Here is a 144,179-nt window from a genome sequence, read left to right as displayed (position 1 = left end):
AAGAGAATGGGAAGCACGCAAACACTTGAGAGCACACAACATTTAAGAGCAGGGAGATGTGTGGGAGGGAGAGGGCTTGGGGGGAGGAGGCGTGGGAAGGGGGGAGGGGGGGGTAGGAGGAGTATAAAACACAAGGACACCAAGGACTTCCAGGACAGAAGTTGGTATTTCAAAAAGTGGAATTGGGGTGAAATTATCAGGGATAGAAAAGATCAAGGTTTTGGATGGGGGAAGATAAGAGATGGTGGTGAACAGCTGTTTTAAAGACCTGGAGAGTGGAGTTGGATTGAAGAGAGTGAGGGAGTTTGTTCCAGAGGCGGGAGAAAAGAGGAATGAAGGAGTGAAGGTGAGCAGAGAGTCTTGATTTCTCGTCAGAGAGTCTTGAGAGAGTCTTGAAGAGAGTCTTGAGCAGAGAGCAGTTTAACCATAAGAGGGTTGCAGGCAGATCTTGTGCGACCTGTAGGAATATTTGCGGGACAGAGCCCAGAGAGAGCTGGGGGGGCAAGGCCAGAGAGGAGTCGGTAGAAGACGGAAAGACCACCAACCTGCCTGCGGTGAGTGAGTGAGAGGCCCTTGGAGTTAGCTTCATCGCGGGAGATTCCAATGATTCTGAATGCTTTGCTTTCAACAGCGTAAAGACGAGCTAGGTGTGAGGCAGGAGCACCAGCCCAGAGGGGAGAGCAGTATTCCATTGAGCTGCGGATGAAAGCCATGTACGTGGTGAGGAGCTCAGGTGTGCCAAGGAAGGACTTCGCACGACGGAGGATGCCCAGTCGGCGACTGGCTTTGGAGGCCAGATTTGAAATGTGGTTTTCCCAGGAAACATCATGGCAGATCGTGAGACCCAAAAGTTTGAGTGACAGACCTTCTTGGAGTGAATTATTCAGAAAGTAGATGGGAGGGTTGTCCAGTCGGTCTTTTCGGAGAGACATCGTAAGAGTGTGAGATTTGTCAGGATTGAAAGACATGTTCCACTTGTTTACCCAGTCTGTGATTTTGTCCAGGTCTGCAGAGAGTGAGGACGCTGCAGACTGCCGATCTGAGGGATGAAGAATGGAGCGACAGAGAGTAGAGTCATCAGCAAAGAGATAGAGAGGATTTTCAAGAGAGTCGGAGAGATCATTGATGAAGACCAGAAAAAGCACAAGGCCCAGAACACTGCCTTGGGGAACTCCAGCCTGAACAGGAAGAGGAGATGAGAGAAACCCATTCAGGGCCACACGTTGACTACGACTAGAGAGGAAGTCCGCCACCCATGCGTGGAGATTTCCATGGATACCAACAGAGGAGAGTTTGGTGAGCAGAGCAGGGTGCCAGACCGTATCGAAGGCACGTGATATGTCAAGGGAGACAGCTCTATTTCCTGTTTGGCATTGAGGACCTCCATCCATTGCTGAAAAAGCAGTAGCAGCTTGTCCAGAGTAGAGTGACCAGGTCTGAAACCAAATTGATGGTCAGAGATCAAGCCATTGGAGAAGAGGAAAGATTTCATATCTGAAGCAATGATGGATTCCATGACTTTACTGATAATTGAGAGAAGGCTGATTGGTCTGTAGTTGCTGGGATCTGTTTTTGCACCTTTTTTGTGCAAAGCGGTGATGTTGGCAGATTTCCAAGCAGATGACAGATGACCTTGAGCAAAAGAGAGTGAGAAGAGCACAGAGAGAGGGAGTGAAAGAGCGGAAGAACAAGATTTTAGGACCCGTGGGCTGATGCCGTCAGGTCCAGTTGCAGAATCAGAGTCGAGGGTTGACAGAAACTTTTCCACCTTGTCAGGAGGAAAGGACACAGAGTCCAGGAGCAGCTGGGTATGACTGGGTACGGTGGGTACAGAGAGGGATGGGTTTGGGACACAAGATTTAGAGGCAAACACAGAGTTGAGGCATTCAGCTTTTTCACGTGCGGAGTCAGCCGTGTGGCCGTTTGAGGTGAGGGAGGGGATGGAGGGGGAACAAACACCAGAAACAGATTTGACCAGACGCCACCAGGATTTGGAAGAGGGAGACAGAGAAGAGAGTTCTGTCCTGAGAACGGAGAGATATTGTTTCCTGGCTCTCCTGAGGGTGGACACACACTTGTTTCGGGCTTTGTGAAAGGAAATGAGATTTCCTTCCGTTGGATTTGCTTTCCAGGAGACGAAAGCAAGTTGTTTCTGGGCAATAGCCTCACCACAAGATGCGTGTACCATGGACGGGCGGAAGGGTATGACAACTGAAGACGAGATGGGATAAATCTGTGCATGAGAGAGAGCAGTTTACTTTGGAAGAATTCCCAGGATGAGTTGATGTCAGAGGCGGTAGAGATGGGAGACCAGTCCAGATGATTGATGGCTGCTTGAAGACCATGCCAGTTGGCCTGAGTGAAATGCCAGACTCGTCGACGCTGAGGAGGCTCTCTGAGAATGGTCAGAGAGATGTCCACTTTAACAAGCACATGATCAGATGAGCCGATTGGAGCAGAAGAAGAGCAGCAGACATTTTCAGGGAAGTTAGTCATAACCAAGTCCAGAAGAGAAGATGCTCCGTTGATTGAGATCCGGGTCGGGAAATTGACAGATTGTGTCAGTCCCAGTGAGTCACAGAAGTCTTTTGCTGAAGAGCCATGGCTGGTGAGAGAGGTACCCACACCCAGCCAACTGGCATGGTGACAATTGAAATCACCACATATGAGGAAGAGAGAGTTGGGATGGGTAGATAGAAGTTGGTCCATATTCTCAGACAGCGAGATGTAGATGGAGTCATCACTGTTTGGTGCACGGTACAACACCCATATGAACAAAAGGTGGGAGCAAAGGGGAAGCCGTAGCCAAAGGTATTCCTGGGGGTGAGGTGGAGAGAGGGCAGTGCAGGGCGAGTGAGGAAGAGAGTTTTTTTTATAAAGATAGCAACCCCCCCTCCAGGACGAGGCTCAGGTCTATCATACCGGAGGAGGGAGTAACCTGGGAGAGATACCAAGGAATCAGAGACATCATGAAGGAGGAAAGTTTCTGTTGAGCAGATCACGTCTGGTTTGTCAGAAGCAACCTGTATGGAGAGATCAGTCAAGTTTGAGCGAAGGCCCCGGATGTTTGAGGTCCATACTGTTAAAGAAGAGGAAGGGGGAGCATCGGATACAGAATGGGGGGGGGGGGGGGTGGAGCGGTAGGGTATGATGTGGAAGAGGAGGAAGATGTAGGGAGAGCTGTTGAAGGTGTGTCAGAGATTTCAGAACAGCTTGGAGAAAGGGAAGAATGGGGCGGACAAAAGGTTTGATGGTGATTGGGTGAGGCGCAGTGAGGTGTTATTTGAGGAGGGGGAAGAGTGAGGCAGAAGGTTGAGGGAGATGAAGGTGAGAGTTGGAAGGGGGAGGAAGTGGGGAGGGTGCTTTGAGGAGGAGGGGTGAGAGGGGAGTCTAGGAGGGGAGGAGTGAGGGAGGGTCTCAGAGGGGAGGGGTGTGGGGGGAGTTTAGGAGGGAAGGGGCAAGGGGGGAGATATGAAAGGGATGGGTGATGGGGAAGATTTGGAGGGGAGGGGTAAGGGGAAGATTTGAAAGGGATGGGTGATGGGGAAGATTTTGAGGGGAGGGGTGAGATTGGATTTTGAAAAATGTACGATTAATGGGAAATTAACATTTCTTGCAAAATGAGTTTCTTGCGACTTTCGAGTCAAAAATACGTTTGAGGACGCTGAAGGATGGGTGGAGTTCTGGAGAGTTTTGGGAATGTATGAAAGAGGCACTTTTAGAGATGGATTTTTTTTTTTGGGATGAATAGATTTGGTGAGCAAGTCGAAAGCAGCCTGTTAAAGAAGAAGAAGAAAAAGGTGTTATAATATACGACGGAATACAGAACTTGAGGGGAAAGTGTTAACATCTTAAGGTTAATAACAGTGAAAACAATCTGGGGAACTGGGGGAGAAACACATGGTCGAAGAACGAACGAACGAATAAGAACGAATAAACGAATGAGAACAAAGACTAAGAACAGAGATGTGCAGAACTGATGTGCAGAGCTGATAGAGAAATACCCAAGAAGACACAAACCTGTAATCGCTGCCAGTGGAGCTTCTACAAAGTATTGACGCAGGGGGTTGAATACCGTTACGTTCGTGGGGGTAGGTGACGAATTGCCATAATGGAATTAGGATCGTATAGGTTTTAGTATGGAGCATGGATGCGAAGAAGAAGAACCTCGATCTCATAAGTAGGGAACCTGTCAGGTTAAGAGTGTTTGCATGTCGCCATAAGGGGCGTGGTTCTTGTGTTAACTAGACAGGGCTTAAGATTAATTCCCCAGTGTGGAATTGACCCTTGTGATTTTTCCCGTGTTTTTTTTTTTTTTTACATTCATTCAGCCGGCCGTGCAATGGGCTCCATTAACCACAACACCGACAAGCTGACGGAACCCAGCACATTTGCCGATTGGGCTTAGCCTATGCCACAACCACCGACGTAATCCCTCTCACTCTCCCCCTCTGTCTGGTGCTGGCGTCGTGACGGGCGGTCGCGTTTTTCATGTGCACCGTGAAGGGAACATTCGGAGCTTTATTGAGCCTTTACCACGTTGGGGGAAGGGGGGGAGGGGGGTGTTGTTAGACTCGGTGCTTCTCGAAAACCAGAAAAGAACAAAAACCAGAAAATTGTCTGAGCAGGTCAGACACAAGATTGTAGCCAAGCATGGACAATCTCAAGGCTACAAGTCCATCTCCAGAGACCTTGATGTTCCTGTGTCACTGTCCACCATACACAATGTTATCAGGAATAGAGTAGCCAACCTCCCTGGACGTGACCGCAAGAGAAAACCTGATCGAAGATTGCAGCGAAGGATTGTTTCAATGTTGGAGAAAGCACCTATATCAACTGCCAAACAGATTCAAACTGACCTTCAGACACAAGGTACGACAGTGTCAACTCGCACCATTCATCACCAACTCAATGAAAGGAGACCCATGAAGACCCCACTGCTGCTGAGAGATAGACAGAAGAAAGCCCGACTGGAGTTTGCCAAAACGAACCTGAACAAGCCTAAATCATTCTGGGAGAATGTCATGTGGACAGATGAGATCAAATGAGAGCTTTCTGGTAAAGCACATCATCTCTGTGTTAACAGAAAACAAAATGAAGCTTTCAAAGAAAACAACACCTTCCCTGCAGTCAAACATGGAGGAGGTTCAGTGATGTTTTGGGGTTGCTGTGCTGCCTCTGGCACTGGGTGCCTTGAATGTGTGCATGGCATCATGAAATCAGGAGATTACCAAGGCATTTTGGAGCAAAATGTTCATCCCATTGTCAGAAAGCTGGGTCTCCAATGAAGGTCATGGGTCTTGCAGCAGGACTATGCCCCCAAAAATACTTCAAACAGCACCCAGGAATGGTTCAAGACAAAACGCTGGACTGTTCTGAAGTGGCCAGCAATGACTCCAGGTCTAAATCCCATTGAACACCTGTGGGGAAATCTGAAAACAGCAGTTGGGAGAAGATACCCTTCAAATCTGGGAGAACTGGAGCAGTTTGCACAAGAATAGTGGGACAAACTGCCAGTAGAGAGGTGTAGGAAGCGCTTGACTGCAGTTATTTTGTCCAACGGCTGTGCTAAAATTTCTATTTTCTGATTTAAAGCGACAGATTAAGTTCTGAATCAAAAACAAAGGTTCTGTAATATTAACAGTTAAATAAATAATAGCGGAGACCAAATAGTTTCGTCAATTTCAACATATTTTTTCGAGAAAACTGTGTTATTTGAAAAAAAGTGCAAGGGTGCCAATATTTTTGAACACGAGTGGACCATTATATTCAAGAAAGAATATCGCACAGATCACTGACAAAGAAAGAGCAAGCAAAGACCTATTATATTATTCATATGATAATCTGTGAAAAAAATGCCTCCATAAACTTAGAAAATATAAGATAAAAGAAACACAGATGGGAGAGGGGATGGTGAGAGGTTAGGGCAGCGAGGATGGTGAGAGGTGAGAGCAGAGGGGATGGTGAGAGGTTAGGGCAGCGAGGATGGTGAGAGGATAGGGTGGAGGGGGGATGGTGAGGGGTTAGGGCAGCGAGGATGGTGAGAGGTTAGGGCAGCGGAGATGGTGAGAGGTTAGGGCAGAGGAGATGGTGAGAGGTTAGGGCAGAGGAGATGGTGAGAGGTTAGTGTTGAGGGGATGGTGAGAGGTTAGGGCAGAGGGGATGGTGAGAGGTGAGAGCAGAGGGGATGGTGAGAGGTTAGGGCAGCGAGGATGGTGAGAGGATAGGGTGGAGGGGGGATGGTGAAGTATTGGGGGAGTTAGAGGTAGAAGTGGGGGATGGTGAGAGGTTAGGGCAGAGGGGATGGTGAGAGGTTAGAGCAGAGGGGATGGTGAAGTATTGGGGGAGTTAGAGGTAGAAGTGGGGGATGGTGAGAGGTTAGAGCAGAGGGGATGGTGAGAGGTTAGGGCAGCGAGGATGGTGAGAGGATAGGGTGGAGGGGGGATGGTGAAGTATTGGGGGAGTTAGAGGTAGAAGTGGGGGATAGTGAGAGGTTAGGGCAGAGGGGATGGTGAGAGGTTAGAGCAGAGGGGATGGTGAGAGGTTAGGGCAGAGGGGATGGTGAGAGGTTAGGGCAGCGAGGATGGTGAGAGGATAGGGTGGAGGGGGGATGGTGAAGTATTGGGGGAGTTAGAGGTATAAGTGGGGGATGGTGAGAGGTTAGAGCAGAGGGGATGGTGAGAGGTTAGAGCAGAGGGGATGGTGACAGGTTAGGGCAGAGGGGATGGTGAGAGGTTAGGGCAGAGGGGATTGTGAGAGGTTAGGGTGGAGGGGATGGTGAAGGATTGGGGGAGTTAGAGGAAGCAGGGGGAGGGGGGAGGGGTGGTGAGAGGATAGGGCAGAGGGGATGGTGAGAGGTTAGGGCAGAGGGGATGGTGAGAGGATAGGGCAGAGGGGATGGTGAGAGGTTAGGGCAGAGGGGATGGTGAGAGGATAGGGCAGAGGGGATGGTGAGAGGTTAGGGCAGAGAGAATGGTGAGAGGTTAGGGCAGAGGGGATGGTGAGAGGTTAGGGCAGAGGGGATGGTGACAGGTTAGGGCAAAGGGGATGGTGAGAGGTTAGGGCAGAGGGGATGGTGAGAGGTTAGGGCAGAGGGGATGGTGACAGGTTAGGGCAGAGGAGATGGTGAGAGGTTAGGGCAGAGGGGATGGTGAGAGGTTAGGGCAGAGGGGATGGTGAGAGGTTAGGGCAGAGGGGATGGTGAGAGGTTAGGGCAGAGGGGATGGTGAGAGGTTAGGGCAGAGGGGATGGTGAGAGGTTAGGGCAGAGGTGATGGTGAGAGGTTAGGGCAGAGGGGATGGTGAGAGGTTAGGGCAGAGGGGATGGTGAGAGGTTAGGGCAGAGGGGATGGTGAGAGGTTAGGGCAGAGGAGATGGTGAGAGGTTAGGGCAGAGGGGATGGTGAGAGGTTAGACATCTTGATCTCAGCTCTCTCCAGCTCACGGTGTTTCCCAGCATTCGGACAGACCGGGTTGTCGATTAGGCCACACATCTCTAGCATCTTCTCAAAGTACTGAGCACGGGTTGACGTCGTACGGCACCATCTTTGGAAGGCACCGGACATGGAGAAGAGCCCCACGAATCCACCTGGAGAGATAAATAATGGAGTGATAGAAAATATTTTAATGCGAACTTTCATCTAAAACACCAAAGTAGTCATAGTATTTCAGTACCTGCTGACTTGGCGAACTTCATGAAGGTCTCCTCCATCGTCTTATCCACCAGGCTGAGAGCACCAGGAATGAGAGACCGTGCCACCGCGATGCCACACTTCTTCAGCAGCTGCTTGGCTCCATGATGAGACTGATTGATATTTGTCAGGAACTCCTCCAGCCACAACAAGTACCTGTGGAGGGATATAAAGGATGTAAGTAACTATTTCATCACGACTACAAATCAGATAATGACATCATTTCTTCCAGTTTACTCACCATACTAATTTTAAGATGCACATTTTAGGCTGAAATGACATTTACCTGGAGTAGTTTGGCTCATCATATGCAAAGAATAGGTCTACCATCTCCCGGTTGCACTTGTGGAAGAGGGCCAAGTGTTTGTCTTCACAGAATACTGCAACATTAGGATCAGACGGGTATGGTCTACCACGCTGAGCCAGAATGTAGTGGTCTTGCCGAGGTGGCCGGCACGCACCTTGTCGTCATAGGCCACATACTTCTCGAGGATGGTGAGAGTGGAAGGTCCTGCAAAGTAAGGTCGAGGGTCTCGCGACTACATGTCTGCATGAGATTGAGCAGGGCCTCGGGGTTAGTGACCTCAACTTTCTCCTCCTCCATGAATCTCTCAATTAACAACCGTTTCATGGCTTCACTGACTGTTTTGAGACAGAACAGGGCTTTAGTGTATGCCTTCTCACTCAGCACACTATTCAGGCAGCCACTTGTGTGGAGTCCAGCCTCAATGAGGATTTCAGAGTAGCCTGAGCCCCTGCCTTTGTGACCAGTCACCATACCCATGTAATTCATCCCGGTGTGGAATGGCCAATTGACATTGACATGAAAAAATGACATTGCTTACCGCTTCTGTGGCTTGACCTGTCGTGCAAGAGGAGAACATTATTGGCAAAGTTTTCTTCTTATTTTCATTTGTTGAATTAATAGTGTGTTATATTGTCTTATTTAACCCTAATTACTTACAAGTATTATCATTTCCAGTATGCATGGGCATCTTATAGTTTGGTATATTTGAAGTTAGATGTCTGGCAAGATTTGGAGTGAAATTTTACTGATTTTTTGCATACTCTTCGAGTTTTATTGTATTAAACTTGTTTAAATCATGAAAATAACCATCTCAAACGATTCCTCAGGCCAGAATTAGCCGGAAAAATGGGATCATTTGCCTCTGTATGATGTCCAGTTCAAAAGTTATACCAATTAGCAATTTTCATCGGAAATCTAAGATGGCCGCAAAGATGGCAGCCCCATGGGACAACATTTCGTCATGGGAACATGAAAATTCGTTTATTAGACACCTTGAGGATTCCAAAAGTGTAAATTAGACAAGTCATGAGATGACGATGGTTCACGAGCGAGCGGTATTCAATTACAAAGGTCAAAACCGACATTGAAAATATATAAATAGGAATGTATTATCTGTTATGAGACTAGTTAGCTGCACAATACCGAAAATTCGGTTCGATTCCGACAACTTTGAAAATTTGACCTTTGTGACCTTGAAATGTTATACCAATAGCGGATGCAACATGCAAGAGCTTATTGGTGGGTAATACCCAATGTGCCAACCTCCACGACAGGTCGGCAGTTTTCTTTGGAATAAGTATGTGATAATTAATAGGCTTTCCAGTTAGGTTGGAAGGGGTATTCTGTAGGCAAGCAATTGTGCCACTTCCTTGACTGCCAAGTTCCTAAGGAGGGCCGGATTGCTTTGACGCAGGCCTGGTATATTGCACGATTTTCCAGACCTGCAGATCCAAAACGTATTTTTGGTAAATATTTTATTATTGTACCAGAATTCATTACAGTGGGGGTGACTTCTAAATTTGGGAAACAGAGGCTTGGCTCACAAACAATTGGGCTATCACCAGTGCGAGTAGATTGCTCCCAGTGCACCTTAACTTTGCGGTATACGCGAAGTATTTCGCATAGCACAGCAGATATTATGCGGTTTGACCGCATGCCAACTTTATTTGCAAGTGCTGCAGCACTTAACCATGTCCTAGTCTCAATCATTAGATCAGCAACGTGATGGACACCATTCTGAACAAAATAATCAATAAAAGAGCGTTCCGTTCTTATTCTTTTGAAGAGAGAGTTGTAGAAAAGAGGCTCTCTGAAAAACATCTCTTGGGTGTAGGAAACATAATCACGGTCGACCATGAAAACACGCCAAGCATTCAAAATTATATTGTAAAATGGTGGAAGCAAGGACAGATCAATACATTTCATGTTCATTAGGAATAGACCAAATGAATAGTCTAGCATGCCGGCTTGACGGAGGAGGAGGAGAGCAGTGGACCTTTTGCTGATCCATCACGTTGCTGATCTAATTATTGAGACTAGGACATGGTTAAGTGCTGCAGCACTTGCAAATAAAGTTGGCATGCGGCCAAACCGCATAATATCTGCTGTGCTATGCGAAATACTTCGCGTATACCGCAAAGTTAAGGTGCACTGGGAGCAATCTCCTCGCACTGGTGATGGCCCAATTGTTTGTGAGCTCCTCCAGGCTAGGTCTGATGGACCATAGAGAAGCCGCCAGATTGAGGCGATGCCAAATGCCATAGCCCTGCATACGATGTCCACAAGACCATGCCCGCCTTCCTCTAAGGGAAGATTCAAGATCTCTGGACGAAGCCAATGTTTTCCACTCCAGAAGAAGTTTATTATTGTCTTCTGTATATTCAGCAGAAAGCGTTCAGGAGGTGTAATGGCTTTGATTCTGTGCCACAGTATAGATGCTGCTAGGTTGTTTATGACCAGGACTCGTCCCCGGTATGAAAGCAAAGCCAGCAAACCTTTCCATTTCCGCAGCTTTTGTTCGAGAGAGTCAGCGAGACCCTCCCAATTTTTCGCTTGTGTTGCTTCATCACCGATGTAAACACCAAGGTACTTCATTCCGTTGAGGGACCAGGTGAGGTGTTTCGGGAGGACAGGCATAGGGCGCTGGCATGGGCCCATCCACATCGCCTGGCACTTGTTCCAGTTTACCAAAGCTGAAGAAGCTGAACCATAATAGTCCAAGCAATCCACCAGTTTCTTTATCTCATCACTATTATGTACGATGACGCAAATATCGTCAGCATATGCAGAGACTTTCACAGGCCTTGTGAGCAAATTTTTGCATCCGGTTAAGATGCTGCGGACTTTGATTAAAAGAGGCTCAATGGTTAAAGAGTACAGAATACCAGATAAAGGACATCCCTGACGGATACCCCTTCCAACCTTTACAGGTGAAGTTAGCTCAGAGTTTACTCTGAGTATTGAGGAAATGCCATTATAGAGCAGTTTTACCATGGAAAGAAAAACAGGACCAAGTCCAAAACACTCTAGCACCTTGAAAAGATATACATGACTTACACGGTCAAAAGCCTTCTCTTGGTCAAGCACAATCAAACCAAGATTGTCATTTTTTATTTTACACACATCCCAAAGATCTCTTAATAAAAAAATGTTATCGTGTATCTGTCGGTTAGGGATACAGAAAGACTGATCACTTTGAATCAACGACTCTAGGAGTGGGGCGATGCGTCGAGCTAGAACTTTAGAAAATATTTTATAATCTGAAGTCAGAAGAGAGATTGGACGCCAATTATCAATGAGCTGAGGGTCTCCTTTCTTGGGTAATAGACTAATGACTGCTCTACGGCAGCTCATCGGCAAGTCACCACAACGTAATGAACTATTAAAGACCTCCAATAGTTCTGGGCCTAATAAGGGCCAAAAGGATTTATAAAACTCTATTGGGAGGCCGTCCAATCCAGGAGATTTACCCGTAGGTAAAGAAGCAAGGGAAAGTGTAAGCTCTTCCAAGGAAAGTAAGGAGCCAAGCTGATCCCTTTGAGCAGCACTTAGCATGGGTAAGTCAGATGTGAAGTAACTTATTGAGCCATCGTCAACATCATTTGCCATAAACAGGTCTGAAAAGAAGTTATAGACCTCCCTCTTTATATTATCTTGTGACGTCACAATGTTACCAGTTGAGAGCTTTAAGGTTTCAATTTGCCTTTGATTGGTAGTCTTTTTATCAAAATGGAAAAAAAATTTGGTCGGTGCATCTAAATTATATAGCTGATCCATCCGTAGACGGACCATTCCACCTTTTGCTTGGTATTCGACTAGGCTGTTTAGTAGAGTCTTCTTTTCCATAAGCAAATGATTATTTGTTCTATTGGGGCTATTTGCCACATCAGTTTGCAACTTCATTATTTCATTTTCTAGTGTGAACCTCTCCCTTTTTACACTGAAAGAAGAGAAGTAATTAAACTGTTGGCAAAAGACAGCGATCTGTGCCTTTGCGTCGTCCCACCACAATATCGGGTTATCAAAATTATTCTTTCTTTCTTTGAGGCTAATCCAAAACACTTTGAAAGCTTCACAAAAAGCAGCATTTTCCAGCAACATGACATTGAACTTCCAATATGGGCTGCCATGTTGCTGCAGAGCTAGCTTAAAGGACAAGGTTACAGCCAGGTGATCAGAAAAAAGAGAAGGCACGATATCAGATTTCAATATCTTGTCAAGCATTACAGTATTGACATAAATTCTGTCTAACCTGGCTAGTGTGTGCATCTGAGACGTACATCTAGACCAAGTAAACTGCCGTTGCATAGGGTGCTGAATACGCCAGACATCTATTAATCCCGTCGTCGTCATGATTTTCTCCAAAGGTTTGGCAGATCTAGGATGTGGCTCCGCACTGTTTCTATCTAACGCAGGGTCAAGAGTGCAGTTGAAGTCGCCACTCATTATAAAAGAGCAATTTAAGTCAAATGTACTCAGAAGATCCTCTAGCTTTAGAAAGAAGTTTTGCCTTTCAGCATTCTTACAGGGGGCATATATGTTTACAAAAACAAAGATTTGATTATTGGCAGTGAATTGAAGACAAGCCAGATGTCCGGGAATTATTTCATTATATTGAACTTGTGTGAGTGTTAATGAGGAGGAGACAAAGAAAGCAATTCCAGCAATGAGACAATTGATATCACTGAAGAACCACTGGCCCTTCATTAGCCTTCTCCATTGGGCTTGGCCATTCAGATCTCCATGCGTTTCTTGCAGTAACAAGACATCCAAGTGCAAACGCCGGGTCAGATCTTTTACCTGAACTTTGCGTTCTAAACTAACACCACCGTTAATGTTTAGACTGCCAAAACTAACACTCATTCTTTCGGAAAAAGAAAGAAGATAAATAACTAAATAGATCAAAAAACCCATAGGGACCTCATTTACGAAGCTCCTGCCGAGCTTTCTGGATCATTTTTCTTAACCTGTGCTTCTGAGCACCAGTGAAATTTGGAGTGTCAGGGTTATGCACAATTTCCTTCAATTTAAAAATCAACACCTGAAGATCGGGGAAATGATCTTTCAGTTCAATGTTCCTTTTCCGATAGGAATCTCTCAAAAAGTCCCGATGCTCGTCATCCGGAGGGCTGATTACAGCCTTTAGAATCTGAGAGGACTCCTCTTGACCCTCACCATCAGATTCCTCATTTGGGGAATCAATTGGTGTTTCAGCTTCCTGGCGCACATCACATGATTGCTCAGTTTCAATAAAGTAAACTTCTTCAGGAACGTTTTGTGCCGGAGTCACATTTGAAGCTTCTTCGGGATGCGAGGTGGGGGGCTCCAAGCATGTTTGTGACATGACCACGATGCTCGGTTCATGGATGTCACTCTCCTCCAGTGGATTTAAATTATCCTCTTTTATTCTCTCTGTGCCCTTATTTTCCTCATTTATTCCTTTTTTAGGGGGAGATTTTAAGTGCTTTTCCTCCTCTTGCGATTGACAGGAGGAAGCTGCACAATGAACGTCCTCGTGTGAGATGACACTGTCTGAAGGATCAGCGACACTCACTGGGATTGGAAAGTTAGAATCCACTTTTTCCTTGATGATGTTTGTACTAGTGGAGGTGTCCTTTTCCTCCAATAAGGCAAACTTGTTTTCACATTGAAATCCAGTGATGGAGTTTTCACTGATTTGCCTTTTCCCAGAAGGTGACGCACTTCTTACAGCCGATTTACGTTTTTTTACTTTGGAAACGGTGACAAACCCCTCATTTGCACTGTCCATTGGTTCAACGGGAGGGGGCGTGTCCACTTGTTTACCTGGTTTATCCTGCACATTTGTCGAGCGTGAAACGTTAACATTAATCTGCGAGTCATTGTTTCCCGTTTCGACCATGTTAGGCTGTTCCTTCTGATTGCGGCAAAACCGTTTCATATGTCCCACTGCACCACAACCAAAGCACTTTAGGGTGTCGGTGGTGATGTATACTTGATAATCGCGGCCATTTGTCGTGAATTTTAAAGCAACATTCAAGGAGGGATATTCCTTTTTGAGAACCATAAAGACCTGCCTACGGAAACTCATCACGTGACTGACACGTTCATCCTTACAGCCCAAAGGGAGCATTATTAATGGGGACACACATTGCCCATATCGCTGCAGCGCTGCAAGGATTGTATCGGTATCGAGAAATGGTGGTGCATTCGAAATAACCACTTTCTGAGCAGGAGTATCCAAGGGATAAACCATAACAAAGTGTCCGGAGTCGAGGGACAAACCTTGTTGTACGATGAGAGCAATGTGCTCTACATCGGACACAAACACGATAACCCGTTTGTTCATACGCGACGCCGCACGTACCTTATCAAACCCGATCATGTTCCCGATCGTGAGAGAGAGAGACTTTGACTTTTTGTGTCCTTTTATTATAAAAGTATAAAACCAAAGTATTCCAACTCCACTTCACATACAAATCACAACCTCATTTCCAATGCATTTGCACAAAACACCCCCCATGCCCCATAACTCTTCAAACACAAGAAGGTTCCCCATGATTACATGATAAGCATGTTCGAGCTTTATACGTGCTGACACCATCCCGATGAAACAAAAAAGTGCATTTTCATTTTTTCCACTACCTAATCTGGCTTTTCTGGTTTTATAAATTGCAAGCTTAGCAATTCCAAGCAAAAAATTCAAAAGAAAAATCACAGAGTTTTTCCTAGTATTACATGCAAGTCCATAAACAAAGATTGTAACAGAAAAAACAATTTTGGATTTACAAAAGATTCGGCTCAGATACAGAAACAGAGATGACAATCTCTTGCACTCAATAAACGCATGATACAAATGTTCAACATTACCACAAAAAGGACATAAATTAGACACAGCAGGGTTAAACTTCTGAACTAACACCTGTGTGGCCAGGGCGTGATGGACCAGTCTCCAATTTAGGTCTCCTGTACGTCCAACAGTAGGACTCCTGTACATTTCATCCCAATTTGGAGTGAGAAATGCTCCTGCAGGTAAAGACTCTTTCCACTTGTTCCTTAAGGGTGCTGCACAGCCCGGTAAGCACACCTCTAGACAAATTCTATACATTGCCCTTTTTCCCATGATGTGGAACACACTGGATTCTTCGCTGTGAGAGGAAAACACACCATGTTGTTCCTGGGCAGTGACTGAGAGTTCAGGGAAGGTTAAACGAAAGTCTACTTCTTCATTTACCCCATTCCACCCAATGTCTAAATCTAAAAAAGTCTGGGATACAATCTTTATGACCCTGCTCACTATTCTAATTGAACGCAAGCCAATTTTTCCAGAAACAGTGCTGGCAGACAACCATTGCTTTAAGGATAGCTCCATAAGATCTCGCACTTTATTAATCCCATTGTTCGTAAAATGTTCCATAAAAGCTCGGCTGGTAGATACTTCAGCGAATAGTGAGTTTTGGAACAATGGCTCATGCACAAACCTCCTGGGATCATAAGAGATCTCCAACCGCTGCACTTCTAGAGCTTGCCAGGCGTTCAGGAGAGACCGATGAAATGCAGGGAGCCGAGCTCTGTCGACCTGTTTCAAGTCCATAAGGAAAAGTTCCCGGTCATAGTCCATTCCACCTACTTGCCTGAGCAACGTATTCGTGAGAGGACGCCAGGGCACAACCTCGCTGTACAGCAGACGTTTTATTGTCACTAGCCGAAAGGCCATTATTCGACTAGGGATGTGCACCAGGTTTTGACCACCTGAATTACATGGTCTACACAACACATCTGGCTTAAGCCAGTGGTGGCCTCCCCAGAAGAAGTCAACTAGACCCCTCTGAATGTTGGTGATCAGAGCTTGAGGAGGCTGGAGTGCTATGATCTTATGCCATACGATTGGAAGCACCAGGTTGTTTATTATCGTTACCCGTGCCTTAAGTGACAAGATGTGGAGCATCCCTTTCCACTTTGATAGTTTCTGCTTAATGTTATCTAAGAAACCATCCCAGTTTTTCTTCATATAGCTTGCAGTTCCCAAATGGATGCCTAAGTATTTAAACCCATCCGTTTTCCATAACATTCCTCCTGGAAGAGTTGGGGGAACCATATGTGAAGCCTGTGACCCCGATAGGGTATCTGGGTACAGAGAAAGAGCTACACTTTTGTTCCAATTTACTCTTGCTGATGAAGCAAGTTCAAATTTGGCAAAACACCGGGATAGCTCAAAAACATCTTCCTGGTTTTTAACCACAACACACAGGTCGTCTGCATATGCTGATGTAACAATTTTGGAATTGTTTGACAAGGACAAACCAGATAAAGTGGTACGAAGGAGAGCCAGTAAGGGTTCGATGGACAGTGTGTACAACATGCCTGACAGTGGACAGCCCTGATGGATGCCACGCTGAAAGGGGAAAGGACGACACAGACTATTATTTACTTTTAGCAGGCATGATACATTGTTGTATAAAAGTTTTATGCAAGAAATGAATTTTTCTCCAAATCCTGCTTTCGTAAGAACTGCAAACAGAAAAGAGTGATCCACACTGTCAAAAGCTTTCTCCTGGTCAAGGAGTAATAACCCAAAAGCATGCGACGCAGTTTGACCGATACTAATCAAGTCTCGAACCAAGAAAATACTGTCATACATGGATCGTTCAGGTATGCAATACGTTTGGTCATTCCCAACTAAGAACGAGATGACCTTTTTAAGACGCATTGCAAGCATTTTTGACACAATCTTGTAATCAGTATTTAACAATGACACAGGCCGCCAGTTTGTAATCTGCTGCAAATCCCCTTTCTTGGGAAGAAGACATAAGACAGCTCTTCTGCAGCTCAAGGGCAATTCCCCCTGATTTAGGCTCTCGTGAAAAATCTCAATTAAAGCAGGACCCAGAACATTCCAAAAAACTTTGTAAAATTCAGCAGGAAGTCCGTCAATTCCGGGGGCCTTGCCGTCTTCGAGTTGTTTCACTGCTGTTGTGAGCTCCTCCAGAGAAATGTCACATTCCAGTTGGAGTTGCTGCTCTTCAGAAAGAGATGGGAGAAGTTCAATTATCTCATTTGCCATCGTTTTATCCACCGTTCTTGGAGTAAACAACTTTGAGTAAAACTCTTGCAGTGAATGTTTAATGTCACTTTGGCGAGTCAGAACACCGTCGGGAGAGCGTAGACTCTGAATCTGCCGAGAAGTGTTGGCAGCCTTCTGCATTTTGAAGAAATCTTTGTTTGGAGTCTCGAGGTGTATTATGCTCATCCGCAGGTGAATCATTGCTCCCGCCGCACGCTCTTTGACCAGTTCGGCCAGCAGGGTCTTTTTTTCTATCAGCTGCTGATATTGGTCACTTCCCCAAGATGTTCCAGCTTCTTGTTCATATTTAAGTACGTCTGCTTTTAGAGCACTTATCAACCCAGACGTATTACTAGTGGCATACGAGCAATATTGTTGGCAGAAAATCCGAATTTGTGACTTGGTACAGTCCCACCACTGTCGCATATTGATATAGGAACACTTTTTCTTTGCCAATCCTTCCCATACCAGTCTGAAGGCATTTTTTAAATGTTCATCTTGTAACAATTTCACATTGAAATTCCAGTGTGCACTCTTACAGCAATGACCAGGTAACATACAATCCATTGCAATCATATGGTGATCAGAAAAGCCAGATGGAGTTATACATGTTCTCTTAACCAGATTCACCATTCCTTGGTTCACATACAATCTGTCCAGTCGACCCATGGTTAACTGTTTTTTTGCACAGCACACCCATGTATATTGACGGGTGTTTGGATTTTGTAATCGCCATACATCTCTAAGTTTGTATTTTTTCACAAGTTGTGCCAAGGACTTTGCACTGGGTGGATGTGGCTCAGGAGTGTTCTTGTCCAGTCGAGGGTTGAGTGTGCAATTATAGTCTCCCCCCATACAAATTAAACAAGTCAAATCAACAGTGCTTAAACAATCCGCTAATTTTGGAAGAAATAGAGCCCTTTCAGCGCTGTCACTGGGGCAATACACATTAATAATGCTAACCTTTTGATTGCTGCTAATAAAATCCACCACCATCAAGAAACCCTTACAAATCTCTCTATAGTGAATCTCGGATGGTTGAAGGCGAGGATGCAAGATTATTGCCACCCCCGCTTTAGCTTCTTCAACCGCACTGGAGAAAACATGGCACCCTTTAAACATTCTGCGCCACTCGTCTTCACAAGATTCGTTAATGTGTGTCTCTTGTAACATGAAAATATCAATCTTTTCTTTCTCAAATAGTTGTAACACCTCCAGACACCGCATACAGCTGCGGCCTCCGTTTATGTTGAGACGTTACCTTCATTTATTCTTTATTAATTTTCCTCCTCTTGGAGTTCTTTTCCTGCCTTAGTGGCACACTTTCTCAACCGCTGAAATTGAGGTTCTGATATCCCAACTTGCTGGGGTTCACGAATCATGTTTCTAGTAGTTTTTAGAAAAGCATGTAGGTTTGGGAAATAATCCTGAATTCTGACATTCCTTTTCCTGAAGGATTCATCGAGGAATTTTTTTACTTCATCTTCTGTAACTACAGTGTCCCCATCCCCATCTTCTTGGGCACAAAACCCACTACCTGACGAGGTAGAGTAGGGTTCATCAAAATCAAACGCATCATCTTTGTCATTCTCTTCCTGATGCAAACTTATTTCTGAGGCACAAATCTCCCCAGGATCAGAAACATGGATATCGTTTTCATTCATGTTTAGCTGCTCATCGTCACATGCAGCTTCCTTCTTATCATCCCTTTTATTTTGTTCGAAACGTGTAGGCTTACAGGTTTCCTCTGAGGGGCTGTCCGACTTATCTGTTTTATCATTACACCTGGCCATCCCTGCGCCCACCTCTGTGACCATTACATTAATGTCATGTAAGACATCAGGGTTATCAATATCCCCACTTGTGTCCTCCTGAGATGCGCGAGGATTCTCGATGTCTATATCACACTCAGAACCCTCAAACAGTTCGGCAAGTGGTGCAAACGAATTGCTTAGATTTAAACCCGGTGCCGGTTCAGTTTGCAATCCCACACAGGTATTCTCTACACAAGCTCCATCTTGCAAGCTCGGCGACACGTTTGACACAAGTACCTTACTTTGCACTGTGCTTGCATCCTTCACGACGGGACATGAACGTTTATGTCCTTTTTTACGAACCACTGTTACGAACCCTTCCATATTGTCATCCGTACAGTCCTGTACAGTAGGAGAGGGATCAACCACGTTTATCACACCAGCAGGTAGGGAGGAGTGGTCTACTGTTTCCTGTTCACCCATTGGTTGTGGGGAGAGGTCTACCATTCCACGTATCTCAGTAGGTGAGGGGGAGGAGTCAACTGTTTCCCGATCACCATTAGGTCGTGGGGAAGAGTCTACCATATCATCCGCCACATTAGGTGGGGAGGGAGGAGAATCTGCAATCACCTGGTCTCGATTTTCTAATGGTCTCACCAAACCGGGACAGGAACTCTTTACGTGTCCGTAAGCTCCACACCCATAGCACGTCATGACGTCCGTGGAGGCATACATTCTATAAGTATGGCCATTAATCTTTGCATGCAAAACTACATTGAGCTTTTGCACATTTTCGGGCAATATCATGTAAACGACCCTTTTAAAAGTCATCACGTGTCGAAATTCACCCCTTGCCGAGTGTATCGGCACCATTGTCACTTTTGATACAATCGTACCGAACTTGCTCAATTGAGCACACAAGTCCTCACCTTTAACAAAGGGAGGGGCATTAGACACATTGACCCTCACCGCAGGTGTATCTAATGGGGAAACCACTAGAAACATGTCGGGTTCTATGAGAAGGCCTTGCTCCACAACGGAGTTCACCATGTGCACCTCCGATACAAACACAACAACTTTCTTGTTCATTCGAGAGGCTGCACGGATATTATGTGAGCCGACGCTTTTTCCAATTGCTAGAAGCACTTGCTCCATCTTTACCTCACTCGGAGGGTCGCACACCAGCCCATGCTTGCGAGTGAGCGACTCGTACATGCTATTCCTCAAACAATCGTTTGCCATAGCGAACGTAAATTAAATAAATAAAGGGTGAGAAATCAAAAAAAAAAAAGATACCAACCACAAGCAACACCGGCAAGTGGAGGTAAAACCAAAAACTAATGGACTAGGTCCAAGAACCGTTTAGAGCAGCGAAACACCGCTGCCTGGACGAGGAAAAAACACGGCAAAATGGAGGCCAGGCCTCAAACCCGGAGGTTCGAAAAGAGGCAACCGAACACCACCTACCGTGTGCGCTCTCTCCCTCTCTCTTGTCTCAACAATGAAAGGACACACAGGGGAAACTTTACAAGTATAAACAAGGACACAAGGGAGCGAAATGGGGGATAGGAAAACCAACCAACACGACAGAGAACTCACAGCTCAACATGCACAGCCACCATGCTGCCACACCCACGCATGACTCACCAACGACCAGCAGGAGCGCACGAGAGAGAGAGAGAGAGAGAGAGAGAGAGAGAGACTTTTGTGTCCTTTTATTATAAACAATGTAAAGCCATTTCACAAGCAGTTGTAAAAAAAAAAAAACACAGCAACCAGTTTAAAGAAATTGCATAAAGATCATGAAGACACCACAAAAAGAGCAAAGGGTATTTAAAAGAAACCAGCAAATATACAAAAAATATATATTTTACAAACCAAAGGGGAAGACACAAACAAAACCACAACCAATTTTAAAGGAAATGCTCATGCAAGAGCTATAAATACATCAAGAGCAAATTAAGCGAAAAACTAAGAGAGAGAGAGAGAAATGTATTCAAGGACACAGGAAGAAACATATATGCAAGCAATCAGTTCCAAAGAAAAAAAGTCAAATCAATCAGGAATTATAAAGTAATTACCACTTTTGAATCATCGACTGAGCACAGAACATTGCCAATACACCACTTTCTCTCAAAAAGTTGGACGTTTCCATTACTGACAAAGAAATCAAATTCTAGCTTGAGTCGTGTTGAGACAAACCCTTTAAAAATAGAAATAGCATCAGAGCCATAGCCGTTATCTATTTTAATTTTCCGAGATTTATATATCGCATATTTTGCAACAGCAACCAAAAAATTGAGAAGAACACCCACATCTCTACATGTGGGCCTGAAAGACACACCAAATATAAACATATGCATATTGAAAGGGAAGGACAATTGGTGAAAAAGATATTCAAGGAACAAGAAAAGCGATGTCAGTCTACGACACTGTACATAAGCATGAAACAAATCCTCCTTCTGGTCACAGAAAGGACAAGTTTCCGGCAGTGAGCTGTTAATACGGTGGACAAAAATATTGGAGGGAAGCGCCCAGTGTGCTAACCTCCATTGTATGTCCGCTAACACACCATGTATTGGTAAGGTGTACATGTGAGGCCAAAGGGGGGTAGAGGGAGACCCCAACCCTAACCGCTCTGACCACAAAGCTACTCGTGTTCTCTCAGAGAGGGGTACATTCTTATTTTGTCGAGAGAGATCACGGATTCCAATCTTAGTTACAAGATGAAAAGGGGGGGTATGTTCAATCTCCAGCTGAAGAGAAGACGAAAGGAGCACTTTGATTTCAGGGAAACCTAACCGAAAGTCCTCAATGTTACCAACACCTTCCCAGCCGATGTTTAGCTGTCTAAATTTTCTAATGACTATACGTACAACTTGGTCTACAAGTAGGACAGACCGAGATCCAACTGAGGTTGCCACCAAACCAGCAGGTTTCCACTTAACTCCAGATGAATCTCTCAGATCACATACTTTGTTAATCCCTCCTTGGATAAATTTTTTAATCAGGACATGGCTATGAGGGATACCAGGAAAAAGGTTATTGAAGAAAAGGGGTTCTTGAAGGAACATTCGACAATTATAGCCCTCAAGGAAGCGGTGGATGTCAAACCTTTTCCAAGTGTCCAATAAACTCTGATAGAATCTCGGAAGAGAGGCAAAATTTATATGCTCGAGGTCTATCAAAAGAAGCTGCCGATCATATCTCAGTCTACCAGCCTGTTGTAACAGAAAAAATGCAAAGGGCTGCCAGGGCAGCTGTTCAGCGAACAGTAGTCTCTGCAGAGACTGCAGCCGAAAGGCCACAACCCGACCAGAGATATCAACAATGCCCTGGCCACCTTCCTTCCGGGGGTAGTACAATATCTCAGGCCTCAGCCAATGGTAGCCACTCCAAAAGAAGTTTACTAGCATTCGCTGAGTAGCCATAATTAGTTGGTTTGATGGCTGTAAAGCAATAATTCTGTGCCATAATTTTGTTGCAACCAGATTGTTTATGACAAGGGTACGGCCTCGATAGGAGATGGACCTCAGCAGTCCTTCCCATGCTTTCAATCTGTGCATAATTTGCTCCAACACTCCTTCCCAATTTTTCATTTCTGTTTCACGATTACCGATATGCACTCCAACATATTTAACCCCGTCCGTTCTCCAGACCAGGTTGTGTGGGAGTGAGGGTGGTGATACACAAGAGAGATTGCCTTTGCCACACCATAATGCTGTACTTTTATTCCAATTGATCCCACCAGAAGAGGCTGCAGAGAAATCTCGCATACAACGTTGTAAAGCAGAGACATCATTGGAGCTTCTAATCAAAACACAGACATCATCAGCATAAGCCGTCTGCACAAATTCTGCTCCTTCTATACTTCTCATTCCCTGAGGTATTTGCTGTCTAATAGACCGAAGGAGTGGTTCAAGGGCGACTATATATAAAAGCCCAGAGAGGGGGCAACCTTGGCGAATACCCCGTTGGAAAGGAAAGGGAGAGCATAACCTATTGTTGATCTTCATCATACATTGAGTATTAGTATACAGGAGTTTCACATAGGAGGTGAAAGTTTCACCAAACCCCATTCCTTTCAGGACAGAAAAAAGGTACTTGTGGTCAACACGATCGAAGGCCTTAGTTTGATCAAGAAACAGCAACCCAAAATCGTCACGCAGGAACTTATTGCATGAAATAATATCTCTTACCAAAAAAATATTATCATAAATAGATTTTCCAGGCACACAGTAGGTCTGGTCCGGGTGTATAACTGAACTGATCACAGTCTTCATACGATTAGCAAGTACTTTAGAGAAAATCTTGTAATCAACACACAATAAGGAGACAGGTCGCCAGTTATCAACCAGTTGAAGATTCCCAGCTTTTGGTAGCAAACAAACGACTGCTCGTCTACAAGACATTGGAAGTTCTCCGACACGTATGCTTTCATCGAGTACATCGAGTAAGTCAGGTCCCACAAGGGCCCAGAAGGTCTTGTAGAATTCTGTGGGCAGGCCATCTATTCCAGAAGCTTTCCCATCTTTCAGGCTCCGCACAGCTGCTTCAAGTTCATCAGCCGAAATTGGGGAATCGAGCATGCATCGCTCATCCTCCTCGACACTCGGAAGCCCAGCAGTTAACTCTCGTATCACCTCATTGTCCACGTTCTGAGGAGAATACAAGTTAGAATAGAACCCTTTCAGAGTACACCTGATCGCCTGCTGAGAGGTCACCAGCGACCCATTGGGAGTGAGTAAAGTATGAATTTGTTGTGACCTTTTGAGGGAAGACTCTAACTTAAAGAACTCTTTGTTTGGCATGTCCAGAGTTAAATAGCTCATTCGCATTCGGACCAAGGCACCCATCGCCCGTTGCCGTACCGCTTCCTCCAGCACTGCTTTCTTTGCCCATATTAGTTGGTCACGTGCACCTCTCCCAACCTCGTCAACATTCTGTTCTAACGATATAATTTCAGATTTTAACTGATCGATTGATATTGATTGGATTTTGGTGATGTATGCACTATATTGTTGACAGAAATTCTTAATTTGGGATTTTGCAATGTCCCACCACAGCCGGAGACTATCATACTCAGGTCTGGAGGAGCGAATTTTCTCCCACACGACGTGAAAGGCCTCATTAAATTCCTTGTCATGTAAGAGACGAGTATTCAAAGACCAGTAAGCACTACCACCGGGTGGAAAGGGTAACTTAAAGGACATTGAGATTAAACTGTGGTCTGTGAATCCAGTTGGTAAAATTTTGGAGACAGACACCACATTCAACATTGGCTTGTTCACATAGAATCTGTCCAGCCTTGCCATTGACATAATACCATCATTGCATCTACACCATGTATAACAGCGTGAGAGTGGGTGTTGTGATCTCCACACATCCTTAAACCGAAAGATGTTGATGGTGTCCTCTAGAGCTTTCGTAGAGGCAACATGAGGCTCATGACCATTCCTATCAATTGACGGACAAATTGTGCAATTAAAATCTCCCGCGATACAGATAAAGGCTGTTGGGTCCAGAGTTTTTACAAAATCCCGCAGAGTGGAAAAGAAAATTTTCCTCTCCATTGGGTCACACGGTGCATAAACATTCATTACGATAATCTTTTGGGTATTATAAAGAAAATCTACGGAGATCAAATGCCCTTTATAGATTTCTTTAAATGAAACCTGTTGAGCACAAATCTTGTGACTTAGGCAAATGGCAACACCGGCCCGAGGTGTAGGGAACCCACTTAGCAACCATTGCCCTTTAAAAAGTTTCCCCCAATCGGCTACTTGAGCACTAGTAGCGTGGGTCTCTTGTAGGAGAATAATGTCAGCCTTTTCTTTTCCAACCGCTTGAATGGTTTGCACCCTCCGTAATGGGGCACGACCCCCATTTATATTTAAGGATACAACATTTAGTTCCATGGTCGATTCTTCTAGGGGGTGAAGTCCTCTTCCTCAATTAATGCCTTGTTTGCCTTCGTGATGGATTTCCTCAGCCGCTGAAATTCAGGTTCGGAGATTTCCACATGCTCACTCCTTTGCAGCAAAGGTTTTGCGGCTGCAAGGAAGGCCTGGATATTAGGAAAATGATCCTTAATTCGTACATGCCTTTGTCTGAAAGTTTCCTTCAAAAATCTGACAATATTTTCTTTTGAGATCTCCAAAGGCTGCTCTTCCTCCTGAGGGGGGGAGCCCTGTCAACCATTGCCACTGGTTCCTCATGGCCGATCAGTGTCTCTGTAGTTAGAATTCCCTCCGTGACGCTAGTAACGAGTTCCTCCTGAACCTGTACAGAAACACCTGTTCCATCCCCATCTACCTTAGGTTCTTCATCCTCTTCATCCTCATGCATCATTGCAATGGGGGGGGGAGGAGTCGTTATTAGTAGTAATGGGTATTTTGCATTCCCCATTAGAATTGATATGGTCATCAGTAGGCTGTTCGGTTTCGCAGGTTGATTTACAACCTTCAGGAAAAAGTTCCCCTTCATCCTGAGCAGGTGGTATCATGTCAGCCATAGTTTCACCACCTTGCTGATCTTCATGTGAAGGACTGTCTGAATCGTTTAAACTGCTTCCTGTCTGCACCACCAACACTTTAACACCTTTGTCCTCATTCCTCGCACTTACAAGTGACCGTTTCAAATTTTTCCGAGACGCCGCATCTACAATCTGCTGCTCCTCACAAAACATTCCCTCTACAGGTAGAGGCTTCTCCCTTACATTTGCTGACTCATCGGTTGCACGATGGCCAGCTGTACTGGATGACTCATCGCTTACACGAAGCACATCCGTATGGGTCTCATCAGCACCACACTTAGCCGTACCTTGATGGTCCGATGTAGATTCCCGCACTGAAGGCGAAACATCTATAGAATCATCCGTAGTGGTCACGGGGGGAGGTGGTCCGGCTGCTGTGGCATACGTTTTCTCCCCATCAGGACAATACTGCCGAGTGTGTCCATGTGCACCACACCCGTAACAGATCAACCTCTCCGTTGCCGCAAAAATCCTGTGCTCACGTTTTGACGACTTAAAAACGAGAGAGACATTCAATTGCGTCAAACCATCCTTCAAAACAACATAACAAAACCGTCTAAACGTTTCGATATGCTTAAGCTTCCCGTCTGTGGTGCGAATGGAGGCTTGGATAATTCTCGACACCACAGTACCGTACTGACCGAGCTTCTGAAGAATTTCCTCATTAGACAGCGTCGGTAGAACGTTTGATAGTATTACCTTCGAGGCCGGAGTGTTCCATGGCGAAACCGGAACAAACTGGTCATTGCCCAAGGTGAGTCCGTTCTGCACGACGATGCGTGCGAAATGGACACGTGAAACGAAGACAACCACCTTGTGGTGCATTCGGGACGCTGCCCGGATGTTCTCACAACCGATCAATTCTCCGATTGCGAGGAGCGTCTCCTCCAGCGAGACATCTTCCGGTGGGACAAAACACATGCCGTGTTCATCTGTTAACCCCTCATCGGCGTCACGACCGGCATTACTTCGACTATTCTTGCTAGCCATTTGAAGTAACTAAACGAAAAAAAATAACCAATAAATGGTACAAAGGTTTATAAAGCCGAAATAAATGAAAAAAAATAGAGAACAACAACAATAACTGGGAAATAAATAAATAAATCCCGTTAACCACCTAAAGCGGATAACTTTAACCGCGCTGTCTCTCCCTCTCTCGCTCAGTCGACAAGACGATAGAAAGGGACACCGACACTCGGACAGCAGAAAGGACCAAAAGGTAGGAAGAAAGGAAAAAAGCAACACGAGACACAGCACGTACCGCCAGTGACTGAGCAACAGACCTGGCAATCGCACGTGCGTGCTAAGCGAGCGGCAGCTGTGCAAAGTGGGAGGAGAGAGAGAGAGAGAGAGAGAGAGAGAAAGAGACTGTTTCTTCCTTTTATTACAAGAGTACAAAAAATCAGTTATGTTCAGTCATAAAGAAACAAAACACAATAAAAATGGTCTCAAGGAAAAGTTATTATCAAATCATCATCATGAAGTGTGCATATGACATCATTAAAAACCCACTTTTCTTTAAAACATGTTAAATTCTTGTTCATTTTAAAAAACCGGTACTCGAGCTTTAGTCTTGCATTTACAAGAGCCTTAAAGGTGAGCAGTACATCATATGACGAGTCAGAAGCGTTTCCCATTTTTTTCTTCCTGGATTTATAAATTGCAAACTTGGCCTGGCCAATTAAAAAATTCATTAAAACCACATTTATAAGGGAAGACGGTCCTAAAACACCACAAATAAAAACATTGTGATTGAAGAGGGAACCAAGCTTCACAAAGCGTTCCTGAAGGAATGTAAAAAGAGGTTGCAATCGTTCACACTCAAGGTATATATGCGGTAGGGTTTCAATGGGTGCACAGAAAGGGCATAGATTAGAGTTAGCAGTAGAAAACCGGTTCAGTAAAACATTATAAGGTAAAATCCAGTGTACAAGTTTCCATTGAATATCTCCAACATACTTTGGAGTAGGCAAGAGATAAAAACTTCGCCAATTGGGGCAATTGGGGGGTATTGGGGGTAAAACATCCCGCCATCGAAGCCTCGGGTGCTCAGAAAATATTTTTGCGTATAAAATTTTAACGTACGCGTTGTACAGAGTTTTCTTTGGAAAGGCGGGAAGGGATAATGCAGTATCATCAGGGCTGTTCAGGCCAGGGGACAGATTAAGTGGCGGGCTGAAGACTAGGAGTTTGGGGAAGTCACCCGCTGTTTCCTCGGGGGAAGGGCCAAGTTCCTCGCAGGTATTACGATACGTTGTGGATATCCCTTGAAGGAACCGAGAGATGATCCTGACAGATTTTATTCCGGTTTTTTGTGCCACAGCGGAAGCACTCAGCCGGCAGCTCCCAGACTCTGTCATGAGGTCTTTCACTCGCAGCAGCTTGGCATCAACAAAACGTTGAACGAGTCCCCTATTATTCAGGCTGTTTTCCAGGAAGGGGTTGTAGCATAGGGGCTCATTCAACAACATTTCCATGTTGTATGTTGCCATTTCACGGGAAAAGGACAGGGCTTGCTAGGCGTTCATCACCCCTTGGTAAAAGGTGGGCAGCAAGGATGAATCGATTTGATGAGGGTTTTTTTTTTTTTTTTGTATACAAGATCGAGGCTCGTGAAAGAGCTAACATTAATCACACAAAAAGACAAACCGACACACAAAACACAAAAAACAAGGGGAGCGGTAGACAAGATGGGGAGAGAGGGGGAAGGACACAAAAGAGAGGGGGAAGGACACAAAAGAGAGGGGGAAGGACACAAACACAACATTTGAGAGCAGGGACATCGGGAGGACTTGGGGGGAGGTGGGAGAGGATTAAAACATATGAACACTGCAAGGACTCTGGGGTGAATTACCGGGGGTAGAAAAGATCAAGGTTTTCGATGGGGGAAGATAAGAGATGGTGGTGAACAGCTGTTTTAAAGACCTGGAGGGAGGAGTGGGATTGAAGGGAGTGGGGGAGTTTGTTCCAGAGGCGGGAGAAAAGGGGAATGAAAGAGTGAAGGTGAGCAGAGAGCCTAGACTTTGGCAGTTTAACCAGAAGAGAGTTGCAGGCAGATCTTGTGCGACCTGAAGGAATATTGGGGGGACAGAGCACAGAGAGGGCTGGGGGAGCAAGGCCGGAGAGGAGTCGGTAGAAGACAGAAAGACCACCAACCTGCCTGCGGTGAGTGAGTGAAAGGCCCTCGGCGTTGACTACATCGCAGGAGATTCCAATGATTCTGAAAGCTTTGGCCTCAACAGCGTGAAGCCGAGCAAGGTGTGAGGCAGGAGCACCAGCCCAGAGGGGGGAACAGTATTCCATTGAGCTGCGGATGAAAGCCTTGTATGTGGTGAGGAGCTCAGGTGTGCCAAGGAAGGACTTCGCACGACGGAGGATGCCCAGTCGGCGACTGGCTTTGGAGGCCAGCTTGGAAATGTGGTTTTCCCAAGAAAGATCATGGCAGATAGTGAGACCCAAAAGCTTGAGCGACAGAACTTCTTGGAGAGGATTGTTGAGAAAGTAGATGGGAGGGTTGTCCAGTCGGTCCTTTCGGAGAGACATTGTAAGAGTGTGAGATTTGTCAGGATTGAAAGACATGTTCCACTTGTTTGACCAGTCTGTGATTTTGTCCAGGTCTGCAGAGAGTGAGGAGGCTGCAGACTGCCGATCTGAGGGATGAGGAATGGAGCGACAGAGAGTAGAGTCGTCAGCAAAGAGATAGAGAGGATTTTCAAGAGAGTCAGAGAGATCATTGATGAAGACCAGAAAAAGCACAGGGCCCAGAACACTACCTTGGGGAACTCCAGCCTGAACAGGAAGAGGAGATGAGAGAAACCCATTCAGGGCCACACGTTGACTACGACCAGAGAGGAAGTCCGCCAGCCATGCGTGGAGATTTCCATGGATACCAAAGGAGGAGAGTTTGGAGAGCAGAGCAGGGTGCCAGACCGTATCGAAGGCACGTGAAATGTCAAGGGAGACAGCTCTAATTTCCTGTTTGGCATTGAGGACCTCCATCCATTGTTGAGAAAGCAGAAGCAGCATGTCCAGAGTAGAGTGACCAGGTCTGAAACCAAATTGATGATCAGAGATCAAGCCATTGGAGAAGAGGAAAGATTTAATATCTGAAGCAATGATGGATTCCATGACTTTGCTGATAATTGGGAGAAGGCTGATTGGTCTGTAGTTGCTGGGATCTGTTTTTGCACCTTTTTTGTGCAAAGCGGTGATGTTGGCTGATTTCCAAGCAGATGGCAGATGACCTTGAGCAAAAGAGAGGGTGAAGAGAACAGAAAGAGGGAGTGAAAGTGCAGAAGAACATGATTTTAGGACCCGTGGGCTGATGCCGTCAGGACCAGTTGCAGAATCAGAGTCGAGGGTTGCCAGAAACTTTTCCACCTTGTCAGGAGGAAAGGACACAGAGTCCAGGAGCAGCTGGGTACGACTGGGTACGGTGGGTACAGAGAGGGATGGGTTAGGGACACAAGATTTAGAGGCAAACACAGAGTTGAGGCATTCAGCTTTTTCACGTGCGGAGTCAGCCGTTAAGCCGTTTGAGGTGAGGGAGGGGATGGAGGGGGAACAAACACCAGAAACAGATTTGACCAGACGCCACCAGGAAAGAAGGGTTCATCAAGAAAAGTTCTCGGTCGTAACCCAGCTTGCATGTAAGCTGCAATATGCAGTTAGCCAGAGGCCTCCAGAGTAGGGCTTTATCTCCATATACAAGTTGGCGCACGATATGAAGCCGGAAGACCATAATCCGGCTGCGGATATCAATAAGACCTTGGCCACCTTCAGTGAGTGGTAAGTATGCCACCGGGGGTTGGAGCCAGTGTTTCCCGCTCCAGAAAAAGTCGACAATGCTCTTTTGCAGTGTAATAAGAAGGCTCCCAGGCGGTTGTAGGCATATCATCTTATGCCATAGCATAGAGGCGACAAGATTGTTAATGACGAGAGTTCTTCCGCGGTACGAAAGTTGAGAAAGAAGTCCTTTCCAGCGGGCCAGTTTTGCCATTACCTTGTCCGGTAATCCCACCCAGTTCTGCTGCTCAAAGGTGTTGTCTCCTAGGAAAATACCGAGGTATTTAATGCCACTTTTCTGCCAGTTCACTCCTCCTGGTAGGACAATTGGCGGGCAATCTCCAGGTCCTATCCAAAGGGCTTCACTCTTCTTCCAGTTTACCTGGCCTGAACAAGCCTGACAATATGTCTTTAGTGCCTGAGCCACCGCAGTGATGTCAGCACTATTTTTTATATAAATACAGACATCATCTGCATAAGCAGAGACTTTTAGCGGTGTGGTAAGAATTGATCCAGTGAGGCCAGAAATGTGCGTACGTAATTGGAGCAGAAGAGGTTCGATGGCAAGAGAGTATAAAAGTCCAGATAGCGGGCAACCTTGCCGTACTCCCCGTTGTACAGCAATGGGGCTACACAATACTTGATTAATTTTAAGAACACTGGATATATTACAATACAAAAGTTTAACGTACGAGATAAAAATAGGTCCAAATCCAAAATTCTCTAAAACTCTAAAAAGGTACATGTGGTCAATACAGTCAAAGGCTTTTCCTTGGTCAATGAAAAACAGACCAACATTCATATTAAAATTGTTACAAAACCGAATGGTATCACGGATAAGAAAGATATTATTAAAAATAGTACGTCCAGGAATACAAAAGGATTGATGTTCTCCTATTAGTACATTCATAAAAGGTTTCATTCGATTAGACAAGGCTTTGGCTAAAATTTTATAATCCGTACATAAAACAGAAATAGGACGCCAGTTCTCTATAAGTTGAGTGTCCGCTTTCTTAGGAATTAAGGTGGTGACTGCTCTCCGGCAACTCCACGGCAGTTGTCCATCCTCTAAACATTCATTCAATACCCGCAGTAGGTGAGGTCCAATGGCGTCCCAAAAAAACTGGAAAAATTCGCTAGTCAGCCCATCCAGTCCAGGGGCTTTATCAGGTTCCAAGGCCTTCAAGACAGCGGTGAGCTCAGGTAACCTAAGAGGATCCTCCAACTGCTGCTTCTGATCCTCCGCCAATGTTGGAAGGTTAGAAACAAGTTCCGATATTGCATCCTGGTTAGTGTCATGCCGCATAAACCGTTGTTTAAAATGTTTCCGGGCACATTCCCTGATTCTGCCATCTTCATAAAGGAGTTCCCCATCATGGAGCAAGCGTGTAATCATTGACGAAGAGGCCCCCCTTTTAAGGCTGAAGAAGCATTTGGTTGGAGCATCAAGGTCGTGTATGTACCTCATCTTCAGGCGCAATAAGGCATTTTGTGCTCGCCTTTCGGATATGGAATTCAGTAAGGCCGTTTTTCCATGCATTTGTTGCCCCATTTCCTGGTAGCTCACACTTGCAGTTCCCTGAAGCTGTTCCTGTAATTCCAGGATTTCATCTTCAAGTAAGGTTGTGGTTTTTCTTTCCTCTTGAACACCATATGCACGATATTGTTGGCAGAACAGTCTGATGTGCGTTTTGGCATTATCCCACCATTGTCTGAGGTTTGAGAAATTCCCTTGGGAGGCAACTAGAATATTCCAAATTCCCGAAAAATGTCCTTAAAGGTACTATCATCAAGTAAGTTGTTATTAAATTTCCAAAAAGCACTCTTGTGTTTCGGGCAGGGGGCAGAAATTTTGAGAAATGTTGCGCTGTGGTCCGAGAATCCTGATGGGCAAATTTTGGATGACAGAACGAGGCGTTCAAGTGGAGGATTAATATAAAACTTGTCCAAGCGAGCAAGTACAATATTACCCTGAATGCATCGACACCATGTGTATTGCCTGATTGATGGGTGCTGTACCCGCCATATATCTGTCAAATTCATTTGTTTTAAAAATTTGGTGAGAGGGATTGTGGAGGCAGGATGGGGCTCTGCACTGTTCCTGTCTAGTTGGGGTTGAAGGGTGCAATTAAAATCTCCACCAATACAAACATGATTGTCTTGGTTTTTTAGGGCGTTTTGGCTGTCGAGGGACGTTAGGTGTGTCCCAAGGGCATTAAAAAAACTCGCCGAGCTACAGGCGTACTTGGGGCATAGATATTAAAAATAGTATAGAATTTTCCACAGTAGTGGAATTCTAGGGATGCTAGGGATCCCTTGTGTATTTCGTCGAATTTAAGCGATGAAGGCAAAAAGGAGGGGCTAAGAATTATTGCGACACCGCCTTTATGGGAGTCACCGTTACTAAAAAAGGACAGGCCGGGGAAGAGCCTACACCACTCTGCGACACAGCAGTCGTTGGCATGGGTCTCTTGTAAGAGGGCAATGTCAACTTTCTTCTGTAATAAAAAATCCCTTACTTGAACTTTACGTACAGAGCTACATCCTCCGTTAATATTCAGGCTACAAATGGAAAAACTCATTACAGCTACAAGGAGGAGTGACCACCACTCAATTTTTTGATAGCAGTTCATTCTTAGCTTTTTGCAACCACTTCTTTAAACGGTGACGTTGGGAGGAATTGAAATTAAAAACGTGGGGCCGTTTTACCATCAAACTAGCGGAATGTATAAAATCAGGTAGCTCCGGAAAAAAGGTTTCTATAACAACATTCCTTTTTCGGAATGTGTCCTTAAGAAACCTTTTTATCTCGGAGGGAGGGATTGGAGGGGTTTCTTCTTCCTTAAGGCCACCACATTCACTAACAGAGTCATCTATATCAGATGGCTCAGATGGTGTGTCACACTGGTTTTCATCATTTATCTCCTCACCGTCATCACATCCCTCCACGTTATCGGATGGGGCATAGTCCATAGAGGGAGGGGACGGGGAGGGAGAGAAATGAGCCATCTTCAGGGGAGGGGGGGGGGAGGGGGGGGGTACTAATTTTTGCGGTTCAACCATATCAGTTTATAGGTCAGTAGACAAGGGCGAGGATTCATCCACATCTATGTCCTCCAATACCGAGAAACGATTTTCTGTGACGAGGGACAAATCTAGGGCAGAGAGGAGGGGCTGTCGGTTTTCAGTTGTAGGTTTTTTAAAGAGATGAAAGTTTTACTCTGTTGTTTGCAGATGTCTTTTTCCTTTTGGGCAGACTAATTGAAACTCGTCCTGGTTAGTGGGAAGAGATTGCAAGGGTTTGGGGGGAGGGGGGGGGGAGGACGTGATCATCGGGAGGGGATTCCCATCGGCTACCACGGCGAGAGAGGTAGGATCAGTTATAGCAGGCAACAAGCTGTGATTGGACGATGTCGCCTGGGGGGTGAGGTCTATCGTTAACAGGAGATGGCTGCAATTAGATCCTTCAGTAGAGGGAGGGGCCCCTGTTTCAAGGGAAGGGGAAGGGGGTATGGCGGGGGGGTTTGGGTCGGTGGTAGGAGGGCTTGGGTCGGTGGTAGACAGATTGGGATCAGTGGTGGTAAGGCTTGGGTCGATGGTGGGAAGGTTCGGGTCGATGGTGGGAAGGTTCGGGTCGGTGGTGGGAGGGCTTGGGTCGGTGGCGGGAAGGCTTGGGTCGGTGGTGGAAGGGATTGGATCGGTGGTGGAAAGGTGGGGGGGTTGCTTATTCCCGGCTCGGAGGGGAGGTTGTACTTGTGGAGAATTCTCTTTTCGGGGGCAGTCATGCTTAACATGCCCAAATTGTCCGCAGCCAAAACATTTTAGAACGTTGGTGGACACGTACACTGTATATTCGTTCTGTTGATGTTTTAATTTTATTATAAGGTTTAAATCCTTCTGGTAATTTTTTAAAATCATAAACACTTGCCGCCGGAATGAAACCACGTGCCTTAAATCGTTGTTTCGTGACCCGAAGGGAATCATGGAGATACGAGACACGATGGTACCGTATCGGGACAACTCTTTAATTAGTACATCGTCGGATACAAATGGGGGGCAATTGGATATCACGACTTTTATCGCTGGGCTATCTAGTGGGGAAATCATAACAAATAAATCTGGATCGATTGTCAAACCCTGTTCGACAATTTGTGGGACACAATCCACGTCGGACAAAAAAATAACGATCCGCTTGTTCATCCGCGAAGCGGCAACAACCTTGTCGATCCCGACAACACGACCGGTTGCGAGGACAACGTCCTCGACACTAACCTCACGTTCCGGAGGTACACAAAAGAACCAGTGCTTACGGGTCAGGCTCTGAAAGGCCGTAAATCGAGATAGTGCAGCTGCCATGCTGGAACAGCTGCACTTACAACCCCTCCCCAACTCGGGGAGGGTGAATATATAATATAATCTTCCCTACCCGAACTCCGGGAATGGGAAGTAATCAGACCTCTCCGATTTCCCTAACTTCGGAAAAGGGAGGCAACAAAACAAACTGAAGGAAAGATAAACGAAAGGAAAAAAAGGAAATAGAGGTTTAAGATGAAGGAGCAAACACCGATCGGGCGACGCCCAAAAACGGCGAACCCTTACCAGCGATCACCCTGTGCTCTCCGGCTCTCTCTCCCGTCTCAACGTATATGGGAATCACCAGGAAGACTCCACGAACAGGCACAAGGACACAGAGGGGGGAAACGGGAGGGGGGGGGGGGAATGGAGCAACAACACAGAGCACTCACAGGCCTCCACAAGCAGACGCCATGACAGTACAACCAGCATACAAATGGCCAGGAGAGAGAGAGAGAGAGAGAGAGAGAGAGAGAGAGAGAGAGAGACATATGGAGAGAGAGAGATGGAGATAGAGATAGAGATAGAGATAGAGAGAGAGAGAGAGAGAGAGAGAGAGAGAGAGAGAGAGAGAGAGAGAGAGAGAGAGAGAGAGAGAGAGCCTTTTTTGACTTTTTATTACAAAAATATAAAAATACAAGCCAGTCGGTCGGTGAAGATACTATTCAATACAGGCACAATAATCAAAAATACAGAAAAGAAAAAGAGATAATGACAGGAAATCAAAACAGTACAATGAACTAGAAAAGAAAAACAACAACAGAAAAACCGACCACACACTGAATCAATCCAAACAAACCTACAAATATACCATTAATTCATTCTCCTGCACCATGCAGATCCCATCAAAACACCAGATGTTCATAAACTCATCAATACATTTCTTCCTTTCAGAATCACAAAATTCAAGTTTGAGTCTTGCAGATGTCAAGGCATTAAAAAAGAACAAGACATCACATTACCCAATCGGCTTTCCTTTCAGTTTTTCCCTCCTCTATAAATAAATTGCCATTTTCGCCGTGGCCACTAAAAATAAAAACAACATATGTACATGTTCTTTCATATCATTGAAACCAAAAATAAATGATCGCAGAGAAAAAGTGATCTTCATTTTTCCAGCCATGTAGTTCAGCCATTGAAATAAAGGCATAAGCCTTGCACAATCAACGTACGTATGGAACACATCCTCTGTGTAAACACAGAACGGGCAACACGTAGATGTGGGCGCGAAATGACTCACTAATTTATTAGACGGAATGATCCAGTGTATCATTCGCCACTGGAGGTCACCTGTCCTTTTGCTTACCAGCTTACTGTATATTGATTCCCATACAGGCTCAGATGGGAGTCCTTCCGGCATTAGCCCTTTCCACCTGGCCACTCCATTTAACGGTGAGTTCCCAAGCAGAACTGCAGTGCATAACCGATACAGGTCTTTACTACTGCATTTCTGAAAAATGTTTTGTCCCTCACTAATTGGGGGCAAGTCTCCGTGACTAGGCTGTACCAATAAACCAGGAAAATGCCAGTCATTGGATGTCACCAAAACTTCCTGGGTCCATCTTAGTCCAAGTTGGAAGCTTTTCTTTACTATTTCCTTTAGTACTCTTCCGATTATTCTGTTTGACCATATTCCAGTCATATCAGCTATCTCTTGCACCGTCTTCCACCCCCAACCAGAATCATGGCGGAGGTCCAACACTTTGATTATGCCCGCTGTAATAAAGTGTTGATAAAAGTCTCGGCTTCTTGGAATTGCAGGAAACAGTGGGTTGTAAAAAAGGGGTTCTTCCACAAACATGCTTGTAGCATAGGTTTCTTGCTGGCGACTAGTCGAAAGGCTTTGCCAGGCATTCAGAAGGCTCTGATAGAATGATGGTAGATGAGATGTGTCGACATGTTGGAGTTGGACTAAGAAAAGTTCAGGGCCGTATCCGAGCCCGCTTGCTTTTCGCAGCACGTGATAGGCCAGAAGTCGGCTTGGCAGTCGTTCCTTGTACAGCAACTGCTGTATGGTACACAGCCGAAAAGCCATGATACGACTTTTTATGTCGATCAGTCCCTGGCCACCTTCAAACAAGGGGCTACATATGACATTTGGTAGCAACCAATGGTGACCACTCCAAAAAAAATCCACGAGTAGCCTCTGCACTGCCTTTAGTAGTGCCTCTGGCGGCTGAAGGCAGATAAACCTATGCCACAGGGAAGAAGCCACCAAATTATTAACCACTAGAACCCTGCCTTTGTAGGAAAGGTGGGGCAGAGCTCGTTTCCACAGTCCCAGTCTTTTTTTGACATGCTCAACAATCCTGTCCCAATTTTTGAGGACGTAATGTGGAGATCCCAGGAAAACCCCAAGGTATTTGACTCCGTCTTCCACCCATTTTAACTTTGTTGGTAGATGCACAGGTGGTACCAGCACTCTTCCAGGTGGAATGTTCTTGAGACAGGGAATCCATAAGGCCTTACTCTTGTCCCAGTTACACTTCAAAGAAGAAGCGAGGCAAAAAAGATTTAAACATTCAACAAGTGCTGGGATATCACTCTCCTTCTTAACAACCACACAGACATCATCTGCATAAGCCGATACAACTACTGAAGGACTCCCAGGGGATACTGTCACTCCTGAAATATTTTTCCTAAATAAAATTAGGAGTGATTCCATTACCAAGGAAAATAACAACCCAGAAACCGGGCATCCTTGTCTCACCCCTCTTTGAACCTGTACCGGAGAGCTGAGTTCGTTATTCATTTTAAATAAACTAAATATATTGTTGTACAACAAAGTCACGTAGGCCCTAAAATTGACACCAAAGCCACATGCTTCTAGCACACGATACAAAAAAACATGATCCACACTGTCAAAAGCCCTTTCCAAATCAAGGAATATTATCCCAAAATCTTTTTCCAAGCAATCACATTCCATTAAATCTCTAATCAAAAAAATATTATCATAAATAGATCTGTTTGGGATGCAGTAATTCTGATCATGGTGGACTAGGTCACCGATTACCGTCTTCAACCGACTGGCCAACACTTTCGACAATATTTTGTAGTCCGTACATAATAACGAGACCGGCCGCCAATTCTTTATCTGTCGTAGATCCCCAGTCTTTGGAATCAGCGACACCACTGCTCTTCTGAAGCTTAGTGGGAGTTCTCCAAGCACCAAGGATGATTCCAGGACATTCAATAATTCAGGGCCCAAAAGGTCCCAAAAAGCCAAGAAAAATTCTGCCGGTAGGCCGTCAATCCCAGGAGCTTTCCCCCGAGTCCATTTCACTTAGGGCCTGCGTTAGCTCAGGCAAAGTAATTGTTGAATCCAGGCCCAGGCACTGAGGCTCAGTTAGGGATGAAAGGTGAGAAGTTAAAAATTCCATGGTTTGCTCACAAACATTTTGTTTTGCATAAACTTTTGAAAAAAACTCTCTAATGCACAACCTTACATCTCCAGGGTTGGCAACCATGTTTCCCCTAAAGTCTTGTACAGAGAAAAGGGTTTTGGGTGACTTATTTACAAAATCCATTTGGAAAAAAGATTTACTCGGGGTGTCCGATACCTTTAAATTGTTTATTCTTAATCTGATTAACAGGCCTGCTGCTTTCTCCTGAATCAGCTCTCTCAGTTGAGCCTTCTTTTCAACCAATAACCTGTGGTCTCTTCTGATATTATCTTTAGCCAGTTTACACTCTAACCGTATAATATCAGCTTCTAAACAAGCCATTGTTATATTTTTTACGTCAGTATCATTTGAAACAAACTGCTGACAAAACACTCTAATCTGAGCTTTTGTGTTATCCCACCATAATGCTAAAGAAGAGAAAGAGGGCTTTCTTGAAAGTTGGATGACCCAAAAAGCACGGAAGGCATCTTTAAACAAAGCATCTTCGAGAAGACTGGTATTGAATTTCCAGTATGCACTTTTGCGTAAGGGTTGAGGGAAAAAGAGGCCCATGGTAACTAAATGATGATCAGAAAACAAAGATGGAAAATGATTTGGAGAGATAACCGCATTCCTGAACTGTGAGTTTATGTACCAACGGTCAAGTCTAGCGAAAGTCATTCTCCCATTGGCACATCGTCCCCAAGTATACTCAGATTTGTTGGGGTAATGCAGTCTCCATGCATCTAGCACACCCACTGCCGAAAAATAATTTAACAAATCAGTACTACCTTCGGGATGAGGTTCTGCTGTATTTCGGTCTATACTGGGTTTAAAGGTGCAATTAAAGTCACCCCCCATGCAAATACAATTATTGAGATCTATCGACTGCATGTGTCGAATTAAAGATGAAAAGAAAGCTCTTCGTTCCACACTCTCACTTGGTGCATAAACGTTGAATAGTGTAAACCGAAAATTATTAATGACCAGTTCCAATGAAATAAACCTGCCTTTAATCACCTCCTGGAAGAGGCATGACTCAGGTACTAGGCCTGGTCTGAGTAAAAAGGCTACACCAGCAGAAGAAGAAGACATGTTACTAAAAAAACATTGTCCTTTAAAGAGGCGACACCAGTCGTACTCCCCATTTTGAATTATATGGGTTTCCTGGAGTAAGAGTACATCAATTTTCTTGCGCTCAAATAAACTTTTCACCTGAACCTGGCGGTTTTGGCTTGCACCTCCGCCATTCATATTTAAGGTTCCAAAGGTGATTTTTTTCATGGATTATCAAAAGGCGTGAGCGGTTGTTGGGAAATCTCGCTCCCTGCTTTTGTAACAGCCTTTCTAAGCCGATGAAACAGCGACCTTGTTAAATGAAATTCATCCGGCCTCCTAATTATGTCCTTTGCAGCCTGGATGAATGAAATTAAATCAGGAAAATGATCTTTTACAATCACATTTCGGTGTCGGTAGGTGTCATTCAGAAAAGAAATAACGAGTTGAGGGGCTATGGATGACTGATCTGATGAAGATTGAAACAACTCAGTCATCTCAACTTCATCCTCTGAATCTGACAAATCAGAAACAGCTCCGCCCGGGTCACATATATCAGTCTGCCCAGTCCCCATTTTGATTCCAGCCAAGTCCGAAGATTTGCTGGAATGTTCTATGGTAGAGTCATCCTCACTCTGGTACCCGGGACATTCAGCAGGAGCTGAAATCTCGGCTTCACCCTCCTGCAGGGAGATGTTCACTGGCTCAGTTGACGAACCAGTGTCATGATTTAGATCTTGCAGGGGTAAAGAGGAGCTTGGGGCTGAGACATTCCCAATCCGCTCGGTCTCAGCAGGTAGTGAAGGTGGCGGCTCACTAATGGGCTCACCATCATCTTTAGTCTCACCATCTACTTTTTCTCCCAGGTTTTCGGTGCTGCCCGATAATGTTTCAGAATTAATTAATTCATGTTCCTTCTCCCTGGTGTCAACACAGCTTGTGGACACCTGAGAAAGACGTTCCAGGGCGTCTGCACCCACACTCTCTTTATCCAACACTACCTTTTTCAAAGTAATGTTGGAGTTACAAGCACCAGGTGCTCTTCGTTTCTTTGTCACCACAATGGGATTTTCTTCCATCTCCTCACTGCACGTAGCATCTGCCACCATAGGTGGGTTATCTGGGGTTATTTCATTATTTACCGAATCAGCGGTGTTGTCGTTTTCACTAAGACGAACAGGAGTATTATCCCTACTCCTCGAGTGCGAGGGAGCGTCGGTAGGAACCGTTCGGGTATTTCGGTTTACGTTGTTTCGTACGTTAGAGACCGGGGTGTTATCTCTTTTACAATCAGCATCACTATGACCTGCTTCACCACACCTTACACACGATACCTTCGGACAAAACCTTTTCACATGGCCAAAAGCTCCGCACCGAAAACATGTTAATGAGGCCGATGACGCATACATCTGGTACTCATGGTTGTTCACCTTTACCTTGAACGTGATGTTTAACCCCGTGTCATCGCCTCGATCCGGAAGCACCATATACACCTGCCGTCTGAAGCTCATCACATGTTTAACATGTTCATCCTGAGACCGGAGCGGAATCATTGTGATTTTTGACACAGCTGTTCCGTATCGGGACAAAACGGACATCAGCTGGTTGCAGGTTATAAATGGGGGTACGTTAGATATGACGACCCTCATCGACGGAGTGTCCATAGGCGACGCCAAGACAAAGAGACCTGTCTCTGTGGTTAAACCCGCACTTACAACATCGTGAACGAATTTTTCATCGGACACAAATACAACAACTTTTTGATTCATTCTCGACGCTGCTCGTACATTTTCACAACCGATTATTTTCCCCACCGACAAAACAATGTCCTCAGTGGAAGTTCCTTCGGGTGGAACACACACAAATGCATGCTTCCTTGTTAAGTTGTCGAACGCCTCTAACCGAGAGCGTGTATTCGCCATCCCAGCGAATTAACACCCCCCCACTTGTCCGAACCGGACAAGTAGGTACCAAAACGAAATAAATCAAACTAGAATAAATAATAAACGTGCATTATAAGCACAAAAAGGCTTACAAAGCGTCGTCGAAGCCGGTAGGCCGCACCCAAAATGGGTCCGCTCTCAAACCTCTCTCTCTTGAAGACAAAGGTATAGAAAGGATGAAAACAAAATGCCAAAGTACACAGGATGGAAAGGAGAGGGAGGGGGGGAGGGAGGGGGGGGGGCAGGGGAGGGCAGGAGAGGAGGAAAACTCACAAAGAACTCACTACAACACAGAGCAGTTGCTCACAGCCGCCATGACGCCACGCCCACCACAAACGGCCTGCAGGGGGCGAGAGAGAGAGAGAGAGAGAGAGAGAGAGAGAGAGAGAGAGACTCGACTTTTATGTGCTTTTATTATAAAAGTATCAAAACACACATGGAAGAACACCGCAAAATTTTTACAAGAAAAAGAAAGTTGTACAAGCAAAAAGAATGTATATACATGTATATGTGGACATTGAGCGTAAGTATAATTTACAAAAACAAACTCAACACCTCATCTGTAAAACAATCGTCGTTCACACTGCCGAAACTTATCCGGGCCGACACTATTCCTTTGAAGCAAAACAGCACATTTTCATCTCTGCCACTCAATTTGATCTTTCTAGTTTTATATATTGCGAGTTTAGCAATTCCGCACAGAAAATTCAAGAAAGGGACCGCTGTCTTGTTCTTGGTGCTCCTTTCAATGCCATACACAAAAATTGCAACAGAAAAAACAAACTGAAATTTATAAAAGAGCTGTTGGAGGAAACAAAAAAGGGGTACCAATCTCTTACATTTCACAAAAGCATGGGTCACATTTTCAGCCTCTTCACAAAAAGGACAAACATTCAGTACAGAAGGATCAAACTTATTAAGTAAGTATTTGGTGACCAGGGCCTGATGAACTAGTCTCCAATTTAAGTCTCCGGTTCGACCTAAGGTTGGAGACCTATACATCTCTTTCCACACTGGAGATAGGAACGAATTAGCCGGAATGATCTCATCCCACCGATTTTTTTAAGGTTTTGTGAAACCCGGTATAAGCACCTCTTGGCATATCCCATAAATAACTTTTCTTCCCATCACATGGAACACACCGCAACCATCTGACTTTGAGAAGACACCCTGTTGTTTTTTTGAGGTGACTTGGAGCTCGGGGAAATAGAGACGAGAGTCCACCACTTCATCTGCCCCAGTCCACCCGATATTTAATTCCATGAAAGTTTTAATCACAACTCTCAAAACTTTGTCCACCATTCTAGATGACCGAACCCCCACTTTTGATGTGAGAGAACCGGTGGATAACCATCCATTTAGGGAAGGCTTTATCAGGTCTCGCACTCTGTTTATTCCATTACAGGTGAAGCAATGCATAAATGACCTGGAGGTTGAAATTTCAGGGAATAAAGGATTCAGAACCAATGGCTCATGCATATATTTTTTTGCATCGTAGGACACCTCTAATCGTTGTATTCCAAGGACTTGCCAGGCATTCAGAAGGCTCTGATGAAACTCGGGGAGCAGAGTCGTGTTGACATGCTGCAGGTCCATGAGGAAGAGCTCTCGGTCATACTTCAACCCATCTGCTTCCTGCAGCCAAGCGTTTGTGAGAGGCCGCCACGGGACACACTCACCATACAATAAACGCTTTATCGTCCACATGCGGAAAGCCATTATCCGACTCGGAACATGTATCAAGCTTTGGCCACCTGCATTTCGGGGTCTGCACACCGTGTCTGGTCCAAGCCAATGGTGGCCTCCCCAGAAAAACTGAGTTAGAACCCTCTGAATGCCTGTGACCAAGTATCTCGGAGGTTGGAGGGGGATAACTTTATGCCAAATAAAAGGAACCACCAGGTTATTTATTATTGTCACCCTTGCCTTAAGCGATAGAAGGTGGTGCAACCGTTTCCATCTAGCCAGTTTCTGCTTAATTCTTTCCAAGAAACCCTCCCAATTTTTTTGTTCATATGCTTGGACTCCGAGAAATAACCCTAAATATTTAAACCCCTCTTTGTTCCACTGCATTCCTCCTGGTAACACAGGCAGAGCTGAGGAAGGTGGACTGGGGCCCACCCATAAGGCAACACTTTTGTTCCAATTTACTTTTGCCGTGGAGGCGAGCTCAAACTGGGACAGACATCGAAAGACCTCACCCACATCATTTTGGCTGGAAACAGCAACACAAATGTCATCCGCATAAGCTGAAGTAACCATTTTGTGGTTTTTTGTTAAGGAGACTCCTTCCACTGAGTTTCGGAGCAAAGCTAGTAAAGGTTCGACCGAGAGACTGTATAGCATTCCTGAAAGCGGGCAGCCCTGACGGATGCCTCGCTGAAAGGGAAAAGGGCAACATAAGCTGTTGTTTACCTTCAGCAGACAGGATGCATTTTCATACAACAACTTAACATAGGAAACAAAATTTTGTCCAAAACCAGCTCTCTGTAGTACAGCAAACAAAAAAGAATGGTCAACACTGTCAAAAGCTTTTTCTTGATCTAAAAGAACCAAACCAAAACCATGAGATGTAGTACGACCGAGACTGATCAAGTCTCTCACCAAAAAAATGTTATCGTAAATAGAACGCTCAGGAACACAATAAGACTGATCAATATCAATCAAAAGGGGGATGACTTCCTTTAGACGTATCGCGAGCGCCTTCGACAATATTTTATAGTCCGTATTTAGGAGTGACATAGGCCGCCAATTTGTGGCGTCTTGCAAGTTCCCTTTTTTTGGAAGGAGACACAAAACTGACCTCCGGCAACTTAGTGGCAATTCACCTTGTTCAAGGCTATCATGAAAGATGTCAAGTAGAGTAGGGCCTAGAATGTCCCAAAAGGCCTAGTAAAATTCAACTGGGAGGCCGTCAAGTCCAGGGGCTTTCCCATCTTGAATTCCTTTAAGAGCAACAGTAAGTTCTCCGAGAGAGATGCCAGGCTCCAGTTGTTGTCGCTGGTCTTCAGACAAAGATGGGAGCAGTTCAAACATCTCGTTTCTGTTTTCCTGGTTCACAGTTCTCAAGGCAAACAGCTTTGAATAAAAGTTTCGTAATTCATCTTTGATGTCACTTTGAGAAGACAGAAGCGCACCGGCAGAAGAGCGCAAAGCGTGAATTTGTTGAGGGGTCTTGGCTGTCTTTTCCAGGTTGAAAAAGTCTTTGTTTGGTTTGTCAAGTTGGATATTGTCCATTCGCAGTCGGACGAAAGCACCAGATGCACGCTCTCTCACCATTTCAGCCAGTAGTGTTCTTTTCTCTGACAACTGCTGGACATTTTCGTTGGACATTCCAGATTTCTGCTCACAATAAAGTATATCGTTTTTTAAGGCAGTTATCACACCGAGTGTGTTACAGGTATTATAACGACAGTATTGCTGGCAAAAACACTTAATTTGGGATTTTGTGCAATCCCACCATTGCCTTAAATTTAGGTAGGAAAACTTTTGCATTTCACATTCCTTCCATACCATTCTGAATGCTTCTTTGAAATGCTCACTTTGTAAAAGTTTGACATTGAAAGTCCAATATGCACTTCTACACACGTGATGAGGTAGGCCACATGCAACAACAACCATGTGATGATCAGAAAAACCAGATGGCCTTATATATGAATTCTTGACAAGATTTACCTTATCATGGTTAACATAAATTCTATCCAAACGAGCCATTGTCAAAAGATTTATTGCGGCACAAACCCACGTGTACTGGCGGATGTTAGGGTTCTGTACCCGCCACACATCCACAAGTTGAAATTTTTTAATGAGCTGTGCCAAAGGCCTTGCACTCGGTGGATGAGGCTCAGGAGTGTTTCTATCAAGTTGTGGGTTGAGGGTACAGTTGTAGTCTCCCCCCAAGCAAACCAACATGGACAGGTCAATAGTGCTTAAAAAACCTGCTAACTTGTGAAGAAAAGCACTTCTTGCAGAGTTCGCACTAGGGCAGTATACATTAGTCGTGCAAATCTTTTGGTTACCGCTGACAAACTCCACAGATAGTAAATGGCCCTTGCAAATTTCTCTACATCTGATCTCCAACGGCTGGAGTCTAGGATGTAAGACTACTGCAACACCAGCCTTGGCATCAACAAAAGCACTGGAGAAAAAGTGACAACCTTTAAAGATATTACGCCACTCAACCTCAGAAGACTGATTTGCATGCGTCTCTTGTAACATCAGCACATCAATTTTTTCATTCTGAAACATTTGAAACACCTGGAGGCGACGCACACAACTGCGACCACCGTTGATGTTTAAGGATGCAACTTTTATCTCCACTCTGTTAACTATTCATAAAGTTCCTTGCCCGCTCGAGTTACACATTTTCTTAGCCTCTGGAATTGAGGTTCTGACATGTTAACCTGATAAGGTTCACGAATCACGTTCTTTGCAGTCAAAATAAAATCATGCAGATTCGGAAAGTAGTCTTTGATTTTTACATGTCTTTTCCTGAACGTTTCTTCAAGGAACTTAATAACATTTTCTTGAGAAACCATGGTGATGGTATTGTCATCACACGCCTCACTCTCTTGAGCACTTGAAGCACTAAAGAGTGGAGTAGAAGAGGTTTCATCAGAATCAAGTGCTTCATCTTGATCTGCATCTTTTCCTCCTATTTGCTGAACACTTAGTTTTGGAAACAGCAATTCTACAGGGTCAAGGACCTCCGCACTCTTTGCAGACCCTTCCAAATTTACCATATCCTCTGTGGCTATAAGTATGTCCCCCACCTCATCATCCCTTTCATTTTTATCTGTCAGGGAAGGGTTAACGTTATCCTCACAGTCGCAAGGACTTTCCCCTTTATCTATTTTTTCCTCACTAGCAGATCCAGCTGCTAACTCGTCTGAGCGAGTTTGGTTATCAGGACAAGGACTTACCACATCCTTACAGGATCGACTATTTTCCGGGTCATACTCAATCTCAGCAAGTGGTGCCAGCGAATCTTCCTCATGTACACACACTTCCTGTACCATCTCCATTACCGCCAAGGAGTTTCCGGTGTAGGCCTCACCCTGGAGGTCCTGCGAACCTGACACGATCTGAATCTTATTTTGTTTTTCTTCGGAATCACAGGATTCATCACTTGAACGCTTCTGACCTTTTTTCCTGGTGTCCACTACGGATACTTCCATGGTATCGTCCGCACTGTCGTGTACCGTGGACGAAATGAGAGAGGGTTCAACCACTTTTATTCCCACCTTAAGTGGAGGGGCAGGGTTAGTCACCTCACGTTCTAAGTCTATCACTCCCTCCCCCACCCCCCCGGTCGGGGGGGACGGGTCTGGCGCTTCACTCACCGCAGTCGGTGCGGTGGGTGGATTAACCACTCGATCCGCCTCCTCCCCTTCATGGTGCGGTGAAGAGGAGTCGCTCCTCACCAATCCTCCGCGTTCCTGCGGTTTAACCGCATTGGGACAGGCACTCCTCACATGCCCGTAAGCCCCACACTCGAAACACGTCATAGCCTCCGAGGAGGCATACATTTTGTATTCAAAGCCGTTGATTTTCACACTCAACACGACATTGAGCGTTTTTACATTTGCAGGCAGTATCATGTACACCACTCTCTTAAAGGACATGACATGTTTGAATCGATCGCAAACATTTCGCATCGGCACCATCGAAATCCTCGATACGACCTTACCGAACTTGTTTAATTGTTCACGTAACTCCTCATTTCTAATAAATGGCGGAATATTACTGATGTTAATCTTTACCGTCGGGGCTTGTAAAGCGAACACAGAGAGGAACGTGTTCGGTTCAATGAACAAGCCTTGTTCGACTACACTCGCTACCATGTGCTCCTCGGACAAAAATACGACGAATTTCTTATTCATACGAGAGGCAGCGCGAATACTGTGTGCACCAACGATGTTTCCAATGGCGGAAAGCACATCGTTAATTTCCACCTCGTTGGGAGGAACACAAGCTAGCCCGTGTTTACGAGTTAGCGATTCGTACGTATCAATGCGGAAACGTTCGCCCGCCATTCTAACTCGACCAAAGAAAAGTTCGTAGCCAAGAACCGAGAGAACCCAATGTTTGTCGAACACCAACAAACAGATCAAATCCCCCCCCCTTGTCCGGACCGGACAAGAGGGTATCAAACCTAAATAATCGAGCTAAAGTAAATAAAAAACGTGCGTTCTAAGCACAAAAATGGCTTACAAAGCGCCGTCAAAGCCAGTAGGCCGCACCCAACAAAGGCCCGCTCTCAATCCTCTCTCTCTCGAAGACAAGGGTGCAGAACGGATGAAAACACAATGCCGAAGCACACAGGATGGAGAAGGAGAGGGAGGGGGGGCAGGGGATGGGAGGGGAAAAACGCAACGGGCTCACCAAAGCACAGAGCAGTTGCTCACAGCCGCCATGACGCCACACCCAACGCACCGACAGCCGATAGGTGACGACAGAGAGAGAGAGAGAGAGAGAGAGAGAGAGAGAGAGACTTTGACTTTTAAGCTCTTTTTATTATAAAAGTATAAAACAAGAGTACCACCAAAAGCAATTCATCCAGGAAAATCAGTAAAATCATAGCAATCCCGGAAGGCAAAAACAATCGGTGCACTGCAAACCAAGCGACAGAAAAGGTGCAAATACCAAAAAAACACACGAGGAGAAAATGTAGGCATAATTTCTAAACTAGGCATAATTATACATGTACAAATTTACAATCGCATCTGCAACCCTGAGGAGAGACTTAAGAAAGAAAGAGTAGGTCAAGACCAGGGGGGGGGGGGGGAGGGGAAACGCCGGCAAGGAGAAGCATGGAACAGTGTATAAGAAACACCCGCACTGTATTATACCGAAATTAACAATTTGTTATCTTGGACCTCACAAATCCCTCCAACACACCAGGTCGCAACAAAATTGGCAAGGTCGTTTGCAGTTTGGACACAGCCAAATTCAAGCTTGAGCCTTGCTGACACCAACGAACTAAAAAACACCATAATACTGCATTCCTGCATGGGTCTGCCGCCCAGCTTCGCCTTCCGCGACAGGTATACGGCCAGTTTAGCAGTAGCGGTTAGGAACCCGAATACAATAGATGTGGTTCCCTTTTTGGGAGGAAAGCCAAAGATGTAAGCTTTCAAAGAAAAGGTAACCTGCAATCTATGGGAAATAAAATTTAACCAATGAAACAAAGGAGAAAGTCTTTCACAATTAATGAAAGCATGAAACAAATCTTCCCTCACCGGACAAAAGGGGCAACAGCCGGAAATGGGGGAAAAAAAACGAATGACAGCATTGGAAGGAACAATCCAGTGGGCCAAACGCCACTGAAGGTCACCTGTTCTTTTAGAAATAAGTCCAGCATACATTGTATCCCATAAAGGCTCAGAGGGGGGACCGGGAGGCAAGAGTCCTTTCCACCGGGTAACCCCAGCTAGAGGTGGGTCCCCAAGAAGAAGTTTCACACAAGACCTGTAAATACTCTTGCTGCTCATATCATGGAAGGGGGGTGACCCTGCGCTCATGGGGGGCAGCTCGTTTGGGGTAAAAGCGACACCTAATTTTGGGACTGTGGGCTCAACCTCTGCGTCCTGCGTCCAATGTAGGCCTAGCTGGTGGCCCCTTCGGATCACCGCTCTTAGTATGTTCCCGATTTGCCTCCTGGACCGAACACCTGTTAGGTCTGCCAGCTCGTTCGCAGGCTTCCATCCCTGTCCAGAGTCGTGTCGGAGATGACACACTTTCAGGATGTTGGCCACTATAAAATGCTGGCAGAAGTCGCGACTCCTCGGGATATCGGGGAAAAGTGGGTTGAAAAATAAAGGCTCATGTGCATACATGTTAGTGCCATACGAGTCTGTTTGGCGACTTATCGAAACGCCCTGCCAGGCATTCAAGAGGCTCTGATAAAAGACTGGGAGCAGAGATGTATCGACGTGTTGAAGGTTGGTCAGGAAAAGTTCCTGTCCGTATCCAAGCCTCCCAGCTCGTTGAAGAATGGAGCAGGCTAAGGGCTTTCCTGGTAGGTGTTCTGCATAAAGCAAGCGTTGGATGGAGCGGAGCCGGAAGGCCAACAGGCGGCATTTCACATCGACTAAGCCATGACCACCCTCGGCCAAGGGACAACATATGGCGCTGGGTCGAAGCCAGTGGTAGCCTCCCCAAAAAAAATCCACCAGTTTCCTCTGGATAGCTTGGAGCAAAACCTCCGGTGGTTGCAGGCAGATGAACCGGTGCCACAAAAGGGTAGTGACGAGGTTGTTGACAACTAGCGCGCGACCCTTATAGGAAAGGTGGGGTAGAGCTCTTTTCCATCGGCTCAAACGCCCATCTACCTGGTCAATGATCCTGTCCCAATTGTTCTGGGCATACTGAGGAGGACCGAGGAAGACGCCCAAATACTTGATGCCATCGTTTGCCCACACTAGCTCTGCAGGAAGGGGAGGTGGTGGTAATAACGGTGGCATAGGTAAGTCATTTTTTGGAAAGGGGATCCACAGAGCCTTGCTTTTCCCCCAATTACACCTTAATGATGAGGCAAGGTTGAAGTCCGACAAACACTTTGCCATGGCGTCACTGTCGCATTTTCTTTTTATAATGACACAAAGGTCGTCGGCATAAGCTGACAGGGTCAAAGGTGGGTGTCCTGGAGAAAGGACAAATCCAGGGATATCCTTTCTGAGGGCGATTAAGAGGGGCTCCAAAGCGAGGGCAAATAATAGACCTGAAAGTGGACAACCTTGCCTTACCCCTCTCTGAACCTTTATGGGTGGGCAAAATTCGTTGTTAACTTTGATCAAGCTGGAGATGTTTGCATATAACAAAGCTATGTAGGCTCTAAAATTAGTGCCAAGCCCGCAAGCTTGTAACACATGACACAAAAACTCATGATCAATGCTATCAAAGGCCTTTGCAAGGTCAAGAAACACCAATCCAAAATCCTCTTTGACACATTTACCAGTTAACAAATCTCTGACTAGGAATATGTTGTCATAGATGGATCTGCCAGGGATGCCGCAACTTTGATCAGGTGACACCAGGTCCCCAATAACTGTCTTCAACCGGTTCGCAAGGACCTTGGAAAACAGTTTGTAATCCGTGCACAACAAAGAGATCGGACGCCAGTTTGACAGGTGTCGGAGATCGCCAGTCTTGGGTAGCAGGCAGAGTACTGCTCTTCTAAAACTGAGCGGTAATACTCTGGATAAAAGAGATGCATCCAGAACATTGAGCAGCTCTGGGCCCAAAATGTCCCAGAATGCCGAAAGAAATTCGGCCGGTAGGCCATCGATGCCAGGGGCTTTTCCCGACTCCATCTCAGCGAGTGCACCGGTTAGCTCTGGAAGGGTAATTGGAGCATCCAGTTCCAGACGTTGGGCCTCAGCCACAGAAGGAAGATGAGAGGTCAAAACATTCATCATTTCATGAGAAACTGTTTTGGCCTTGAAAAGTTCAGAAAAGAAATCGATTACATTTAATCTTATATCACTCGGATTTGTTAGGATGTTCCCCCCTGGGTCCAAAACCGAAGATATAAGTCGTGCTGGTTTCTCTACAGTTTCTAGGTGAAAGAAAGCCTTAGTTGGGGTATCTGAAACCTTTATATTTTGTATTCTTAGCCGAACTAGTGTGCCCGCTGCTTTTTCATGGATCAAATCCCTTAATTGGGCCTTCTTCTCGAGTAGCAACCGATAGTTCACTGGGTTGCTCTCATTGGCCAACTTGCTCTCTAACCTTAAGATGTCTGCTTCCAAGCAAGCCATCGTGATATGTTTTACATTGGTACAGTGCGAATTAAATTGTTGACAAAATACTCGAATTTGGGCCTTTAGGTTATCCCACCAGAGACTAATTGAGGAGAAAGAAGATTTTTTAGTACTCATTTCAGCCCAGAAATCACGAAAGGAGTCTGTAAATAAACTATCTTCTAAAAGTTTAACGTTAAACTTCCAGTAACTATTTCTGCATGTGGGTCGAGGAAAAGAAAGATCTAAGGTTACCATATGGTGGTCTGAAAACAATGACGGAAAACAACCTGAAGAGGCCGCGACGTTCCTAAAGGGTACATTAATGTACCAGCGGTCGAGTCTTGCCGAAGACACCCGGCCATTGGCACATCGACACCAGGTAAACTGGACTATGTTGGGGTGATGCAATCGCCAAACATCCAGTAGACCGGCCGTCTTAAAGAAACGGGATAGGTCCGCATGGGACTCGGGGTGGGGTTCTGCCGAGTTTCTATCCTTCGAAGGGTCAAAGGTGCAATTAAAGTCACCACCAATGCACACACATTGGTCGAGATCAACTGATTTCAGGTGGTTTACCATGGAGGTGAAGAAGGCCTTTCGGTCCCTGCTCTCACTAGGTGCGTACACATTGAAAATGGTACAGCGGAAGTTTTGATGTGCAAGCTGAAGGGAAATAAGCCGGCCTTTTATGACTTCCTGAAAATGACAAGACTCAAAAGCTAGACCTGGCTTTAGAAAAAACCCAACCCCAGCAGATGAGGCTGACAGATTGCTAAAATAGCATTGCCCTTTGAAAGTTTGGCACCAGTCATGTTCCACATTAGGTGTGATGTGGGTCTCTTGTAGTAAAAGAACATTTGCCTTTTTACGGTCAAACAAGTTTTTGACTTGGGCCTGACGGAGGTGACTTGCACCCCCACCATTCATGTTTAAGGTCGCAAAGGAAATGTTTTTCATTCCGTGGTAATGAAATCGCCCTGTGCTTGGGAACACTCTGCACCTGCTCGGGTAACAAACTTTCTTAACCTGTGGAATTGAGATTTCGTCAGGTCAAAATCCTCACGCGCTTTGATTATTGACTTTGCGGTGCACATGAATGCAGCCAAGTCAGGGAAATAGTCTTTAATGACAATGTTGCGGTGACGATACGTTTCGTTAAGGAAGGTAAGAATGAGTTGAGGGGATACCTGCGAGTGACCTGTCATCGCTTGTGACAGCGCGGTTGCCTCAATGTCATCTTCGGACTCAGACACGTCAGATAACATGTCGTCAGGATCTGGGGTATTACCCGCTGCCCCCGCGGTCTTGTCTGGAGGCACCTTCACAAGTTTCCCAAGGTGTTCCCGAGAGCACTCGTTAACACTTTGGTGGATATTTGTATCTGGGGTCGGAGCTTGGGTTTGAGATCCCAGCAAACTCAGATTTGCCGGCCCCGTTTGTACAGTGGGAACGTTTATTGAATCCTTAGTCTGCTCGGTATTTAAAGGGGGGACAAGCGGAAAACCATTTCCCAGCTCGGAAATGGTAATACTTTCACTGGAGGTTTCGCACTCGGAAACTTCCAGGTGAGAGGTACAAATTTTATTTTTTGGCTCATTTACATAATGAGACTCACTGGTGTCATTGACAACGGTATTCATGTACTCAGTTAGTGAGGGAATGTCAGAGGGACACTTGGACACATGTGCACCGGAAATGGTGCCGCCCATGACCGCCTTCTTTGCAGCACCAGCGAAACTGCTTGGCGCTGGTGCTCTTCGCTTTTTAGCAAACACTATGGATTCTTCGTTCATGGGTTCGGGAAAGGGGGCAATGCTAGTTGTGTCAGTCACATCGGTGGGTGTCATCACATTGGAATCGAAAAGCACCGGTGTGACAGACGACTCAGTCGGGGTGTCAGAAGGTACGGTCGGGGTGTCAGAAGGTACGGTCGGGGTGTCAGAAGGTACGGTCGGGGTGTCAGAAGGTACGGTCGGGGTGTCAGAAGGTACGGTCGGGGTGTCAGAAGGTACGGTCGGGGGGTCAAAGAGTACGGTCGGGGTGTCAGAAAGTACGGTCGGGGTGTCAGAAGGTACGGTCGGGGTGTCAGAAGGTACGGTCGGGGTGTCAGAAGGTACGGTCGGGGTGTCAGAAGGTACGGTCGGGGCGTCCGAAGGTGCGGTCGGGGTGTCAGAGGGTACGGTCCGGGTGACGGAAGGTACGGTAGGGGTGACAGGAGATACGGTCCGGGTGACGGAAGGTACGGTAGGGGTAACAGGAGATACGGTCCGGGTGTCAGCGAGCATGGTCGGGGTGTCACAAGGCGCGGTGGAGGGATTGGCCTTTTTACAAACCCTTTCGTTATGTCCCGGTTCACCACACTTCGGACAAGAGGCCCTAGGACAGAATCTTTTAACGTGTCCGAATTCTCCACAATTAAAGCAAGTTAAGGAGGCTGAGGAAGCATACATGTGGTATTCCCGATCATCCAACGATACTTTAAAGGATATATTTAAACCTGTATCGGCTCCGCGATCCGGGAGAATCATGTACACCTGCCTCCTAAAGCTCATCACGTGTTTAACACGATCGCTGCGACACCCGAGCGGAATCATTGAGATTCGGGAAACAATTTTACCATAACGAGACAGAACGGATAGGAGTTTCTCGCCTGGCACAAATGGTGGAACGTTGGATATTGTTATCTTGGTAGCTGGCGTATCCATAGGGGATACCGTAATATAATGACCCCCTTTTATGGTTAGACCGGTACTAACGACGTCATGAACGAGTTTTTCTTCTGACACGAAGACAACAAATTTCTGGTTCATTCGTGATGCCGCACGAACATTACCGTCTCCTATGATGGATCCCACGGCATGATGTCCTCAGCCGGAGCTCCTTCAGGCGGAACACATGCGAATGCATGCTTACGCGTTAAATTTTCGAACGCCTCGTAACGAGAGCGTGTATTCGCCATACCAGCGAAATCCCCCCCCCCCCCCCCCCCTTGTCCGAACCGGACAAGAAGGTATCAAACCGAAACAATCGAACTAAAGTAAATAATAAACGTGCATTATAAGCACAAAAAAGGCTTACAAAGCGTCGTCAAAGCCAGTAGGCCGCACCCAAAAAGGGCTCGCTCTCAATCCTCTCTCTCTCGAAGACAAGGGTGCAGAACGGATGAAAACACAATGCCGAAGCACACAGGATGGAAAAGGAGAGGGAGGGGGGGCAGGGGAGGGCAGGAGAGGGGGTAAAACTCACAACGGACTCACCAAAACACCGAGCAGTTGCTCACAGCCGCCATGACGCTACACCCAACGCACCGACAGCCGATAGGTGGCGCCAGAGAGAGAGGGAGAGAGGGAGAGGGAGAGGGAGAGGGAGAGGGAGAGGGAGAGGGAGAGGGAGAGAGAGAGAGAGAGAGAGAGAGAGAGAGAGAGAGAGAGAGAGAGAGAGAGGGAGACTTTTGTATCTTTTTATTATAAAAGTATAAAACCATTCCACAAAGCAGTGTTAAACCAAGCAACGAGTTCAAAGAAACATTGTATAAGGATCATAAACACACCAAAAAAGAACAAAGGATATTCAAAAGAAATCAGCAAGTATAAAAATTTTACCAACCAAAGGTGAGGACACAAACAGTAACCACAAACAATTTTAAAGGAAATGCTCACACAAGAACTATGAACACATCAAGAGCAAATTAAGCGTTTGATTAAATAAAGTGAAAAATTGAGAAAGGGAAAGAGAGGGGGGGAGAGAGAGAAGGGGAGAGAGAGAGGGGGAGAGAGGGAGGGGGAGAGAGAGAGAGGGAGAGAGAGAGAGAGACTTTTTTTTTCTTTTTTTTTTTCTTTTTTTTTTCTTTTTTTTTTTCTTTTTTTTTATTGGTGATCCCAATGCGATCCAAATGGACAGACCAGGAGACAAACCTCGCACAACCAGTAGCCAGGAGCGACAGAGCATCCGTGTCCTTCCCAACCGTGTTCCTTTCTGAATGCACCATGTAACACGTCACCATGTTCACTGTTGGAGGAATGTTTGTGAACGCATTACATCATAACACTTTTCAGATATGTTTTCCTTGATGAACCTGGGGACTTGTGAGCCACTCCAGAGGTGTTGAAAAAAGGCCGATCGTAATGGGCAGGTGCTCCATCTTGGAGGTGCTCCATCTTGGAGGTGCGCCATCTTGCAGGCACGCAATGTTGCAGGTTATTCATCTTGCAGGTCATCCATCTTGCAGGTGCCCCATCTTGTAGGTTCTCCATCTTACAGATGCTCCATTTGTATGAAGCTTTGGAGTTGCAAGCTTTCTGGGGCTACAGCGGTGATCAGTTCACTCATTTACCCCCGGGTCGAGCTGTAACCCCCCCCCCCCCCCCCCCCCCCCCCCAAATTTGGAGAGAGAGAGGGGGAGAGAGAGAGAGAGAGAGAGAGAGAGAGAGCGAGGGGGAGAGAGAGGGAGAGAGAGAGAGAGAGAGAGAAACATTCGACATTTGTCCCCGTTTGTTGCCAGGAAAACATTGTTCACAGTGAAAACCCAAAAAAACAATTCAAGGCGATGGCTGTACAAGTTTAAAATGGGAGACAAGATAAATCATAAATTCATTGCAAGAGAACCATCAGCCAGTTGACATAAGGATGCCTTGACACACCACCGTTGTGAGAACACTGTGCAATCATTCGATTGAAACTCGAGATTTACACGCGATGTGACGAAGGCTTTAAAGAGGTGAACAGCATCATCAGCAGAATTACAGGCATTTTGCATCCTGTGTTTTCTCGACAAGTATATGGCAAGTTTTGCTTCAGAAGACAAATAGTTGGCTAAAAGGCACTCATCTTTACACAGGCGGGAAGTGGTGAAACCGAAGATAAAAACACAATGCGTAAAAGTTAGGCCAAGCCCCCGGACCACACGCGATAAAACTGTAAAAAGGGGTGCCAACCGAGGACAATCAACAAAAATGTGAGAAATGGTTTCCGTCGCACCGCAAAACGGACATAATTCCGTGTTATCGGAACATATGCGATGCGATAAAACATTTGATGGTAAAATGTAGTGCGCCAGCCGCCATTGTAAGTCTCCGGAGCGCTTGGCGATGGGGGCCTTGTACATAGTAAGCCAATTGATGGTGGTGAAAGGAGTGGTCCGGAACATTCTCCCCCAGTGCGCTTGCGGTTCTGCGGGTCTATCATGAACAAGGGTTAAAACACACAAAGCATAAACACAAGATTTCTCCATCAAATGAAAAGAGGTGAAGCCCTGAAAATGAAGTAGAAGTCTAGGAAAGAGAAATTCGGATAAAGAAGGGCTAGCTTCCGCCTGTGGGGCCCATTTTAGCATAGAGAGAGAGAGAGAGAGAGAGAGAGAGAGAGAGAGAGAGAGAGAGGGAGAGAGAGAGTTTCGCAACCCAACCTGTCCTGTCACCTTTACAGCGCGTTGGTGTTCAGTTAGCCATGTGGCTAAGCGTTTGGATGTTTGGCCTCACAATTTTCACATGGTATGTTATAGACGGTAATATACATGTACTTAAAATTCAAATTTGTTCGATGACATTGTTCATTTCACTATGTAAGCAGAGATCAAGCTGTGTCAATGTGTTAGAGAGGGTTAATTGTCCCCCCTTCATTATGTGTATATCTAATCTCCCAGCCATCTATCCCACCAATTAACTATCTAATTAACCCCATGCCATCCTTTTCCTTTTGATCTGTTTGCCGCCCGTGAGAACAGGTACAAAACAGCATGGAAAGACGGAGCCAAGCCATAAACCGGGTTGAATTTGGGTGAAAGGTCCCCAAAGCCACAGATGACGTCACTCGAAGGCCGGATGACTTGGCAAAAAGAATGTGCGAGAGGGTGACATGGACACACTGGGGAGCGGGATATATAAAGGCACACGTTGAGTTGTCGGACTTTGTGGTTGTGGTTGTTGGTTGCTATCTCCATTGGTCATAAGCTGTTGGTGGGATCAGGGCGATTGAGGTCCAGTAAAGCTGTGGAGCAACTCGTAGACCCGAGAGGCCCGGGCTGCAACATCTCACTGGTTGCGGGAATCTTCCTGCCTGCAACATCTCTCTGGCCTCATATCTCACTGGTTGCGGGAATCTTACTGCCTGCAACATCTCTCTGGCCTTGCATCTCGCTGGTTGCGGGAATCTTACTGCCTGCAACATCTCTCTGGCCTCACATCTCGCTGGTTGCAGGAATCTTACTGCCTGCAACATCTCTCTGGCCTCGCATCTCGCTGGTTGCGGGAATCTTACTGCCTGCAACATCTCTCTGGCCTCGCATCTCGCTGGTTGCGGGAATCTTACTGCCTGCAACATCTCTCTGGTCTCGCATCTCGCTGGTTGCGGGAATCTTACTGCCTGCAACATCTCTCTGGTCTCGCATCTCGCTGGCTCCAATGCACACTCTGTGCAGACATCACGCTGGGAAAGGTTTATTGTGAACCCGCCATCTTATTGTGAACTATTTGGCCTTCTAATTGTGTGTGAATGGGATAAGTTACTATGCTCAAGCTGTGTTGAGATTAGAAGGGCATTGTGTAAATCGTTCTATACTGTATAAATGTTATTTTCCCTGTTCTCTCTCATTTGGGTATTGCTGTGCAATAAACCGAAGTTATTCTCATCTGAGAGGTTTGTGGTTTCATTCCTTTGGGCTTCAAAACCCATCCCCACCCCAAGCACGTAGTAAGTTTGCACACTGTGGGTAAATAGCAGTTAAACACCTCATAAGGGGTTTTGCAAATCGTGGTGCATGATTGCCCTGGGACCTGCTCAGCCTGACATCATACAATGGGGGAATGGGGAAATCTCATTGTAGGCTGCAGAAACTTGTTAGATACTGTACACTGTCCCAACGTAAAGATTTAGTTGGCTTTCCCAGCAAACAGTGCAAGGCCTCTATCGACCTATCGCTAAAATTGTGACTGTCTGGGTGGCAGGTTTGGGCCAAGTGTCCATCTCCGGTTCACTGTCACAATGTTACGGATAAACTCGATGGTGTTCAGGGGGTTTAAAAGGTCCTACTCCTGACACCAGAATGGTATGGATCTCCTGTTTTCCGTTTTTGGGTGTCACCCCTGGATAACTCAGAGGATGCGTATCTACGAGACGCCGGACGCCGTGTGCAACCATTAACTCTGGCTGGATTCTCCCGCCCAAAGTCGGTTTACCGTACCTTTGAACTTCGCGAGGCAAATTCCCAGCGGTTACTTGACAGACCCCAAGATGAAGGTTCTGGTCAAGTTTCATCGAAATTGTGTCGTTTCAGAGAAAAAAAAAGCAAATACCTATTTTGGGGAGGGGTCAAACCTGGACCCACGTAGACCCCGTAGAACACGATTTTTAAAATGCCATGAACAAACTTGAGTTGCTTCCTACCAAGTATCATTTTTAGCCTAGTTTGGTCACAATCCCATCAGCAGTTTTTGGAGAAGTTGCTGCAAGTGTTTTCAGACTGACGGACTGAACGCACCATCCCATAAGCTCTCTGGAACTATGTTCGAGTTGAGCTAAAAAGTATTTACAACAGCAGGCTAAGCAGGTATTTACAGGGAGATTAAACAATGAAATTGCACACATGTACACTGTACAGTGATTACAGCACTCATTCATTACTCCCGCCAAGGAGTAATGCATTCACTCGTGTCCGTGTGTGTGTGTGTGTGTCCGTGTGTGTGTGTGTGTGTGTGTGTGTGTGTGTGTGTGTGTGTGTCCGTGTGTGTGTGTGTGTGTGTGTGTTTGTGTGTGTATGTGAACAAGATATATGGAAAAGTTCTGAACGGATTTGGATGAAAGTTGGTGGGATGATTGCCCTTGGGATAAGGAAGAATTGATTAGTTTTTAGTGAAGCTAAGGATATTATTCCGGATCCAGGAATTCTTTGACGGATTTATTTTACCATTGGAAGATAGGGCTCATTTTTTTTTAAACATTATCTTCTATATATTCTATATTTAACATTGTGATATGAAAATAGTTTTCATATTTGTTGTAAATGTTGTTTAAACTCGTGGTTATGCGTTAGAGCAGTGTATTTTTTTAGCAGCGTCGTCTTCAATGTTCTTTTTTTTTTCTTCTAATAAAGACATATTCTGTCATTTTAAAACCACTAAAGTGTGTATTAGGTTTCCCCGTTTCATAAAATGTATCGTTTGATACGTATAATGCTTTAAAACTGTTTTTTTTGTTTTTTTTTAAACCTCAGAAGAGATATCAACATTTAGCTCAGCGAATGTCATTCGCGGTGTCAGTATTTGATGAACTTATAAAGACTTGGTTCCAGATTTGTCAATGACTGAGGTATATTAACAAACGAAAACAGATTTGGCAAAATTCCAACTTAAAAAAAAAAAGATCGCATATTCATCCAGGGTTGTGACGTTGAAGAAGAAGAAACCTCGCATGGGCTTCCCAAACCAAATAAAGAATTCTGGTTCTGCCTCTGCGATTTTCAGGTTTATTACTCCCGCCAGGGAGTAACGCATTCAATCGTGTCCATCCGTGTGTGTGTGTGTGTGTGTGTGTGTGTGTTTGTGTGTGTGTGTGTGTGTGTGTGTTTGTGAACAAGATATCTGGAAAAAAGTTCTGAACGGATTTGAATGAAAGTTGGTGGGATGATTGCCTTTGGGATAAGGAAGCATTGATACTAAGTGGCGTTCTAGTTCTCCTTACCCCAGACGTGAACATTCCCACCTCAGATCCTTATCTGCAATGGTTTAACACTTTACAGTACATATGCTGGCATCATGCATCCGATCTGGAAAGGAGATTGGTGATTGGCAAAGAATGATGGGGTTGTAGCAGTTCCCGCTGAATGTACACAATCGCCTTGCACCTGCCAGGACGCGGCCAGGGCGCGATCGCCATGCCGGGCTCGTCCGGACGGGCCCAGACGCGCCTCTCCTGGGCATGCCCGGACTCGCTGTTCCCGGGCACGCCCGAACCTCCCGGGCACGCCCGGTCTCGTCTTTCCCGGGCATGCCCGCTCTCGCCTTTCCAGGGCTCGCCCAGAGCGCCCGGGCACGCCCAGCCTCGACTTGCCAGGCCGCCCGGGCATGTCCAGACTCGCCTTTCCAGGGCTCGCCCAGAGCGTCCGGGCATGCCCGCTCTCGCCTTTCCAGGGCTCGCCCAGAGCGCTCGGGCACGCCCAGCCTCGACTTGCCAGGCCGCGTCCAGGACGCCCGGGCATGTCCAGACCCGCCTTTCCAGGACTCGCCCTTGACACCCGGGCATGCCCGGTCTCGGTTTTCCCGGGCAAACGCCCAGGCATAAATGTGTATATATATTGCTGCCCGATAAACGGGCTTTGTCAGAATACCTGAGCTGTTTTGTTTCAATAAAGCAACTCGGACGAATTCCGTCTTTGGTCGCGTCAATTCTTTCGACTCGCGTTGGAGCGCAGCTCCTTCAGGGTGAATGATTGGTGATGAAGATGAGCTGATAAATAGATGGGGTAAAGGACAGACCCAATGCACACCTTACACTTGCTGACTCTGGCTCCTATGTCCTGACTGAAGCTGGGATTATCCGAGCTCGCTTCCTTCTTGTACCTCACACAGCCGCAGCCTGGGTGCTTCCCCACGGCGCTGTGATGTCACTCAGGGTATGTATGGGAATGTGCCTCCTGATAGGGTGTTGGAGGTTCCCTGTGCAGGTATGGTGCTGTGCCCTTGCAGCACGTAGAGACTGTGTATCCTGACAGGATGTCTGAGTTTCGTAGATGGATCAAGGGGTTCAGCGACGGTGTTATCGGGTGTGGGAACGTGAAAGCGGTGTGCGAGGACGGGAGAAGATTTCAGGAAGAAAGGGCGGATCTGAAAGATGCAGGAAATAGCAATTGCAGAAGATAAACCGCACACGGTACACAACCGTCAAAACCTGAACGATTAATGAAATAAATAATGTGAGCAGAGCGAAAGGAATGAAGGATACAGAAGAAGAAAACGCGACAGAAGAGAAGGACAAGTGGAGACTCACATTGTGTGAGTGATAGAAAACAAGAAGAAAAAGACAAAATGTCCATAGCCACTGCTGTGGTTTTAGTAATTTTGGTGTACGGAGTTAAAGGCTGTCAGTCGGCCATCTTTGGTCGGATGATAAAACAAAATCTGCATATGTACACATGTATTGTATTGTCTTTGTGCCAAGTTTGAAGAAAGTCAGTCTGTGCATGTCTGAGAAATGGATGGGGACACATTTAAGTAACAAAATGGCTGCCAGTCGTCCATCTTGGATTTGATCTCGAAAAAAGAATGACGTGCATATGTAAGCCATATTCATTATCTGTGTGCCAAGATTGAACAAGATCGGTAAATGCATTTCCGAAAAATGGTTGAAGACATGCTCAATATCAGGGTTTTTTTAACAACTAAAATGGCCGCCAATCTACCCTTCCCCACCACCCCAATCTATCTTCAATCTGCCTGGTGGGTAAAATGCTCCATCAAAAGAAACTCCCGTTCGCATTATCACTCAACGCATTATTCTTATCCATTGTGGTAAGTATCTCCATTTGTTTTCTTCAAATGAGCCATAAATATTGGGGCTTTCCTTCAAGTACTCCAAGATTCCATGTGTAGCTGGTGCTGTTTAATTTGACATGCTGGCACCGTCTTTTCAGGTATGGGTCATCTTCAAAGAACATAGAACTAAAAGGAACCCTAACTTTCCTGGATTTTCATGATCTGTAGGAACCCTGTCATTTCTCTCTCTTGTTATTTAGGTGAACAATTCAAAGAAACATCCTCCTCATCTTCTTCAATCTCATCATCTAAACATAAAAATATTGTTGTGTGACTACCCTGTATGGTGAACACCGCAGGGTGACATGGAGGACCAAACGAGCTCAACACTCCGAGGCGTTCAGTCAAGATATAGCGGAGAATATGCGTGGGGGAAAGTGGGGGAGAAGCCGGAGCGCTTACCTTCACGGATTCCACCGGCAGTCTTCACACCGGGATAAATTAACTCAAACAACGCGAAAGTAAACTGTACAAAAATATCGATTTTATTAAAGAAAATGCCGGCAACAAAATATAACACGGCAAAATAACAATCAATTCATAAATTGGAACGCTCCCACACAGACTCGGTAAACAGACAAAGGATAAAATAATGACAGCAAAAATAAAAGGTGTGGTTGGCATTTATCTGCGAGCGGCTCCCGATATCTTGTCAGGAAAGGTCTCTGGCCCGTGTCCCTGTGCGGGAAACCGCAGACGAGTTGGTGCGAACTAGGCCCCATGCGCCAAGCAAACGAGCAGGCGTGCAGCTTGCTCTTCCACGTCGTCTTCGTCTTCACGATCTCTGCGCGGATTCCCGGCCCGCAGCTCCTCACGGCCATTCGCGATGGTGTCCAAAATCAGAAGGGACGAGAAGATGTCGGCACACGACCGTGCACGATGAGATTCACAACAAGAAGGACCAAAAGGACGTCGATGCTGAGAGAGATCAAAATACGATCGTTCACCAACAAAGTCCAAAATCCTCCCCCCTCCCCCTGCCCCCCCCCCCCCCCCAACCCGGTGAGTAAAAAAAAAAAGGTTAAAATAGCAGAAACGTATACATTGTGAGTTATAAACATGAACAATTCAATCCTGGGAATCGGATTTGCTTATAGCCAGAAGAAACGCTGCGACATGTTGGGGTGGTTTTCATCTACGTTTGAACAAGTCGAGTGAGCATTTGTATGGCTGTCCAAGCGGTGATGTTTCCTTGTCAAGAGATAGCTGCCATATTATGAATATTATAACTTGTCCCTACATCTGAAATGACAGAATTTTCTGCATTACATCAAATTGTTATACACATATTGGTAAAGTGAGAAACTTCAGATTATTTTAAAAATTTTACCTTCATCTGTGAGTTCCGGTGTAGCAGGATTCTCTAACTCCCCTAAAATCTCACTCTGGAGTGATTCTGTCCTCGGATAAAATCACTCTCGAGTGAACTAATCCTCGGACTGGCACACTCTAGAGTGTAATTATCCTCGGACAGAATCACTCCCCTGTTAGGATCAACACACTCCCTCCAGGATCAAAGCACTCCCCTTTAGGATAAAGTCAATCCCCCAGAAAGAATGGAAAGATGTATTTAGTTACTTTGGAAATATAACTCACAGGATGTTAGATATCGTTGCAATGATCAACAGAGCTTTCACTATGTATTTTAGTGTATACCGTGTGAGCATGTGCATCATATTGTCAGATCTTAATATTCAATTGTTGAATACATGTACTATATTTGAGCCCATCATTATTTTAATACAACAAAAGAAGACATGAGTCCCGTTTTCCCCGTATATTTAATCAATACTCCCGTTCATTTATATTCACATGAGAGTTATTATACTTTGTTATGGTTTTAAAAATATCATGCAGTGTACTACATTTCATATCTATATGTATACCTTTGTACACTCTGCCGAGTGTATTCAGTGTGATGTGGGTAATATTTACCTATCTTCGGATCTACATATGATTTCTTTTGTACACCCATGGGAACACTATATATGCTCTTGACAATATACTTATTTCGATTCTTGGATTCTTATCGAAATGATTTAAACAATATTTATTTCCACAAATGTACAGTGCAAACATGTCAATGAAATACATATGAATGGAATGAGCACTAAAACATTGGGACGTTTACAGTACGGAAATGCAATAAATATTGTAGGTGTTGAGTTAAGACATAGTCATTTAACATCGCTTAAATCTATTAGATTAGACTTTATTTTGTGAAATATGTGAATATTATTATACTATACATTTATATAGCGCCTATGTCCAGTTCTCGGAACTGCTCAGAAGCGCTCGTTTCCTGGTTATCGGTACGTGAACACACCTTTGCCAATATACAAACATTTGAGTAACATTTTAAAACCTGTATTTAATATTTCTTAAAAGTGCAGTAAAGTTATAGAACGTAACTTAAAATGACATATTATATGTTGAAATGAAAATATCCTTTCAGTATAAAACATCGTAAATGTATCGTAATGATTACTGCGAATGCTCTAATATCAAAATATATAGTTATTTGAATGTTAAATTTATACTTTTCTTTATTTGATTTACCCAGTTTAATACAGGAATGTTTCCCCTGCACTCTGTTTATTTTACCTCAAATTTTGGTTGATTTATTTCCCATTAATATCTCGAGGAATGTGTGTTATTTTCTTCCCCTGCTCTTACACCAGGCATTGGGAAGATTGCATCAGTTAAACTGGACCAGTTGAGACCTTTTCTTACGATGAGTTTTGTGCTTCATGCAGAGGTTTCAGTACATTATGTAGGCTACAGTATTGTTACTATTATCGAATGAAACGTCTAATTACCTTCGTAATGAACTATCTTATCTCATTAGCAATGTCGGACTCGTACACCGACTTTTGTTGTACTATTGTTGTTGTTTTTTTGTTGTTGTTGTATTATGTAGTATTGTAGTTGTTTTGCATTATGTAGTTGTTGTTGTATTGTTGTACTATTGTTGTACTAGTGTACACGACTTCCCTGTTTGTCGTTAAAGGCGGCAAAAAGGGTTGGCGTCAGGAAGAGCATCCGGCCGTAAAACATTGCTTCAAAAAGGGGACCAAAAAACAACAACAACAACCACGGTTCCCGAAAAAGGCCAACCCCCGCTTTGCGGGGAAAAATGGCCTCTAAAGGTGGTTATAATACAGGGATGCGAAAAACATTGTATTTTTATTTTTAGGGAGAGGCGTTTACAAAGGACATCATTCTGCCCTGTTTATCAATTCATTTATCATTTTATGTTCATATTCATTAACTTTGTCATGGTTGTATGTCATTACCATGCAATAAATCTTGTTGAAATCACAAAATATATAGGGGGAGTGTTATAATCCTGGGGAGTCATTTGATCCTGCAAGGGGGAGTGTTAAAATCCTAGTGGGAGTGATTTCATCCGAGGATAAAACCACTCTAGAGTGATTTTATCCTGGGGAGTGATTCTATCCTACACCGGCACCATTTCAGAATCCTCGGTAATCTGTGGATGGTTAACAATATCCTGGAAAACAAAATTCTCTACATGTACCAGCTGGAATTAAACGAGTTAAACACCCCCACTTAGTACATGTGCAAAACCCTCAAAGTACACCACACCAGGATTTGTTGAATTTGAAGAAGTGTGTTATAATACAAACCAAATCATCAATAACTTTGTTGAAAAACAGCCACCCACCTCCATTGAGAGCCGCAAGTATGGGTCGGCACAAAATATGCAGGGAAGTGCAGGATTGTTTAATGTTTCCTGGAGACTTGTAAATCAGATGCCCATCATACTGTGGTATCGGGGGAAAGCATAACAGGTGGTGTGAGGGGAAGAAAGGATTCGGAACACAATCGGCCACCATTTCTAAACCTGCGTGAAATTATCTCAACAAGGAGCCATCAAAATTGGCACATACACTGGTAGAGAGCACCAACTAATGTGGGCTAGGCCCCAATTATCAGATGAGTGTAAGCGTACTATACTGCACGGGTTTTACTGATTTCCTCTCCTTTGTTCAAGTTACCCCAACAGCAGGAAAAGCAGGTGTCTCCACCCGCACTGATTTAACAAAACAATTTTACATGTAGAATCTCTATGATACGCAATTAATCTCTATTATACTAAAATACGCAATTTGATGTCTGTCTGTCTGACTGATTTATTTGACAGCAATACATTCGGTTGTTACCTATCCAAACAAAACAAAACTTGACACGGGGCCTAAAAGTCAGGAGGTTGGAGCGATTTAACTTCTTCCCCTCCCCAAAGGGGATTTGTGCCTTGGACAAACTCCTTGTTGAGGTGTATATCTGTGTTAAGATAGCTTATCTTGGAGTTTTTCCAAGGCTGCTTCTTATAACAAAAGTAATAACAACATTAAAGAGAATAACATAACACTAATGCTATTGCAAAACAACATTCATACTAACGAGCAACGGTACCTGCCCTATGGGCGGGGCTTCAGTTGGGAGGCCCAAATGAAAAGGCAAAATATCAGAAATTGAAGGCTTTTTTATTTTAAACGATTCATATAAACATCCGTTAAATCATATCACACGCAAATAATCAAATCACAGTGATGTGGTTTTTAAAATTGAAATTCTAAAAATACTGTTTAGATTTTGATAATTTGCGTGTGATATTTAACGGATGTTAAAATAAATCGCGTCTCCCAATTGAAGCCCTCAGGGAGGGTACCGTTGCTCGTCATATATAAGAGCGATACAACAATTTTTACCGCTTTGCTTTGAAGAACGGGAATGAAGGGGGAGGAGCGTGTTAATATGTCTTGTTGAAGGCTTTGGGTGGTGAGGGGGCTTGAAGCCAGATTTTAATCGTACAGCCACCATATTGGTGCTCGCCGTCACTGCGATGCAAAGCGAAAGACGCCTCAGAGCTGTCACATTCACTATGTCGTATGTACTCCCAATACGTGTACCAAATTCCCGATACGTGTAACTGTACCAAATCAACAGTTAAAAGGATTTTGAACTGATAGGTGTTGCGGCCTTGGCCAGATCGATGGAGACAGCGATCTGTTAGCATATTCACCGCCCAAATAACTATGTGGCATTCCCTTAAGGAGAGATTAAACCCATGCCATTAGAAACTTTGCCAAGGCCATTATTTACTTTTTCACATTTTCAATTCAAAATATTCGGGTTTTTGCAAAGCCAAAATACTACCGTAAGAAAACCATTTAAATCTCGTGTGCAAAATACTTCTGGCTTTTAACAGAGGCTGAGTAACAGGCGCGTTTTCACTCCAATGCGCATGTGCAGTATCCCACCGCAACCACTTGAATGAGAGCGGCCATTATGTAAAGCGGTACGTGCACAATTTCCATTGCATATTGCTTTATAAACCGAGCTGTGAGGATTACCTGTGAAAGTTAAATAAGAAATTCGCGAGTGCTTCGCAAAGCAGCGACAGATTGTAACTTCAGCAGTGCAGTATGACATTATTAAAAGACAGCGTGATGAAGGGACAACACAAATTGGACGTGTTCATGGAATCTCTGCATTTACTCTGGATTTGATTGTTAAAATTTCTCCGAAAAATGAAGCTCCTACTGTACCACTCCGAAAACACATGAGCGAGCGCATGGCTACCTCAAGCCACAGCATCCTGTCAAATGGAGATCAAATCCTAAGGCTTGGGTGACTGGGTCGGTGTGCCAGGACTATGCAATGAATTTATGCAGGGAGGGTGGTCTAAGGGTTGGCAAAACATACTTACTGTAAAATCGCACGAGTCTTGCATCTGTGCAGGATTGGCAGGGGCATTGTCTACAAGGAGCGAGGCTTTGTTGGTGAGAATATTCTCCTTGGTTTCATTTTCAATAAAGCTGGAGATGGTTTGAAGTGGGGAGGGGGTTATTTTTTTTTTGTATACAATATCGAGGCTCGTGAAAGAGCTAACATTAATCACATAAAAAAGCAAACAGACACATAAAACATATAATAAGGGGAGCGGTAGACAAGATGAGGAGAGAGGGGTAAGCACACAAGTACAACATTTGACAGCAGGGATAACGGGAGATCTGTGGAAGGGAGAGGGCTTGGGGGGAGGTGGGAGAAGTAGAAAACACATGGACACTGCAAGGACTTCCAGGAAATAAGTTGGAATTTCACAAAAGTGGATCTGGGGTGAAATTAGCGGGCGTAGAAAAGATCAAGGTTTTGGATGGGGGAAGATAAGAGATGGTGGTGAACAGCTGTTTTAAAGACCTGGAGGGAGGAGTGGGATTGAAGGGAGTGGGGGATTTTGTTCCAGAGGAGGGAGAAAAGAGGAATTAAGGAGTGAAAGTGAACAGAGAGTCTTGATTTTGGCAGTATAACCATAAGAGGGTTGCTGGCAGATCTTGTGCGACCTGTAGGAATATTTGGGGGACAGAGCACAGAGAGAGCTGGGGGAGCAAGGCCGGAGAGGAGTCGGTAGAAGACAGAAAGACCACCAACCTGCCTGCGGTGAGTGAGAGAAAGGTCCTCGGAGTTAGATTAATCGTGGGAGATTCCAATGATTCTGAACGCTTTGGTTTCAACAGCGTGAAGACGAGCTAGGTGTGAGGCAGGAGCACCGGCCCAGAGAGGGGAACAGTATTCCATTGAGCTGCGGATGAAAGCCTTGTATGTGGTGAGGAGCTCAGGTGTGCCAAGGAAGGACTTCGCACGACAGAGGATGCCCAGTTGGCGATTGGCTTTGGAGGCCAGCTTGGAAATGTGGTTTTCCCAAGAAAGATCATGGCAGAAAGTGAGACCCAAAAGCTTGAGAGACAGAACTTCTTGGAGAGGATTGTTGAGAAAGTAGATGGGAGAGTTGTCCAGTCGGTCTTTTCGGAGAGACATAGTAAGAGTGTGAAAGACATGTTCTTGATTGAAAGATTTGAAAGAAAGGATTGAAAGACATGTTCCCACTTGTATGACCAGTCTGTGATTTTGTGCAGGTCTGCAGAGAGTGAGGAGGCTGCAGACTGCCAATCTGAGGGATGGGGTATGGAGCGGCAGAGATTGGAGTCATCAGCGAAGAGATAGAGAGGATTTTCCAGAGAGTCGGAGAGATCATTGATAAAGACCAGAAAAAGCACAGGGCCCAGAACACTGCCTTGGGGAACTCCAGCCTGAACAGGAAGGGGAGATGAGAGAAATCTATTCAGGGCCACATGTTGACTACGACTAGAGAGGAAGTCCGCACGCAATTCTCTTGAATTGATCATTGAAAGAGGATTGAGATTCTCTTAAGCAGGGCTTAAACCCATGTTCTTATTGAAGGCCTTTGTGTGGTATCATTATTTACTTTTAACGGTGTATGTACTCGTATATATCTATCAGGAAGAAAGATAATTGGTTTTGGGTCATTTATTGTCACATATATTTTCTGCATATCTCATGGGATTGGAGTTGGACAGGTGACCATGACCTGTTCATGGACATGTATCTTTTCCACATATCTCGTGGGATTGTGAGTTGGACAAGCGTCCATGGTGGGTGGGGAGGGGGTTTGAAGGCTTGGTGTCGGGAGAGGATTAACTAACACCTTAGGGTTGGGAGGGGGAGGGTGAGGACTTGGGGTGTATTTGGGGTTAGAGGGTGGAACCAGTCTGTAGACTAATGGGGTAGAGCCACATCCAGGTGGGAAAGTTGCCAACTGCTCAGGGAATGAAGATGGAACAAACAAGCAACTACGATGGCAACGTCCAGGTGAACTTGTGCAATTGGGGTCAGCTACGACAGCACAATGACTTGTGGGGAGTAAGAACCCATTTTCTAACAGCAAAAAGCCCCATTTCCATCATCTTACTATGTCCGTCCGTCTGTCTGTCCATTTGAAGGTACCGTAAAAACTGCTGAACCGATCGCAACGATATTTTGGGTGGATAATCCTGGGATTTCCAGGAGTAAAATAGGCTATTTAGTTTTCCCAATTTCAGCTTCAGTCTCCAGCATTCTCAGGTTTGGACTCCCGCATAACATTCGTGTTTGCATAACATTCATTGTGACGATGTTCTCATTGTGAGGATGTTGTTTTCCTGGGTGCCGCACAAACGGCTGCACCGATCGCTGCACAGCTGCACCGATCGGACTCGGTGACCTCGGCCAAAGACATTTTATAAGGACACGGGTTGAATCCCTGCTTGAGAGAATTCTAACCCCCTTGGCACCATCACGGCCGTCTCTCCAACTTACAATCCCACGAGATATGCGGAAAGGACGACCCAAAACCAATATAAACATCATTAAACATCATTCGTATATAAACATCATTAAAAGTAAATAATGACCTCGGCCAAAGTTCAAACGACATTTAATCTCTGCATGAGAGAATTCCACATAGCTATTTGGGCGGTGAATACGCTAACAGATCGCTGTCTCCATCGATCTTGCCAAGGCCGTAACAGCTATCGGCTCAAAATCCTTTTAACTGTTAATTTGGTAGTTTTTACAATGAAGGAAACATTAACAATGTTGTTAAAAGTTTATTTTGTGATTAATTGGAGTTATGTTGTTTCGAATGAAAAAAAGAGATATTGAGTTCAAGTGAATGACGACATGCTGTGATGGTTTCTACTTTCTGAACGTGAACTTCGCGGATCGCCAAATGCAGATTCGCCACGGTCCCACGATCGATGTTTCTATACGTGAACGTACCCGTTTGTTTGCGAACGGGTACGTTTTTGATGGAAGTCCTTCACGAACTTGCTGTCCATGTCTGACGTGCGACTGAAGGTGCTGCAGGAATGTGGAATTTATTGGTTTCATGCTTTAGCATTCGCCGTATCTGCATTGCATGTTTGCTTCTGGCCTCCCATCCGTGCATAGCACGGGTATCTCCCTAGTAAGTAGATAATTCGTTTAGACCGGATGTCGTGTACGTGCGTGTAAGTGTCCCCTTGAGAGGGGTGGGGTTATGTTAATTGGTTAGGGATTATGGGTAATTAATCCCCTGTATGTAATGGCCTCTGTTGTTTTTCCTCTGTTCCTTATGATCAGCAGCACACACACAAGCTAAGAAATTGCGCATTAAAAACACGAAATAAAAGTGACCGGAACAAGACATTGAAGAATAACAATGGCGCTGCCAGCAGTCACATCACCACATCAAGCAGGCAGGCCCGTATCACCATGCCCCGAAGAGCAGCGATTGGTCAGGACACTAAGAGCGATGAGATGGCACAAACTGATCGGAGTGGGGACGCAGACTCCGTCGAATGACGTCAGAGCCTTGACAACAAACAACAACAACAACATGCATTTTAAGGCCATTTTCCCTGCGAGAGCGGGGGTTAGCCTTGCGGTCCCCATGACAATCTTCTCCATCTTGCCCTATTTTCTGCATCTCTCCTTGTTAACCCCCTTGCCCGCATTTCTTCTTCCACCATCTTTAGCCAAGTCTTTCTCGGTCTTCCCCGTCCTCTACTTCCTTCTACATTCATTTCCATCACTATTCTCAACCAGTCACTTTCATCCTTCCTCAACACATGACCAAACCATCTCAACCTGTTCCTCTTCACAGCATCAATCACAGGCTCTATTCCCATCATTTTTCGCAATTCATCATTTGTCTTCCTCTCTCTCAACGATACTCCGCACATCCATCGAACCATTCGCATTTCCACCCTTTCCAACCTTCGTTGCTGCTCTACGTTCATTACCCATGTCTCGCTCTAGTGCAGCAGATAAACACAAAAATTGTGCATTTTATGAGAAAAGCATGAAATTTTTAACATAGTGCATACCATAAGGTATATTTTCAGATGTGGAGGGAAGTCAGATTTGACCTCTGAGAACCGTGAGAGGTCAAATCCAAAATGGCCACCAGTCCACCGAGTCTAATGTTCAAACGCGCTTAATTTTGGAACCAAATAGTGTAGAAAAACATAGGTGTCATTTCCAACTAAATTGGGGGTGCCCAGAGGTGAATGATGCTTTCAATGAACTCCTAGGCATGCCAAGTGAGGTCAGTGAAGGCTCAATGTTACTGCTAGAGCGATTTGTGGTGCTGATGTATGATAGAACCAGTGAGAGCACGGAAGTGAATGATGCCAGGAAACAGCTCTTCACACAGAAGTGTAGAACTCGAGAGAACATTCCTCCAACCCAGGCAACACTCAAGCAGCACATCAAGCACACTTGCTACCAGGCCAACTGTTGTAACCAGGCATTGGTCATGGATCCAGAGATGCCAGACCCACCTGACTGGGGCTGGACAAAGGAGACAACTGGGTGGCAGCCTCTTTGGACCACTCTTCCTGAAGCATCAAAATCGTGCCATGAATTGATCGACTGTGGCTGCAAGAAAGGGTGCACTGGACGCTGCAAGTGTGCCAAAGCTGCATTCAAGTGCACTGCACTGTGCTTCTGTTCTGGAGACTGTTAGATTTAGATCATTACCAATTTTCATCGTTGCACTTGATTTAATGTAAGCTTTGGTGGACATACTTGGTTAACTACAGTTATTTGTTCAGAGGTTATTGCATCATTCCTTGCAGTGTAAACACTTTTTTTCCATCATTTCTGGTCTTTGGGTGCTCTGTACCTATCCCTATACCTGAAAAAATAAAGTTTGAAAAGGTCAAATGAACTTTTTCCAACAGCAGTTCCAACTGCAGTATCATAAAAATAGATATTTAACGTAATTTGACCTTGACCGTGACCTAAATGCATGTCCTTGAGTTCTGGCGATCTCAAAAGTATCACCAAATGAATGGGCATCCCCAATTTAGTTGGAAATGACACCTACAAGCGCGTTTGAACATTAGACCCGGTGGACTGGTGGCCATTTTGGATTTGACCTCTCACGGTCCTCAGAGGTCAAATCTGACTTCCCTCCACATCTGAAAATAAACCTTATGGTATATACTAACTATGCTAGAAATTTCATGCTTTTCTCAAAAAATGCACAATTTGTTAAAATATGAGAGCTTATCTGCTGTACTACTCCCATAAATCATCACACTTCTCACACATGCAGCATACACCTTTCCCTTCAGCTTCAACGACACTCCCCACCTCATCAGCACGCCACTCAGTTCCCAAAACTTCTTCCATGCACATCTCACTCGAGCAACCGTTGCCAAGCCTGATCCACCTTCTCCATTCAGCATGTCTCCGAGGTAGCAAAATGTTTTCACACCTTCCAGCTTCACGCCATTTCCAAGATCCAACTCAACATTTCCTCCATCTGCAGCTCCCTCTGTGCACACCTTACATTTGAATGTAGCTGCCACACTGGTTAATGACCCTTTCAGACCACTACATTTTTGATGAACCCACTCAGCGCACATTGTATGGAGTTCACTCCGACACCCTTCCTGCACAGAGCACAGGGCCACTTCCCAGTTCTTTTCACCTCACCACATGCTTTACCACTTGCCATCACCTTCGTCTTTCCGATATTCACCTTCAGACCTTTTGTCTCCATACATTCCTTCCACTTGTTCATCTTTTCCTTCAGTCCATCCATACTTTCCGCAATCAACACCAGATCATCTGCATACAACAACTCCCACGGTAAACCCTCCTTTACGTTCTGAGCCAGCATCTCCATCACAGCTACAAATAGTAGTGGACTTAGTACCGACCCCTGATGCACTCCCACCTTCACCTCAAACTCACCACTGTTCCCGTCCTTCGTCCTTGCAGCTGTGCGCACTCTTTTGTACATTGCCATCACTACTCTGATCAACCATTCCTCCACTCCTAACTTCCTCATTGCCCCTGTCAATACTTTGCATGGAACCCTATCGAATGTTTTCTGCAGATCAACAAACCCAAGAAACAACTTCTTCCTCTTCTCCATATACTTCTCCTGCAACTGCCTCACAATAAAAAGCACGTCTGTCGTTCCTCTTCCTGGCATAAATCCAAACTGCATTTTGTCGATCTTCACTTTCTTCCTTATCCTCCTCTCCAACACCCTTTCCAATACCTTCATTCCATTCTCCAATACCTTTATCGCTCGGTACGAGCCACACTCCAGAGGGTCACCTTTCCCCTTGTATAGAGGGACGAGGGTACTCAGTTCCCAATCCACTGGAATGCGGCCTTCTTTCACCGCCAGATTACAGATCTCTGTCATTCTCTATACAACGCACATTGTACATGGCTCAGGGCCTGGACGTCAGAGCCTTGAGTAAAAAGGAATTGGAGGGCCGACATTTTCTCTCTTTTTCTGGGTTTGGTGACGAACGGTCATGTTCCCAACATTTTGTCTCTTTGGTTCGATCGCTCTCTGTGGGCTCGCCTCCATAGCGAAGTCACATATGCGGTGCGCTGTTGAGCGAGGGACATTCATTGAGAACGGTCACGATTTTATATCTCTATCTGCTTTGGGATTTCACAACGAACGGTCGAAGTTCACGAGCGCTTGTGGCTTTCTTTCAGGCTTTCTCCGGGCTTGTGGACGAGAGGTGAACGATCGCCGATAAGCTCTTGTTTTGGAAAATTGGTGCCGTGCAGCCACAGTTCATAGCGCTCTTGCACTGGGAAATGTGTGTGCTGGTGAGGTGGATGACGAGGACAAGCGCGGCTGAGTGAACGAGGGCGCGCTGAGGCCTACTTCCTGCCCGGGCCTGTGCCGCGCCCGGATTGCGCGCTCAGGGCCTGGACGATTCCCGACGGGGTTCAAGAGCCGCTCGGAGCTAAGTGCCCACACACACACACAACTTTTACTTTTGTTCTTTTATATATTTTATATTTTTTCATTTTAGAGAGGAAGACAAATGATGAATTGCGAAAGATGATGGGAATAGAGCCTGTGATAGATGCTGTGAAGAGAAACAGTTTGAGATGGTTTGGTCATGTGTTGAGGAAGGATGAAAGTGACTAGTTGAGAAGAGTGATGGAAATGAATGTCGAAGGAAGTAGACGACAGGGAAGACCGAGAAAGACTTGGCAAAAGATGGTCGAAGAAGAAATGCGGGCAAGGGGGTTAACAAGGGGAGATGCAGAAAATAGGGCAAAATGGAGAATGTCATGGGGACCGCAAGGCTAACCCCCGCTCCAGCAGGGAAAATGGCCTTAAAATGCCTGTTGTTGTTTTTGTTGTTGTTCTTTCATATTTCCCCTTGTGTTGTATACGAGTCTGTGTCATTCTTCAACAGTCTTCAAAAGTCATTTCTTCCATAAAGCCGGTATTTTTGTACATTTTAATTCCGTGTTGGTTTGAGTTAATTATCACAGGTTCGAAGACGTCCGGTGGACCCGTGCAGGTAAGCGCCAACGGCCCTTCCCCCACTCCTTGCCCTCGCGTATAAAGAAGGTCCACCATTGGATTGAACGCCTCAGAGTTAAAGCTCGTTTGGTCATCTGTTGCCCTGTTCACTACAGGGTAGACACACGACAATATTATAGGTCATGAGTTAACGGGGTAATTTGGGTCAATTGTACTAAGCTAATAGTAATGCTCTAATAGGGTGATGTGGTCATGCGGTGGTAGCAGATGGTTTAGGATTTGGAATGAAAAGGGGGGGTTGGCAGGGAGTTTGAAGGACATATGAAGCGGGGGTTAGGAGGCAAAAGGACGAGGGGAGAGCTTTGAGATGGAGGACCGAACGGGTGGATTCAGGTGAGGGAAGTTCAATCCCTCTCTCTGGGTGAGAGAAGTTTCCCTTGGGAGTTACGGGGTTTGAGATGGAGGAACCAAAGGGTGGCTTCAGATGAGGAAAGTATCCCATGGGAGTTACGGGGTTTGAAAGGCAAAACGGGCAGGATCGTGAGGAGTTACTATTTGGAAGTGAAAGGGCGAGGGACCGACGATGGATGGGTAGCTGGAATTCAAGAAGTGTCAATAGATGGATTGAAAGATGGAGGGATTAAAGACGGATTGAATGATGGATTGTTCGACTAAAAGTTGGAAAGTCGGGCTCGGGGGACATTAATCAGGTCATGAAACACGAGAAACAACGCCATTTCCCTCCCCAATCATTCCAAACAATGGGCAAAACAATATTTTTAGAAAACAGAACAATGTTTTAGCAAAGCCGAACAATATTTCAGGAAAGCCGAACAATATTTTAGCAAAGTGAAACAATATTTCAGCAAAGCTGAACAATATTTTAGCAAAGCAAAACAATATTTTAGCAAAGCCGGACAATGTTTTAGCAAAGCAGAACAATCTTTTAGCAAAGCAAAACAATATTTTAGCAAAGCAAAACAATATTTTAGCAAAGCCGAACAATATTTTAGCAAAGCAAAACAATATTTTAGCAAAGCAGAACAATATTTTAGCAAAGCAGAACAATATTTTAGCATCTCCCACCTGCTCTGTCGCTCTGTCGTATTGTGATCATCGAGTGATCTCCCACCCATAGTTCGTTATTTCGACAGTTGGAGGTTCATCCTTGTCTGCAGCCTTCCAAAGCATCATTTGCAGATGTGCTCTATGGATATAGAGGGCTAGGTTTGTCTGTTGGCGGAAGGGACTTCAGAGCAGGAGGATTTTTTCGTTTTCGATAAGTCTCATAACGGGCAGCATTCATTGACTTGCTCTTCTTCTGCCCATATAGATGTAGGAAGAAGGTTTTCCCAGTTGCTATCAGGTCATTGTAGGTAGCATTGTTCTCTCCCAGAACAGTCTCGACCAGCAATATCAGTCTGGTTGAGCACATTCAAGGCAGACAGTTTACCTTTTCCATTAGGGTAAGATACCGTGTCACAGCCTGAAAGTGCATGCATTTCCAAGATTACCTTGCATTTCTCTCCGAGTTTGGCAACAGTGGAATTAATGTCAAGGCCTGATCCCTCCCATTTCTCCATCTGATCACGACAAGATACACTACTTTTCCAGCACCAATATACAGTCACGTGAAAAAGTAAGGACACCCCATGTAAAGTTTTGACTTTTTCAACATATTTCAACATACAGCTATTTGATCTTCATTTCAATAATATTGATAGATAAAGGTGATATAATATAACAAATATCATGAAACATTTACATTTTGTCGTACATTGTATAATTTAAATAAACATAAATGCAAATTTCGCATGTGGAAAAAGTAAGTACACCCTTGGCTCTAATAGGTGGTATTGTGGGGGATAAGGCTTTAAACGCCTCATACACCATGTGACTCAGGTCACCTGCTTGCTACGTATATGTGTATGTGGGGATCATGCATTTAATTGTGCTTTTCTTGACTCGTCCAATTAATGTTTGCTTTAACAGCTAAATTCATTTATGCTTTATGCTTCAGAAAATACTGATGATTACATTTGCAAAGTTCATGCTTTGGTCAAGCTGCCCTTGGAGATAACTTTCACAATCGCTGTCCTTGTAAGAGCCAGGGCCTGGTAAACATCTGCGAAGGGGAGATAAGAACTTAAAGAATGTTGCAATAACAGTATGTGTGTCTTCTCCTACACTTTTCCCTGGCACAGCACTCCAAAAGGATAGGACAAGGGTCGGGGCCACTGGTCAACTTTCCCCCTCTATTCCTTTGAAAATTGCTTGGTTTGCAGAATTAGCGGAGATTGCTATCTTGCTTTGGCAGTATATAAGACACACCTTTGCTGAGTTTCTTTAGTGTGGCACGGACTTGCACTGCTTTACGTGATAAAGCTCTGCATTTCGGTCACGCTCCACAATTGTTTGATTCTTATTAAACTACTGTTGCTTCAACTTGCCTCTTCTTTCCTATAAAGTGAAGACCGACAACTGGTGTCAGAAGTGGGATACATCCAGCCACAGGTTCGAGGAGGGCTCCTCGGGACGGGAAGGGGAGGCTGGCGCCAGCAACAATTGGCTGAAGTAAGAATATTTGCACACCTAAATTGAAAAGCCTCTTCCCCTCCCTTGGATGTGGCGGACCTCCGTCGACTGTGCCTGAGCGTGTATCCCGAACCAAATTTAAGCGAAGCACCAGTGGATTAACGAACCAAGCAAGAGAGGGCGCCCAGGGGGACAGGGGTAATAAGTTTCCGGAAGAAAGGGGTAGTGAGGATCGGGTGGCACCCTGATCCAAGAACTACCCAGGAGGGATCAGCCTAAGAAAGGAAGATGGGAAATAAACTAGGAAAAGAGGGAGAACCCCTAAAGAATACCCCGGCATATTATATGAAAAGGGAGCATGGATATGCTGCCGTGCAACCGGGGAAAGCATGGGCTGAGTTGACCAAGGATGTGAGTAATCCTTGGCCGGAAGAAGGGTCATTTGCATTCGAGAAGTTAGAAGCGCTATATGGGGCGTTAGACACCTTGGAAAAGAAAAAGAAAAGGCTTCCACCTGACTCATGGAAGGTATATGGGTGGTGGAAGGAAGAAGCCTTGAAACGACAGGCAGCCTCTAAGCAAGCGAGTTTGCGAGGGGAGTTGGGAAAATACCAGGATGAACGAAAGCAGGACAGACAAATGAAGGCGCTTATGGCGCAATCAAGTCAGAAGCTGATGGTAGCTCAGATGAACTCCGATGAGGAAGAGCAGGATGAGGGAGGTGAAGATCCAGATCCCCACCCCTCCCAAGGCCTTTGTCCAGTCCCAGGATCAAAGGCACGAGCATCCCGACACCAGGGCGCCACAGGGGGAACAAATAGGCAACACCCGAGGACCCGGGAACCCCGAACACCATCGGCTCCCCAGGTAGAGGACGAAGGAGATAGCGGCACAGACACCCTGGGCTTTCCGCCCCCGCTAGACCCAGGTTGGAAATTAGGATTATACCCCTCACTAGCGGAACATCAGGCAGTAAGCAAGGCAGAAACAAAAGGAGCGTTTCCCATGCGATGCGTAGGAATCGATGCGCAAGGCCCAGTGATGGCCCAGGTGCCATGGAAAGAAACGGATTTAACGGCAATGCAACATAGGGTTAAGGACTTGTTACTTGACCAACCCTCTGGGATAGTCCCGCTGATATCTCAGTGGATTATCCAAGGGAGAGCAGATTGGAGAGATATATGCCATTTGGGAGTGTCAGTGCTGCCACCTAAAATATCGGAACGGGCCAAAATTCGAGTGGCTTGGCCGGTCAACGATCCCCAGGGAGGGCCAAACCCAATCACTCCGGCTGCATGAACCCTCGCAAAGGCCATGTTATTGACAAGCATTGACCACGAGCTAGCGCCCTCGGGAGGACCAGACTGGGGAAAGATCGGCGCGGTAAAACAAAAGGCAGGAGAAACGGTTGGCGACTTTCGGGAGAGAATAGAGAAAGCTATAGCTCGATGGGGAGGACTAGGGCAAATCCAAATCACAGATCTACCCCCTCCCCTGGTGAACAATTACCTAGTGGAGGGGCTTCGGCCAGCACAAAGGAAACAAGTGCAGACCGTCCTTTTCGGCTGGAAGGGGATGGGAACCAATGAATTATGTGCAAAACTCGAACAATGCCCAGGTTCCTCTTCGGAGGAGAAAAAGGAAATTAAGGAGGAAATGCTGCAAATGTTGGTGCGAGATAAAATAGCGCAGCAACAGCTCGCGAGGTGGGACGACGGAGTGCGTGTATTCAATGCCGTGCACGGCATTGAACGCATTCGGGTGGCCGAGGCAGGCGAAAAGAGGATTATAATGAGCCAGGTACAATGATTAAAACGAGTGAGATATGGAAAGGAATGATGCAACTAGCCGCGTCGGGTGGTTGCACCTTTGTGAACAACTGAAGTTAAGGGCTCAGAATGAGGAAAAAATAACGCGCGGAGCTGCCGCGTAAGGATGCAGGCCGGCTGGCATGGAGACCGGCGTGATAGGCAGAAGATTGGGAGAGACCCAAATCCTGCGGACAGGTGCAGTCGAGATTGAAACGAACGAGTGTGGGAGAGCCGTCTGGAGAGAAAGGCGCATTATGGAACAGAAAGATGCGTGAGTACGGGGGAGAACCCTGCTATGAGGTTGCTTGGAGGATGTGTGCCCAAATGCATTGTGGGCCACTTGAACTTTCCTACACGTGAGTCGTTCGTGCCTTGCCAGCAAGGTGGTTCATGCAATGTGATTCCTGCCATGCAATGTCATGAGAAATACGTTGTTTATGATGGGATTATGACGAAAAGTTGAATAAACTGCGTAGTATATAAAATGATTAAGTGATAGGCAATTGTTGTGGCAAATGGAGTATTTCAAGAAAGTAATGAATTTCCGGTACCAACCGGAAACCCTATCTTACAGTAAATGATGTACAGTGTGAACGAGGTCTCTCGCTGTGCCGGGAATACGATTGAGCGCTGGTTTAGTGCTCAGGAGCGGATGAAATGATAATAACAATTGCAACTTCAAGGTACGAAAGTGATGCGGTGGCAGCTGGGAGACGCAAGATGCGTCGGTGCGCCTGTGTTGATTGATGCGCCTGACAACGGCCTTGCGGGCGAGCAATGGTGGTATGCTTTAGTTATGAAAATGCATGTGGTTCTGAAGGCAGATAATGCAGGTCAAGTTGCCCCACAGGCGGAGAAGGGGAGAGTATTGGAAATTTGATAATTTGAGAAGAAATGTGGGGTGAACGCTCATCCGAGGGATAAAAATGGTCGGGTTTTCAACTGTCGGTATGTGATGTGGCTCACACCATGGGAATGATGAGTGGATGGGGTGCGTGATGCATCTCGGAGATGCGTCGGAGCGGAGACACGGGCGAACTCGAAGCATCTGGCTTGATGATATGCCTGCGTTGTGGACAATGTCGGAGGTTGAGGGTTTTGGTCGTGTGACATGTGGGGGGCCGAGTTGGAGTGACGTGTTGAGTGAGTACATGTACGTTGTGCGCTGAGTGGCGGCTGAGTGCCGCAGTGTGAAGTATGCCTCCAAGAAGGGTTGTGGGATGCCAGAGTTGGACAGCGTGTCATTCAGCATTCCGACGGAGATATAGGTCATTAGGTGATGGTGACTTATTTGGAAGTATGAACCTTGGTTTTCCGGTATCTCTGAAATGACGTTTTGATTGCTCATAGTGTGGGTGATCTGCCAAGAATGACATGTGGTGCTGGGAGTCATGACCTCACCACTGAGGAGGAATAGGGGTTATGGGTTCACCCCTGTGTCCGTCTGGGTGTGTCTGACTGCGTGTGCAGGTATGGATCAAGGAGGAGGAGCGGTGTCTGCGGTGTATGTTATGGTGTCGAATGTCATCCACTGTGTCTGCAGACGTGACCGAGTGTGACTATGATGGAGTGGTGTGTCCCTGCGGGCAGAATCGTGGCAGCCTACAGGTTGGATTGAATGGACCTCTGTGAGACCTTCCTGTTCGTACGTTGGGGGGTTCGTTTATCTGTCTGTCTGTGTGTTTATCGGGTCACCTGTTGGTCGAGCAGGTACCAGGTGGATGAGTTGTTGTGGTCCCCTGTTGTGGGACGCATTGGCTTGTAGTGCTGGCAAGGTCTGGATTTGGATCCGGCCTATTGGTGAGCGTGTGCCCTGTCATACTGCCCAACCCCCCGCCCCCCTCCAATTACTCCCGCCCCCCTTTTCCCTGGATGTGTTGACTGGAGTTGAATCAGTCGCGATAGTTCTGGCCGTTGGGTCATGGTGACCCTGTAGATGGGGCCGCGTGAAGGGGGATGAGAGAGTGATATGCGAGGAATGTTGACAATATATTAATTGATTGCCTTTATGGGAGGCAGTGGGTTTAATCCCCACCAAATGTGAAGTAGGGGTATGGTTTCACCTGTTAGTCTGTCTGCAAACAAGATGTCTCATAGGGTATGAAAATAATCGTTTCCTTAATATCGGTTGAGTAAGATGTGATCGGATGAGGTGGGACTGCTTTGCGGTCCGAGTGTTGGGTTTCATGTGATTATGGTTGGGGGGTGTACAGACAAAAGTGTGCTTCGGTTTGTATGACTGGAAAAGAAGAGACAAAATGGTTTGCTTTGGAAATGCTGGCCTGTTGAAGAGGGGCAAAGGTCACCTCTCTTTGATTGTGGTGGCTGGCTTACACTGGTTTGGGTGGGAGAAAAAAAGAAAGTACTGATGGCGCTTTGATCTCGCAGCCTGGTGCGGTTGGGGCTGTGGCTGGGTTGAAGGGGTAGAACCCAGTAGTTTACAATCCTGAGCAGAGTGGATTGCCATTGGGCATGTGAATGATTTTAACAGAATGGTGGCACCTGAGCAGGGGAATGAGTTCTGGGGAAATGAATTCACTGTTTGAATGTTGTTGAATCTGTTTGTTTGAGAGCATTGCGATGCCGCCCAATGCCAAAAGGTAACGGGGGAAGTGAGATACTGATGTCTGCATGAGGATGGCAGAATTGGCCTTCGAGGGACAAATGATTTTGTTGACAAGCTAGTTGTTTGCATGTAGTTCGTGAAAGCGAGCGGACCAAGAGACTACACCACTCTAATAAAGTAATGTCCGTCGGATGGAAATTGAAGCCTTGTGTATGGCCTCGATTGTCTGTCTGTCTGTCTGTCTGTGACTGGAAACTCAGAGAATTGAACTGGACTTGGACAGAAGGCAGGTAGAGTGATACTGCTCTTGCCTCTTGCTTGGCAGAAGGTAGCGGTGGTTGTGGTTGAGGCCACCCAACCCCCTGTCTGCCTGTCGGATGTGTGTTCAAGAGGTCCATGGAGCGAGCTCATGGGCCAAAATTGAGCTCTCGGGGGCTGAAGTGTGAAAGATGGGGACGTCGTCTTGGGGACAATCCGTGAATGGCTAGACAGATGCGCCTGTAACGGGAAATGGTATCTACAACTCGTGTGGGCTGTGTTTGACGACATGGTTTTGGAGGAAGTGTGAATAATGTTTTGGGAAAGTGCGGAGATGACAAAGGAAAGTCGAATCAGATGGATTATTTGTCAATGACAGGTGACTTTGCAGGATTTGCTGAGAAAGTAGGGGAAAGGGTTGTAAAAAGTTGATGGTAAAGGCAGGGAATAAGGGAAAGTGGTTATGGAATGTTTGTTTTTGTGATAAAGTGATAAAAGTGGTTAGCTTGCACTGGGGGAGAGTGCGCCAACGAATGGAAAGTTGTGAATTTTATTTAACAAAATTGTGCTAGATTGCTACACGCAGGTTGACCCCAATTGAAGAGGTGGTTGGGTGCTGGTGCAGATCGGATCACGGCTCTGCAGACCAGGTGAACAGAACTCCACCAGGTACGTTGGGATCACATCAATTAAATTATTGCTCATAAGGGGAGGTGATAGGGCACTTCCCCTGGGAAAATGTGTAAGGAAATGTGTTACTTTGCATGGTTGACTCTGGGTTTATATTTATAGATACATCGAAAATGTAGTGGTTAGAGACGGTCATTAACCAGTATGGCAGCCACATTCAAGGGTAAGGTGTGCACAGAGGAAGCTTCAGATGGGGAAATGTGGTGAGTTTCTCCATTGACCGATTATGGTTGGGAGGATAATGCTTGGTAAATCATGTATTATTAGATGTAGGGAAGATGATTACAGGGAGGTATTTTTGGAAATTGGTGAAAGTAAATATGGCATTTGAATTTCCAGACACGACGCAGGGAATGCGGCTATAAATAGCCAACCATCTGAGAGATGAGGTAATGCCAATTGGCAACGATTGGGGGGAGGGGGGGGCTAGGATTTTGATCAGTGAGTATCAGTAAAACTTGCAATGCAGGTACAGGTGAGCAGGTCATGGTGGGCCGAGAGCGGGAGGAAGATGAACGAGACGTCCCCATGTGCAAAGAGCGACAAAAGGGAGGAACCCTTAGATTAACGGTGAATGACCAGGCCCAGCATAATGTAACGAGCTTAACGGTGTCCTGGGGAACACCAAACTCCACCCTTCCCAAAATTAGTAAATGTATGGCCTCGGCCCTTATAGCACCCCATGGAGTAATGTTTATCTGCGGTAACAAGGCATACCCATACCTGCCTGAAAATTGGGGAGGGACTTGTTATCTAGGGTCCATCTTTCCCAAGGTAAACTTGGGAGACCATTTTAACGAAACAGGGTATATCCACAGGAGGGGAAAACGGGCCCTCTCCCTTTGGAACCCAGATGGGACAGTAAGTGTGTTTCTTGCATGAGGGGTTTCTTGCATGCACAGCTCGTTTCAAATCCCCCCACAACATCTCGATGGGATTTAGATCCGGGCTTTGACTTGGCCATTCCAGAACCCTCCATTTCTTTCTTTTCAGCCATTCCTTGGTGGATTTACTGGTATGTTTAGGGTCATTGTCATGTTGCAAGGTCCACCTTCAGTTGAGCTTGAACTTTCCAACAGATGGCCTCACATTATCCTCAAGCAACCTCTGGTACAATGAATAATTCATAGTGGATTCTATGATGGTGAGCTGCCCAGGTCCTGATGCAGCAAAGCTGCCCCAAACCATAATATTTCCACCACCATGCTTTACAGTTGGTATCAGGTTCTTGTGGTCAAATGCTGTCTTTGGTTTTTGCCAAACATGTCTTCTGGTGCTGTGGCCAAATAGCTCTCCCTTTGACTCATCTGTCCAGAGCACATTGTTCCAGAAGTGCTGGTCTTTGCCTCGGTGTTCATTGGCAAACTTTAGTCTTGCCCTGATGTTCTTTCTAGACAGCAAAGGTTTCCTCCTGGCACACCTCCCATGTAGATCAAATTTGTGCAGCCTCTTTCCAATGGTAGACTCATGCACTTTGACATCAACAGTGGCAGGAGCTACCTGTAGGTCCCGTGATGACATTCTGGGGTTCTTAGAGACTTCTTTCAGCATCTTGCGATCTGCTCTCGGCTGAACTTGCTGGGGCGGCCTGGCCTGAACAAGTTGGCAGTTGTTTGCAATCTTCTCCACTTGTACATGATCTTCCGGACAGTCGAATGATTGATTTCAAATTGTTTGGAGATCTTTTTAAATCCCTTCCCAGACTCGTAGGCATCCATAACCTTCTTTCTGAAGGCCTCAGAGAGCTCTTTTGATCTCAGCATGGTGACGCCGCACACTTCAACAACAAAGAGCAAACCAAACTAAATGTCTGAGGTTTAAATAAGACAGGTTCCTCCAAGATCCTCTCTAACGATGTTCTAATCATTTGCACCTGAGCTGGTGCACCTGAGCTGGTGCACCTGATTCTAATTTTAGGTATTTGAAGTAGTGATAAATATAGGGGTGTACTTACTTTTTCCACATGCGAAATTTGCATTAATGTTTATTTAAATTATACAATGGACTACAAAATGTAAATGTTTCATGATATTTGTTATATTATTTCATCTTTATCTATCAATATTGTTGAAATGATCAAATAGCTGTATGCTGAAATATGTTGAAAAAGTCAAAACTTTACATGGGGTGTACTTACATTTTCACGTGACAGTACGAGTAGCAAGAATACATCAGTGTCACCACAAAGGATTTGCACAGTTGGAGCTCCTGCCGATAGTTTTCCAGTCTTTGCCTTTTCCAAAACAAGGTTCAAACAAGCAGTGCTTGGCCATTATTCAGGATCTGAAAAAGAGGAAATGGCACAATTAGTACAAATATAGGAGTTAGTTTAATACATGAGGTTAAAAATAAATGAAACACATGGGGTATCAATAAATGATATATATATATTATATATATGAATGATCGTTTTAAGGCCATTTTCCCCGCTGGAGCGGGGGTTAGCCTTGCGGGCCACATGACAATCATGGTTCCCTGTTTGAGGCAATGTTTTTATGGCCGCATGCCCTTCCTGACGCCAACCCTTAGTCGCCTCTTACGATGCGCAGGGATACGGTGTACCTATTCTAAATCGGGGTACACACCGGGATCATTCATCCCAGCAAGCTGGTACTCAATTTTCCGACCTCGGAAGGATGACAGGCTGAGTCAACCCCCCTGGCGTTAATTCAGCGATCGATCGGGATTCGAACTCAGGATCGTAGGATCCCAAGCCGGCACCCTAACCGCTAAGCCAACAACAGGCTTAGCCTATATATCCATCTTCGCCTATATGTATATATATCCAAATATATATATAATATATATACAGTATGCATATATATATATATATATATATATATATATATATGTATATGTATATATATATATATATATATATATATATATATATATATATATATATATATATATATATATATATATACACAGACTTGGCATTTAATATGGAATGTTTTTTTTGTGGGGGTGAACTTACTTTTCAAGATGACTTAGAACGAAAAGTTCATTGGAATTATGTTGAAATTATTCTAGATTTTGTTAATGTGACCATTAAAAGAAACAAAAACCACATTTGACATTTCGAAGCAAATAAATTGATCCTTGAAAGTGATGTAAACTGATATCGAACTCAATTCACGGACAGTACTGTGTTAATCTTCTGTTCGTTTTCCAGAAGTATCTCTTTATTTTGCACATTAGTCAAACATTTTTTGAACGAAAACAAAAGTTAAATTACGACTGGGATTACGGACAGTAAAATTACAGTTCAGTCCTTCGTGTAACCCCCACGAGCATTCAGGAGAGCACGTACACGTTGAGGCATGCTGTTCATGAGATTTGCCAAGGTTTGGACAGGAATCGCTTGCCATGCAGTTGCAATAGCCTGCTGCAATTCACGCACAGAGGCAGGCTGCTGGTCCAAGTTGTCGATTTGACGCGTTAATTCTGCCCACAAGTTCTCTTTCGGATTCATATCCGGGGACATGGCAGGCCACTCCATATGCTCTACACCACGGTCAGCAAGAAAGTGTTGGATCATGCGAGCACGATGAGGCAGTGCATTGTCATCTTGGAAGACAAAGTTTCCTCGAAAGGCTGCACGAACAAATGTAAGCAATGTTTCTTCCAGAATGGCCCTGTGCTTGAACTGGTTCAGGTTTCCATTCAGAACAACCAGGTCAGTTTTGCCCCCTGCATGAAAAGCAGCCCAAACGGTCACCCCACCACCTCCAGCTTGGACTCTTGGCACTATACAATCTTCGTTGTAGGCTTCATGCACTTGTCTGCACACTCGGACGCGACCATCTTGACAATAGACCAGAAATCTAGACTCGTCACTGAAGATCACGTGATTCCAGTGTCCTGGCTGCCATTGACGGTGCTCTCTGGCCCACTGCAATCGGCGCTGGCGGTGTTGTCTGGTCAGACGTGGCTTTCTCAGGGGACGCCTGGCACGATAGCCTGCTTGAACCAGTCGTTGGTTGACTAGCCTTCTGGATACAGGCACATTTGTCAGTTGCTGCCACTCAGCCCTAAGCCGATTAGCTGACTTGGTACGGCCATTGCGAACTATCCGGTGCAGCTGGCGATCCTTGTGGTTCTGCGGGGACGTCCTGGCCTAGGTATTGGAGTCGGGACACCCCTCTGAGCATTTCGTTTCAGGATCTTTGACACCTGACCTTGAGTGATGCCATACTGCGAAGCAATAGCATGCTGTTTCATGCCAGAATTTCGTAAAGCCACCACTCCATGACAAATAGCATTGTCGAGTTGACGGACCATCTCCAGAGGAAGCGGGAATAACATTTGTAGACGTGCAGCAGTTGTTTTCCACTAATACAGAACGCAACAACCCTTATATACCCGATTGTGAAGCCAATCGTCAAATGTACCTGTCCGTACATTTTGTCACGCCACCTGTGATATAATCCTGTTATTGACTTCTTGCTGCGACAGACAATCAGTGACATGGTTCTTTTAACAAAGAAATCACCGAAGCATAAAAGAAACTCACCAGATTGATATACCGAGTTCAGAAAGTAAACCCAAGTCAAGAAAAAAAAATTCCATATTAAATGCCAAGTCTGTATGTCGACATATAGATATACAAATAGATATGTGAAATTTATGTTCTTTCAGGTAAACAGATGGGAGATAGGGGTTTTTAAATAGTGTTATATGAGTTCCTTGAGGTAAAAAACATGGGTGTGCTCATCAAAATGAAATCCGTATCTTTAACAATTTCTGAGTTTAGGTGATTTTAAGATTTATATTGTTATGCATGATGGCTATATTGCATTTTGGATAGTTGGAGGGATTTTAGGAGATTAAAACCGTGTTATTTGGATTCCTTGGGGTCGAAAACATAGGTCCAAAGTCTCCATGATGCTTATTTATCAAGATATTCCGTATTTAGTGATTTGACCTAATTAATATGCTAATTAGGGCAATTATGCAAAATGCTACACAGATGCAAAATAGCATCCGGACGTTTCTGAGTCCTCAAGACCCATAGATTACATTTCTACCATAAAACCTCATGGTACTCAACATTTCTAGGTTTACCAGGGTGGCTTGCAGACTATTAGGTATTCTGTCTCGCCAGATGATGCCAAGCACCTCATGAAGGCATCGCATATGGAATTGATGAATTGATCAAGGCGTTTGATATGGCGACAGTAGAGTATCCAAGAGGTTGCCATGAATTTTGCTCAAATCTGTTAACCTTATTATGGCAAGTAATTTCATGAAAGTCAGAAAGCATGGAAAGAAAATTTTTCCATTACTCAAAGAAGCATAAATTAAAATTTCCTTTGACATATCATACACCTCAAAGACATATATCATATCATACATACAAAGACATATCAAATTAAAAAAAGTTAAAATTTAAAATTGCCTGGACAGCCTACTGCTTCTCCTGAGGCGATGCCTCTATCTCTGCTGAACGTATAGCCGAAGTTATTGTTGCAGGAATGGAGGCTTGAATCCCCTTCTCTTTCGAGTCAATTTCTCCTACCAATTGATGGTTCAATAATTCCTGCTCTGCAGCCATTCTTGCAAAGGATGCGGCATATCGGAGATGGAAAAACTCTTCTTCCTCCGACTCACATTCAGCTTTCATATCTGCCAGAAATCATTGCAAACATGTAACTTGTGAGGCGAAACATTCCTTTATCCAAAAGAAATGTGACAACCTCTCATCTTTTTCCACAAGTAGATCTTTCTGGTCATAAGCTGAAAGTATCTCCAACAACTTCGGTTGCTCTGCCTTTCCTTTGGTTTTCCGTTCCGATGGTACTATCGCTGTCTATCCGACTGATAAAGCAACTCTTTTTGGTTCTCTTTTCTCATCTAATTTCGCAATGGATGACTTTTTAACATTCCATCTCCCTTTGAAGCACCCCTTGCCAATCCAATGCCACTCCCTGTAATCTCTTTTCATGCAGTCATAAAAGTATCCCTCTTTCTGGACACATGCAAGGCATACAAACAAGATGGCACTCCTCGTGTCTCGAAGGTGTGTGCCTCAGAACTTGCTCTTGTGCTTTCTCATTTTCCGTTTTAGTTGAAAAACCCAAACTTTTCCTCTTTCCTGGAAACATGCCTCAGTAAAATCTATCTTAAAGAAGGGTGATCGTTCAAACCCTCCCAACTACCATCCTACTGCTCTGACTTCTACTATTTCCAAAGTCTTTGAATGTCTTCTAAATTCCCATTTCCTCAACCATCTTGAATCTCAGTGTTCCATCTGACCATCAATTAGGGTTTCGCAAGGCAAGATCTACCGGTGATACCTTTCTTACATAACGAATGACTGGGCCTCTTTTCTGAGAGACTTTGGGGAATCCTTTATTGTCGGCCTTGATATCTCAAAAGTGTTTGACAGAGTTTGCAATTGAGGTCTGATATCCAAGCTTCCTTGTTTCGGGTTTCCTCCTTCACTCTGCTCTGTCGTATTGAGCTTTGTCTCCGACTGCTCGATCTCTGTAATGGTTGATGGTTCAACATCTCCCTCCTTCCTTATCAACAGCGGTGTCCCTCAGGGTTCCATCCTTTCTCCCACACTCTTCCTTATTTTTAGCAATGACTTTTTTCTTCTAGAAATAACCAAATGCACTTGTGTGCTGATGACTCGACATGACATTCCTCCATGTTTTTCCCCATCTGCCCCATCTTCCCTCACTCGATCTACATCTCGTTTCATCACAGCCACCTGTTTAAATTCGGATGTGGGCAAGATTTCCCAGTGGGGCACATGTAATCGAGTAAAGTTTAATGCTTCTAAAACTCAATTTCTTCCGATCCCCCTCTCTCTCTCAAACTCTTCTCAATTCTTCAATCTCCTTTGAAAGTTCTACAATTACACCATGTGATACAATAAACCTCTTAGATATTTACCCAAATATCAAATTTATCCTGGCCAACGACCCCATTTTCATAGCAACATTCATGAAGGTTTTTTTTAATGAATAAGTTGCACTTCATCATCACAACAACAAACCAGAATTGTCTACTCACCACAGACAGCCGGACACTTTGACTGTCATCGTCAATTTTTATTTCCTCCTGTTTTTCCAACTTTTGTTCACCATTTCCCTTCATTCTCTTTCTCTCTAGTTCTTCAGGTGAAGAACTCAAAGAAACATCCTCCTTATCTTCTTGAATCTCATCATCTAAACATCAAAATATGTCAGACGAGGACCCCTCAGAAATTAGGTTATCAACAGATTCCTTGAAAAAAAATAAAGGCAATGTCCCTGGGCTCACCTGGTAGAACCAGGAAACCATTGGCAAGTGTGAATGGCAGAACAATATTTTAGCAAAGCCGAATGATATTTTAGCAAAGCAGAACGATATTTAAGCAAATGAAAACAATATTTTAGCAAAGCAGAACAATATTTTAGCAAAGCCGGATGATATTTTAGCAAAGCAAAACAATATTTTAGCAAATCAAAACAATATTTTAGCAAAGCCGAACAATATTTTAGCAAAGCCGAACAATATTTTAGCAAAGCAGAACAATATTTTAGCAAAGCAAAAGAATATTTTAGCAAAGCAAAACAATATTTTAGCAAAGCCGAACAATATTTAAGCAAAGCTGAACAATATTTTAGCAAAGCAAAACAATATTTTAGCAAAGCCGAACAATATTTAAGCAAAACTGAACAATATTTTAGCAAAGCAAAACAATATTTTGGCAAAGCCGAACAATATTTTAGCAAAGCAGAACAATATTTTAGCAAAGCCGAACAATGTTTTAGCAAAACAGAACAATATTTTAGCAAAGCCGAACAATATTTTAGCAAAGCAGAACAATATTTTAGCAAAGCCGAACAATATTGCAGGAAAGCCGAACAATATTTTAGCAAAGCCGAACAATATTTCAGGAAAGCCGAACAATATTTTTACAAAGCAAAACAATCTTTTTGCAAAGCAAAACAATATTTTAGCAAAGCCGAACAATATTTCAGGTAAGCCGGATGATATTTTATCAAAGCAAAACAATATTTTAGCAAATCAAAACAATATTTTAGCAAAGCAAAACAATATTTTGGCAAAGCAGAACAATATTTTAGCAAAGCCGAACAATATTTTAGCAAAGCAGAACAATAATTTAGCAACGCCAAACAATATTTTAGCAAAGCAGAACAATATTTTAGCAAAGCCGAACAATGTTTTCGCAAAGCAGAACAATATTTAAGCTAAGCTGAACAATATTTCAGGAAAGCAGAACAATATTTTAGCAATGCCGAACAATATTTCAGGAAAGCCGAACAATATCTTTGCAAAGCTGAAAAATACATTTGCAAAGCCTAACAATAATTTTAGCAAAGCCTAAATAATTTTAGCAAAGCCAAACAATAATTTAGCAAAGCTGAATAATATTTTAGGAAAGCCAAACATTTAACAAAGCAGTTGCTCAACTGTCCAATGAAAATTTATTGATGACAAGCATGTACCAAATGGGTTTTTGCTCTTCTTAATGCTGATCTTCCTACCTTGACGTTTGAGACAACTTGGTTTGCAACATCTTTGTAGAAAATGGCGAATACATGTAAATGAATTCTTCTTCTTTCCTTCTGCCTGCAGGAAAGGATCACAGAATCACTGTATCGTATGAATGTGAGTAGCTCTGGTCGGCACATCGCTTGGTATACACTAAGCACGGAATCTGTTAATCATGCTGTCATGAATAATAATATCTAAATTCCATTCAACAATGTACAAACTTAAACATCAAACACACAGCACACAAAGAACAATAAACCTCCAGGTTTAAACAATTAAAAAGCGAAAACACCAAAATATGTACACGAATTATCAGCACAAATTAATCCAGTACTCTGACTTTTTTTATTTACAGGAGCGTGGCTCATGTGAGAGCAAAGTAGAACTGACAGTGGTACAAACAACAGGGAATGAACGAACAGGGGAAGAGGAGAGGGGGCATTCCACATCATTATGGAGTGACAATTGAGTCAAAAAATTCCCCTTTTTTCATTTCAAAAATTTTTTTTTTTACTTTCTATTGATTATGGTGTACACTTCACCCGTGGCTCTGATCAGCAGTTAAGGAAATTCATACACATTGTCATGTATTCCAACAGTCATGAAATGAAATACGTGCTATGGAGTGACACTGACTATTTGACCAAGTCTGACAGTGGTAAAATAATCTTAAAATCCTGCTCTCATCGAAAGTTTGAAAAAAAGGCTATTTCACCAAAGAATAGATAATATATCTACTTTCTTTGGAAGGGGTTTCAACCTTCAGCAATGATGCCCCTTGGAATAATAAAAGTGAATGTTACTGTCAAGGAGTGACAAGTCGCATCACAATAATGTGTTCACACGACATCAAAAAAAAAATAACCACCTTTAGAGGCCATTTTTCCCCGCAAAGCGGGGGTTGGCCTTTTTCGGGAACCGTGGTTGTTGTTGTTTTTCGGTCCCCTTTTTGAAGCAATGTTTTACGGCCGGATGCCCTTCCTGACGCCAACCCTTTTTGCCGCCTTTAACGACAAACAGGGAATTACCAGTGAACTGGTACTCAATTAGCCGACCTCGGAAGGATGACAGGCTGAGTCAACCCCCCTGGCGTTAATTCGGCAATCGACCGGGATTCGAACCCAGGATCCTAGGATCCTAAGCCGGCACCCTAGCCGCTAGCCCAACACTAGACACGACATAATGAACTGTTAATGCAGTAAAACTTGAAGAATAGTCAAACTTTTATATGCTAACATCTAACAACACCTGAAGGAAAGTCTCACAAAGTAATACAAAATAAAAATCAACATCTGACAGATAAGTAATACAAAAACAACTAAGTATTTATTTAAACGAAGTATTTAAACACATCATTAACTTCAGAGATTATACCTTCACAAAGACCCGTAACATCACCTTAACCTTAGCTTGTTTTGAAAACAATGATGGTGTGAGTCATCGTTTTGGAGGAATGTCTTCCCTTCGTTCGTGTGATCCGAAGCATTGTGTGTCGTGCAATGGCTGTATTTATAGTCCAATGCGGGGCCCACAGAGGGTACCGCAAACATCGCAAGTATAGACTGGTCCTTGCAGAGATGGACGTTGGCAGGTTTTCCTTTCTTGCCTCTGCTGTTTCTCGATAGCAAGTCTCTCACATTCAAAGTGGTCCAGCCCTTTGTGGCAGATGTTACGCCAAGCTGACTTGTTTGTGGCCTGATGTTACCAGGTGATAACTGCAATGGCGCAAGACTTGAGTGTCAACTTAAGGACACCCTAACTTCCTTTGTCCACCAAGTGACCATTTACCAAATATAAGTTGTCCATAGAAAAGCGCTCGGGATTCTATGGTCTTCCATGCGTGTGTGGTGTCCTGACCAGCAGCACTGGGCTTGCATCAGGAAATACTCAATCCCTTGGATTCGACAGTGGTCTAGGATTGAGGTGTTCGGTATTCTGTCTCGCCAGATGATGCCAAGCACCTTATGAAGGCATTGCATATGGAATTGATAAATTGATCAAGGCGTTTGATATGGTGACAGTAGAGTATCCAAGAGGTTGCTATGAATTTTGCTCAAATCTGATAACCTCTGCAATGGCGCATTCCTCCAATTATGGCAAGTAATTTCATGAAAGTCAGAAAGCATGGAAAGAAAATTTTTCCATTACTCAAAGAAGCATAAATTCAAATTTCCTTTGACATATCATACACCCCAAAGACATATATCATATCATACATACAAAGACATATCAAATTAAAAAAATTAAAATTTAAAATTCCCTGGAAAGACTACTGCTTTTCCTGAGGCGATGCCTCTATCTCTGCTGAACGTATAGCTGAAGTTATTGTTGCAGGAATGGAGGCTTGAATCCCCTTCTCTTTCTAGTCAATTTCTCCTACCAATTGATGGTTCAACAATTCCTGCTATGCAGCCATTCGTGCAAAGGATGTGGCATGTCGGAGATGGAAAAACTCTTCTTCCTCTGACTCACATTCAGCTTTCATATCTGCCAGAAATTATTGCAAACATGTTACTAGTGAGGCGAAACATGCCTTTTTCCAAAAGAATTGTGACAACCTCTCATCTTTTTCCACAAATAGATCTTTCTGGTCTTAAGCAAAAGTATCTCCAACAACTTCTGTTGCTCTGCCTTTCCTTTGCTTTTCCGTTCCGATGGTACTATCGCTGTCTCTCCGACTGATAAAGCATCTATTTTTGGTTCTCTTTTCTCATCTAATTTCACAATGGATGACTTTTTAACATTCCATCTCCCTTTGAAGCACCCCTTACCAATCCAATGCCACTCCCTGTAATCTCTTTTCATGGAGTCATAAAAGTATCCCTCTTTCTGGACACATGCAAGGCATACAAACAAGATGGCACTCCACTTCGTGTCTCGAAGGTGTGTGCTTCAGAACTTGCTCTTGTGCTTGCTCATTTTCCGTTTTTGTTGAAAAACCCAAACTTTTCCTCTTTCCTGGAAACATGCCTTAGTACAGTTTATCTTAAAGAAGGGTGATCATTCAAACCCTCCCAACTACCATCCCACTGCTCTGACTGCTACTATTTCCAAAGTCTTTGAATGTCTTCTCAATAACCATTTTCTCAACCATCTTGGATCTCAGTCTTCCATCTGACCATCAATTAGGCTTTCGCAAGGCAAGATCTACCGGTGATACCTTTCTTACATAACGAATGTCTGGGCCTCTTTTCTGAGACTTTGGGGAATCCTTTATTGTAGGCCTTGATATCTCAAAAGCGTTTGACAGAGTTTGGCATTTAGGTCTGATATCCAAGCTTCCTTGTTTCGGGTTTCCTCCTTCACTCTGCTCTGTCGTATTGAGCTTTGTCTCCGACCGCTCTATCTCTGTAATGGTTGATGGTTCAACATCTCCCTCCCTCCTTATCAACAGCGGTGTCCCTCAGGGTTCCGTCCTTTCTCCCACACTCTTTTGTCTTTTTATCATTGACCTTTTTCTTCTAGAAATAACCAAATGCACTTGTGTGCTGATGACTCGACATGACATTCCTCCATGTTTTTCCCCATCTGCCCCATCTTCCCTCACTCGATCTACATCTCGTTTCATCACAGCCACCTGTTTAAATTCGGATGTGGGCAAGATTTCCCAGTGGGGCACATGTAATAGAGTAAAGTTTAATGCTTCTAAAACTCAATTTCTTCCGATCCCCCTCTCTCTCTCAAACTCTTCTCAATTCTTCAATCTCCTTTGAAAGTTCTACAATTACACCATGTGATACAATAAACCTCTTAGATATTTACCCAAACATCAAATTTATCCTGGCCAACGACCCCATTTTCATAGCAACATTCATGAAGGTTGTTTTTAATGAATAAGTTGCACTTCATCATCACAACAACAAACCAGAATTGTCTACTCACCACAGACAGCCGGACACTTTGACTGTCATCGTCAATTTTTATTTCCTCCTGTTTTTCCAACTTTTGTTCACCATTTCCCTTCATTCTCTTTCTCTCTAGTTCTTCAGGTGAAGAACTCAAAGAAACATCCTCCTTATCTTCTTGAATCTCATCATCTAAACATCAAAATATGTCAGACGAATACCCCTCAGAAATTAGGTTATCAACAGATGCCTTGAAAAAAAATAAAGGCAATGTCCCTGGGCTCACCTGGTAGAACCAGGAAACCATTGGCAAGTGTGAATGGCAGAACAATATTTTAGCAAAGCCGAATGATATTTTAGCAAATCAGAACAATATTTAAGCAAATGAAAACAATATTTTAGCAAAGCAGAACAATATTTTAGCAAAGCCGGATGATATTTTAGCAAATGTTACATATTTATGTGAATGTATGTGAATTACCATGCAGGTGTTTGCTTCCGTGTGTAGTATATTAAGTTGTTGTGTAGTTGTTGTGGTTGGAGGGTCAGGAGCCCTTCTGAAAGAGTGGCAGGAAACGGAAGTGGCCGGAAGCGGAAGTGACGGGAAACGGAGGAGAAAAGACACGAGGGAAAGGAAGGTTTCTTCTTCCTCGCCCCGCTCCGACAAAAGGTGGAAGCGACCTTGCGCTGCGTGGAAAACGCGCCGTTTCGAAACGTCTGGCGAGAGGAGTTACCTGGGCGGTAAATACCTTTTGACACGTCCAGTCACCGTGAGTTCGTGCACGAAACCAAGCGTCCGGGACAGTTTGCCCCGTCTACAAAGACGCGTACGGGTCCGCACGTTGGGCCTCGCTCGCGTCGGAAGCCGCGCTGGGTTTTGCCCCGTCTACAAAGGCGCGTACGGGTCCGCACGTTGGGCCTCGCTCGCGTCGGAAGCCGCGCTGGGTTTTTGCCCATCTACAAGGACGCGTAAGGGTCGCACTTGGGGCCTCGCGCCCGTTGGACGCCGCGCTGGGTTTGCCCCGTGGCTTGGCAAGGAGGTGCGCTGCAGCCGCGGCCCCAGTACGAGACTGCACGTTGGGAGCACGTCCGCCCGGGGTTCGTCCAACCGCCCGTGTGCGGAGAGGAGAGACATTGACCACGGAGGGAGTCAGGAGTGGGGCTCACGTGAGGAATGTATAAGATTAAGATGGCCATCTTAGAGTTTGTGTAGATGAGTTCACATGGTTGTAATATTGATTGTGCCTGGTTGTGTAGTGTTGATTGCTCGGGGAACATCTCCGTGGTTGTGTCTTTGAAAGTGTTTGGTATCATTACCATTGGGAAATATATACTTGCACATCAGTTGTCTCCTGGGTGAAATTCCTATGGATTGCGTGGCGAATGCGCCTATATAATACTATTTGCTGGCGAAGGTCCTCTCACGGTCCGGGGGTCACCGAGACCTGGTATGCACTGAGGGGACCACGTAACAGAATTGGGGGCTCGTCCAAATTACGATTTGCGATTTCGCAATTGGGTCTACGTCCGGGATCTAAAAGTGTATAAAATAATAAAATAATAATATTTTTGGTAATTAAAATTTATTAATTAATTATTAATTGGTAATTTTTTTTTGTGAGAAATTGGGGTAAAATCTTGGGTGAAGGTTAACAGGTGTTAACGATAGGCACCATGGCGTTTGTGGCACAGAACTTTGGGGTAACCCCGAGTGAGGCACAGTTCCGAGCGTTGCTAAAGTCGGATCTCTTGAAATTGGCCAAACATTTTAACTTGGAGGTCCGAACTAATTTGAGGAAGGCAGAGTTGCAGGCCACGGTGATACAATCTATGGTGGGATTAGGAACATGGGACGAGTTAGCCTGGGAGTGGCTACCCGAAGAACCAGAAGACGTGGAGCTCCGGAAACTGGAGTTGCAATTACGGAGCCAGGAACGGATCAAAGAAGAAGAAAGGAAAGCAGAAGAGAGAAGAGAAGAGAAGCAAGCAGAGGAAAGGAGAGTGGAACGAGAACTCCAGGAAAGGTTAAAAGAAGAAGAAAGGAAAGCAGAAGCGAGGAGGGAAGAGAAACAAGCAGAGGAAAGGAGAGTGGAAAGAGAACTCCAGGAAAGAAGAGAAAAGGAACAAGCAGAGGAAAGGAGAGCTGCAAGGGACCTCGAAGCAGAGGAGAGAAAAGCGGAAAGGGAATTAAAGGAACGTGACATGGAGCTTCAGCAAGAAATCAAAGTCAAGGAGCTGGAGTTAATGAGAGAACGGGGAGAGGCACCACCCTTGCTGACGGGGTCGACACCTCACCAGAAAACCTGGGATGTGGGCAGACATGTGAGGCTGGTTCCACCGTTCAGTGAAAAGGAAGTCGCGAAATTCTTCCCACACTTTGAGAAAGTGGCTCGACAATTAAACTGGCCGGAGGAGGCCTGGACCATACTCGTACAAAGTGTGCTGGTGGGGAAAGCTCAGGAAATTTATTCGGCGCTACCAATGGACCAATGTGCAGATTATGAGGTACTGAAGAAGCACATCCTCAAGGCCTATGAGTTGGTTCCGGAAGCTTACAGGCAAAAATTCAGGAATGCCAGGAAGAGGGAGAGTGAGACCCATGTGGAGTTTGCCAGAGTGAAAGAAAACATGTTTGATCGGTGGTGTGAGTCAAAAGGAGTCGGGAAAGACTTCGAGACATTGCGGGACTTGATCCTGGTGGAGGAATTCCAGCAGTGTGTCCACGAGGACATCAAAGTGTACCTGCAGGAAAAGAAGGTACCAAAGTTGTGGGACGCAGCCACCATGGCAGATGATTATGCCTTAACCCACCGAATAGGGGTCCACGAACCTAACTCCTCGCCTAGATCTCCGCAGGGGAGGTGGGGAACAGCAGGTGCGGAGAACGACCATACATGGCGGCGGCCTCGAGATGATTATGGGGACAACTATGATACCCCACCGGTTCGAAATCAGAGGGATGCGGGCCCAAGACAAACTTATAGTTCGGGGGGCCCGAGGCAGACCCCGAGTTTTTCCTCCGGGCCTACTTGCGCGTTTTGCAAAAAACCTGGACACTTGATGTCCAGTTGTTACCTCATGAAAAGGGACAACCCAGAGCGGAGTCCGACTATTACAACTCCGAATGCGATGGCTAGCGTAAGAAATCGCCATCAAGAGGGTTACCAACCATTTGTTTCCGAGGGGTTTGTGTCACTGGATGGAGCCTCGACTAACCGGAGACCGGTTAGGATATTGAGAGACACAGGGGCCCATCAATCTTTAATGCTTGAAGGCATTTTGCCATGGTCCGAGGAGACGGCAACGGGGGATAGTGTTCGTTTACAGGGGATCGGGGGCGGTGTTAGTGCTCCCCTTCAGGTCATCCAGTTGGAGTCCGATTTGGTGTCAGGACCGGTCACCGTCGGTTTACAAGCCACGTTTCCTGTAGAGGGTGTATCTGTGGTTCTCGGGAATGATTTGGCCGGGGGTCAAGTTTATGGTAACCTGAGGGTTGAGAAAGAGCCCAGCAGGGAAAATAACACCACACCAGCTCGGGATGGTGACAAAAGTGCCAAGTTATTTGTAGGGGGACTGAACTTCAAAACAGAGGAAGAAGTTCTGACCTCTGTCTTCAACAGATATGGGCCGCTGGTGGAAGTGCGGTTGGTAAGAGACTGGGAAACGCAACAGTCAAGAGGGTTCGGCTTTGTCACGTTTGCCAGCACAAAAGACGCCAGAGAGGCAGAGAAGAATTGGAATGGCAAGGATTTGGAGGGTCGGACCATAACAGTAGGGAAGGCATTTCGTAGGCGTCGAGAGGTCTACAGGAGAGGACAACTGGGCGGTAGTTTTGGTGGTGGCCGCAGTCAATATTATTATGGAGGCTCCCTGAGTTACGGCCGCTCCCGAAGGAAGAATTGGCAAAGTAGTGGCCGAGAAGAAGACCGGTATTCAGGGGACTACAGGGACCAGTGGTCCCACCCTAATTATTAGGGACGTTCTGAGAAGTTGAAGCACTGAAGGCGGCGGAGCCGCCGAGCCAAGATTCCTACACGAATTAACCGTGAACGCCGTTCCTAAAGGCGCCCATGTAGAGAACTTTCCTGCACGGACTAACCGTGAACTCCACGTTCCTCAAGGCGCCCATGTAGAGAACTTTCCTGCACGGACTAACCGTGAACTCCGCGTTCCTAAAGGCATCCATGTAGTGAATACTCGGCTTGGCCTCCCGGAAAAGTGCTATCGAGTGGCTTAACTGGCTTTATTTTTAAGTGATAACTGTGCCCGGGGGGAATTGATAATGTGGGGGGGTTGAGTTATCTGGTTTGTTTCTCCAAATTGGCCGGCAAAGAAAGTTTTCGCTGGGTTCAAACTTTCTTTCTTGAAGGGGGGGAGTGTTACATATTTATGTGAATGTATGTGAATTACCATGCAGGTGTTTGCTTCCGTGTGTAGTATATTAAGTTGTTGTGTAGTTGTTGTGGTTGGAGGGTCAGGAGCCCTTCTGAAAGAGTGGCAGGAAACGGAAGTGGCCGGAAGCGGAAGTGACGGGAAACGGAGGAGAAAAGACACGAGGGAAAGGAAGGTTTCTTCTTCCTCGCCCCGCTCCGACAAAAGGTGGAAGCGACCTTGCGCTGCGTGGAAAACGCGCCGTTTCGAAACGTCTGGCGAGAGGAGTTACCTGGGCGGTAAATACCTTTTGACACGTCCAGTCACCGTGAGTTCGTGCACGAAACCAAGCGTCCGGGACAGTTTGCCCCGTCTACAAAGACGCGTACGGGTCCGCACGTTGGGCCTCGCTCGCGTCGGAAGCCGCGCTGGGTTTTGCCCCGTCTACAAAGGCGCGTACGGGTCCGCACGTTGGGCCTCGCTCGCGTCGGAAGCCGCGCTGGGTTTTTGCCCATCTACAAGGACGCGTAAGGGTCGCACTTGGGGCCTCGCGCCCGTTGGACGCCGCGCTGGGTTTGCCCCGTGGCTTGGCAAGGAGGTGCGCTGCAGCCGCGGCCCCAGTACGAGACTGCACGTTGGGAGCACGTCCGCCCGGGGTTCGTCCAACCGCCCGTGTGCGGAGAGGAGAGACATTGACCACGGAGGGAGTCAGGAGTGGGGCTCACGTGAGGAATGTATAAGATTAAGATGGCCATCTTAGAGTTTGTGTAGATGAGTTCACATGGTTGTAATATTGATTGTGCCTGGTTGTGTAGTGTTGATTGCTCGGGGAACATCTCCGTGGTTGTGTCTTTGAAAGTGTTTGGTATCATTACCATTGGGAAATATATACTTGCACATCAGTTGTCTCCTGGGTGAAATTCCTATGGATTGCGTGGCGAATGCGCCTATATAATACTATTTGCTGGCGAAGGTCCTCTCACGGTCCGGGGGTCACCGAGACCTGGTATGCACTGAGGGGACCACGTAACACAAAGCAAAACAATATTTTAGCAAATCAAAACAATATTTTAGCAAAGCCGAACAATATTTTAGCAAAGCCGAACAATATTTTAGCAAAGCAGAACAATATTTTAGCAAAGCAAAACAATATTTTAGCAAAGCAAAACAATATTTTAGCAAAGCCGAACAATATTTAAGCAAAGCTGAACAATATTTTAACAAAGCAAAACAATATTTTAGCAAAGCAAAACAATATTTTGGCAAAGCCGGACAATATTTTAGCAAAGCAGAAAATTTTAGCAAAGCCGAACAATATTTTAGCAAAGCAGAACAATATTTTAGCAACGCTGAACAATATTTTAGCAAAGCCGAACAATGTTTTAGCAAAACAGAACAATATTTTAGCAAAGCCGAACAATATTGCAGGAAAGCCGAACAATATTTTAGCAAAGCCGAACAATATTTCAGGAAAGCCGAACAATATTTTTACAAAGCAAAACAATCTTTTTGCAAAGCAAAACAATATTTTAGCAAAGCCGAACAATATTTCAGGTAAGCCGGATGATATTTTATCAAAGCAAAACAATATTTTAGCAAATCAAAACAATATTTTAGCAAAGCAAAACAATATTTTGGCAAAGCAGAACAATATTTTAGCAAAGCCGAACAATATTTTAGCAAAGCAGAACAATAATTTAGCAACGCCAAACAATATTTTAGCAAAGCAGAACAATATTTTAGCAAAGCCGAACAATGTTTTCGCAAAGCAGAACAATATTTAAGCTAAGCTGAACAATATTTCAGGAAAGCAGAACAATATTTTAGCAATGCCGAACAATATTTCAGGAAAGCCGAACAATATTTTTGCAAAGCTGAAAAATACATTTGCAAAGCCTAACAATAATTTTAGCAAAGCCTAAATAATTTTAGCAAAGCCAAACAATAATTTAGCAAAGCTGAATAATATTTTAGGAAAGCCAAACATTTAACAAAGCAGTTGCTCAACTGTCCAATGAAAATTTATTGATGACAAGCATGTACCAAATGGGTTTTTGCTCTTCTTAATGCTTATCTTCCTACCTTGACGTTTGAGACAACTTGGTTTGCAACATCTTTGTAGAAAATGGCGAATACATGTAAATAAATTCTTCTTCTTTCCTTCTGCCTGCAGGAAAGGATCACAGAATCACTGTATTGTATGAATGTGAGTAGCTCTGGTCGGCACATCGCTTGGTATACACTAAGCACGGAATCTGTTAATCATGCTGTCATGAATAATAATATCTAAATTCCATTCAACAATGTACAAACTTAAACATCAAACACACAGCACACAAAGAACAATAAACCTCCAGGTTTAAACAATTAAAAAGCGAAAACACCAAAATATGTACACGAATTATCAGCACAAATTAATCCAGTACTCTGACTTTTTTTATTTACAGGAGCGTGGCTCATGTGAGAGCAAAGTAGAACTGACAGTGGTACAAACAACAGGGAATGAACGAACAGGGGAAGAGGAGAGGGGGCATTCCACATCATTATGGAGTGACAATTGAGTCAAAAAATTCCCCTTTTTTCATTTCAAAAATTTTTTTTTTACTTTCTATTGATTATGGTGTACACTTCACCCGTGGCTCTGATCAGCAGTTAAGGAAATTCATACACATTGTCATGTATTCCAACAGTCATGAAATGAAATACGTGCTATGGAGTGACACTGACTATTTGACCAAGTCTGACAGTGGTAAAATAATCTTAAAATCCTGCTCTCATCGAAAGTTTGAAAAAAAGGCTATTTCACCAAAGAATAGATAATATATCTACTTTCTTTGGAAGGGGTTTCAACCTTCAGCAATGATGCCCCTTGGAATAATAAAAGTGAATGTTACTGTCAAGGAGTGACAAGTCGCATCACAATAATGTGTTCACACGACATAATGAACTGTTAATGCAGTAAAACTTGAAGAATAGTCAAACTTTTATATGCTAACATCTAACAACACCTGAAGGAAAGTCTCACAAAGTAATACAAAATAAAAATCAACATCTGATAGATAAGTAATACAAAAACAACTAAGTATTTATTTAAACGAAGTATTTAAACACATCATTAACTTCAGAGATTATACCTTCACAAAGACCCGTAACATCACCTTAACCTTAGCTTGTTTTGAAAACAATGATGGTGTGAGTCATCGTTTTGGAGGAATGTCTTCCCTTCGTTCGTGTGATCCGAAGCATTGTGTGTCGTGCAATGGCTGTATTTATAGTCCAATGCGGGGCCCACAGAGGGTACCGCAAACATCGCAAGTATAGACTGGTCCTTGCAGAGATGGACGTTGGCAGGTTTTCCTTTCTTGCCTCCGCTGTTTCTCGATAGCAAGTCTCTCACATTCAAAGTGGTCCAGCCCTTTGTGGCAGATGTTACGCCAAGCTGACTTGTTTGTGGCCTGATGTTACCAGGTGATAACTGCAATGGCGCAAGACTTGACTGTCAACTTAAGGACACCCTAACTTCCTTTGTCCACCAAGTGACCATTTACCAAATATAAGTTGTCCATAGAAAAGCGCTCGGGATTCTATGGTCTTCCATGCGTGTCTGGTGTCCTGACCAGCAGAACTGGGCTTGCATCAGGAAATACTCAATCCCTTGGATTCGACAGTGGTCTAGGATTGAGGTGTCCGGTATTCTGTCTCGCCAGATGATGCCAAGCACCTTATGAAGGCATTGCATATGGAATTGATAAATTGATCAAGGCGTTTGATATGGTGACAGTAGAGTATCCAAGAGGTTGCTATGAATTTTGCTCAAATCTGATAACCTCTGCAATGGCGCATTCCTCCAATTATGGCAAGTAATTTCATGAAAGTCAGAAAGCATGGAAAGAAAATTTTTCCATTACTCAAAGAAGCATAAATTCAAATTTCCTTTGACATATCATACACCCCAAAGACATATATCATATCATACATACAAAGACATATCAAATTTAAAAAAATTAAAATTTAAAATTCCCTGGAAAGACTACTGCTTTTCCTGAGGCGATGCCTCTATCTCTGCTGAACGTATAGCTGAAGTTATTGTTGCAGGAATGGAGGCTTGAATCCCCTTCTCTTTCTAGTCAATTTCTCCTACCAATTGATGGTTCAACAATTCCTGCTCTGCAGCCATTCGTGCAAAGGATGCGGCATGTCGGAGATGGAAAAACTCTTCTTCCTCTGACTCACATTCAGCTTTCATATCTGCCAGAAATTATTGCAAACATGTTACTAGTGAGGCGAAACATGCCTTTTTCCAAAAGAATTGTGACAACCTCTCATCTTTTTCCACAAATAGATCTTTCTGGTCTTAAGCAAAAGTATCTCCAACAACTTCTGTTGCTCTGCCTTTCCTTTGCTTTTCCGTTCCGATGGTACTATCGCTGTCTCTCAGACTGATAAAGCATCTATTTTTGGTTCTCTTTTCTCATCTAATTTCACAATGGATGACTTTTTAACATTCCATCTCCCTTTGAAGCACCCCTTACCAATCCAATGCCACTCCCTGTAATCTCTTTTCCTGGAGTCATAAAAGTATCCCTCTTTCTGGACACATGCAAGGCATACAAACAAGACGGCACTCCACTTCGTGTCTCAAAGGTGTGTGCTTCAGAACTTGCTCTTGTGCTTGCTCATTTTCCGTTTTTGTTGAAAAACCCAAACTTTTCCTCTTTCCTGGAAACATGCCTTAGTACAGTTTATCTTAAAGAAGGGTGATCATTCAAACCCTCCCAACTACCATCCCACTGCTCTGACTGCTACTATTTCCAAAGTCTTTGAATGTCTTCTCAATAACCATTTTCTCAACCATCTTGGATCTCAGTCTTCCATCTGACCATCAATTAGGCTTTCGCAAGGCAAGATCTACCGGTGATACCTTTCTTACATAACGAATGTCTGGGCCTCTTTTCTGAGACTTTGGGGAATCCTTCATTGTAGGCCTTGATATCTCAAAAGCGTTTGACAGAGTTTGGCATTGAGGTCTGATATCCAAGCTTCCTTGTTTCGGGTTTCCTCCTTCACTCTGCTCTGTCGTATTGAGCTTTGTCTCCGACCGCTCTATCTCTGTAATGGTTGATGGTTCAACATCTCCCTCCCTCCTTATCAACAGCGGCGTCCCTCAGGGTTCCGTCCTTTCTCCCACACTCTTTTGTCTTTTTATCATTGACCTTTTTCTTCTAGAAATAACCAAATGCACTTGTGTGCTGATGACTCGACATGACATTCCTCCATGTTTTTCCCCATCTGCCCCATCTTCCCTCACTCGATCTACATCTCGTTTCATCACAGCCACCTGTTTAAATTCGGATGTGGGCAAGATTTCCCAGTGGGGCACATGTAATCGAGTAAAGTTTAATGCTTCTAAAACTCAATTTCTTCCGATCCCCCTCTCTCTCTCAAACTCTTCTCGATTCTTCAATCTCCTTTGAAAGTTCTACAATTACACCATGTGATACAATAAACCTCTTAGATATTTACCCAAACATCAAATTTATCCTGGCCAACGACCCCATTTTCATAGCAACATTCATGAAGGTTGTTTTTAATGAATAAGTTGCACTTCATCATCACAACAACAAACCAGAATTGTCTACTCACCACAGACAGCCGGACACTTTGACTGTCATCGTCAATTTTTATTTCCTCCTGTTTTTCCAACTTTTGTTCACCATTTCCCTTCATTCTCTTTCTCTCTAGTTCTTCAGGTGAAGAACTCAAAGAAACATCCTCCTTATCTTCTTGAATCTCATCATCTAAACATCCAAATATGTTGGAAGAGGACACCTCAGAAATTAAGCTATCAACTATCTTCTTGAATCTCATCATCTAAACATCCAAATATGTTGGAAGAGGACACCTCAGAAATTAAGCTATCAACAGATTCCTTGAAAAAAAAATAAAGGCAATGACCCTGGGCTCACCTGGTAGAACCAGGAAACCACTGGTAAGTGTGAATGGCGTACAAAATATGTAATGGAAAGGAAAGGAAATACCTATTTTGGGAGGCAAACGCCTGATTTTTTTAAATGTCGTGAACAAACTTCAGTACATCGTGGGAGATGAAGGTTGTGGTCAAGTTTCATCCCAGAAAATAATGCACATACCTTATCTTGTGGGGTTAAGACCACCCTCAAACCACCTTGAAAATGAATGAATGAATGATCGTTTTAAGGCCATTTTTCCCCGCTAGAGCGGGGGTTAGCCTTGCGGCCCCCATGACAATCATGATTCCCTGTTTGAGGCAATGTTTTTTATGGCCGGATGCCCTTCCTGACGCCAACCTTTGGTCGCCTCTTACAATGCCCAGGGATACGGTGTACCTATTCTAAACCAGGGTACACACCGTGAAACCACCTTAGACCTTCATTTTTGTTATGCTGTGAACAAACGTTGCTACATCATGGATGATGAAGGTTGTGGTCAAGTTTCATCTAAATCGTGTGTCGTTTCAGAGAGGAGAGCAAATACCTATTTTGGGGGTCAAACCTCACCTCTCCTCAGAAATTAAGCTATTAACAGATTCCTTGAAAAAAATGTTTAAAATCGCACAAAAGTGTACATTGTGAGTTTTAAACATGAACAAATCAATACTGGGAATTTGATTTGCCAATAGGTTGAAGAAATGTTGTGACCTGTTGGGATAGTTTTCATATATGTTTGAACAAGTAGAGTGAGCGTTTGTAGGGTTATCCAATCGGTGAGATTTCCTTGTCTCAAGAGATTGAAGGAATGTATTTCAGGCTTGCCTACTGGGTGAACAGTCCAGCATCCAAACTACAATGTAGTCTCTGGAACAATCCTAACCAGACAATGAAGGTTCAGTGGAATGATTCTGCTTAATAACTGGATAGATGGTTTTACTGCTGCTCTAATTTTACTGAATCGAAATATTCCATACTATGGATTTTATAACTTGTCCCAACACCTGAAATGACAGAATTTTCTGAAATACATAAAATTGTTATATATTGGTAAAGTGAGAAAGATGAGATATTTTTTATAACCTTTATCTGTGAGTTCCTGCACTGTTGTTTCAGAATGCCCAGTCGTCCACGGATGGTGAAGAATATCCTGGAAAACAAAATTCTGTACATGTACCAGCTGAAATTAAACGAGTTAAACACCCCCATGTTAGTCCCTGTGCAAAACCATCAAAGTACACCACACCAGGATTTGGTGAATTTGAAGAAGTGTTTTAATACAAACCAAATCATCAATAACTTTGTTGAGAAACAGCCACCCACCTCCATTGAGAACCGCAAGGATGGGTCGTCACTAAACATGCATTTCAAAAGAGAAGTGCAGGATTGTTCAATTCTTGGTGGGGGCTTGTAGTTCAGATGTCCAGTGTTCTGGAGTTCCTGGGGAGGGCATAAACAGGGGTGGGAGGGGAAGAAAACTATTCAGAAAAAAAAAAAATCAGTCACCATTTCTAAAGTTGCGTGAAATTATCTCAACAATAAGCCATCAAAATTGTAACTTGGACTATTACGGCCACAACCATGTGGTCTATGCCCTGTGGAAGAATACATTAATTGTCCTCCATTTGTCGTGGTTTAATATGAAGCATTTATTTCTTTCAGAAGAGGGAGAAAGCATGGTATGACTTTAATTACAGCAGAAATACACGGATACTCAGAAACAATGAACAAATACAGGACCACGAGTCATCAGCATATATTTCTCCACGAGTCCTTGTACAAAAACCATTTATATAGCGTTCAGCTTGTGTGAGTTTGAAATTGCCGAGGCAGGAGGCTGGGGGGAGGAGAAGGAGGTGCAAGGGGGGGGGGGGGGGGGGGGGAGACCTTGAGGAGATATCAACATTGACATCACAAAGTTGGGCCCCTGTGATCCAGCCAATAAGGAGACCCCAGTTGGTTACTGAGACAACAACATTCCTCAATGGCTGAATTTCCCAGATATTAGCTGTAAACATGCAGTTCTCCCTCTGTAAGCCTCCCCCACGCTGCCTGACATCAAAGAAAGACAGCCTTGAGATGCCAGACTCATTGCCGCCTGGCATGAGTATTTTTCAATAGTTGATCTATTCCCAATATATTTTAAAAGGTTTATTTGAAGGGAAAGCACCTTCAGTTGTTGTTTATGACCCCCCCCCCCCCCTCCCCCCTAAAAACTTCCTGCAGCATGTTGGCTTCTATTAAACTAGCTGCAAACTACTTTTAGCTCGGTTTTTATATACAACCGAGCTGGACACAAGTTTTGATCAATATATATTATACAAGATTAAATTTACCTACAGCACCCAATTATCAGATGAGTTAAAAAATACTATTTACTGCATGGGTTTTCCTGAATTTTTCCTCCTTTGTTCAAGTTACGCCAATATTGGGAAAATAACGTCTCTCCACACAAACTGATTTAAGAAAACAATTTTAATACAGTACAACCTCTTTTATCTGGAGTCGTCGGGAACAAGCACAGTTGGCAATTTGAGTCGATAACTCAGACTGGAGTCGCACTTGAGACTGGAGTCGAAATTGACTTGCGACTCAGACATAGGACTTGGTGCCAGGGTAGCATTCACACCCCTCGATTTTTTTTTCACATTATGTTGTGTTAAACCTTGAATTTAAAATGGACGAAATTATTTTTTTTGTCGCTGATCGACACATAATACCCCATGATGTCAAAGTGGAATTTTTTTTTTTAGAAATTCATACAAAGTAATTAAAAATGAAATACAGAAATATATAATTTACCCCCCTGAGTCAATACTTCATAGAAGCGCCTTTGGCAGCGATTACGGCTTTGAATCTTCTTGGGCATGTCTGTATCAGCTTTGCACATCTGGATTTGAGGAGTTTCTCCCATTCTTCCTTGCACATTTGCTCAAGCTCGGTTAAGTTGGATGGGGAGTGTTGGTGAACAGCAATCTTCAAGTCTTTCCACAGATTCTCAATGGGATTCAATTCTGGCCTTTGGCTGGGCCACTCAAGAACTTTCATGTTCCATTGTAGCCTTGGCTGTATGCTTGGGGTCATTGTGTTGTTGGAACGTAAATCTCTTTTGCAGTCTAAGGTCTTTTGCACTCTGAAGTACGTTCTCCTTAAGGATTTTCCTGTATTTGGCACCATTCATTGTTCCTTCTATCCTGACGAGTCTCCTTGCCCCTCCCGCTGAAAAGCATCCCCATAGCATGATGTTGCCACCACCATGCTTTGCGGTCGGGATGGTGTTAGATGGGTGATGAACCGTGCTCGGTTTCCGCCAGATATAGCGCTTTGCATTCAGGCCAAAGAGTCCAATTTTCACCTCATCAGACCACTGAATCTTTGCCTCATGCTCTCAGTCTTTCTCGTGCCTTTTCACAAACTCCATGCATGCTGTCATGTGCCTTTTTCATAGGAGTGGCTTCCGTCTGGCCACTCTCCCATAAAGCCTAGATTTTTGAAGTGCTGCAGAGACTGTTGTGCTTCCGGCAGGTTGTCCCATCTCAGCCAATGAACTCTGTAGTTCTGTCAGAGTGGTCATTGGGTTCTTGGTCACCTTCCTGACCAACGTCCTTCTTGCCCAGTTGCTCAGTTTGGTCAGACAGCCAGCTCCAGGAAAAGTCTTTGTAGTTCCATATTCTTTCCATTTCCTAATGATGGAGCTCACTGTGCTCTTAGGAACTTTCAACACTAGAAATTGTTTTATACTCTTCCCCAGATCTATGCCTCCTCACAATTATATCTCAGAGTTCTACGGACAGTTACCTGGACGTAATGGTGTAGTTTCTGCTCTGACATGCACTGTCTGCAGTGGGACCTGGAATAGAAAAGTGTGTTTCTTTCTAAATCAGGTCCAAGCAATGGAATTGGCCACAGGTGGAATCCAATCAAGTTGTAGAGACATCTCAAGGATGATCAAAGGAAATTGGATGCACCTGAGCTCAGTTTGGAGCGACATAGCAAAGGGGTTGAATACTTATTGACAAGACATTTCAGCTTTGCAATTTTAATTATTTTGTAAAAATTTCTCAAACAAAAATTCCACTTCAACATTATGGTATCATGTGTAGATCAGTCACAAAAACTTAAAATTTGATCCATTTTAAATTCAGACTGTAACACAACAAAATGTGAAAACAGTCAAGGTGTGTGAATACTTTCTGAAGGCACTGTATTTGAAAAGTAAATTTAACATAAATTTATTTTTGCTGGACCAAAGCAGCAAAACATTGCCACTGTATGAAGTTGACAAACAAAACTTGAGGAAATTTTTTAGTCATTAATCGAATAATTCAATAATTAATCATTTAATTGATGAATCAATAAATCAAAAATAGCCTTTGCAGCCAAATCACCTGGTCATTGGCATGTCCAAATATCAGCTTCTTAACTCAAAAGGTGCCTGAGATAATGGTCAGAAGAGAAAGGAAATTTAATTACTTAAATAAGTACTTAATTAATCGCTAATAATTAAATAACTCCTCAAGTAATTGATTAATCAAAAAACAAAAAATACCGTTTTTGACAAAGGACTTGCTCACTATTGTGCCGAAATTTCAGCTTCCTAGCTCAAAGGATGGCTGAGATATAGCCCGGGCAAACAAGAAAGAAAGAAAGAAAGAAAACAAACTGGGCTGAAAATTGGGCAAACTGGGCAAACAAACTGAAAACCGAGTACTCCCTTTCAGCGTGCGTCATTGCTGAGCCCCCTTCGGTGCCCGGCAATGACGTTATGCAGCGCCTGGAGATGGCATCGGAAAGGTGCAGTGTACAACAAGAAAGCAAGAAAACAAACAACCAGAGTGAAAACCGAGTACTCCCTTTCAGCGTGCGTCATTGCCGAGCCCCCTTCGGTGCCCGGCAATGACGTAATGCAGCGCCTGGAGATGGCAGAGGAAAGGTGCGGTGTGCAACATGGCTCATTGTAAAGGACTCCATGTGGGGAATAGGTGTTGTTAACGATGATGTCATAATTCGACAGGGACAACGCTTAGTCTGATCAGTTTGAAATGTATTGAGCATGACCGATGCAGCAATTATATTAGAGAATATAAATTTATGATGTCATCGCTCACGTGGTCTGGAAGCCATATTGGATCAAAGCAAAAAATGTTCAAAAACAGAGTTGGCTCGCAATATGTTGACTGCGCAGGGTAAGTATTCTATGAATACCATCTAGTTTATGATTTTGTCAGTGACATTATTGTTAAGATAATAACGAATTGTTAACACGGGTCCTAAAATCCTGTTCTTCTGCTCTTTCACTCCCTCTCTCTGTTCTCTTCACCCTCTCTTTTGCTCAAGGTCATCTTCCATCTGCTTGGAAATCAGCCAACCTCACCACTTTGCACAAAAAGGTGCAAAAACAAATCCTAGCAACTACAGACCAATCAGCCTTCTCCCAATGATCAGCAAAGTCATGGAATCCATCATTGCTTCAGATATGAAATCTTTCCTCTTCTCCAATGGCTTGATCTCTGATCATCAATTTGGTTTCAGACCTGGTCACTCTACTCTGGACATGCTGCTTCTGCTTTCTCAACAATGGATGGAGGTCCTCAATGCCAAACAGGAAATTAGAGCTGTCTCCCTTGACATATCACGTGCCTTCGATACGGTCTGGCATCCTGCTCTGCTTACCAAACTCTCCTCCTTTGGTATCCATGGAAATCTCCATGCATGGCTGGCTGACTTCCTCTCTAGTTGTAGTCAACGTGTGGCCCTGAATGGGTTTCTCTCATCTCCTCTTCCTGTTCAGGCTGGAGTTCCCCAAGGCAGTGTTCTGGGCCCTGTGCTTTTTCTGGTCTTCATCAATGATCTCTCTGACTCTCTCGAAAATCCTCTCTATCTCTTTGCTGATGACTCTACTCTCTGTCGCTCCATTCCTCATCCCTCAGATCGGCAGTCTGCAGCCTCCTCACTCTCTGCAGACCTGGATAAAATCACAGACAGGGCAAACAAGTGGAACATGTCCTTCAATTCTGACAAATCTCACACTCTTACGATGTCTCTCCGAAAAGACTGACTGGACAACCCTCCCATCCACTTTCTGAATAATCCTCTCCAAGAAGTTCTGTCACTCAAGCTTTTGGGTCTCACTATCCGCCATGATCTTTCCTGGGAAAACCACATTTCAAATCTGGCCTCCAAAGCCAGTCGCTGACTGGGCATCCTCCGTCGTGCAAAGTCTTTCCTTGGCACACCTGAGCTCCTCACCACATACAAGGCTTTCATCCGCAGCTCAATGGAATACTGCTCTCCCCTCTGGGCTGGTGCTCCTGCCTCACACCTAGCTCGTCTTCACGCTGTTGAAACCAAAGCGTTCAGAATCATTGGAATCTCCCGCGATGAAGCTAACTCCAAGGGCCTTTCACTCACTCACCGCAGGCAGTTTGGTGGTCTTTCCGTCTTCTACCGACTCCTCTCTGGCCTTGCCCCCCCAGCTCTCTCGGGGCTCTGTCCCCCAAATATTCCTACAGGTCGCACAAGATCTGCCTGCAACCCTCTTCTGGTTAAACTGCCAAAATCAAGACTCTCTGCTCACCTTCACTCCTTCATTCCTCTTTTCTCCCACCTCTGGAACAAACTCCCTCACTCTCTTCAATCCCACTCCACCCTCCAGGTCTTTAAAACAGCTGTTCACCACCATCTCTTATCTTCCCCCAGGAAGGGCATCCGGCCATAAAAACATTGCCTCAAACAGGGAACCATGATTGTCATGGGGCCCGCAAGGCTAACCCCCGCTCTAGCGGGGAAAATGGCCTTAAAACGATCATTCATTCATTCATATTCATCCAAAACCTTGATCTTTTCTACCCCCGCTAATTTCACCCCAAATCCACTTTTTTGAAATACCAACTTCTGTCCTGGAAGTCCTTGGGGTCCTTGTGTTTTATACTTCTCCCACCTCCCACCTCCCCCCCCCCTTTCCCACGCTTCCTCCCTCCAAGCCCTCTCCCTCCCACACATCTCCCTGCTCTCAAATGTTATGTTTGTGTGCTTCCCCTTCTCTCCCCATCTTGTCTTCCGCTCCCTCTTTTTATATATCTTGTTTGTCTGGTTGATTTGTTTGTGAAATAAATGTTAGCTCTTTCACGAGCCTCGATTCAGTATACAAAAAAACAAAAAACGAAGCACACTTACACAAAAATAAGGATATATAATGATCATTATGAAGGCATCGATTTTATTGCTCACCTTAAGTTCATCTTTTTTGAAAGGGTACTCTCTATTTAACAAGGTGTGCAACGTTACACCCAGGGCCCACACGTCAGCTGCTGGACCATAATAATTCTTTCGCTGGACCATTTCAGGAGACATATAGGATATTGTTCCACCTCGATATCGTATCAACTTTCCACGTTCAAATGTAGTGGCCGTTCCAAAATCGACGACCTTCAGCACCGCTGCTTCACTATAGAGGAGGTTTGCAAGCTACAAAATAGATGCAGAAAAATGTATTAGTCAAGGGATGGACACAGGCTGAAAGTTCAAACATGAGATAACTCAACAGGACGGACACATTCAACGAAGCCATTGTTAGTCTGAAATTGTGTTTCACACCTGCAGTATTTGATCCCAACTATTTTTTATTATAACATGTACATCCTATGAGATTTAAGTTATTTTTTGCACTCGCATCAAATTTCAAGTGATGTATATGAATACAAATGGTCTGACAGGATGGTGCAGAGGTAGCGCGTACTTCACTGTGAGTGTTCTTGTCTGGGTTTGATTTGCAACATATCAATTGCTGGACTAGTGGTTTCACACAGAGCATAACAGCAATAATTGAGTCATATATGGGATTTAAAAAAATTGTACACATAGTTTGTTCCTCTCCCCAATGATAACTGCCTATGAATCACCCTGCCTGTGAAACACCACAATGACAGTTTAGAGCTGGGTCGGGATTCGAACTTCGGCTGGACAGCTTAGAAAGGTGTGTGCGTACATCTAGGTCGAGGCCATCAATGTCGGCCTTGGATTCGAAGTGATGTACTGTTTCACTCCCAAAAGTACTTGTCAGCATTTATCGGATCATGGGGTGGTGTTGATGATATTCAGCTTCAATGTTACCCAGTATGTTACCCGTCAGTGATCACCTCTTATCTTTAAAATGGTCTCATCCCACCTTCAGATTCATAAACCCAAGTCCAACGGATTTTAAGGAATAATTCGATTCTTCCACGATACATAAGCAAAATCGAGTCTTGCCACAATTTATGACGATTACTTATAATTGTAATCTTAACTTATAATTATAATTATAACTTATAATTCAATCCAATTTCAATATTTCCAATTTCATCCAATTTCAAATCCAATTTCAAAATCCAAACACACACATAACATAAACATCTATACAAACATTTTATTTATTTCATAAATGCTGTTGTGGTGGCAAATGAGATTCTTCAAATTGTTTGAAATACAGTTCCTTGTGACAAAAAAGAAACTCTTTCTTTGTTACTAAATACATCCTTCTAGGTTTCCATGGTAATTAGCACAGTTTTTTTTTTACCTTTATATCTCCATGTGCAACATTCATGTTGTGCATGTAATCAAACGCGGATGCAGCCTGGAAGAAAAGCAAATACAAAAGGTTATGGGATGGATTTATAAATCAAGCGTTTGATAGTTTTCAAAATCATGTTGGTCAATCTGCTAGACCCAATTTCAAAGCAATCTATAACGGCACTCAGTAGAGAGCAAACCTCCACATGGTTGGCCATATCACTCAATGGTGAAGAATCACTTTAAAAATTCTACTAGCTGAATCCGGATCCGGATCTTTACCAAAATCGAATCGAATCGTCCATGTCACGCACACAACCTGCACCAAGTTTCATCCAATCCGTCCACAACTTTTTGAGATATCCTGCTATGTATAGTTTTTGGCCATATCTCCCAATGGTGAAGAATCATTTTAAAATTAAATAATATTCATGTCCGAATTTATTTTCAGATCTTCACCAAAATTGAATATATTTGTCCTTGTCAGACACCCAACCGGTCTTTCAAGTTTCGTCCAAATCCGTCCACAACTTTTTGAGATATCCTGCTATGTATAGTTTTTGGCCATATCTCCCAATGGTGAAGAATCATTTTAAAATTAAATAATATTCAGGTCCGAATTTATCATCAGATCTTCACCAAAATTGAATATATTTGTCCTTGTCAGACACCCAACCGGTCTTTCAAGTTTCGTCCAAATCCGTCCACAACTTTTTGAGATATCCTACTAGGTATCGTTTTTGGCCATATCTCCCAATGGTGAAGAATCATTTTAAAATTAAATAATATTCATGTCCGAATTTATCATCAGATCTTCACCAAAATTAAATATATATTTGTCCTTGTCAGACACCCAACCGGTCTACCAAGTTTCGTCCAAATCCGTCCACAACTTTTTGAAATATCCTGCTTGGTATCGTTTCTGGCCCTATCTCCCAATGGTGAGGAATCACTTAACAAATTATACTAACTGGATCCGGATCCGGATCTTCACCCAAATTGAATTGTTTCTTAATTGTCACACACACAACCTGTTCACCAACTTTCGTCCAAATCCATCTATAACTTTTGAGATATCCCGCGATGTATCGTTTTTGGCCCTATCTCTCAATGGTGAAGAATCGCTTAAAAATTAAATAATTCTCATATACGAATCCATATTCAGATCTCCACCAAAATCGAATCGTCCTTGTCAGACACCCAACCGGTCCACCATATTTCGTCCGAATCCGTCCACAACCGTTTGAGATATCCTGCTATGTATCGTTTTTGGCCCGATCTCCCAATGGTGAAGAATCACTTAAAAAATTCTTATAGCCGGATCTGAATCCGGATCTTCCCCAAAATCTAATCATTTCGTCCTTGTCGCATACACTCTGCCAAATTTCGTCTGAATCCGTCCACAACTTTTTGAGATATTTTGTTCACAAACGGACAGACAGACAGGGGTGAAACCATAACCTCCATCCACCTTTGGTGGCGGAGGTAATTATTTGGAAAGTAAGTAAATCATCATGTGATTATGCTCACCTGACGAATGATGGGCTTGAGGAGCTCTTCTGAAAATTTTACTTGAGCCCTGAGCATGCTGCTGAGTGTATCTGTAAACAATAATAGAATCATGGAAGGAAGCCATCATCATCACATCACAACAGGGAAGACGAGCCCTTTAAAAGTGGAAATGTATGTGCAAATATGACGTGTATAAGAGCCTCTGACGAAGGAATGACTAATGCTCAAAATGGCAGTTGCCCCTCATGTCCCACGGTGGTAGATAAACGCGAATCTAACATTTTTTAGTTGATAAAAGCCGTTGTGCATTTTGTCCATCGGCACAGCCAGACATGAACCTTCAGAGACAAAAATTCAGTTTTACCCACAACATTTGGCCAGCGTTGAGGTCACTTCCTGTATAACTTGCTTGAGGGAGACAATAATGTGACAAAAATGACCTGGATTGATTATTAACTGGAATTCATCACGTATTTCATGAACAATGTTCGCAAAAGTGTTTTGTAATTTCTATTCCAGCTGCTCTTTTGTTCACTTACTGTGCCCCATTCCCATTTTGGTATTTATTAAACACCCCCACCCCCATAGGATAGGGGGAGGCCTATACCTGTTGTAGGGTTTCTTTCCACAGTTAGTGCTTCTAATTGTAATGGTACCCCAGAGTTTCTTTCATCCTGAGTAGTACCAAACCACCATTTAGGTTTTTCTCCCTTTTTCTGCCAATTCCGGAACTGTAGCTCAGAGCAGGGACTTGTGGAATGAAATTTTGCATTGATGATGGCAATACAAAGTGTGTGGGTTTTCGATAATTGTTTTTGACCTTGCCCTAATTTTAAGGTCGTGACCTAATTATAGTCATTTTAACATTTTCACCATAACTCGACAGAGGCTTGTCCAATCAGAATGAAATTTCCCTCTCTAGATGTCCTATAGCAAGACGCATTTACACTTTATTTACATCATACCCCTCCGAAGTAAAGGTCAACGTCAAATGGCGGTCTGAAAAAAACAAACATGTTTTTCGTCATCGTGCAATTTTGCCAATGCGGATTCTCAAAGACCACTTGGCCTTCCAAAATGTCCTTGCATCATAATAGTGCACCTGCATTGAAGTTGTGCACCTGATATTTCATTAGTGTCCACAACCTACTTTTTAAGATTGTGACCTAATTAACAAAACAAATCTTTTTGATCATAGCTTGGAATAAGTTTCCTCCGATTTTCATGATGTTGGACTTTATGGAAAGCCAAGCAGTGATGCGTGCAGGATGCCTCCACTCAGTGTTTTGGGAGTTCATCTCAGGCGGCCTCATGTCACCGATTAGGCCGCAACACAGAACCCTGGGGGCCACCTGCATTAATGTTATTGGCTACAGAAGGTTGAACCTCATGCCACACAAAAATAAAATGGTGCACAACACAAGACAGTGGTCACAGACAATTGTTTACAACATGCAGGCTGTAACCTACGTATTGTCGCGTTCCTGGCGATTAAAATCTTTACCAGGAAACAGATTAGCGGGGCAAGCTTTAACTCTGGGGCGACGATCAAATGTGGACTTTATATATGCGGGGGAATAAAGGGGAGGGGAAGATGAAGGGTTGTCCGCCGGACCTGTTGTTCGCCGACAGTTCCCGAACCTGCGAAAAATAAACTCAAACAAAACGGGTTTAAAATGTACAAGGAAATTAACAAAAGGATTTTTTTGAAAGAAAATACCGATAACAAGAGAAACGCGATGGTCAAACTAAATTCCTATGGGATCCTTCACACCAGACATAACGGACAAATCTATATATATATATATAAACGCGAGTCGTCTGTGTGTGTGTGTGTGTGTGTGTGTTCAGTTTTTGTGTGTCTGCGTTTTATTCAGAGATGGCTGAACGGATCTTCATCAAACTTTCAGAGGTTCATCAGTGAGTGCCTGGGGGTGTTTACGGCCAAAAAATTTAAAAATATATATAAAAAAAAAATAATAATAATAATAATAATAATAATAATCGCTCGACAGTACCTAAGCCTTTTTAAATTAATGACAGTTATATACAAGTACACATTCGCATAAATAAATACAAAACAATCACCAGACATCTGAATACAAATAAATCAAACTATTCCGGAAGTGTGCGAATTTGGTAGTGCGGCTTCTTCTTCTTCCTGATCCGCAACACTCAACTCAAACGCAGAAATGTGATGAACGCCACATTCACCCACCAGCATATACATGAACCCCCTTCCTCTCTTGCCTCCTTTCCCCTCCCTCCCCTCTCCCCCCCTTCCCTCCTTCCCCCCTCCCCCCCTTCCCTCCCCTTTCCCCACCTCCCTGCCCCTTCCCCCCCTCCCTCCCCCTGCCCCCTATCCCTCCCCCGTCCCCACCTCCAACCGCTTTTCCCCCCTCCAACCCCTTCCGCCCTCCCCTCCCCTGTGAAGGGTAAAAGGCAAGAGAGAAAATGTCGGTCCGAGAGTTATTTTAACGTTGGGTCATGACATCATCGGTGCTTCTCTTCCAATGACCACAGGCCACCACTATTGTCCAGCTCTCCACCAATCAGCGCATCGCTTCTTGCTCGCCCTTCTCTCTACCAATCAGCGAGTGCCTTCTTACTCTGCCCTGGCCAATCACGGCTCCTCGGGGCGTGTCTTCGGCCTGCTCGACCTCGATGTGTGCTTCCCAATGGTGTAATTCGCGGCAGTGCTCAATGTCCTGGCTTCCTGGTGGTTTTTATTGTTATTTAGTGTGGTTTAATGTCCATTCTAACTGGTGTCTATGGTGCGGTGCCAAAAAGGATAAAGGATAGATCACTGAGGTTTGATGAACAGGGGAATTAACATAATCCCTACAACGAGTTAACACAAGGGCCATCCTCGTATGGCCACAATTATTCACTCTTACGTGACAACCGGCTAAACAAAACTTACTACATGATGATGGTTCCTACCCGACATCCGGAGCATGTTAATTTATCCGGACATAACACAATTCACTGAAAAGAAAATTCACATTTTTTTCTGTTGCTTCATGTGAAAGGTTCTAAAGCCCAGGATTTAATCAGCACATACATTAAAAGTAGCCTGATGTAAGAAAAGATAATAATCCAAACCTCACAGCAGTTGTACAAACTCATACAAAGCATATCTTCACCAGGCTAAACAGTTTACGTTTTGTAACCCACTGATAGGCCGGATCTGGATCCAGACCTGAACCAAAATCTAATCACCTTTTTCTTGTCATCTACCCAATCCTTCCACCTTGTTTTGTTATAATCCGTCCATAACTTATTGAAATATTGTGCAATATATAGTGCCTGTAGAAAATCTACACCCCTTTCAAATTTTTCACCTTTTGTTGCCTTGTCGCCTGGAATGCAAATGCATTAAATCAGACTTTTTCCACCTTTATTTAGAAATCCTACATCGTACCCCACAACTTCCAAATAAAAAACAAATTCGGCAAATTTCAGAAAATTTATTTAAAATACAAAACGAGAATATCTTGTTTGAATAAATGTTCACCCCCCTCATAACAGCAATTGTAAATTAGCTCAGGTGAAACCAATCACGTTCAAAATCATACACCAAGTTAAATGGCCTCCACCTGTGTTCAATTGTAGTGATTCTGATTATTTTAGAATAAAATCAGCTCTTCCTGTTGGTAGTTTTTTTGCTGGGTCGTGCATTTCACAGCAAAGACTCAACTATGAGTACCAAGGAGCTTTCAAAAGATCTCCGGGATAAAGTTGTGGTCCGGATCTTCACCAAAATTGAATCAATTCGTCTTTGTCAGACACCCAAACCTGTCAACCAAATTTCGTCCGAATCCATCTACAACTGTTTGAAATATCCTGCTCACAAACAAATAGACAATCGGGCAGGGGTGAAAACATAACCGCCTTGTATTAATGGTAATAATGTTTTCCATATCATCTTAATAATGTTTTCCATTAAGTTATATCAGCTGATGTGTGGTGGATTCAATATTATATTTATTGTGCATTGAGCAGATTGGTGTACAAATGAAGCCACGAAACAAAGAAAGTCAAAATGATTTAAGATTACACATGCAGTATTACATGGGTTCAAACAACAGCAGAACAATGTCAACAAAGAACAATGAAAAAGGGAAACTCACCTGCTAATACAAACTCAGTGACCATGAAACAGTGATCTTCATACTGCTTCACACCCAACACTTTAACTACGTGGGAATAGCAGAGTGGAAATAAGATAAACATTAGAAAGCTCATTCCGAAGTTCTCTTTCCCCGTTTTGCCTTTAACTGTGTTTCAGAAATGTTGTTTCTCAATTAAAGTTTTCATATTTCCTAACACAATCATAAACTGATGCGTTCATTTTAGAATGAATGAATGATCGTTTTAAGGCCATCTTCCCCGCTAGAGCGGGGGTTGGCCTTGCGGGCCCCATGACAATCATGGTTCCCTGTTTGAGGCAATGTTTTTATGGCCGGATGCCCTTCCTGACGCCAACCCTTGGTCGCCTCTTACGATGCGCAGGGATACGGTGTACCTATTCTAAATCGGGGTACACACCGTGATCATTCATCCCAGCAAGCTGGTACTCAATTTGCCGACCTCGGAAGGATGACAGGCTGAGTCAACCCCCCTGGCGTTAATTCAGCGATCGACCGGGATTCGAACCCAGGATCGTAGGATCCCAAGCCGGCACCCTAACCACTGAGCCAACACCAGGCTTTTTAGAATTTTTCTCTTGAATTTTTAGAATCTTGAATCTTTTCATTTTAGAGTAGGCATGAAAAGGACACTAAATGAAATTCTCTCATCTCTTCCTGTCCAGGGTGGAGTTCCTCAAGGCAGTGTTCTGGGCCCTGTGCTTTTTCTTATCTTCATCCAAGATCTCTCCGACTCTCTGGAAAATCCTCTCTACATCTTTGCTGATGACTCCACCCTCTGCTGCTCCATACCTCATCCCTCAGATCGGCAGTCTGCAGCCTTTTCACTCTCTGCAGACCTGGATAAAATTACAAGGTGGTTTCTGTCTTCCACCGACTCCTCTCAAGCCTTTTTCCCCCTGCTGTCTGTGCTCTGTCCCCCAAATATCCCTGCAGGATACACAAGGTCTGCTAGTAACATCTGGTGAAACTGCAAAATCAAGAATCACTGCTCACCTTCACCCTTTCATTCCTCTTTTTTCCTGCCTCTCGAACAAACTCTCACGCTCTCTTCAATCCCTCTCCTCCCTCCAGGTCTTCAAAACAGCTGTTCACCACCATCTCATATCTTCCCCTATCCAAAACCTTGATATTTTCTACCCCCGCCCCCCCCCCCCCCTTAATCTATCTCAAATCCACCTCCTTCAAATTCCCTGTTTTCTTTCCTGAAATCCCCTGCAGGTTCCAACTTGTTTATCCTGTGTACCCCACTCCTGCCATCTCTCTTCCACAGATCTCCTGATGTCCCTTTTCCCAATTGTTGTTGTGCTTCCTTCCCTACCCCTCTTGTCTCCCGCTCCCTTTATTATACGTTATATGTGTTAGGTCTTATACAAGCCTCGAGTAAGCATACAAAAATAGGCCCTTAAATGAACTCGAATATTCTGGAGAGTATGGTGATGACAGAAAACGACAAACTTCAAAATGGATTAAAAAACCAAGCAGAGAACAGAAAAACCACGCGTCTGCTTGCACGTTCAATGAACCAAAAGGGAAGATCTCAAGATGAGGGCTGGCAGGATGGATTAGAGGGATGCGCAGTTGCCGTTGAGATGTGTCGCTCGGGTTCAAATCTTGGCCTAGCTATAAACTGCAACTTGGTATTTGGACATGCATGGTGTTCTATCCATCGGAAGCACATCAGGCCAGAGGACCCATCTGCCATCATTGGCCGTTGGTGGACGTTAAAGACCCCACAGCATCAAGCTGGAGGACTCCCACAACATGAGTGTGTCAGTAATCATCACCACCATGAACGGAATGGAAATTCCTGCCACCTCCGTTGATCAACTACGTAGTCTGGGCAGCTGTCTTTTCAGACTTGGGCAACAAACTTTCCCGAGCTGACCCCACAGGATGGTGAGAATAATAGCAACTGTAAAAGCGCTGTAGTAGTAATAGTAGTAGTAATAGTAATTGTAGGAGTAGTAGTAGTAGTAATAAGAGTAGTAGTAATAGTAGTAGTAGTATTAGTAATAGTAGTAGTAATAGTAGTAGTCATAATAGTAGTAGTAGTAATAATAGTAGTAGTAGTTGTAGTAATAGTAGTAGTAATAGTAGTTGTAGTAATAGTAGTAGTAGCCGGCGAAGCCGGTGTTGTCAATGAACGCGTACGTATTATGCTGAAAAAACAGATTATGCTGGATCTCTTGGCTTGAGAATTTCGAAGATTTGACACACCAAATTGCTCAATGGAGGCCGCCATCTTGCGGATGCGGAAGTATGCATAACAAATTTGAAAAAAAGTTCCATAGGAGTTTGTTTCACCCGTCTTTGTTTGATTCACAATCTTATGCACCTCTAATTTGTAATTAAAATACTTTAAGACCAACCTCGGCCCGCACGGGCCTGGTTGTCTTCAACGAAAATCGTCACCAAACACCGGAACCAATGAGATTCGAGCATTTGAAAAAATACTTCAAAGAAGCGTATTACGCGTTTTGGAGGCTGAAAACGGCGTCAAATATTCTAAAATTGACGAAGAATTATTTTTTAGAAATATCGCGGCAGTAGGGGATAGTTTTTCACGGCCGGAAATATCCGAAGTCGAGACGGAATTCACCGAATTAATCAAGAAGGAAATTTTATAAATTTTAATCTCATCCAGAATGCAAATGGTGTCATTTTAGGTCTGAATTTGCGAAATTTTGTGAGCTGACCAATCAGCGATCAGCTTAGGTCAGCCAATCAGCGCCAGCGACACGGTTTGATTAACGACAGCCACACATTGCCATTGAAACGGCGCTATCGTCTGATCTGTCGGCACTGATCTTACTGCAAGCTAACTTCTTCTGGTGGAGGAAGCCGCAGTGCCCGGAGAGAACCAGTCCTGACAGCGACTGAAGTTAGAAGACTACACACATGCTGTGAAAACGTATATTAAGCCCAGTTAAAATTTCTTAAAATAGGCCCTAAGCTAGCACATCGTATAGTTACTTCCTTAAGCTTCTTGTGACATTTATTGTATGTAGGTATTGGGGAGGACTGTCTGCTCTTCTCTTTTGCCAAGTCTTACCAGGTACGGTACCTACTACACCTACCAACTACCTAACCCACTGATGCCATCGTGATGGGTAAAATAGTGGCAAGAGGCTTTGGCTTCGCCGGCTCATTGCGGCTTTGCAGTCGGGTACTAGTAGTAATAGTAGTAGTAGTAGTAGTCGTAGTAGTAGTAGTAGTCGTCGTAGTATGACATGATGGATAACAAATCAATGAATGGTATATAATTAATTATCTACAGAAGTCCTCATGCTCATGTTCATTACGTTGTACACTGATACAGGTGAGTAAACTTTTGTCCCATCTGCAAGCATTAGTTGGTGGACATTATAGCTCCCCTGATATATGTTGTGTTGTAGCGACCCATGGGTCCCCCAAGCGAGACCAGCAGCAGAATCTCCTTGCTCCAGCCGGTGACGTCACCGGCGGACAACCTCGGCGCCGGGGTGGCTGGTCACGTGACCACCAAAGCGTGCCGTGCGTGCGGTTACCATCCTTTGCACCTGTCGGTCACGTGACCACCGAAACACGCCTCGCCTAAGAGGCGTGGCTTTCGGTTTCGGTTGTGCTTTCTGGTTGTGATATATATGCAGCCCGATAAATGGGCTTTGACGGAGTTCCTGAGTTGGGTTTTACAATAAACATCTTCTCAGACGAGTTTGTGTCTTGCCCGTCACTTCGTCCGTCTCAAGCAAGAGCTCGGCTCTTCAGTGTCATGTCATAGGCTAGGCTTTGGCTCCACATCATGTCATACTACTACGACTACTACTACTACTACTACTACTACTACTACTACTACTAGTACCCGACTGCAAAGCCGCAATGAGCCGGCGAAGCCAAAGCCTCTTGCCACTATTTTACCCATCACGATGGCATCAGTGGGTTAGGTAGTTGGTAGGTGTAGTAGGTACCGTACCTGGTAAGACTTGGTAAAAGGAGGAATTTGTTCCTTTGAGATGGCATTTGCTTTAGTCTTTTATAAACCGGATACAGAAGGTGGTTATCGCAGGCATTTGCAATTTGTTCAGGGTGCCGGTGAAAGCTCACTTCACAACATATATCAGGGGATCTATAATGTCCACCAACTAATGCTTGCAGATGGGACACTCAGCTGAACATCAATCCAAGGGACGACACACTTTGTAATGTAACGTTCAACCTGCGAAGCACTAATCTGACAGTTTACAGTTGGGTCCTGTCAGAGGAATGATTTTATAGGAATATTACAAGGAAATGTAGAGGTTGATGGGCGATATGGGATTTGAATGTGGGATTTCAGCACTGTGAATGGTGTGTCACATGCGAATGTCAAAAAAGGCAAATCCAAATGGATTATTTGTATTGTAATCCATGAAATGCACACTTACCGATATTCGGATGGCTTAGGGAACTGAGCAAATGAGCTTCTTTCAAAAACTGAAATCAAACAGCACAGAAATGTGTCAACAACAGAGCAACCATCTTCCCGACTTTCATAGTGAGGATATTTCATGCATTTGTTATACCAGCAACGGGACCCGCCCTATGGGCGGGGCTTCAATTGGGAGGCCCAAATGAAAAGGTAAAATATCAGAAATTGAAGGCTTTTTTATTTTAAACGATTTATATAAACATCCGTTAAATCATATCACACGCAAATCATCAAAATCTAAACAGTATCTTACTATAATTCACCAAATGTCCCACATTCCACACATCCACACAATCACGTGTACGGATGTTACATGTGTGTGCCGTGTGTGTGGATACGACGCACGGGTGGGAGGCCGGAAGCAAACAGGCAATGCAGATACGGCGAACGCTAAAGCATGAAACCAATAAATTCCACATTCCTGTGGCACCTTCAGTCGCACGTCAGACATGGACAGCAAGTTCGTGAAGGACTTCCATGAAAAACGTACCCGTTCGCAAACAAACGGGTGCGTTCACGTATCGAAACATCGATGATCGATGGAAAGACTCGGACAAGCACAATATTTCCAGTAATAATTCAGTATTTTGACTGACAGAACGGTGGATGGCAGTCAAAATAAATCGAGGTCTGGGCGACACTTAATCTTATTGAGACTTCGGATACGATTGCTCAATATGTAAAGGAAACTCTTTTCAACCCCTCAAAACTCAAAATAAACGGTTTCCAGAGTGTCGCACTCCAGCGTGTCCTCGTTTTTTGAAAGTTCAAATATGATAACCCCATCCCTACCGAAGCGGCTAGGGGGTGGGGGAGGGGTTATGTTATTAACTTTATGATTATTACTACCATAGCAGAGTGCCTGTCCGACAAGTGATCTTGTCCCAAGCATGCTGCACGTTCTTCTGACACATCCCCTTATTTGGGCGGTGTATAGTATAGGCAACACACCGCTGTCTTTATCGCTCCCAATAAATAGAAAAAAACAACCAAAGTTACGTACACGAAGCAAAAACATAATATGTATTACTTATGTGCATGTATAATAAATACATCACGCTTATATACTTCGGGTAATTCAAATTTCAACCCCACTCCCGTCTCGGTCTCCCTCCTCCCAAAGAAAGAAATTTCCGACACTCGTGCACCGGCACCCGCACCCGCAGACGCCGGGAGTGGCAGGAAGGGTCATTCCTCTCTGGGGTATATAGATTACAGTCGATCTATGGGTGGGTCTCAAGAACATTGGGTGTGTGTTCATTTACCAAATTTCTTGTGGAGAGATCGCCAATGGTTTAAGCATTTGAGCAAGCACTCCATTCAAAACCGTTAAAGAACGGCTGGCTTGGCAAGCGCAAGCTAGCTGCTTGGTAAAGGAGCACAACCCGCCTTCTACCTTTCAGTTTCGTATGAAACAGCAGGAGCGAGTTTCAAAAGTTCGGTACGAAAAATGCCACTGGCAGAAAGGGCCATGTTATTAATCCAATATTTGTGGGTTATATAGAGTACAGTAGATCTTCGCTCAGTTCTGTAAGTAAACCTTACTTCACGGATGTCGGGATTCCTCCAAATTTCTTCATTTAGTGTTTATAAAGAGCATTAGCGACTGTTTAAAAAGCTAAGCATACGTGTTTGTGGTTTATAATATTTTTCCTTCCTGCAGAAGCTGTTGCTCCCAAACGCCATTATAACTCGAAGCTATTTATACCGGCATACGTTATCACTGCAGGAAAAACGCTTTGGGGAAGTGGGACATTATTATATTAATATTGTTTTTGTAATAACCATAACAATATGCAATTATCATTAATGTTGTTATTAAAAGCGTCTTTGGTAAAACGCCACGATAAAATTATCTTCTTGTTTGGAAAAACACCACGATAAAGCTAATTTAACATTGATATACACCTCAACATGCAAACCCATTGGCGGCAATGGCGGGGAAAACCCCCCTTGCGGAGGGGGGCAAATGAATGCGCTACAACCTTCATTATGTAACCCTTGGTCATCCTGTCAAGTTTGGTTGAGATTGGATAAGTAACGACGGAATGTATTGGCGTCAAAAATTCATCAGACAGACAGACAGACACGAAATGGCGTATTTTAGTATGATGATGGGCGAAAAATATTCTTCCCAACCCGATGGAATCAAAGAAACTTCCACAGGCACAACGTCGTTGATCCCTGAACGTATCAGCTTCCTCGGGCAATTCCTCTCGGAGTAGTAATTGATACATACATACACACATACGCCATAGCTCTGTTAAAATCTAGATTACTATTCTCATTTGTGGGGTCAACCAGGGAACCATTTTGGTTGAAGTCTTTCACGAACTGACTCACCAGACATTGAGACACCAGTTTAAAGTCCATCCTAAAGATGGCGAACTTTCTAATGAAACACCCTGCCTGAGAATCACCGATATCGTCGGGTTCAGTAATCAAACCAAGACGAGACATGTACAATTAGGTCTGTTCATCATGCTCATTCACACAAACTCACCTTGTTCCAATGACATTTCTCTTTGGGAATCTTCACAGCAACCTGAAAGAAACAAAAATAATCTTTTCAAAGAAATCCACATGGAAGCGTGAAAGCATGTATATTTGGTTACAGTTTCAAACAAAAGCAAAGGTGAGGCCACCGTCACAAACCATTTACTCAACATAGGTCGTGGCAATAATACGGTAGAGTTCGTGAGGGTGAGTTTCGTCACATTAGCTTCTGTCGATATTTCGTTGTCATGGATACAGTTGGTCGACGTTACGTTTTAACGGTGTTAATCTCAATTGAAAATGTTCACTTTGGTTGAGATCATGAAGAGCGCAAGCAGATAGAAGACGAGTGAAACTGCCCATTCCTCTTTCCTCTCCACCTTTTGACAAATAAATCAAAGTATTTCACTGTGCAACATCCAAACCTCTCCAACACCACGCTCAGCCGTACCTTAATTCCAGAAGAGACTTCCTTTGCAAGGAAAACTTGTCCAAAGGCTCCTTCACCCAACAACTCGCTCATCTTCGTTTCAGGAATGGGACCAGAAAGAAAATGCATAAACACGCCGAGTCAATCACAATGCCGATTACAAAATACGATGACAACAACAAAATATAGAAATGAGAAATTGTTTAAAGAAATAATTAATAAAACGCGAAGTTGTGCCAAAGATGAAACAAAAATCTCGAATTATCAGGTAAACAAACCAGGTATACGAACCTGAAGATCCTCCCATTCAAATGACAACGCCATTGCTATCAATGTATATCACAAAGACAGACGAAAGATAATCTATCACAAAACAATCAGCACGGAAAGTGCAGAGCGACAAGTAACCTGTGCTTCGAGAACAGGACAAGAAACTACTTTGTGATGTCACAGGACAATGACGTCACTGGTGACGTCACAAAGCCACACGTTGAATATCATATTTTATCACCATTTATTTTTACCGTCAATAATTACTTGGACATTTAGCAACATCAATTTACTGCAGAATGATGCACGTTAATTTTTTTTATTTTTTTTGTATTCAAGATCGAGGCTCGTGTAAGCGCTGACATTGATCACATTGATCACAAAAAGACAAACTGACACATAAAACATAAAACATGATAAAGGGAGCGGGAGACAAGATGAAGAGCAGGGACATCGGGAGATCTGTGGGAGGGAGACGGCTTGGGGTGGGGGGGAGGAGGCATGGGAACGGGGTGGGGGGTGGGAGAGGTAAAAAAAAACACATAGACACTGCTACGACTTCCAGGAAAGAAGTCAGTATTTCAAAAAAGTGGATCTAGAGTGAATTAGAGAAGATCAAGGTTTTGGATGAGGGAAGATAAGAGATGCTGGTGAACAGCTGTTTTAAAGACCTGGAGAGTGGAGTCATCAGCAAAGAGATAGAGGGGATTTTCCAGAGAGTCGGAGAGATCATTGATGAAGACTAGAAAAAGCACAGGGCCCAGAACATTGCCTTGGGGAACTCCAGCCTGAACAGGAAGGGGGAGATGAGAGAAATCAATTCAGGGCCACACGTTGACTACGATCAGAGAGGAAGTCCGCAAGCCATTCGTGGAGATTTCCATGGGTATCAGAAGAGGAGAGTTTGGTGAGCAGAGCGGGGTGCCAGAACGTATCGAAGGCACGTGATATGTTGAGGGAGACAGCTCTGATTTCATGTTTGGCATTGAGGATCTCCATCCATTGTGAGACAGTAGAAGCAGCATGCCCAGAGTAGAATGACCTGGTCTGAATCCAAATTGATAATCCGAGATCAAGCCATTGGAGAAGAGGAATGATTTGATGTCAGAAGCGATCAAATACTGCACGTTATACTACAGAATCAAACGTTATATCAAATACTGCAGAACAGTGCACTTTTTATCAAATACTTCAGAATAGTGCACGTTATATCAAATACTGCATCATCGTGCACGTTATATCAAATACTGCAGAATAGTGCACGTGATATCAAATACTACAGAATAGTGCACGTGATATCAAATACTGCAGACTAATGCACGTGATATCAAATCCTGAAGAATAATGCACGTGATTTCAAACACTGCAGAATAGTGCACGTTGTATCAAATACTGCAGTTAATCAAATACTGTTTGGCAGATGCATTGGTTTGGCGCACGTGTTGGTTTGGCATATGTGTTGGTTTTTGCAGTTGTATTGGTTTGGCGCAAGTGTTGGTTTGGCATATGTGTTGGTTTTTGCAGTTGTATTGGTTTGACGAATGTGTTGGTTTGGCGCATTTGTTGAAATGGTGGATGTGTTGGTTTAGCGGATGTGTTGTATTGGCGCATTTGTTGATTTGGTGGATGTGTTGGTTTGGCGGATGTGTTGGTTTGGCGGATGTGTTGGTTTGGCGGTTGTGTTGGTTTGGCAAAAGCATTGGTTTGGCGGATGTGTTAGTTTAGCGGATGTGTTGGTTTCGCGGTTGTGTTGGTTTGGCGAAAGCATAGGATTGGTGGTTGTGTTGGTTTGGCGGTTGTTTTAGTTTGGCGGATGTGCTGGTTTGGCGGTTATGTTGGTTTGGCGAAAGCGTTGGTGTGGCGGATGTGTTGGTTGGGCGGATGTGTTGATTTGGTGGATATTTCGGTTTGGAGGATGTGATGGTTTGGTGGATGTGTTAGTTTGGCGGATGTCTTAATATGGCGGATGTCTTAGTTTGGCGCATGTGTTTGTTTCGCGGATGTGTTAGTTTGGTGGATGTCTTAGTTTGGCGCATGTGTTGGTTTGGCGGATGTGTTAGTTTGGTGGATGTCTTAGTTTGGCGCATTTGTTTGTTTGGCAGATGTGTTAGTTTGGCGGATGTCTTAGTTTGGCGGATGTCTTAGTTTGGCGGATGTCTTAGTTTGGCGCATGTGTTTGTTTCACGGATGTGTTAGTTTGGCGGATGTCTTAGTTTGGCGCATGTGTTCGTTTGGCGGATGTGTTAGTTTGGCGGATGTCTTAGATTGGCGCATGTGTTTGTTTGGCGGATGTGTTAGTTTGGCGGATGTCTTAGTTTGGAGCATGTGTTTGTTTGGCGGATGTATTAGTTTGACGGATGTCTTAGTTTGGCGCATGTGTTTGTTTGGCGGATGTGTTCGTTTGGCGGATGTCTTAGTTTGGCGCATGTGTTGGTTTGGCGGAGTTGTTGATTGGGTGGATGTATTGATTTGGCGGATGTATTCCTTTGGAGGATGTATTGGTTTGGTGCATGTCTTAGTTTGGCGCATGTGTTTGTTTGGCGGATGTGTTAGTTTGGTGGATGTCTTAGTTTGGCGCATGTGTTTGTTTGGCGGATGTGTTTGTTTGGCGGATGTGTTAGTTTGGCGGATGTCTTAGTTTGGCGCATTTGTTTGTTTGGCGGATGTGTTAGTTTGGCGGATGTCTTAGTTTGGCGCATGTGTTTGTTTGGCCGATGTGTTAGTTTGGTGGATGTCTTAGTTTTGCGCATGTGTTTGTTTTGCAGATGTGTTAGTTTGGCGGATGTCTTAGTTTGGTGCATGTGTTTGTTTGGCGGATGTGTTGATTTGGCGGATGTGTTGGTTTGGCGGATGTGTTGGTTTTACGCATGTGTTGGTTTGGTAGATGTGTTAGTTTGGAGGATGTGATGGTTTGGTGGTTGTGTTGGTTTGGCGGATGTGTTGGTTTGGCGGAGTTGTTGATTGGGCGAATGTGTTGTTTTGGCGGATGTGTTGGTTTGCCACATTTGTTGATTTGGTGGATGTGTTGCCTTGGCGGATGTGTTCATTTAGCGGATGTGTTGGTTTAGCGGATGTGTTGGTTTGGCGGATGTCTTAGTTTGGCGCATGTGTTTGTTTGGCGGATATGTTAGTTTGGCGGATGTCTTAGTTTGGCGCATGTGTTTGTTTGGCGGATGTGTTAGTTTGGCGGATGTCTTAATTTGGCGGATGTCTTAGTTTGGCACATGTGTTTGTTTCACGGATGTGTTAGTTTGGCGGATGTCTTAGTTTGGCGCATGTGTTGGTTTGGTGGATGTGTTAGTTTGGAGGATGTGATGGTTTGGTGGTTGTGTTGGTTTGGCGGATGTGTTGGTTTGGCGGAGTTGTTGAATGGGCGGATGTGTTGTTTTGGAGGATGTGTTGGTTTGCCACATTTGTTGATTTGGTGGATGTGTTGCCTTGGCGGATGTGTTCATTTAGCGGATGTGTTGGTTTAGCGGATGTGTTGGTTTGGCGGATGTCTACGTTTGGCGCATGTGTTTGTTTGGCGGATGTGTTAGTTTGGCGGATGTCTTAGTTTGGCGCATGTGTTTGTTTGGCGGATGTGTTAGTTTGGCGGATGTCTTAATTTGGCGGATGTCTTAGTTTGGCACATGTGTTTGTTTCGCGGATGTGTTAGTTTGGCGGATGTCTTAGTTTGGCGCATGTGTTGGTTTGGCGGATGTGTTAGTTTGGCGGATGTCTTACTTTGGCGCATGTGTTTGTTTGGCGGATGTGTTAGTTTGGCGGATGTCTTAGTTTGGCGGATGTCTTAGTTTGGCGCATGTGTTTGTTTCACGGATGTGTTAGTTTGGTGGATATCTTAGTTTGGCGCATGTGTTTGTTTGGCGGATGTGTTAGTTTGGCGGATGTCTTAGTTTGGCGCATGTGTTTGTTTGGCGGATGTGTTAGTTTGGCGGATGTCTTAGATTGGCGCATGTGTTTGTTTGGCGGATGTGTTAGTTTGGCGGATGTCTTAGTTTGGAGCATGTGTTTGTTTGGCGGATGTATTAGTTTGACGGATGGCTTAGTTTGGCGCATGTGTTAGTTTGGCGGATGTCTTAGTTTGGCGCATGTGTTTGTTTGGCGGATGTGTTAGTTTGGCGGATGTCTTAGTTTAGCGCAGGTGTTTGTTTGGCGGATATCTTAGTTTGGCGCATGTGTTTGTTTGGCGGATGTGTTAGTTTAGCGGATGTGTTAGTTTGGCGCATGTGTTTGTTTGGCGGATGTGTTAGTTTGGCGGATGTCTTATTTGGCGCATGTGTTTGTTTGGCCGATGTGTTAGTTTGGTGGATGTCTTAGTTTTGGGCATGTGTTTGTTTGGCGGATGTGTTAGTTTGGTGGATGTCTTAGTTTGGCGCCTGTGTTTGATTGGCGGATTTGTTAGTTTGGCGGATGTCTTAGTTTGGCGCATGTGTTTGTTTGGCGGATGTGTTAGTTTGGCGGATGTCTTAGTTTGGCGCATGTGTTTGTTTGGCGGATGTATTAGTTTGACGGATGTCTTTGTTTGGCGCATGTGTTTGTTTGGCGGATGTGTTAGTTTGGCGGATGTCTTAGTTTGGCGCATGTGTTTGTTTGGTGGACGTCTTAGTTTGGCGCATGTGTTTGTTTGGCGGATGTCTTAGTTTAGCGGATGTGTTAGTTTGGCGCTTGTGTTTGTTTGGCGGATGTGTTTGTTTGGCGGATGTGTTAGTTTGGCGCATGTGTTAGTTTGGCGCATGTGTTTGTTTATCGGATGTGTTAGTTTGGCGGATGTCTTAGTTTGGCGCATTTGTTTGTTTGGCGGATGTGTTAGTTTGGCGGATGTCTTAGTTTGGCACAAGTGTTTGTTTGGCGGATGTGTTAGTTTGGCAGATGTCTTAGTTTGACCACGTGTTTGTTTGGCCGATGTGTTAGTTTGGCGGATGTCTTAGTTTGGCGCATGTGTTTGTTTGGCAGATGTGTTAGTTTGGTGGATGTCTTAGTTTGGCGCATGTGTTTGTTTTGCGGATGTGTTAGTTTGGCGGATGCCTTAGTTTGGCACATGTGAGTAGGTGATAAATGTTGCTTCTGGGACACCTCCGTTTAACATGGGAAATCCCTATCTAATGTCATTTACCCCTTGTCTTTTTCAAAAATCATAAACACCTCTATTTCTCCCTCTATGAACCTATAATCCTTCTCACCTTATGAACCTATGATCCTTCTCGCCTTATGAACCTATGATTTTCTTCCTTTATGAACCTATAATCCTTCTAGCCTTATGAACCTATGATCATTCTCACTTCCATGTAATTTTCCCTCTCACCATCACTTTTCTTCATTTCCCCTTAACACCTCTATTCCTGACCCCCTTGGTCTTATGGGCCTTTTTCTCTTACTATCAATGATCATTGTTGTTCATTGATGATTGATTATGTTCGGGTCCTGTGCCACACACTTTTTGTTAAGCTCCGCGCCACTTTTTGCTAAGCTCCTCCCACTTTTTGTTAAGCTCCGCCCACTTTTTGTTAAGCTCCGCCCACTTTTTGTTAATCCCCGCCCCGTTTTGGTAGGCCCCGCCCACGTTTTACTAAAGCCCACCCACTTTATAAACTCTCCAGCATTACATTATTTTTAGTTAAGACATTACATCATTTTCTGTTGAAACATTACATCATTTTCTGTTGAAACATTACATCATTTTCTGTTGAAACATTACATCATTTTCTGTTGAAACATTACATCATTTTCTGTTGAAACATTACATCATTTTCTGTTGAGACATTACATCATTTCCAGTTAAGACATGCCCAGACTTGCCCAGACTTGCCCACACTTGCCCAAGGGAATTTCCACAGGAAATGACACACCCAGTCTTTCTTATAAAAGGCACTAACCACACAGGCCTTTTCAAACACACTTTCTGCTTCACTTGAGAATGGACTACTATGCTGAAAAGGAGTTGGATAACTTTGACATTCCTTGGAGTCCTACTACCTGTGTGGAGCTCAACCTTCAGATTGATGAACTGGACTCGAACCTCTTATCAATGGAGGTAAGTTTATTTATTTATTTATTTATTTATTTATTTTTTTTGTATTTTTTTTTTTTTTTTGTATATATATATATTTTTTTTTGTATATTTTTTTTTGTATTTTTTTTTTTTTTTTTTGTATTTTTTTTTTTGTATTTTTTTTTTTTTGTATATATATATATTTTTTTGTATTTTTTTTTTTTTTTTTTGGAATTTTTTTTTTTTTTTTGTATATATTTTTTTTTGTATATATATTTTTTTTTTTTGTATTTTTTTTTTTTTTTTTTTTGTATTTTGTTTTTGTATTTTTTTTTTTTGTATTTTTTTTTTTTTTTTTTTTTTGGTATTTTTTTTTTTGTATTTTTTTTTTTTTTTTTTTTTTTTTTTTTTTAGATAAGACTCGTGCAAGAGTCAGCAAAGTTTCTTTTAATATTCATAGAGCTTGATTTATATAAATAATAATATTGTATTAAATTAATACGTTGTTATTTTCTCTCACAGGAAATTGTATCTGAGATACAAAATGAAAATACCACTTTTGCCACAACCTGGGGTGAAATGATGATTGATTTGTTTGAAGACCTTTTGAACAACCAAGACCCACAGAACGAGTTCTACCTTGATGACCCAGCCAAAGAGTTATACCGTGGAGACTCACTAAATTTGGGAAAAACAAATTATGAGGTCTGCCTAGATGGTTCTAACTGTGGAGCCTACCTTGGAGACTCACTAAATTTGGGAAAAACAAATTATGAGGTCTGCCTAGATGGTTCTAACTGTGGAGCCTACCTTGGAGACTCACTAAATTTCATAAAATTAGGAAAAGAGTTTTACCTTGGAGACTTTGAAAACTGGTTTCGTTTTGGAGACTCTAGCTGTGTGGAGCTAAACCTTCACCTTGATAAACTCGATTCAAATTTCTCATCAATGAAGGTAATATTTTATTTTAATATACATATAATAATTGTGTATTAAATGTAAAAAATAATTAATTAATACGTTGTTATTTTCTCTCACAGGAAATTGTATCTGAGATTCAAAATGAAAATACCACTTTTGCCACAACCTGGGGTGAAATGATCGATTTGTTTAAAGACCATGACCAAGAGAACGAGTTTTACCTTGATAATCCAACGAAAGAGTTTTACCTTGGAGGCTCTTTGGATTCTAAAGCAATGAACAATGTTCTTTCTTTAATGACGTTTGATTTAAGGTAAGTTCAGTTGATTAATAATCAATTAAAGTATATGTTATTTCATTCAATATTAGATAAGTAATATATTTCTTTTTTACATGTATTTCAGCAATATCAAGAAAGTTCAGGGAAGAAGATGCTGGAAAATACTTTCTTCCCATTTCTACTTTTTCCAACTTGAAAGCCTTGAAAGACAGAATTGGAGGAAGAGGAAAAATATATATATTGAAATACGTATTAAAAAACATTTTAAAAAAATATTGAAATACGTATTAAAAAAAGAAAAGGAAAAAAAGATTATGCTAGGGTTAGGGTTGGGATTTTGAATGTGAGGGTTAGGGATGGGGTTGGGTTAATGGGTTAGGGATGGGTTGGGTTAGGGTTGGGATTTTGAATGTGAGGGTTAGGGATGGGTTGGGTAAGGGATGGGGATGGGTTAGGGATTGGGTTGGGTTAGCGTTCTGGATGTGAGGTGAATTTTTGAATGAATGTCAAACCTCACAGACTCATTTATCTTATATTATCATTGAATTGTTTTTAAAAAGTTGGGAAAAGATAAATAGAATTGGAAGGTCATACAAAGAGATGGAGTTAAGAACTTTTTTTAATGGTTGATGTAATGGATTCAGTTGTTTTGACTAACAAATATGGTGTTTTAATGTGGGGGTTGGGTTAGGGTTTGTACATTATTATGACCCACTCACACACACACAAAAGTTAAGCCCCAACTAAAAAGTTGTGGGATTCTGTGTTTGGGGTTCACAGATTTAAAAACGTATCCCCATGATACACACAAAAGTTAAGCCCCAACTAAAAAGTTGTGGGATTCTGTGTTTGGGGTTCACAGATTTAAAAACGTATCCCCGTTATACACACAAAAGTTAAGCCCCAACTAAAAAGTTGTGGGATTCTGTGTTTGGGGTTCACAGATTTAAAAACGTATCCCCATTACATTTTTTTATTTATTTATTATTTTCAAGGGTTATCAGCTTTGTTTTTTGTAATTCCTGTGAATAAAATGACCCTAAGATTTCTTCTCCATTTAAATCATATAATTTGTAGGTCCAAGGGACTGTATCCATTACATCAACGATTTTAAATAATTCATTAGTCCATTTTTTTGTATAACCTTTCTCAAAATGGCTTTTCCATCTGTATATTCTTACAATATCACCAACTTTGAACTTCGGTTTTCTCAAATTAATCTCCTTTTCATATTCTAATTTTGTAAATGATTCTGATGGTTTTGATTTTGTTGATGAATGAACGGTATTATTGTAATTATCTACAATACCCTGAATTAAATACACCCATTTTTGAGAACCGAGTTGTGTGAATTTTTTATATAGCCTCTCTTTCAAAGTACGATTAAAACGCTCAATAACAACTGCTTTTCCTTCATTAAAGGTGCTGTATAATTTAATACCCTCCCCCTTAAGAAATTTCATAAATATTTTGTTATAGAACTCTGTTCCCTCATCGGTCCACAGTTTCTTTGGTTTTCTTTTACTTTTATTAAATATCTGTTGGAAGGCTAACATCAGAGTATAACCTCTCTTGTTTTTCAAAGGAACAACCCAAGCAAATCTACTCCTCAAATCAATAACGGTTAAAGCATACTTGTATCCCTTATCATTTTTTAGTTCAATTAAATCAGCGGACCATATGTGGTCGGTGTATTTAGAATAAACTTTCCTTCTTTTAAACTTTGTGATTATAGGTTTATGTAATTCATCAGCCAAAAGCTCCTCAGTCTTGATGACATCATGAGAGCCTAATAGTTTTTTGAGGGTGAATAACCAAGGCCAAGTTTCAATTTAGCATTTATCAAATTTCTCACAATAAACCTATCAACTTTCTCTCTCAACGTTGGATTTTGTATCAAAGACAAATTATACAACATTTCTCTGTCGGCTTTATGTTTTTCAGTCAACGTAGTGGTTTTCCCATAAGCAATATCATGCTTCATACACACTTCATCAACCCTATTTGTAGGTTTAGACCAAGGTTTAGGATTGTCAGCCTCATCTAATCTTTTATCCAAGTTTGTTCCTGGGCCACAGAAAGAATACCCTGGAAGGTGTAATTCCCCTGGAATTCCAGTTGTTGTAAATTTGCTACCTGACAAAAACTTTTGTATGTCTCCTCCACTTTTAGGAGAGATGAATTGACACTTTTTAGAGCCACACACTTGACATATTCCTTTTTGATAAACTCTATTATTTTTAGCTTTAACATAAGAGATATTTTTAGATTTAGTTTTCTTTTTACATTTGAGACAATAACTCATATTTATTTATGAGAAAAAGTCCTACATAGTGCCAAAACCTTTTTGGTTTTCAACATATACATTTCTATCTTGATTTTTAAAACATAAAGAATCCTTAGAAATGGCTTCACTCTCTCCTCCATTTATTTACAAATAAAACTAACTAAAGTCAATAACACCAACATCATCAACTATATGTTGTATATCTGCGCTCTGAATTCATTATAGCAAATTTAAAAACCAATATGTTCGTAAGAGTCATTAATTCTTTATTTTCCTCTTCAGTGCGTTGAGATTTATTTATTTGCCGTAATACCTTCAATCTTTCATTAATCTCAGGAATGGTCATATTTTTATATTTTTCCACCCTCTCTCTTTCCTCCCTCTCCTCCTTCTCCTTCTCCTCCTCCTTTTTCTCCCTTTCATCCTTCTCCTTTTTCTCCCTCTCCTCCTTCTCCTTTTTCTCCCTTTCCTCCGTCTCCTTTTTCTCCCTTTCCTCCTTCTCCTTTTTCTCTCTTTCCTCCTTCTCTTCTTCAACTCCTTCCTCATCCCTTGCTACCCTTGAGTTTGAACCCCAAAGAATATTATACATATACTCATCTGGATTTTGAGATATTCTTGTATCTATAATTATTTTTCTCATAATAGGATACCAATAAGATTTGTTGACGATTTCTAAAAGAGTTTTATATTTCATAACTTTGAGAAGTTCATTTTTATTTAATATTTTAAACAAGTCTCTATTTGTGGGTTTAACAATATCAGTATAAGGCCAGTTTTTAATGACAAAATTCCCATGTATATGCTCCAAATCATAAGGTATGTAATACCGAGCACCCTTTTCTTGTAGGTATCCTTGAATACAAAAATTATAATTCTCTTGTAGTCTTCTTCCTGCCATTTATGTATCAGAAATATATGTGAGATTAATATTATGACAGGTAATACCACCCCATCTTCCCACTACCAAATCGGTTTGTATTCCTCGGCTTTCTATCCTTATCTCATTACCTTCCTTCTTTGTCATGCGAACCATCGCTATACTATCATATATTTTTCTTTTCTTAAAATCACGTATTTGTTGTTTACTAATTGTACTTCCACATAAATCCTTATCTTCACCAAGTGGATAATATTCTTCTTTACGAGACTGATTTAAATCATGTAGGTCTTCTATGTTTATTGAAAAAGACCAATTATACCCTAAATCAGGCATATCATACCCCCATTTATTAATTCGCATATTAACTAAATGTCCTTCTTTATAAAATTCAATTGTAAGCAGGTAGTTAAATTCAATGAGGAAAGGTGTATGGTCAGTATAACCAGGTGTTGTGGTTGTAAATTTTACTTGTTTAACAAAACGTGCTGTTTTCTTTAAAAATATATATTGTGATAAATCACTTAATCTAATTAAGTCATTCGCATCTGTAGGGTTTGGATAATTGATTAATTTATAAGTATTCTTCATATTAATATTTTTACTTACACTATATTTTTGTCGTTCAGCCTGTGCCTTTGTATAATAATTTGATAAATCAATATCCTGAGAGGATTTTCCAAAGATAGAACCATCTTTTCCAACATAAGTCATTTATATTAGATTAAAAATGATATCATAAAAATTTTCATTATTGTTGAGTTGAAATAATACATATAAACATAATTGACCACAACATTTAGAATTAATTTCTTGAACTTGAAATGTTTGATAAACACCATTCTGTAAGAATTGTATTACTTCAACAGGTGGTGGCATACCATAACTATCAAAATAATATTTATCCTGACTATTATGAATACAAACCCAATGAGAACCATTCTGTGTGTCTAAATTCATAATAATATTCTTTGTATTCTTATTTATATGTATTAATTCATCTCTCATACAAATAACCACATTATCAATTTTTAGTGTTTTACAATACTTAGCTGGTTCTATATTTGACGTTGTATTCTTTCCAAATTGTTTAAACCATTTATCCATTTATTTATGAGAAAGATACAATCCATTACCCCGTTTAGTTAGTTTAACACCCGCTTGAGCGATAGAGGAAAGCATATCTCCAACTAACAATCTAGCTTTATCAGGTAGACTTTCAAGTTTTTGAGCAAAATCTACAATTACACCACTTCCACTAATTTGTTTCTCCAACTCCTTGTTATGTCTTTCCAATTCTTTTTGAGCTTTTAGTTGTGCCTTCCTTTCGTTAGCAGTTTTTATCGCTGCTGAAATACCACCAGTCAATGCTCCCGCCGCACTTAAACCAGCAAATAAAGGAATTAGAAATGGGAGAAATCCTCCTCTTGACTCGTCTATTGAATATTTCTTTAACATAGGTTTTGTCATTTTAATTTTAAGTGATCCAGCATCATTTAGTGTTTTCACCTGCTCTCTTGTGAGTAAAACATCAATTCTTACTGCTCCTTTTCTTTGAAATGTATTAACATTAATAATACAAGGCTTTTGATTTTGAATACAAGATGTTAATTTATCAAGATTGATTTGATTAACATATACCCCTACCATTTATTTATGAGAAAAAACCTATGTGATATTAATCATAACACCATTATCTGTATTAATCTGTAATTCTGTTTCCTCCAAAAGCAAACAATAAGCATCAACTTCTTCATTCTCTCCTCTTTCAATGTATAGAGAAGTATCCACTCTATTAGACTTTATAGTTTCCTTTTGAGAACTCAGGTCAATTGCGTAGATTGTATAAAGTTTTTGAAACGCAACCATATCCAAAATAGGTTCATTATTACCATTACTTTCACACACCTTTTGGTAGGACTTGTAGGCTTCCGCATAATCATTTTTTTCCCAATCAATTTCCAATCTATCTCGCGGATAAAATGTTCCATCAAGAGAAACCCGAAGTTGTTTCACCTTAGCATTATCACTCAGCGCATTATTCTTATTAGTACCCTCCTCTCCATCTGGTTTTTTAAAAATGAGCCAGAGGTATCGTGGCTTTCCTTCAAGAACACCCAAATTCCAAGTGTAGGTAGTGTGTTCCAGTTTAACGTGTTGACATCTTCTTTTAAGGTATGATACATTTAGCGGTTTCTTTGAGTTAAGTCTTCTATTTAACATCTCTTCCGTTTTAAGATTAGGAGTATATTCACTGATATACCAACACAAATCATTAATAACAAATTTATTATTTTCTCCAAAAGCATTTTCATCCCCAAAAAGCAACCTATTTCCATTATCATTCCTTTGTAGTTGAAATCTAATTTTAAGCCCATACAAAACTTTGTCATAATCACAAAATCCAAATATACCTTTCAGAGGTACTGCTACCGTAAAACTATTCTCTGCTTTTGTATCATCATTATACATTGACTTCCTTTGACTATAACCAGGGTCAGCATTTGTTCCCGTTGACATATCAGGAATAAAACCTTCAACAGCTCCCTTACCCATTCTATCACTAAACGAATATAGTGTAAATTTCATCATTTCAGATATAGCAGAGACATAATCAACCGCTTCAACCTCTTGTGTTCCAATATACAGGCGGACACTATCAAACATTTTCCAGAAGAAATCATTTACGAGTGTAGCATTAGTATTATTCGCAGCCTTAGTGAATTTAAATTTACACAGCAAGAAACTATCAGCTATATTCAAGTAAGTTTGTTGATTATTTATTTCAAAACTTTTTGTTCCGTTTGAATTCCAGTCTGTTCCTGTTATAGCATTTACCTTAAAATAGTCTTCCTTTTTAGTAGAGTTTGAAATGATAATCGTATCATCCAAATCATAGATACTATCAATCGCTTCCATACTTGTATTTATATAGCATTAAAATCGTTGAAACCCTGACCCAAGTATTTTAATGATTTTTTGTCGTTCTTGTGAAGATAGTTGAGTTTTACCTTTTTTAATTTCTTTGATTGCTTGTAATTTATGAGACTCCTTTTGAGCATCTTTTATACTCTTTATAGCACCCGCAACTGAGCCCACGGCTGAAGCAGTTGAACCAATTAGGTCTTTATGTTTAAGGATGGTTGAACCAATACCCATTAGAGTATCAATTATCCCATCTCCTTTATTTCTAAACTGATGTCCCACACCCCGTTGTCTCTTTGGTTTATAGTATCCTCTCCCAAGAAACATACCTTCACCCTTATAGTATGGTGAAAGGAACATCCCATCCCCTGTAATTATTTTATATTTTCCCAACTCGTGTTTTCTCACAATAACCATTATTTATTTATTGAAAAACTTCACGTAGGTGAATTCTGATGGATATAATTTCATCATTAAAGGATATCATACGATTATCTTGGTCGGTTATCCTAAAATTTACTCTGTATATGGTTTTTCCTGACACAGGTAAATAGACAAGATTTTTTGGTTCCATATTAAATTTATAACCAATCGGGGTTGAGTATGCGCTGAATGAAAATATTGTATTTGTTCTTATTCCATCGTTATAAGCACCATCAATCAAATCACAATGAATTAATACTGAATTTATACCGGAGGATATTTGAATGACATTATCACTGTAAGACGTCCCGTTAGTTTCAATCTTTTTAGAAGAGAACCCCAATAGCTCTCTGAACGAATTTTCAATCGTGAAATCAACTTTATAATTATTTTTAAGTTTAATAGTTGATTTTGAAGTGTGTTTTTGAATATCTATTACAATATTTTTTGGTTCATCACCTTTTTCTTTCATAAGGCGAGAGACTTCTGAAGATATTTGAGAAATCTCGTAAGCACCGGGTGAAACGGTTATAGTTTTATATCCACTTCCTGGATTATAACTAAACTTGTTGTTTTTCTCTGTGATATTAAAAAGGGTATTGTAAGTCTCCATTGACAACAAAGAAGCCTCATATTCTTTTTTGGGGTCAAGTTGTAGTGGGTAAGGGAATGAAGCTGTGTAATCACTCGTTGTGAAATTAAAACTAAGAATTGTGCTTCTCATCTTATTTAATATCTAATAAAATATCTTTGTATTGACATTTATTAATTATTTTCATATTCATCAACTGATCTAAAATGGCGGATGCTTCATTAAAACAATTGTTGTTTCCAGCCTTCTTACTACCTAACAACAATAATAACCTATTAACTAATTGTGATGGGTCATTTGGAAGAAAACTAACACCCGAACCAAGCTTACTTAAAGCATCAATAATATGTTTCTCCTTCTCATTCTTCTTACTTTTACCAGCAACAGAAACTCCATAATCAAGTGCGTTTAGCAACTCAATATACTCTCTATCTTCCTCTCTTTCCATATCAAGCGGTTCATCAAAATAAGGTGAATTAGAATGTCCATCTTTTGTTAGAAGAAACATTAATCTTGGGGTTAATTCAACATTTGGTTGGTCAGAACTTAAGAACACCAATTTATCATTAAATATCAATAACTTTTCTTTCACAAGATGGAACTGTGCTGGTTCTTCTGTTGGAATGAGACCTGCTCTGGTTTTTGAACCCTTCAAATATTCATTGTTTTGAAGAGCTTCTACAATATAATTGGAAAGTTTATTTACCTTCTCAAGATGCCGAAATAATCCTTCATCATCATATTCTAATTCTCCAAGTTCTTGCTCTGTCATTTCACTAAAATCTTTGAGCATTTGAAATTTTTTTGGAGTAAATTCTACCGTGGGAACTGTAGGTGAAATCGTTTGTTGAGTTTTTAAAAGTGGTTTAAAAAATTTCTCTTGTTTTCTTTCAAAGGCTTCTTCACCAGTTAGTTTCTGTCTCCTTTTCTTCTTTATGTCTTCCTGTTGCTTTACAACTTTTGAAACCAACTCTTGATGTTCTTTAAACTTTCTTACTCTTTCTTCGGTATTCATTTTCTATATTTATTTATTGAAAAATATCATTTAGTATCTCATCTTGTTTCACAACAATATATTTATATTTTCCGATCGTGTGTTTCATATTATTTTCAAATTCCTTCTTACTACGTAATGTAGAACAATTATCTCTCCAAAAATTATTTGTATCTATTGAATTTAACTTAAATAAAATAAAAGTATTAGCATTGTTTCTTATTGAGCGCCGAGGGAGTTGAAAATATGACTGACTAAGATAAATACAATTACAAGAAGAATGTCTCCCTCTTGTATAGTAGCTATCCATTACTGTTTGGTTTCTCTCATTAACACAATCATCAAAGATAACGAGGTTCTTTTTTGATTTATCTAAATCTTGAGGTGAAGGTATATCATCCATATTATCACTGAGAATACAAGTTATGGGTTTTAGTTTTGATTTTGATTTCTGTGTATCACAAAATAATTGTATTATATCATCAATATTATAATCATTTAGTTTGTTTTGAAGTTTAAATAAACCGATAATGTCTTCCTTTTTAAGACCCGCATTAAAACCCTGTGAGAGTAGTTGATACTCAGGTTGAAAACTTGACTTTGTAAAAATTATTAAATTATCATAATCTAAAAAATTAGGACTAAGGAGCATCTTTAAAAGTAAACAGGTTTTTCCACATCCGCTTGAACCGACTATTAGACATCTCAATGAATTTGGAAGATTTTTATGGTTATTAAATTTTATCTTATTTTCCCAAACGGGTAAAAAATCATTCATTTATATATTTGGAAAACAAGTCATCCAACTTTTTTTGAGTTTTTTGAGAAACTCTATATTTTATCCTGAGTTCAGGTTTAATTTCAAAATAATCCATTATTTTGTTTATATAGTATCTTGTATTAACATTTCCATTAAAATTATTTTGAATAATAAATATCATTAAACCCTTATACATTTCCTCAATACAAATAGTCTCTTCCCTTGTAAGAAATGGTGTATTATCACCATAATACTTAACATTCATCTCTCTTATTAATCTTGTAAAGTAATTCATTTTTGGTTCTAATTTAAAAGAGTTATATATTTTTCTATATTTTTTATTATCATTAATTAGAAGATAATCACAGAAAATACATTGTTTATATGCTTCTGATTCTGTATTAAGCCCCACTCTACCACAAGCCGGACAATTCTCTAATTTATCATATGGAGAGTCTGGAAATTCTAAATATCCTTCAGAATTTATCATATTTATAAAGTAAAATTATACTTAAAACAAAGTGCCTTTTTTAGAGGCTTTTTTAAAGATGAAACTGTGCTTAAAGTAAAACACCTTTGAGCTTTTCAACTCGTTTTATGTATATAACTTTACTTAAACTAAACGCAAATTTATTAGCTAATAAATACAATGTTTCAAAACACAAAAGACAAATTTCAATCAATCTCTACTTCGGTGGAAGATATAGAAAAATATGTCAAAGATGTTAAATTGAACAAAGATAAATATGGAAATTTTTGGATTAAACCCATAATGGAGAATAACATGTGTCCTTTTATTAAATTTACGGGACAAGCTATGTTAATTAATAACTCTATTAAAGTAAATTTGACAAAGGTTTCTCCACTACTACTAACAATTTACTCAAAGCTTGAAAAGGTCATTGATAAAGAAGCTTTGAAAATGAATGATAAGACCATCAACGATTCTAGAGGAAACATTTGTATATTCTTTAATAGACCCAAAGATGTGGGTGAAATTAATAATATGAATATTAGTGGTGAACTATCATTCCGTACTCTGATTATTAGAGATTATTTGAAAATAACATTTAATGTAAAAAATATTGTGGTTATTAGTTCTAATGAAAGAAAATATATAGATATTGATGGAAGTTTAATGGTATGTAAATGAGTGATATTAACAGTCAATACTCTGAGAGTTATTATACTGAGAGTCTAGGATCTGAAGATAGTTATGATACTAATAGTTTGTGTTCAAATGATAGTTATGAGAGTAGCTTTATTGATGACTCAGATAGTGAAATTGAAATTGATGAACTAGAGTATCTAAACTTTCTGGCTAATACAAAGACGCTTTACTTTAAGTAAAGTTATATACATAAAACGAGTTGAAAAGCTCAAAGGTGTTTTACTTTAAGTAAAGTTATATACATAAAACGAGTT

General features: G+C 43.3%; 3 protein-coding genes across 6 annotated transcripts; 1 reads left to right on the top strand and 2 right to left on the bottom strand.

Moving 5' to 3' along the window:
• Positions 1-61,581: 61,581 nt before the first annotated feature.
• Positions 61,582-78,979, bottom strand: LOC144891826 (uncharacterized). Of its 4 annotated transcripts, XM_078776564.1 has the most exons (4): positions 75,803-78,979; positions 75,375-75,709; positions 64,806-64,905; positions 61,582-62,035 (listed from the first exon to the last, which is right to left on the bottom strand). In XM_078776564.1, the coding sequence occupies exon 1, from the start codon at positions 77,878-77,880 to the stop codon at positions 77,473-77,475; it is 408 nt and encodes a 135-aa protein (XP_078632690.1). In that variant the 5' UTR covers positions 77,881-78,979; the 3' UTR covers positions 61,582-62,035; positions 64,806-64,905; positions 75,375-75,709; positions 75,803-77,472. The 4 variants fall into 4 exon arrangements, with proteins under 4 accessions (XP_078632690.1, XP_078632689.1, XP_078632691.1 ...); XM_078776563.1 differs by having other exon boundaries at positions 75,375-78,979; XM_078776565.1 differs by lacking the exon at positions 61,582-62,035 and adding an exon at positions 62,133-62,359 and having other exon boundaries at positions 75,375-78,979.
• A 5,419-nt stretch (positions 78,980-84,398) lies between these two features.
• Positions 84,399-124,440, bottom strand: LOC137413095 (putative serine/threonine-protein kinase MARK-C). The gene is made up of 14 exons (XM_078775316.1): positions 124,357-124,440; positions 123,464-123,512; positions 119,040-119,105; positions 114,925-114,995; positions 113,402-113,458; positions 112,075-112,311; positions 106,168-106,284; positions 105,928-105,994; positions 104,522-104,676; positions 100,961-101,045; positions 94,545-94,699; positions 90,653-90,737; positions 89,172-89,326; positions 84,399-84,431 (listed from the first exon to the last, which is right to left on the bottom strand). The coding sequence occupies exons 1-14, from the start codon at positions 124,357-124,359 to the stop codon at positions 84,399-84,401; spliced, it is 1,335 nt and encodes a 444-aa protein (XP_078631442.1). The 5' UTR covers positions 124,360-124,440.
• An 8,103-nt stretch (positions 124,441-132,543) lies between these two features.
• Positions 132,544-134,237, top strand: LOC144891652 (uncharacterized). Its single transcript, XM_078775315.1, has 4 exons — positions 132,544-132,737; positions 133,218-133,649; positions 133,736-133,929; positions 134,021-134,237. Exons 1-4 carry the CDS (start codon positions 132,621-132,623, stop codon positions 134,235-134,237), a joined length of 960 nt encoding a protein of 319 aa, XP_078631441.1. The 5' UTR covers positions 132,544-132,620.
• The last annotated feature ends 9,942 nt before the right edge of the window (positions 134,238-144,179 follow it).

Source organism: Myxine glutinosa, chromosome 4, assembly GCF_964187855.1.
Source record: "Myxine glutinosa chromosome 4, kmMyxGlut1.1, whole genome shotgun sequence".
NCBI lineage: Eukaryota > Metazoa > Chordata > Myxini > Myxiniformes > Myxinidae > Myxine > Myxine glutinosa.
This window is presented reverse-complemented; position numbering and strand designations above follow the sequence as displayed.

Bases quoted from the DNA above. Each gene is read 5' to 3' on its own strand.
- LOC144891652 (XM_078775315.1), top strand. From the start codon at position 132,621: ATGGACTACTATGCTGAAAAGGAGTTGGATAACTTTGACATTCCTTGG. The intron at 132,738-133,217 runs GTAAGTTTATTT...TTTCTCTCACAG, and splicing joins CGAACCTCTTATCAATGGAG to GAAATTGTATCTGAGATACA. The intron at 133,650-133,735 runs GTAATATTTTAT...TTTCTCTCACAG, and splicing joins CAAATTTCTCATCAATGAAG to GAAATTGTATCTGAGATTCA.
- LOC137413095 (XM_078775316.1), bottom strand. The intron at 112,312-113,401 runs GTAAAAAAAAAA...TCTATTTTGTAG, and splicing joins TTGCACATGGAGATATAAAG to CTTGCAAACCTCCTCTATAG. The intron at 105,995-106,167 runs GTGGGTGGCTGT...TTTGTTTTCCAG, and splicing joins CCTTGCGGTTCTCAATGGAG to GATATTCTTCACCATCCGTG.
- LOC144891826 (XM_078776563.1), bottom strand. From the start codon at position 77,880: ATGGCACCTGGGCCATCACTGGGCCTTGCGCATCGATTCCTACGCATC.